Genomic DNA, 144,179 nt, shown 5'->3' with positions numbered 1-144,179 from the left:
ACTTGCTTGTATATTTAACTAACACATAAATTCTGATCATAAAAAGACAATAAAGAAAAAAGGATGTTAGTTAAAGAAGCAGAGTGAAAAGTACCTATAAAGAGTTTTTCCAATCCATACATCACTTTTCCATCGTATTGATCAGTGTAAAATCTTGTCTCCACACGACCCAAGTTTGCATACCAAGGCACGTCCAATGCATGAGCCAGCTGCCCAACATAGGGTGACACTATTCATCTTCTATATATATATATATATATAAAGGAAGAAAGTTATGCCCATAATAACACCTAGCAAAACTCGAGGCGAAATATAACTTAATTTATTAAAATGCCCTTACTTAGACGCCAAAACAAAGACTGCTTAAAACGACAAAAAGACAATCCTACCCTTTTTTGTCTTTCAAAAAAAAAAAGACCATGCTATTTGTATCTTTGGGCACCTAAAATATACATATAACAAGTGTCAAGAGTAATACGTGTAAGAATCAACTCATGCAATAAACCAAGTGTCATGACTCATGAGGAATACATGCAATAAGACAAGTGTAAAGAAGAATACATGCATCTAGCCAAGTGTTACATATGCAATAAACCAAGTGTCATGAATCATGATGAATACATGCAACAAGTCAAGTGTTAAGAGAAATACATGTAGCAAGTCAAATGTTACCCATGCAATAAACCAAGCGTCATGACTCATGAGGAATACATCCAACAAGCCAAGTGTCAAGAGAAATACATGCAGAAAGCCAAATGTTACCCATGTCATAAAACAAGTGTCATGACTCATGAGGAATACAGGCAACAAGTCAAGTCTCAAGAGGAATACATGCAACAAGTCAACTGTTATCCATGCAATAAACCAAGTGTCACGACTTATAAGGAATACATGGAACAAGCAAAGTGTGAAATTGAATACCTGCAGCAAGTCAAGTGTTACCCATATGATAAAACAAGTATTGTGACTCATGAGGAATACATGCAAAAAAGACAAGTGTCAAGAGGAATACAGGTAGCAAACCAAGTGTAGCGACCGAGGTTTTTAAAACATAATTTCTCTTGCTAAAATATTTTCCACGAAGGACTTAATTTGAAATTTCATAAAGGGTTTTGCTAGAAGATACCTTTTATGAAGGTGTCTTTTAGCAAGTTATTCTATGAGCATTTGTTTAAAGACACCAACTAATTTTTATGAAGGTGTCTTTTAGCTAGCAAATTTATAACTAAAAAGTGAAAATCACACCTTGAGGTGTGGGTTGCTAAAAGACACCTTCATGGATGGTTTCTAGCAAAACTCTTTCATAAAAGGTCTTGAAAAGTTAGAGAAACTTAAAATGATTTACATTCTACATCAAAATACTTAAAAATGAATGTAATGAAAGTTTTTACAAATATGAAAATTCAAATAAAATTGGAGATCCTAACTCTAGACACTTTGATCCAGCTTCGATTAACTTCAAATAGCTTATACCTGAAAAGGAAACAAGAGAGTGGGATGAGGCACTACAATCTCAGTGAGTTCCCGAATCGGGATAAAACATAGCATGCCACATAAGAATAAAAATGTTATTCAACTCTAAAAGATTATGTTCATAAGAACAAAATGCTTTAACAATAATATAATCTTCCCTTTCGTTTAACAAAAAACATTGTATACTAGCATTACTTGCCTTAATCGATATACTTTAATATAACTAGACTGTACTGAGCACAACTGCATCTAACCAATCACTCAGACGTGAGAAATCTTAAGTGAACGGTTCTTCCAATGTATTATGCTATAAACTAGCCTTTGTAAGTGGCACCCCACTTACCTACATACATTGGAACTTACACCTAAGGGTTCCCCTGTGTTTGGACGAAAGATCCTTATCTTGACTCTACCCACATAACTTGTATATAAACTTGGATACTTATATCGCAACTACTACTAATATAATACATTAGTCTACTTAGTTGTATATCAAACAACTAGTAAATACTACAAGTTTATTATCATACATTACATTTATACACAATGCAGGGCATTGTGTTCACTTACCTCATTTGAGATTCTCTTCTAGATTAAGTTTCATAATCGCAATCAACTTCTACACTAATCACAAGTTCTTATATAAATTTAGCAAATCCCTTGTATTCATAAAGTTCTACCAAACCAGTCCTAAAATTCAGTTTACAATAGTCAGAGCTCAACTTCGTCTATTTAATTAAAATATCAAAATACATTCGCATTAAGTAAACGAACCTTTCTTGGAAAACTTAGAATGCATAGATTATAAATATTACTTTATTTTTGGTGCTTAACAATCCAAATTTGTACAGTTTTATCAAAGAACATGCATAGGTACATAAACAGGGCATAAACGTTTACTCAACTTAAGATGAGGAAGCACGACGAGCAGACCTCTTACGATTTCGGTGTAGTGATGAGTCATTTATTGCTTATTTTTATATGCTTTTTAGTTTAGTTTTAATTAGATTTTATTTTATTTTATATTAGTATTATTTCCTTTTTAGGATAGTTTACTACAAATTGCATTTTATTTTATTTCAGGAATGAATATTGGATGGATTGAGTCTTGGAGCAAAAGAAAGGGACTTGGAGCTGATTGAATACGAAAATACGAAGATTCGAAGACAAAAATACGTCTCCCCCAAGTCAGAAGCTTGGCACGGCCCGTGCCATCATTAGCAAGGCCGTGCCACCCTCTAGAGTCGCTTTTGCTTAGATTTTAAGTCGAATGTATGCTATAAATAGAGTAGCCATCCATCACAAATATTCATCTTTTCTTGGAAATCAATAAGTGACAATTGCTTTTCTAATTAAAGTTCTTTTCTTTTCCTTTATTTTCTTGTCATTTACTTTTATGCTTTCTCTCTTCTTCCCCATGTCTACCGTGAACATGAGTGAGTAGACTTCTCCTTGTCTTGGGATTGTTGGATAAGTTTAAATGACATAATCCTAATCAAACCAAGCTCTAAGCCTTAATCTTATGTAACCCTAATTTCTTATCTAAATTCACCGCTTTAACATGGATCAACCATTATCAAACTGTGGAAACAAAAGTGGAGGGTTTGATAATTGTTTATCCATCATCTCAAATATCAATTCATAAAACGAAAGTGGAGCTTTGATATACGAACAAGTGAATTTAGACAAGGATTGCAAAGGCAGCGAAATAGTCTTTGCAATCTTTGAGACATATAGTTTCGATCTTCAAGGGAACTAATAATAATCAAGTCAGCGAAATAGGCTTGGTTGTTAGAGGAACCAAAATCTAATAGTAATCAAGTCAGCGAAATAGGCTTGGTTGCTAGAGGAACATAAGAGAAATTGTCTTGAGAAATTAGGTCTAACATAAAGTTATAAGCTTTTAGTTTGGTTTGTGAAGGACTTGTCATTTAGATGAACCAACGATCCCAAGGCTCCTTTTATTATTATTATCTTTCAAACGCTTGAAAACCCCAACTTACAATCCTTTTCTCCTCTAATCATTACCAAAGGTTAATTGAATTAAACTACTCCCTGTCGGAACGATACTCTTTTTATACTACTTTGGTAAGACCGTGCACTTGCGGTTTTATCTCATCATGTAGCGCTGATGATGAAGTTGGTGGGTGTTGATGAAGATCTGGTGATTGAGGAGACAAGGAAACAGTGGGGCAGTTTTATAGGTATTCTCTTTCTAGAGAGATTATATGAGGAACACTTTACTCGAAAAACTGAGTTAGAGGTTTCACCTTGGGAGGATGAGGAGAGAGATAATAAACAACAATGGTGTGTGAGGACTTTCTAGCTATTTCTGGTCGGTTGAACCATTCTCTTCGACAAGAGCAACAAGCACATTAACCCCATATGGATTGATACAATGCGAGATCTAACCATGATACATGACTGTTTATGGGGTGGGATAACACTGACTAATCTCTACAATTATCTGTCTGAGACAACAATCCTTGAGACGGGCACCCTCAACGGATACGTGTTACTAATCGAGGTAGTAATTTAATTTGTTCTATGTTTGTTGTATATCCTATTGTAATATGTTAATATACATATATTTTTTTCATTTTTAGACATGGCTTTGGAGAACTTTAGATTTTTATTTACATGGGACCCTAATCCACATTATGCTACAAACTTCCAATGTGATATGTGTTTTCTTCTTAAAAAGGGTAAAATTCACCGACCTACCACTCGAGGCATCAATGATCGTCTGGCGGTGGAGGATGTCATATTCATCCCTTACGGTGATCATCAGTTGGTGTTACCCTTTGCAGATATATTCTAGTACTCTAGATGGATTATGGATGGCAAAGGGAAGAAATACATACACCTGTTATATCGGGTGACGAGGTAGTACAGCTATGTCCAGGACATTCCCAGATATCTGTAATGTGTCTCCCCTTCGTTGATCATAAATATTGCATGCCTTTTAAGACTTCATGATTCACATCATACCACATTCCTAGTGCGGTATGTGGTAGTGGATTTGTGGCAGTATGTACTGGGGTACAAAATATGGTTCTATAGTGTGTCTCATCCGCATTTAATCCCACATTCGGAGTTTGTTTAGGTACCATGCAAGAGATCATCCTAGCATACTAGCTATCATACAAACCCTCTACAAAATGGCAGATGAGGGGTTGCGTGATGTTGACTTTGGGAAATATTTCTAAGATCTCTTGAGGAGGACGGAGGAGGATTAGATGTGTCGGGCCACCAAATATCAAATATCCTAAAGGAATATGCAGCTGATGAAGAGGAGGCTTTAGTTTTAGGTTTACTTATTTTTGGTATTTTGTTTGTTATAATCGAAATATTTTGGTTTTATTTACTTCTTTTATGACATTATCAAGATGATGAGACGCGGCTGGACCCCTACATGCCTGGGACCTAGGCCGTCAGACCTTCACCTATACCCAAGGTTGGGTCTGTCTATAATTTTATACATAGCTCATCTCATTATTTTGTTTTGTTTGTGTATTTAATGTATATATTTATACTTAGTCTTTTTTATTGAAAATAAATGAATAATTAATGAAGATTGATTCAGTTACTGAGTCGTTGGGTTGATATCCTTGAGTTAATTTTCTATTATTGATATGAGTGATTTGTAAGTACTTCTCTGTAAACGTTTTTGAGCTTTGAGGTCGACCCTGACCTTGGTAAACACATAATTCAATTCACCTTCTGTTTATAAAAAAAACAAAAAAAGGTTTAAGAATGTTTCATTTTTAGCGGGGCCCATAATATTTTTGTAGGGCGTGGGTGTATATAAGAAGGTTTCATTTTTAGCGGGTGTACATAGTAAAACGTATAGAAAAGGCCCATCAGTCCAATAGCCCTTCACCTTTTTTGTTGCAAAATAATTCAATAGGCTCCAAAAACACTAACGATCCTCAACTTTTTTTTTAGGAACTCTTTTCTCACCCCGCTCACTTCTCATACATCCTCCAAATTGACAATATTACAATGTTCGGATTTTATGAAGAAAAAAATATTTTTTTTTTTCAAAACTGTAACATAAATTATTAAAATGATATAAATGAAAGTGACTATTTAATAAGACAAAATACAAATTGTCAAGAATTGTTCGTAAAAAAAATAAATTTGTCAAGAATTGAAGACATTTTATTATTTGATCAAGAATTCATAATATAGTTACATTAACATAATGTTTATTACAACAAACTATTTGATCAAGAATTCATATTGATCGACTATTTTCTTATTGTTGTTGATATAACAACTACTTCTTTGAAAAATATATTTGAGGAATTAATGAATTTTAAAATGATTTTGCATCTCAAATGCTTTAAGAAATGCAATCTTATGACTTCCACCTAAAAGTGAATATTTTTTTTTTTTAAACAATTGTTGATTCTCAATGGTGGTCTATATATCCTAGTTTTATTAGGACTGATTTTTTTTAGAAACATTTGATATGTCTACGTATCGTTTTACTTAGGTTCGTTTTGTTTGGTTTGTCCCCTAATTTTTGTTTTGTTATTCTTTTTAGGCTAAATTACACCAAAGGTCCTTTAAGTTTGAGGTCTATAATAAATTGGTTATTTAAGTTATTTTGGTCACACCTAAGTCCTACACATAAGTCATTTATGTTTGTAAACGTTTTCAATTTAGTCTTTCTGCCAGATCATCGTTTTTGTAATGTTTGGTTAACAGGATGATTAAATTGAAAATGTTTACAAACTTTAAGAACTTATGTGGGACCAAAATAACTTAAAAGACCAATTTGTTACAAACCTCAAACTTAAAGAACTTATGTGTGACCCATAACTTAAAGGATCAATCTGTTACAAACTTCAAACTTTAAGAATTATGAATCTTTAAATTTTTCATCGCAACGGAGTTAAGTAGAGCAAGGGATCAACCTTGTTATAAAAGGTTTTTTCAATGTTTTCTCAAATATAACGAAACTTTGTGGTGACTCCATTATTTTCGATTGACCCTCAAATTGTCTCTGTGAGTTTGATGAGTCATTTATTACCTATTTCTAGATATTATTTAGTTTAGTTTTAATTAGATTTTAGTTTATTTTATATTAATATTATTTCCTTTTTAAGATAGTTTACTACAAATTGTATTTTATTATATTTCAGGAATAAATATTGGATGGATTGAGTCTTGGAGCAAAAGAAAGGGACTTGGAGCTGATTCGGTACGAAAATACAAAGATTGGAAGACAAAATATGTCTCCCCTAAAGTCAGAAGCTTGGCACAGCCCGTGCTAGCATTGGCACGACCGTGCCACCCTCCAGAGTGTCTTTTGCTGCTTTTGCTTAGATTTAAGCTACTCTATTTTTAGCCCGAATGTAATTGCTTAGATTTTAAGTCAAATGTATGTTATAAATAGAGTAGCCATCCATCACAAATATTCATCTTTTCTTGGAATTCAATATGTGACAATTGTCTTTCTAATAAAAGTTCATTTTCTTTCTTGTTAATTACTTTTATGCTTTCTCTCTTTTTCTCCTTGTCTACGATGAACATTAGTGAGTAGACTTCTCTTGTCTTGGGATTGTTAGATAAGTCTAAATGACATAATCCTAATCAAACCAAGCTCTTAAACCTTAATCTTATATAACCCTAATTTTTAATCTAAATTCACCGCTTTAACATGAATTAACCATTATCAAACTGTGGAAACGAAAGTGGAGGGTTTGATAATTGTTAATTCATCATCTCAATATCAATTCATAAAACGAAAGTGGAGTTTTGATATTCGAACAAGTGAATTTAGACAAAGATTGTAAAAGCAGCGAAATAGTCTTTACAATCTTTGAGACATATAGTTTCGAACTTCAAGGATTCTAAATTGTGATCAAGTCAGCGAAATAGGCTTGGTTGCAACTTAGGACCAAAATCTAAAAGTAGTCAAGTCAGCGAAATAGGCTTGGTTGCTAGAGGAACAAAAGAGAAACTGTCTTTAGAAGTTAGGTCTAACATAAGGTTATAAGTTTAATAGTTTGGTTAGTGAAGGACTTGTCAATTAGATGAACCAATAATCCCAAGGCTTTTATCTTTTCTTTTAAAATCCAACTTTTTATCTAAAACTCTTTCATCTAATCATTATTAAAAGTTACTTGAATTCATAACTCCCAGTCGGAACGATACTCTTATTTTACTACTTCGGTAAGACCGTGCACTTGCGGTTTTATCTCATCATGTGAGTTTAGCTCAGTTGGTAAAGACAATGTATAATATATGCAAGTTCTGTGATTCGAACCCCGCCGAACACAAAAAAAAAAAAAAAAAAAAAAACCCTCGAATTTTAAACCGTGGCTGTTAACAGTGATGTCTGACTAGGTGTTTCTCATTAGAGTTTAATTTTATCATTTTAATGAATATTCTTGGTGAGTTATGGAAAAACTAGCTTTTGTTTCTATTGCATATATTACCCTTTGTTTTCGTTTGAATGTAATTTAAGATTGCTCATGTATGAATGGACCAGTCCTTCTATATAGTAGGATTATAAGGTACTGAGCAATATTTATATTTGCAAGGTTTTTTTGTTTGTTTGTTTGTTTGTTTTGAAATGGGGGTAAAATATAATACAAACAAGGATGTACCTTGAATAATGTTCTTTTTTATTGGGACATTGGAAAATGTTTTGGAATCCTATCATGCAAGTTTTGAAAGGTTTCTTATGTTGGATAGAAGACTTTCTCTACTAGAAGTTTTTATTAGAAGTTAGAACCAACATTTTAGCGGTGATTTGAGAATCTTGGAGAAAGCATCTATGTGCTGATCTCATAAAAATAGTTTCTTTTCTTCTGTGGTAATGGAGCCATAAAGAAAAAGCTAAAAATGTCACATTAAGGTATTATTGGGTACTATTAATAGTATTTACATCCAACGTAACTCATCCACAACAAGGCTATGGTTGAAGAATTTCGATGAGCTATCATAATAGATTTGTTTTTGTTTTTATGTTGCTTTCCATTTTTCTTGTTTTAATTAATTATTACTAAGATTGTTTTGTTTGTGTTGTATTATTATTTTCATTGACTTTCACTATGTTTGTTTATGATTGGTGATATAAGCCAATTATAACGTCAAAGTGGTAAATATTTTTTCTTTGGTTTATCAACAATCATTAGGATATCTGTTGGTGGTTATTGGTTTGATGACAACACTTGAAAATTATTTTAATTGGTCTCAAACATTTGGTAGCTGTTCCATGGTTGGAAAAACATTATAGTTTGGAAAAGTATTTATTTCATTCCATTCTATTTAGCATATTTGTCATTTGGATGTTTTAGTTTGTTTGTAATTATTTGTCACTCAAACAAGCAGTGATGATTTCCTTTCAATTTTGTCCATGCCTCTTGAGTCACAAATATTTATTATGGATAAATGAAGTTGTTGTTATTTATATTTCCCCAAAAGCAAGGGTGCTTAATGATTTTGTATATTCCCTTTTGGCAAAATCTGGTACAACAATTATTTAGAAATGCAGGGTCTAATCGGATGTATATCTCCTTCAAGTGGAAAAATAGTGAAAGAGTAATGATAGATAGACAGACCACACCATGTGGTATACACCCCTTGTATCTCTACACACAAGTGACACATGCGGCGTGTTCTCCACACACTCTCAAGCTTTACCTCTCACTCTCTCTTCTTCCTAGTGCCACTGTCATATGCAGGTATATAAGGATGGTAAAAAAAAGGGGGGTCAATTTATAATTATAGAAGTTTTGGTGGTGAAGTATCTAACATAAGTTTCTTGTATTAAATATCAACATGAGATGATGTAAACCTCTAAACTAATATACAAGTTTTGATGGTAGAGTATGATAAGTCAATAATTAGTGTTTTTAAGAGTTTATTTTAGTTTATTTTATTTAGGTTTTATGTGTTTTTTACTTTCTAGAACTATTTTACTTCAATTGCTTGTTATTTAATTTCAGGAACAAATATGGTGAAATATTGAGTCTTGGAGCAAAAGAAGGGGTTTGGGAGCATGATTTAAGGATGAAAGGATCTAGAGCATGATTTGGAGCCGATTGGAGAAAAAAATATGAAAGATTCGGTGCAAAAATATCAGGCATGGCCGTGCCTCCAAATCATTCAAAGAAGGCCATTTTCCAGAGAGCTTGGCACAGCCCGTGCCTCCAGTGGCACGTCCGTGCGCGATACTCAGCTCCCCTTTTGCTACCAGGCTGGCACGGCCGTGCCTGTGGTGGCACGGTTGTGCCAAGGTTCCAGGCTGTTATTTTCACCTATAAGCCCATGGGTTTCCTTGTGGAACCTTCTAGTGATTGATTTCTTAGGGCTTAAGTCAGTTTTAGGCTATAAATAGAGCAGCCACCAGACATATCGAATCATCTCTATTATTTCTCTATGTCTTGTTATTTACTTTCATGTTCTTCTTCTTCTTGTGGAACATTCATGTTCTTATAGGACATGTGAGATTAGACAAGGTTTCCAAAACATGAGAATAGTCTAGGAAACCTTGAGATCTTAAAGTTTCGTTCTTAAAGGGTTTCAATAACAATCAACCATGAGAATAGGCGTGGTTGTTATTGAAATACATTCATTGAGATCGAAAGGAGATATGAAATGTAACGCCCTATTTCTATTAAAGCGATAAAACACGCGAATAATACAAATATTCAAAAAATAGACGCTACGTTTTCAACAAATATCAAACAACATGCATTTATAAAAATTCTCAACAGTCGCACCAGATATAAATCATATATCACCAATGTATACATGTCATAAGATCAACATACATCCATAAATAAAATCTCCAAAACCCGACAAATGAGTGAAATCTCCATAACATAAATAAATCCAGAATATCATAAGACTGACACCAAATCAGAGCCTAATCTAAGACTCTAACTGGTAAACAGAGGAAGCTCTCGCTATCCTCGAGCAACTCACCGAATAAGCAAAAACTACGTCTGCACTCCGCCTACCCATTCATACAAACAGGTAGGCGGTCAAAACTACTGGGGTAAGCTTCACATCAATCATAATCAACATAAACAGTTATGAAAAGGCAAGCATTTCGAATCAATTTCATTATGGATAACTCCACTTCAATTATGTGCATATACATTCATTCACATAGTCACAACATCCGACAAGTTATACCAATGCACAAATCCACAAAGTCACATTTACATTTATGACACGATTCACCAATCATTCAAATGCATGCAATGTTCTAGAATCTTCTTGATGCAAGCGGTACCGTCACCAACAACATCTAGACCGTCACCCATGATGCAACAAAAACATCAATGTAACATTTCACACCCGTCTTACATTACAACGAAGTAAAGGTTCAACACCCCTTTACAGCACATATGACTATGATGCATGGACATGCAAGCAAAGACTCGACAATGCAACATCACCTCATATATAATCAACAACAACAATGTAAGAGATCACCTCCAACTATATTGAACAACTTCAACAACAATTGCATTATTAAGTATTTATGTCCACACAATTGTCATCACCACATTACCATTATTATATGATCATTATCACAATTATCAATCAACATCATAACAATCCATACAAGTTCTCACAATTCAAGTAAAGGAGAAAATACGACAAATTATGATAAACATCATATTCAATACCTAGCAATCATTCACATATCTTCATATAATCATATCAAACTATCCACAAAAGATTTGCCAAGTATTTGGTCTTAAAGATTATTTTCGACAAAGTTCGTCTCACATTTTACAACTTTAAAAATAATTGAGACAAATGAACCAAAACCAAGTAAATAAACTCTAGGGCCTCGACTATGTATACACTAAGATCACATATGAGTGTAGTTGAATATACATGTGCGTTTCACCGGCCGACTACGACAAAATTATCAAAATCACAAAGTTATGAGAAGTTCGTATCCTTTCTTCCATATTGCAAAATCAATTCATTTTCAAAACAAAACCAAGTTAGAATCAACAAGACATAGGTTAAATACTCTTAAACCTCTTAATTAAACTCATAATACTTCTAGTTTTGAAGTTTAGAAACAAATCATAAGTTTTGGGTTGACTTAGAAATAGTTATGCACAATTTTCATAAAATTTCACCAAGACCTCCTTGGAGTGTTTTCATCATAACTCAAAATCTAAAAATCATTTTCAAGTCAAACCAAAGACACTGCAAAACTAACACAATTATCTAAAATTTCATGTTAATGCCAAAGGCAAATTCAAAACACAAATGTGTGAAAAAGACGCAAGAACGCAAAACAGGGGATGTTGTCACTGTCCAGCTCACCCGGCGAGCAAATCACTCGCCATGTGTACTCGACATGGCCACCAAATTACTCGCCATGGCAACCTATGACAGGTAGCTCTTGGGAAAAACCCATTTTTCACTCCAAAATCCCAATTTTGACTCCTTAATTCCCAAATTTGATCCCAAGGTTTGTCTAAACATTTCTAAACATGAAAAGACACTCAAATCCATATAAAACTTAAACCAAAACATCATTTCAACAAAAATCACCATTTGACCCATTTTTCATGAAAACCTTCAAGAACAACACAAATTCATAACAAGCTCAAATATTATGGTTACCCATGGCATCAATCAACAATAACAACATCTCATAACAGCAACAACAACAACCAATCATGAATTCATCAATAATTCATCAACAACAACATTATTTTTCATCAATTTTGAATGAAAACACAAAGTATACATATACACACATCTTGAGCATGTAATCTGCAAGGTTTTTTTGTTAGTTTGTTTTAAAATGGGGGTAAAATACAAATAAGGATATACCTTGAATAATGTTCTTTTTTATTGGGACATTAGAAAATATATTTTTTTCTAACAAGTGGAATTGAAATAATGTTGTTGGAAACCTATCATGCAAGTTTGGTAATTTCTTACGTTGGATAGAAGACTTCTCTATTAAAAGTTTTTATTAGAAGTAGTGATTTGAGAATCTTGGAGAAAGCATCTATGTGATGATCTCATAAAAATGATTTTTATTTTTTATTTTTTTATTTTTTTATTTTTTTTTATGAATTGGGGTAACTTATCCTATTTTTTTCATTTTTATTTTACAATCAATTATCGTTTTCATCTTTAAAACATTAAATTTATTTATCTCCTTCATTTAAGATGTGATTTACATCCCTTTCATTTCAAAATTGAATCGTATTTGACATGAAGGGTAAATTACCGCCAATACATGGAGGAAAAATGTAGACTCACATATGATTTTCTTTTACTATCAGTTATTCTTTTCATCTCAAAAACATCAAAGTTCTTCATCTCCTTTATTCAACATGTGATCTTCAGTTACTTCATTTTAAAATTGAATTTTATTTGTCATTAGGAGTAAATTATTCCTTCTTTCTTAAAAAAAAGAGTAAATTATCCCTTATTTATCAAAGGGTAACATAGGCTAAGGCTTCACCCAAAAAAAAAAAAAAAATCTTCTAAGGTAATGGAGCCATAGGGAAAAAGCTAAAAATGTCACATTAAGGTAGTTATTGAGTACTATTATTAGTATTTACATCTAACGTAACTCATCCACCACAAGGTTATGAATGAAGATTTTTGATGGGCTATCATAGTAGAATTGTTTTTGTTTTTATGTTGCTTTCGATTTTCCTTGTTTTAATTAATTATTACTAAGATTGTTTTGTTTGTGATGTATTATTATTTCCATTGACTTGCACCTTGCGTTTGTTTATGATTGATGATATAAACAAAATCGTTTATTTAGTAATAAAGTGAAAAGTAAAGTATTATATCTATAGGGATTGTCGTTTCGTCCAAACAATTCGTGTTATTTATTTTAAGTTGAGGATATAAAACAAAAGGGTTTTGGGTTAGAGATTGTAATTTTTATATGTTTGCAACAGACAAGTTATCTATTTGGTTGCAGAAAAGTAAGTAGCGAGTAGGACTATTTGAATCCCCCCCTATTTATTTTGTTGGATTTAAATAACAGTCATGTCACATTTAGTTATCTTAAGTAGACTATACAAGTGATGAGGCCGATGGGAAGTTCTAACCTGGTCGGTTGTCAAACTGCATCTGCTGATCGCACGATAATCCTTACGTGTGGGGTCTATACTATCTCGATTTATCTAGGTCTATCCCTCCGATGGCTAACTGCACCCGCTGATTGCACGATGAGCCTTACGTTTGGGGTCTTGCTAATTCAAAGGTAGCTGAAACATGAACTTAGATTGGTGTTCCTAGGTTGCCAAAGGAATTGAAGACCAATGTTCCCGAATGTCTTCCCATCTATGAATCTTAGGACACTCATAGCACACTCTCCTTCTCCCCTTGGTAGTTCTATTAACAGGAAGCCCTGTCAGCATCTACCTTACCAAGAGGTCGAGGCCAATGGTCTCACTAGGTTCACTCCCCTTGGTGCTTGTTTCCCTAATTAATAACTAGTTACATCATATGTTCAACATATTTTACTCAATATTAGTAATGTCACCTCCTAAGTACTTACTACTAGGGTCAACTCGCTTTCGGTATCTTTCATCTAGTTATTAAATACTTACTTCCTAGATAGGTAGATATAAATATCAAGATGTAAGCATCAATATTAGGCCTTGTTACAACCTAAGTACCTAATCTAGGGTTGCACTTCGCTAGAATAACTAATCATAATAAAACTTAATAGCAAATAGAAAATATACTAAAATAAACGACATTAAATTAAATAATTATCCAATAAAACAAATAGAGGTTCATCTTAAAAACCTAGCCTATAAATATCTAGTTACACATGATAACTAAGACAAAATACATAAAGATAAAAACATACCCTATAAAAGATAAGGGGAAGATAGAACTCTTCCTCAAGCTCCTAGAATCGCATTCCTCTTGGATTGCTCCAGTTCTGAACAACAAATTATGAATGAGGAAGGCGGTATATACAGGGAAAGTTTCCACCTGACTTAGGCTAAAAACATGGGCTTCTAGGGGTAAAAAAGTCACAAAAAGTGTATTTTTTTTTGCAAGCAACCAAGCGCTAGGCTTTAAGGCCATGCACTAGGCGCATGTGGCTGGCAACTCCAGGCGCCTAGCGCCTCCTAGGGTGCGCCTAGCGCTTTAGTGTAACAGCTTTGGGGCGCCTAGCGCCCCCCTCTGGTACACCTGGGCGCGTTAGTGCATTTTCTGTGCTGAAATGTCTGTTTTCTTTGCATGTTGAAGTGTTTTCTTCAATGTAAGATGTCTTGGAACTTGGGAACATAATTCATCCCTCTGTAAAGTCTTCTAAGACCTCTTGACCTTTCACTCTTCATCTTCCGAAGGACCACATAAATCTTCGGATGTCTTGCTTTGCCTGAGTTGCGTGATTTCTTCGTGAATTACATCACTAAAATTGCTATGTTTTGAGAAGTTAACTACCGTTGGAGGTATTCAGTATTTTCCATTTGATGTTAAAAAAGCAATTCACATTTTATTACAGGTTGGGCTTGACCCATTTGAAAAGAGTGAGTGTGTTAGATGCTTTTAGAGCATCTAACAATTGCTCACAGAGACCTAAAAACACCCTCATTAGTAGTTAATAATTTTTTTTTGACAAAACATATATATTTGAAAAGTATTGAATGGTAGTTAACCTCACAAGAGTTGCTCCTAATGAAGCATTGCAAAAAAAATTAGTGGATGAAACACTGCAGCAAATTGAAGCTATACAAATCTTAAAAAGAGTAGTTTGATTGACACTAATCATCTAAGGTCTAGCATCCAATACTCTATAAATCACAACCTGTATAATAAGAAAGTATCGTTTAAAGTTTGAACATGAATATACTCACATCGCATAAGAACCTAATAATTTTGAAAGGGTGGCGTCAAAAGTTGATTGCTGCATTCATTTAAAGGGTATCGTCTAAGGTTAAATGAAGCACATATTTGAAGCTTACATAATACAACAATCTAGAGCATAAACCGACAAATCAAACTGAATACTCAAATAATGGAAAATCTGGAGGGAAAACAACATGAGAAAAAGATGAGACATAGACGTAAGTCGTATGTAAAAGCAAATTAAGAAAAAGGAACATTATGAATACTCAACATATCGAATATGATTTAATATAAATTTGCAAGTATTGAGTGTTAGGATATCTAAAATCTTCATAGCCAAGGTTTTAGTAAAAACAAACACTTCTAAATTGGGAAAATACATAGATGATTTTGAGTTTTAATAACTTTGGTAACTTTAGTGTATTTAGTTGATAGATGAATGACTAAAATAAATTATTTTTAAGGAGAAAGAATCATTAGTTAGGAGATTGATAGAGGCAGAGTCATCAAATTGAAAGGTACTCAAATGAAACCCTCTATATTGATGGTTTTATAAGAATTTATGTGTTTGGTGAGTGACCCGAGGTGGACCAATATCGATGGTTGGAGTTGATGAAGCGTGATAGAGGGTGGTGGTTGAGCTGTTGGGCGCGAGTATTATACTTGGAAACACTTCAACATTCAAGTAAGTTAGTGAGTGAGAGATTTTATAGTATATGATGTACTTTCTCCTAGTGCAGAATAAGTGGGGTTTCAGTAAAATTAGGTGAATGCCTGTTGATGCTGTTGAGAGATTCTTGATATGATTCACAAATCAACGTCTAATGTTGATCACATGGTGATTGATTGTCGAAAGAGGGATGTTAGGGCATGTTGGCGGGATATGGACCAGGTTTAGGCTTAGTCGGGACGAGTGAGTGCGGAGGAAATAAACTAATGAAGAGTTGCATTAGTTTTTGGAGGACGAATGAGTACGAAGGAAATAAACTAATGAAGAATTGTGTTATTTCTTGAAAAATGTTAACTAATGTTCCTGAATCACTAGTTAAAGAAACAAAATATAGTAAAAATGTTTTAAAACTTGTGTAGATAAACTCTTAAATGCTTAAAATATGCTCTTTATTTATACATATTTCTCATCTGTTTTTTCAACTAGCGTCTCAAAAATATTAGTTAACATGACCCTTATTTTTTTTTAACCTAATGAAGCACTACAACAAATTAAAGTTTAAAAATCTTAAAAAGAGATGTTTGTTTGACACTAATCTTCTAAGGTCTTGCAACGAATAAAATTATAATCTAATGACTTTACTAATCACAACCAAAATAATAAGAAAGTATATCATTTAAAGTTTGAACATGAATGCTCACATCGCATAAGAACCTACTAGTAATTTTGATGAAAGAGTACAGTTAATAGTTGATTGACGGCAAGTGAAACATATATTTAAAGCTTAATTAATACAACAATCTTGAGCATTAACCGACATATCAGAATGGAAAACTCAAATAATTGAAGAATGTTGAGGCAAAACAATAGGAGAAGAGACTAAACATAGTCGAAAGACATATTTAGAAGCTAATTAAAATAAAGGAACATTATGGAAGTTTGACGATATAAATGAGAAGACAAGTGATCAAACTATTCCTTTAAACGAATTCCTTTTAGTTACATTAATTTGATGGAATATTTATGTTCAAGCAAAATAATAGTTGATTTCATTCGAGAATAAACTGATCCAAATGATTTGAACGTTGTGTGACAATTTTTTGAGCAATCAGAAATTTGTATAGAAAAGTAAGTATTGATACGAAACAGAGAGATAAAATAATAATATAATATGAGTTTGAGAGATAAAATTATCACAAAAATTACATAAAATGATTGTACATATATCATTTATTTTAAAGTATATGAAAAACCATATAGAGATGTGAGATTTGAAATTCTTCATTGACATTACAAATATACTTCCAATCAAATTATACATTGTTTTTTCAAGAAGTCAAACAATATATATTAAAAAATTATGAGAACCACTCAAGCATAAGATGTGCTTCATGTGGATTCAACGAAGTCACAAGTCACATGTCTATAAAGTTAAGGTGTACCTCAAGTTGACTCAATAAAATCACATCTCAAAGTAAGACTAAGTTGTTAGCCTTACTTTGACTCTAGTTTGTTTTCGGTTGACAACTTAAAATGTTTTTAAATAACACAATCTTTAAAATATTGTTATAAATATCTATATTATTAATCCATTTAGATTGGCTTATTGATGTTAGATTCTGACCTTGAAGTATGATTCTCTTGAGATTTCGATTATCTTTGATGTCAATTTCGATTAGTCTAATTTCTTAAAAAAAAAAAAAAATCTACATTGTTTATACCATTGTATACATAATGTAATTTCTTTACTACAGATAACTAAATCCTAGTCGAAAAGGTACTATCTCTCATGTTTAGTATTGGTGTATAAATGGTATTTTATGTTGCAATGAACAATCAAAAAAAGACAAGAATAAAAATATGAAAGAGGGAAAAGGACAGGAGTACCCTCAAGTAATGAGTTTGAGATGATGCCATGCATCCATTAGTGGGAATCTCAAGAGAAGTCATTTCTGTCTCTTTGCCTCTCCTTTGGCTTTTAAACACTAACTTGCTAGCTAACTTTCTCTCATCATCACTCAAAAACTAAACAATACTTACTTCCTTCTATCAACACACACACATCATGTCTACTCACTTCTCCACCCACTTCCACCTTCCCTCTTCCCCTTCTTCTAATAATTACCATTTCTCTTTTCCATCTAATTTCTCTTCCTCTTCTTCTCTCTTCCTTCAACTCTTCTCCAAATCCTCTCTAGGTAAGTCTAATATCTAATAATTCATTAAATTCTTGTGTGTGTATATATATATATATATATATATATGGTGGTGAATGTTATTCTTTGGTTCTTTTAATTACATACCATAAATAAATTTTCTCTATTGACTTTTAAGGGATTTGATCTTTTTCTTTTAATATTGCATGTTAGTTTATTTTATAGGGACATTATTCTCTAACCACAAAAAAAATTAACATTTAACCACAAATTAGTTATATGCTAACTAATTTTATTATAAACTAGAGCTAAAAGCCAATTGAGAACATCGTCATAAAATTATTATTTTTTGTTACTTAACTTCAACCTTACTTTATTTCCATCTCCTTGCATATTTATATATACATGGCTGTCTTTTGTTTATTCAAAAGTGAAAAATTAACCAACTTAATTATGAGCTTACCTTACTTAAGAACTTAATGACTTTGGCTCTATAACTTTCACCATATACTTATTTTTTTTACTTAAATTCATCCATACTTCATTTGCCACACCTTGCATGTGTATAATAAACATGTCTTCTTTTATTTTTGTGGAAGAGCAAAATAAACCAATTTTGGAACTTAACTTAGTTAGGAACTTTAGTGTTTTTGGTTCAAAAACTTTTAGCTTTCGAGATTTCACTATCACTAGCAGGCCATAGTTGTGATATGTGTACTTGTCTATTGTTTTTTACCTTAACACAAACTCAAAATGATATAAAAAGAAAAAAAAAATACTTCACTTCCAAAACCAACAAAATTAATGTTATTTTTTTAATATTTTTATATTATTATTATATATAGGTGCTGTGTCCTTAGTTGCTAAAGACAAACAAGAGAAAAGATGCAGAGCTATATCCAAATCAAGGACTCAAGGTATATTTAGTTGAGATTCTTAAAACATTAGTTTTTAATATTATTTAATTAAATATATTAATGTTTCTTTGTACTTTGCAGAATATCAAGATGTATTTCAAACTAATGTAGCAACTTTGAAGTTGAGTGAAATTAATGTAGAGGATGACATAGTCATTGATGATGAGAAGGAAAAGGAAGACCAAGATATTAATAGGGTACTTTTAGGATTAATAATTAATTTTGTCAAAAAAAATATTAATAATTAATATTTATTTAGTGTTTCTTTGTTTTATTTTTTTGACCAATTGAGTTTCTCTGTTTATGTTCTCTGTTTTGTGACTTTTTCAATTACACTTTCTAATGTTCTTTTCTTATGCTTTTTCATTTGGTTAAAAATGATTAATTAATATTTTTCTAATTTTGTTTTCTTATGCCTTTTAAATTGGTTACTACAATTAATTAATTAATATTAATTTTTTGATTAAATAAAAGGTTGGTTTAGTGAACAAAATCAAATCAATATTGAATTCAATGGAAGATGGAGAGATAACTATATCTGCTTATGATACTGCTTGGGTTGCTCTTGTTGAAGATGTTCATAATAGTGGTACTCCTCAATTTCCCTCAAGTCTAGAATGGATTTCTAAAAATCAACTTCAAGATGGTTCATGGGGTGATAGTCAATTGTTTTCTGCTCATGATCGAATCATTAACACATTGGCTTGTGTTATTGCTTTAAGATCGTGGAATATGCACCCCGAAAAGTGCGAGAAAGGTAATATATGTTAGTCGTGTTATCAAGATTTTAAATTATAGTCAACTTGCAGATATTTTTACCATAGAAAATTTTGGTCAAATGCGACTGAAATTGTCTCAATTGTAGTTGCATGCATGGACATAAATTTTTTTATGTTGCAGTTAAAATCGCAATGACGAAATGTTTTGAAAAATATGCTATATAATTAGATTTATTTGTTTAAAATTATGGTAATTTCATTTTGTTAATCAACTTTAATAATTAATGTTATATTTAGGTATGGCTTTTTTTAGAGAGAACCTTGGCAAGCTTGGAAATGAGAATGAAGAGCACATGCCAATAGGATTTGAAGTTGCTTTTCCTTCACTTCTCGATAGAGCTCGAAGATTGAACATTGATGTGCCAAATGATTCTCCAATATTGAAAAACATTTTTGCAAAGAGAGATGAAAAACTCAAAAGGTATCTTAGTTGTAGTCATAATTATGTTTGTGCAGCCCATATCTATTTTCATAATTGTTTTCAAAAGTAACCTTATCTTACGATCTTGGAAATCAAATTAAAGTATATTTATATTACAAAGTTGCTACTTCTTTTATTGGTTGAATCATATTTTTTATACTTCAAATTAATATATCACATTTTTCTTTTAGTTTCTAAAAAGTTTGATTTTAATCCTTGTATTTGGCCTCTTTTATATTTTATATTTTTTTAGTCCCTATAAAATATATTAAAGTTGAAATCAATATTTTTATAATATAAAAATTTATTTAAGAAAAAAATATAGAATATATACATTAGACAATGTTCTTTTTGGCATATAGTTTACGAGGAATGGTGGTTTCTTTTTGGGATATACTCTATCAGAAATGAAATATAAATAAAAGTGATAGTTAAACGGTCAATGTATGTGGTTAAAATATTAGTCTACATGCATGAACTTCTCATCTATCTTTTTTGTTTATATTTCATTTCAGAGTGAGTATGTGATTTTTTAAGTCTTGATGTTCTCTTATTCGGATATAATTAATTGATCAATTGTCACTTTTTTATCATCAAAATTACTTAGACTTATATATTTTGGATAATTTAATTCTTTATTGAAGTATTAATTTCGACCGTATTATATTTTAAAATTTAAAAAAAAATTATATTGTCATATCAATATCGTATCGATTTAAATCGTATCATGTATCTGAGCTTCATGACAATAACTGAAAAACAAAATAAAAAATACTCCATATTCGTGGGGACAAATCATTTTTACAAATTTTTTTAAGTTGTGCAATAATTAACATGTGTGTGTGTCATTATTGTGGAGTGTGGGCCTTGATTTGTGTTATGTTGGGATAGAATACCAAGAGAGATAATGCATAAAGTGCCTACAACTTTGCTCCATAGCTTGGAAGGGATGTTAGGCTTGGATTGGAAACAACTTCTAAAACTACAATCTCAAGATGGATCATTTTTATTTTCTCCATCTTCCACTGCCTTTGCACTAATGCAAACTAAAGATGAAAATTGCCTCAAATACTTGAATAATGCTGTCAACAAGTTCAATGGGGGAGGTAAAGTTCCACTACCTATTAGCCTAACTCATAGCTTTTTATTTCACCCTTCAAAGTGCATGCATTCCCTCCTTTTCTATTAGCTTCTTATTTTAACATCAATTTGTATGGTTAACAAAATTTAAATATGTGAATAATAATATTAATGAATAATTAATTAATATAATAAAATATTGCAACTAATTAATTATTTATTCCTTAAACATAATTAACTACGATCTTGAATGTTATTAATCGCAATTTTCAAATGTATATTTAAAACTAATTGTGGCTAATTGATATCATGTATATATTTGAATAGTTTTTTTTTTTTTTTTTGAAAGCGTATATATTGGAACACAATTTGGATGGTTATCCATTATATGTAAATTTCATCAACAATATTTTTTTTGAAGGAAAATTTGATCAACACTTAAAAATTATGATTAATAATAGACATTCAAAATCATGATTAATTATCTTCGTGTATGGGTGATGTGTTTTTTTCCCTTATTATATCTAGTAACTATCAACAAAATGTAATTAGCCACATATTTTAACTACCTTAACCATCTAAATAGTTGTCGAAATTTGTTGTCAAATTTTTGTATCAAAACATCAATTATTTTTTCTATATAGTACTCATATATAATATCTCTGATGATGTCATGCCTTGTGCAATAATATCTCTACTAATATTGCTCATGCATGATTTTTTTCCTTTCTTTCGAAAGATTCATGCATGATTGTTTATTTATGTCTATATATCAGTTCCAAATGTGTATCCGGTGGATTTGTTTGAACATATTTGGTTGGTTGATCGGCTCGAACGCCTTGGGATATCTCGTTATTTTCAACAAGAGATCAAAGAATGTATGAATTATGTTTCAAGGTAATTAGTTAATAATGACCCTCAAATTAATATTTTGCAATTATACCCTTTTGAACAAATTAATTGAATATGATGTATAATTGAAATTTCAGATATTGGACTGAAAAGGGCATTTGTTGGGCAAGAAATTCAAATGTTCAAGATATTGACGACACAGCAATGGCTTTCAGGTTACTAAGATTGCATGGCTACCAAGTTTCAGCTGGTGAGTATTTCCTAAGTTGAGCACATAATATAATATACTTTTGACCCAAATTTCGCAACTGTGTCGTTTTTGTCAAGTAGTATAGTGGCAAGTGGAGAATTTAGGGTTCAAACTACCTTTACATACTAATATTTAGGGTTGCTAATGAATTTTGATTTGATATTTTTTTATAGATGTGTTTAAGCACTTTGAGAGAAATGGTGAATTCTTCTGCTTTGCTGGTCAATGCACACAAGCTGTGACAGGAATGTATAATCTATATAGAGCTACTCAAGTACTATTTCCAGGAGAGAAAATTCTTGAAAATGCAAAGCATTTCTCTGCCAAGTTTTTGAAGGAAAAGAGAGAAGCAGATGAACTAATAGATAAATGGATCATAATGAAAAATTTGCCTGATGAGGTAAATATTTCATGTCACTATACAACATGAGAATAACATATCTTAATTGAAATTGTTAGGTTAAACTATAAAACGAGGAATGACCCTATGTAACCGTAGGTTATATATAGTTGGAGAATTTTTTTGTTTGAATATTTTTTTTAGATTTGTTAGGCATGGTTGAAGCTTGTTAAAGTTAGTTCCAAGTTGATTTGAATTACTTTAACAAATTCCAAATAAAATTAGGTTTTGCTAACAAATATTCTAAGAACAATGTTTAAGAAACCTACAAAAAGATACTTTGTCTTGAAAATACAAGTCAAATATTTGTAAAAATGATAACTGCACAATTTTCAATGTAAAAATTACTACTTTTAACTCATTAAACAATATTCTAAGAGAACATAAATCTAACAAATCTTTAATTATATTTATAGCATTATTTCTACAAATTGAGAGATTGATTTAAAAATGCAAACATGTGACCGAGAAGTCACAAGGCAACAAACATTGCCGTTGTCAGTACTAATTTGACATTCGAAATTTAAAATTTCAAGACTCTAAGTATTCAAATTTAGATACTAATTCAAAATATTATTTGATAGAATGTAACATATACAATAACCTAGGTTATTAATGAATGACACTTGTAGGAGAAAGATGATAATGCCATGCAAGTTATGGGACCATTTTAGGAGTTTACTTATGTTATAGGACCACTTTGAAGTACTATTTAGTTAGGTATACTAGGTGTTTGACATTGAAACCCAAGAATGCATGAAGTGGTACTAATGAATAGTGTGTTTCCCTATGTTGGGTAGGTGGCTTATGCATTGGACGTGCCTTGGTATGCAAACTTGGGTCGTGTAGAGACAAGATTTTACATTGATCAATATGGTGGTGAAAGTGATGTATGGATTGGAAAAACTCTTTATAGGTACTTTTCACTCTGCTTCTTTAACTAACATCCTTTTTTTTTTATTGTCTTTTTATGATCAAAACTTCTATGTTAGTTAAATATACAAACAAGAAAAAACCGATATAGAAAATATTCAGACAATATAGAAAATAATACAATATATAGCATTTAATCCACACATGCATGTACAGGATTATACGACTTGTCTGTTTATTATTCAACTTGACACATAGAAAAATTAAGTAGTGAAAAAAGAAATCTGAAATTTTAAAAATCAAAACTATATTTCTTGATTTAATAATTCAGTCTTATGCATCTTCTCATTTTTAGTGGTTGTTTTATGATTATTAATACATTCTTTTTTTTTAGCTAGTCGGAATTCGAGCTCTGGACCTTGCATATATTATGCATTATATACATTTTAAAGAAACTACGTCATTTTATTACTTTTGATAAAATTACTTTTTTTTATTCTATAATAAGATTTACTCTTTAAATTTTTTTTTTTGAGAGCTTTACTCTTTAATTTTTTTTTTTTTAAGATTTACTCTTTAAAATTTGAACGTGCACATATCTTACAATAATACTTTAAGAAATTCATGATGAATTAGTTTATTTAAAATGAGAATCTACATCTTATTAATTAAAAAAAAGAATTTTTTTTTTAAATAATGCTAGAAATATATATTCAAAGCCTTGGGGTTTTCTCTAACCTTGGTGAACTTCCGAAACCCAACTAATCTAAATTTTTTCTTATAAAAAACATGCACTTTTTTAACATATACTCTCTTTATCATTTCATAATTAAGTGTTACTGTTTCTTGAAAAAATTTCCTAAGTTGAACTATTTTTTTTCAAAGGATGGCGAATGTGAACAACAACAATTATCTCGAGCTTGCTAAATTAGACTACAACAATTGCCAAGCACAACATCTAAAAGAATGGAGCATGATCCAAAAGTAAGATTTAATCTTAAAATTTAGATCAAGTCTAACTCGATCATCGCTCTTCTTCTATCCCCCTCGAGCTAATACTCCTTGCTGCAATGATCACATTTATTAGGTGGTACTCAGAATGTAGATTGGGAGAGTTTGGATTGAGCAAAAGGGATCTTTTAATGTCCTATTTTTTAGCAGCAGCAAGCATATTTCAGCCTGAAAGGTCTCAAGAGAGACTTGCATGGGCCAAAACCACAGCATTGCTTCAGACATTTACTTCTTATATTAGGGATGAAGATTTGAAGAAAGACTTTGTTAACAAATACAATGACTACATCAACCGGCGAGACCATTCCATTGGCTGGTAAGTTAATTAACTTAAAGAACTTTGTTAATATATTAGTAGATAATTGTAAAATAATAAACCAATTTCTAATTTTATTTTATTTTTGTTGATAAAATGTTGGTGTTAATTAAGGGATAGTTTATTAGTAATAGAGATCGAACCCTAAATCTCATTCTAAATTACTAAGGCTCTATCTAAACTCTATAAGGAGAACAATGTGAGACCCAAACCCTAGTAATGTGCTCTAGTTCTTACTTTTTTTTTGAGTAATTTAATTAGTCCTTACTCTAAAGGAGTCAAAAACCCTAATGACCCGATTAGCACGTAGGTCTTTTTCTACTTGCTAAAAAAAGGTCAATTATATACTTTTAAGATAGTGCCAAATTGGCTTTCTATACTTTTAATGACACTTTTCTTTCTATAAATATTGAAGCATGTTAAATTAAGTGTCCTCAAAGATCAAGTTATAACATGCTTTTTATGTTACATAATAATGGTTCTTGGAAAATTATCATGGTGTACATTTAAAGTTTGTATATAACATGTCACTTTCAATTAGTAGCTATTGATGTGCAAATATTAATTGGCCAACCTTTAACCAAGGTTTTTGTCCATGGTGACTAGCACCTCTTTTTTGCTTTCTAATTCCCAATCATTTTGTAGACTAGGCACCAAATTGCCCTGTCCACCTAAAGTGGATATGAAATCTTGCTAACTTCTATTTTGGATAAAATTTAGTGCATCTATTCATTAAATGATGATTTAATTCATTTCTTTTACACTTTTAGTCAATCATAATCATTTGATCATTATGGATGTTTGATTTTCATTTCATCTAGCTTAAAAATAACACAAATGGTGATTTGTGATTAATTGATACTGCATCAAAATTATCATCATCATAATTAAATGGAAGTAAAATTAATTACTATGTACTCCCTCCGTCTCACAATAATTGTCTCTTTACAATTTTTTTTTTAAAATAATTGTTACTTTAGAATACTAATGCAACATATTTATTATGTTTTCCCATTAATATACCCTTATTTATTGAATTTCATCCAACTTAACTACTCCACTAACTACAATTAATAAAGGTGTTTTAGTAAATGATATTAATTTTACCATCAAAATCAACACAATCAATCATTTACTTAATAATCATGCACAAACCTTAAACAACTACTCCCTCTGTTCCTTTTTAATTGTCACTTTTAGATTTTTGACACAAACCAAGACAACAATTACATTTTACTACTTTTGATACAACAATTTATCTTTTTTCTATAATAACCTTCGTCATTTAATATATCTTTTCATATATTTCTCTCTCTGCAATAAATAACCAAGGGTAATAACGGCAAAACAACATTTAATGTTGTATTGAACTTTGAAAGTGACAGTTAATTAGAAACAAAAAAATTCTGTAAAAGTGACAATTAAAAAGGAACGGAGGGAGTATAATTTAGAGAGTTTAGACTAAAGAGAAATTTAATAGTGTCACATTTTTTTTAAATGAATAGTGTCATTTTTTGTGTGTGAATGATGCAGGAGGTTGAACAGGAACAAAACTGGACATGATCTTGCTGAGACACTTGTTGCAACCATAGATCAAATATCATGGGATATACTTGTCTCTTATGGTCATGAAATTGGATATGATATGCATCAATGTGTGAGTCTTCCAATCCTTAATCCTTTTGGTTAATATAAGAATTTGGATGATTTTTTTTGACAAAAAATAAATAAATTTTAGCACAATGTAACAAACATAAAACATTTCTTACAAACAAAATAAGACAAACACAAACATCATGTTAAAAACAATAAAACATTGAAATGACATTTTTTTTATAATCATGTCTATTATTGGTAGGAAATAAAACTTAAGCGACACTATTAATGAAGTGGGAGCTAGGCTATTGGATAATGGATATGATTAGATAGGATTTCACCTTAATAAGTACTCCTTCCGTTCCTAATATAGACCATATACATCATTAATTAATAAACCTAAAAAATCAAATTTACTTATAATTAAGAACGGAGAGAGTACTTAAAATAGTGTAACAAAATATGGTGCAAAGATCTTAATTAAAAATAAGTTTAAGTTATTGATAATATTTTTTTTATTGAAGTTTCAAGCATTAAAACTCATTTGTATTTCCTTTAATTAGAAAAAAAAAAACTCATTTGTAATTTTATTTACTTTTTCTCAAATGATTTTATCTTTAATGTTGTCCTACCAATTGGCCAACTGAAGAAGAAATTCATGGCTACATAAAATGGAGAATCAAACATAAGTATATTAACACAACCACCAAATAGAAGTATTGGTTCAAGCATCTTAAGCATTTTGACTTTTTCTTTCATGTAATTGTAGTGGAAAAAGTGGCTTTCAAGTTGGCAAAATGAAGGAGACAAATGTGAAGGAGAAGCTGAGCTTTTGGTACAAATAATAAACCTAAGTGCTGGGCATTTGATTTCTGAGGACCAAATATTCAATCCACAATACAAGCATCTTCTTCAACTCACTAACTCTATATGCCATAAGCTCCATTGCTATCAAAAGGACAAGGTTAGTGACAACACACAAAAACTTGTATGAATCAAATTCTCCATGATCATGAAATTTACTTGTCACCTACATGATTGAAATTGTCCATATCAATATCAATATCCATATATAAAAAATTCTATGAGCTAAAAGTCTATTGCTACATTGCTTTTTGACCATGATATTTACTTGTCATTACATGATTGAAATTCGAAATTTCAACATCAACCAATTGAAAAATTGAAATCTTGTCGATTAATCATGTGCCGCATTCTGTACAGTCTTCAATTTTAGCAAACCATGCTATTTATGGGATGAAATATAATATACTAAAATTTTGTCGATTAGTCTTGTGCCATATTATGTATAGTCTTCAACTATCGACAACCATGATATTATTCATAGACCCTTAAAAAAATATATATATATTCATAGAATGACTTATTATATAGTAAAATTTTGTCGTTTAATATTGTGCCGCATTATGTACAGTCTTCAAGTTTAGCAAACTATGGTATTTGTGGAATAAAACATACTATTTAAAGTAATGGTAAATCACTTATTGATTGGTTTAATCTACTTGATTTCATTCTTCATAAGCTTAACTCAATTGATATGATCAGGGCCGGCCCATAGCCCGTCGAGGCTGGGCGACGACACCGGGCCTCCAATTTTATGGGGCCTAAAATATTTTTTTTATATGTAAGACACGAAAATAATGATTATATATCTATTAAAAGCGAATTTATTCAATCTGTACAGCTTGCTTTAGTGGCGTGACCATTTTTTGTTGAGTGTGAGGTCGTGTTCAAGACCCACCAAAGTGTGATTTTTAATTTTTTTTTTTTAAATAACTTATTTATTTTTTTGGGCCCAGATTTTTTTTTTTTTTTGCATCCTTTATAAAATTAAAACCGGACCTATGAATTTGTTAAGACGGCCCTGGATATGATCAATGCATAATATATATGAATGAACCGGAGTTCAAAAATACAATGTTTTTATTACATTTTGTCTATAAAGTATAAGTGGAAAAATCTTAACATAGTAGCTTTAAGGAACAGCATTCAAATCCCCACTAAATTTTTTTAAAACTCATTAGTGATATTTTCGTCTCTGAGGTGTCGGTTCAATGCTAAACGTTTGACTTTGTATATTTAAGCGAAAAAATTCAAATCTTATACGAGACAGTTGTAACATGGTTGTTAGTGTCACCGTTACTAATAAAAAGTTATACTTCTCCAAAATGTTTTATTTAAAAATCTACTAATTAATTTCTTATTTGCATTTATTTTGAATAAAATTATCAGGAACTTAAGAGCAGCAGCAGTAATTTGCGGGAAAACACCATCACCCCAGAAGCAGAGTCAAAAATGCAAGAACTTGTAGAATTGGTGTTCCAACAATCTCCAAATGACATTGATTTCAATATCAAGAATACTTTTTTCACAGTTGCAAAGAGTTTTTACTATGCAGCTTTCTGTGATTCTAGAACCATCAACTTTCATATTGCCAAAGTTCTGTTTGATAAAGTTGTTTAATCAAATTTAATGCCTTGAATATGTATTATATTTCACCATTATTGTACATAATTACCCTTGATATGATGCTGCAAAAAAAAGAGGAAAATATCAATGGTTGTGATTCAATGTGTATATGTTAACATATGTCATTTTTCTAATAAATTTCACATGAACTTTACTAAGTGAGTGCTGAGTATTGCATTTTCTTAACTGCGGCGGAGTATTATTACTAGTACATGTTTTTTTTTTAAGAAGCTAAATTAACCCAACTAAATTGATATTGGAGAGAATCGAACCTGAGACCTCGAGATGGAGCACACTCCCAGATCCCAAGTCTATTACTAGTACATGTTGGATATTGGACTCCCTTCCTCCGCAAAGAAAAGCCTAAATATGTTAATTTGATATGTATCACTTATATAAGTGGAGAGAGATCGTAATAGGGTGAGAAGGAGTGTTTTTTTGGTAAGAGTAAACACCAAAGAGAGAAAAAAACAATGAAAGCAAATCTCGCTTTTCTCAAACTTGACTCACTAAAATATGATTACAAATTCGTTAACCATTGAATCGTGTGGATGTTTGCAGAGCAAGTTCGCAACAAAACAAGGTTTGAGTAGAGAGAAATCTGTTTGGTACCGAAGAAGTTGCTTTTGGTTATTGTTTTTCATCTTTCTTGTTCTTATTTGCAAGATTTATTGATTTGGATGGTTGTTGCACTATGCATCACATTGAGACTCTTATGTACCTTTATTTGGTTTTAGTGGAGCTATTTATTTGATCTCGACGACCCTTAGTTTTTATCATTATATTGATGGGTTTTCCACGTTAAAATGTTCGTGTTCTCTTTGTGCATTTTATTTGTGTTGTTGCTGCCATGTATTTGTTGTCGCTCCTTCTATATACTTGCAAGTTGGAGGAATTTTATTTTTGTTGAATATTGTGTTGTGTTTATGTGTTGATTCTCCCAATCAGGGTGGCATTAGAGCTCTTGGTTAAAGGGTTATTTTATTTGAAAGATGGAAGCAAGTACAAATATAAAGATGGTTTGTTTGAATGGTACTAATTACAATTTGTGGAAAGGTAAATGAAAGATTTCCTAATCGTAAAAAAATTGAATGGTACTCATCCCTATATCCAGTGTCTACTTTATCATTTTTATTCTTGATTTAAATCATAATCGGTTTTCAAAGAAGTATAGACTTATACGTTTGAAATCATAAAGTTGATGTATAATTGATAATAATTTTATGGGTTTCATAAAACTGTCCAAGCTCCAATTAAAGAGTTTAGGAACTAAATATATTGAACAAAACCTTAAAACATATACAAACAAATATGAGAAGAAAAATACACAAAATGAACCATGATTATAACATGATAATTATCTTATGTAGCTAATTCTAACACAATTTTTGTCAATGTGTGTCTTATCAATATCTTTTGGATAAACTTACGGGTATACTTTTTTATGACAGTATGTCATTGATGACAGATCATCTTGCGTTATTCTTAGCATGTTTTTCAGTCATTTTCATTAGGTTTCAGCAGTAAATGGGAGGAGTATTAGAAAGATTGCCTATGATTTTGGGACTTTTGTAATATTTTCTATATTTGAGTAGGCCAAATACCTCAATGGGTCCTTTAAGTTACGTTAGTTTCAGATAGGTCCTTTAAGTTTCTAAGGTTTCAGATAGGTCCTTTAAGTTTCGAGTTTGTTTCGGATAGGTCATTTCTGTCAACCTCCGTTAAGCGAAAGTTGTTTTGTCCGTTAAGTCAAAGTTGATATGTCCGTTAAGTGGGTGAGGTGGTTCTCTCTAACACTTGGCATCAATTTTTTCCCCAACCAGCAACTTTGGCTTAACGGACAGATCAACTTCGGCTTAACGGAGGTTGATAGAAATGACCTATCTGAAACAAACTCGAAACTTAAAGGACTTATCTGAAACCTTAGAAACTTAAAGGACCTATCCGAAACAAACTCGAAACTTAAAGGACCTATCTGAAACCTTAAAAACTTAAAGGATCTATCTGAAACAAACATGAAACTTAAAGGACCCGATGAGGTATTTGGCCATTTGAGTATGTAATTCTAGTTTTCCTGAAACATAGCAATATTAGGGGGTTTTTGAAGTAATTCACTAAGAAATCATGAAAATCGGCAAATAAAGAACATCTGATGATTTGTGAAGACCAAGAATGACGATTCAAGAGGCCCTATAAGACTTTACAGTGGGAGGAATTATGTTTCCAAGTTTCGAGGTAAATTAGTTGAAGACGAAGAACTAAAACGACGGAAAATCGGAGAAACTGGACCCAAGAAGAAGTGTCATGCGCCTAGTAAGATTAATTGAGCCCAATAGATAGTAAGTGAATTAATCCCAATATGATGAGTATATAAGGTTAGTGTTAGTCGTAACCCTAGTTATGAGATTCATTTGGTAAGTTCACTATAGAAAGAGGCAAAGTGTGAATAGAAAGAAAATTGAGAGAGAAGAAAGAAGAAAGAGACCCCAGAGGAGAAAGAGGTAGAACAAGCTTAAGATCAAGTAGAGGGGAAGATTTAGAGTTAGGAAGGCTTAAAGTTTGAAATCTAAGGTATGGGTGTGAGAATTACTTTTCATAGGATTGATTGAGGATATGAGTAGAAACTTGATGTTGTGTGTTGTTGTGTTTTTCATGAAATAATGATGAACCATGTTAATTTTCGTGCTCCATTGTTTAAGCTAATTTTGAATATGATAAAAATTGAGAAATGTTGTAGTTCTAAAATCAATGATTGATTATAAGGAATAAGTGCTTTTGAGATTTTAGCTTTATTTTGTGAAAATCATGATAATTCTCACCTCATTACTATTGCCAAAATAATTATCATTAAATAGATTCACCAAGTGTATAAGCTTCACCAAAAATAACAAACGTTATCATAAGCCAACAAGTATACAAGCACAATCAAGTAATGCATACAATTAACATTGTTCAAGTATTCACAAAAATCACCAAAAGTCACCAATGCACATATATACAAATTCACATAATCAAGTACGACTCAACTCATGAATAGATAAATGCATGCAATGTTTTAAACTCTTCTAGATGCATGTGGTACCATAGGATTCCGGAGATAATTTTACCGTTAATGAATCAACCAACATAATAAACACCCCACATTTATGTTTTGCAGATGCTATGTAATAAACACCCCGAATTTTACATACTTCAAATCACCTCATTATGACTATGAATGCATGGGCTTCAAGTAAGGACTCGACAATGCATAAATCACCTCATAGACGTTAACATAATAATCTCCACCAATTATGTCATTCACCAACAATTGAATTATCAAATACTTACATCCATACAATCAACAAGTCATCATTAATTCATCAATTTACAATCACCAAAAGAATCATCCTCAACATCATCATAATCAAACATCAAAACATCATCATATTTATCACCAACATCACCAAAAGAAACACCTTCACTTCATAATTCAACAAGATTCATCATTCAATTCATCAAATTAAAGTCACCAAAGAATAATAATCAACAACTATCACCTCAAGGTAAACAACATTTTTTAACAATCACATTTTACATAAAAGACGGACAACTAACCACATTATGCCATTTATCATTTCAAACACCCAATCATTATCAATTCTTTCACATTCAATCATACTAACATGAATTGAAAGTCTCCTACAAGTTATCCGGCCATAAAGCATTAATTTGACAAAGTTCGTGTAAGTTTATGAAAACTAGCATTTTCCGATTATTCCATCAAAATCAAAGTAAATGAGTTCAAACGCCTCAATCGAGTATATAACAATTCATATATGGATGCAGTAGCATATACATATATTTTTCATAGACCAATTCCGATCAATTCCAAAATTCAGCTAAGTTCGTCTCATTTTGTCATTTTCTATGTTTTTCAACAAAACAAGCCAAACAAGTTCAAACACCTCAACAAAGCATATACACTACTCACATATGATCCCAAAATTTCACAAAGTTCGTATCGCTTTGCCGTTTCTCAAAGAATTCAAGTTTTCAAATTAAAACCAAGTTAAAGTTCATGATTACCATCCAAAATATTTTTATAAATCGAGATTATAGTAAACAACCCTAACCATACCCTTTTCCTTTGAGAAAAACAAGTTTCAGAAAATCTCATGTTCTTGAATATTTTCAAAAAGTTTGATATGATTCCATAAAACCAAGTCCAATCCACTCATTTGATGTTTCCAAAGGTTTAGAAAGCTTTACTAAAATTGGATACATCAAAAGAATCAGTTTAGAACCACCCGGATTGACCCCAAGTGCCCGGAACAACCCAAAACTCCAAAATCATGAGTTGTTGTACTGAGCAACTCACCACAACAAGTGGTCACTCGCTACAGCGAATTCAGACAGTACAGGGGAACCCAATTTTTCTCGTTTAGCCATTTCGCGCGTAAAATTCAAACTGTTAATTCGTTTTCGATTCTGTTTTCGCCTACACGTTCCTTAAACTTAGCTCTATCACATTCTACAAAAAATTCATGTTTCTCCCATCCCAAAACAGCTTACTTCAGAATCACTTATAAGCACTTATTTTCCAAAATCACTTAAATTAACTTTGCATACAAAACCCAAGTTTCTTCCAAAAACATTTCACAACCAAAGCTTATAACTAAAAACAGAAGTTCAATCAACCTATCTCAACATAACAACACCAACAATTCACCTCAATTCATCAAGAATCACAATTCACCATTTATGACCATTTTTCTTCAAAACACATTAAAACAACAACAAATTAATCGCAACACATATTTAACAACACCCCAAGGCATGAATTATCATAAACAAGAGAAGATAACATCATTCAAAGCATCATTTTATAATTTCATCAACAATCAACAACAACAATTTCATTTTTATCAATTTAAGCAAAAATCCTCAAAACAACTTATCAACAACAACAACTATGAGTTTTAAGCACATAACACATCAATTTCATGAAGTTTATCATACATATAAAATCACATGAATTAAGAGCACGAAATTCATCATCAAAATTCACAAAAATCACAATTAACATAAAAGAACTTAAACCCATAATTGAAAATAAGAGATTATAGCTTAGTTATGAAAAATGAAAACATCCCCCTTATCTCCAGTCGTCAAGAATTCAAACCCTTGCTTCACTTTACCTCCTAACCTTAAATTCCAAGCTCTTTCTCTCTAGCTCCTCGTTTCTCCTCTTGATTCATTTTCTCTCTCTACCTCTCTCTCAAAATATTTGTGAATTGAGTGAAGGAATGTAATGACCTAATTTTCTCACAAGGGTTGTGTTTATATAGTCACCACATAATTGGGTCAGGTCTCTAATTGTTTTAACGGGCTCAATATTCTTAGCAACTAGTTCTCCAAAGTTACTACACACTTAAACTGTCAAAATAACGAATAATCACCGTCTCTAAATAATTACCCCATCTTACTAGTAACTTAGTAAAAATAATTATTCCCAATTAAAACACCAAAAATAGCCCTCTTAATGAAATGACCAATTTACCCTTTCTCACTAAATGATCAAAATACTTCGAGTCTAAAATGACTAAAATACCCTTCTTAAGCCAAAATCCACCAATCCCGAAGAAAATACACACAAAGATAAATGATCACATGCAACAACATATAAACACACATAATAAATATTTAAAATAATTCTAGCGAAAAACGGATTGTTACACAATGCACAACTTTGACGATTAATATATGAATTATCTATCATAAACATTTATATTTTATTTTATTTTAAAATATTAATTGAGACAAATCAAACAATATCGTATATATTAACATTGTATTTATATATATTAGTAAATAAAACATGGTCAAAGTATATTATATGAATAGTGGACATGATAAAACAACGACATGCATTTAAGAATGGAGGGAATATTAGTTTTCTTCTTAGCCAATTTTCATTTTTTTTTTATGAAAACTAATAACAAAAAATTCTTCCCCAATTTTCATATATTTATTTTATCTTTATAGAATACACCTTTTTCCATTTTTAATTTGATATTTGAATTGTTTGTTAATTGATAATTTATTTGTATTCCATTCAGAAATTCCTGATGGTTATTGGTTAAAAATTTCAGATACCTATCACTTTAAAATAATGATAAATTTTTATGGTAGTAAATTGTATAAGTATTTGACAATGTTTTTTAATGGATATTAGTGTAAAACTAATTTACATTATTCTAAAAAAAAACTGTTAGCAAGTATACACAACCAAAACAAGTAATGTAATAAAATCGTTCACACGATAATTGTCGATGTCACCTTCAATATTATTTAAAGAAATAAATCTAATTTTATTATATAAATATCCATACTTGGATTTCACATTAAAAGATTTTTTTTTTTTTATGATTTAACAAAACTTTGAAAATCATGTTTGAAATAGCATTAAGTTGCATTCGAGAAGGATAAACAGATTATTGAATTGTTGAAAAAGAAAACTAATACAATGAACAATGACCAAATGCTTACTTAGCAAAATCTGTTTTGCAATTAGAGGGAAAAAGCATACCCTTTCGATAGAGGGAAGAACTCCATCTTTAATGTTTACCTTTTCAGGCGTGTTTGTGACATATCAAATACGCCTAATGATTTAATTTAGAGTTTAGATTTTTGGTTTATAATTAGTATAAAAAGGACCCCCTTACCCCCCTAATTAGATTAACAATTTCAAAGTTAGAACAAATTACTTTTGATATTGTTTGGTTTTATGTTGTTGTGTGTGTTTCTGCGTTCAGGTATAATTTCAAAGCCTTGTCTTTTATTGTTTGATTGAACGTTTAATTGATGGGTTAGTTTAAGTGAATCAAGTTAGGTTTTTTTATTGTTCTTTATGTTTAAATTAAGTTTTTTTTTTCATCATTTTTTAGGGATGATTTTGTTGTTTGAAGTGATATTGTAACTCACATATGTTTTGAATTGTTGGATTACTTGGTAGCCAACATAGTTGGGATGTCAGTCATTCATAATGATGCATTAATACTTTAAATTTTTCTGGGAAAAAAGAATCACAGAGGGGTATGAATATATTTAAATATTTATTTAATTATTTATTTAAATTTGAGGAAAATATTGATACAATTTTTTTGGTTGAGATTGGGGAATGAGGCTTGCAAGACCTTGTTTGTTTTGAATCTTGATTAAGTCAAGTACTCCTTTCTTTAATAAAAAAGTTCTGATATTTTACACTGTTAACTTCCTTTACCACCATGAGTTGAGCTGCCTCCAATGAGAGCATGTACAGTTTCTCTAGTGTTGAGTAGGCATCATTATTTTTTGTTACTATTGTCAATTTAGCATAATTTCTTTATTGTGCTATTTTTTTGTTTTCAACCGATTTTAGTTTTGGTTTTATGCTTTTAATCTTTAGCTTTAACATTTAGTAAATATCAATTTGGTTTTTATGCCTAATCCTTTCATTGATGCCAAGTGGCGAACATGATGATGGATTTCTTGAGAATCCTAACTAGTTTTTTTGCAAAGGTTGCTACAGGTTATACCCATGTATGATCATGTTTATAAAACTTTTTCTGCACAATTTTTATGATCAAGTGAGAAATGGATTAAACTTTATCAGTTATAAGAAACTTTATGTAGGGATTATTTTGAAGGCTTTTAGGGGACCATAGGAAACGTTGTAGAAATATATATATATATATATATGTTTTGTAGGAAACTCGGTGCCATCAAAGGCCACTTCAATATACTTTATGATTATGAGTTTGCTTGGATTGTTTTATTTAGAACTCTAGAGCAAAAATTTCCATATTTGACATACAAGTAAATTTCTAGTACATTCAACATTATGATTCTTAAGCAACCTTCAAACTCTGCTTTAATGTTATATTCCATTATGTTATCTTTGTAGTGTTTGAATAATTTACCTTTGCATTTGTTGCAAATTGCTTGTTTTTTCCGTCAAGGGAATGTTCTTATTGACAAAATCATTATCTTTATTATTATATCAACGTTATATGGTCATTTCTACTATTTCAATATTCTTAAATGTTTTAAACATCCAGGGGCTACAAAATATTCTCGTTGATCAGGGTCTAGAGTTTTAGTTGACTGTTGCACCAAAGCTTTTATATTTGAGCGTGAGTATATATTTTGTCCTCTAGTGGATAAAAATGGAACAAAACCCCTCAAAGGCAATGGATGGAGTTGCACTAATCAAAAGCGCAAATGGGCTACCCAATGTGTTACACATCTGACCGGAGTTTCAGAACCAACAAGTGTGGTTTCTAAACAAATGAGGTTTCTTGGAGATGTACGCAAACCAGATGACTCTGATCCTGGTATTTCCAAGTCATTGGTCAATTATTATTTGAACTATGAGAAAAGTAGGATGCTCAAATATTTAATCTTCTACAATTGAACTATCCAGAGGATGTTGTTAACTTGGTTAAGAAAGATTTCAAAATTAAGAAGGCAGCTATAGAGGTAGAGTTAGATGGTCAAAAGGTTGTGCTAGATTTTTTGCATATGTATCATGTGCATCTAAAAACAGGTTTACAACAACCTATTGCCTAGATTGATGAGGAAAGGAACTACTTTTTCCCTAAAGATTTTGCTGGTTCTGCTGAAGAACCCAATAATATAAAGGAGCATGAGTGTGAAGAAAGTCTTGATGCAAAAGATCCACATGAGATAAAATTACATCTATCTATTGAAATAAATGGGGCAGATGAATCAAAGTTGGGAGAGTATAGTCGAGGTCTGATGCTATAACTAAGAATGTAAATGTTGATGCTCATGTTATGACTGACAAAATGGGAGGTGGAAATGTTGATATAGTGTTGGAACAAAATGTGTTTCACAATGAACCTTAATAAGTTTTGATGATAATAAGGTATTAAAAATTGTCAATTGGTTATTGCTAATAATTGTTCAAGTGTACAGGACCAAAGGCTACTCAAGTTATTTCAATAGGTCTTGGAAGAACAATGGAAAGAAAAAGAAATTCTAAGCATCTGAAGAAAACTGCGTCTGAAGCTAAAGTGCTTCTGAAGCTGAAGTGCATTTGAAGTGATGACGTCATCAGAAGCAGAAGGTAATCAGAAGCAAGGTTTTCATCAGAAGCGAAGTCATCACCAGAAGCTACATTTAATCCATATATTCAAACTAAAGATCCAAAGTAGTTGTTTCTCATTTCAATCTCATCTAAGAAGAACGAAGAATTGAAAGGAAGGTATCAACGGTCATTTGGACAGCGCTGAGCATTTGTCCTTCGTTAACAGAGTTGACAAAGTACAAGTGTACAACCACTACCTCCACTACTCTGTTTTGTCCACGCTACAAGACAAGACAACAGGTATGTCTGCAGAATTTGTGCCTTCAAAGTGGGAATGAATTTGAAGCTAATTCTTCAAAGGACTACACCCAAATCAGGCAAAGGATTACTGGTGAATGATCAAAGGATTTCAAACGACTCTTTAGACGTGCTAATTATCTCAACGTCTCTTTCACGCCTCTATATAAAGGAGTGAAGACTTGAAGATTGTAGAGAGACATACACAAGTTAAAAAGCGCCAAAACTCTGTCAATTTGATTCTACAAAGCACACTGAATTTCTGCACTGATTTGATACATCTTAGAAATTCAAAAGTCTAGAGTCTTAATTGTATTGTATTGTGAACACCACTGATTGTATATCAAGTGTTCAAGTCAAACTTAATTCATTGTATTTTTGTTTGATCAGAAGCCTCTTGCCTGCGTGCTTGAGCATTAGAAGACTCTTGCTTAGTGCTTGAGCATTGGAAGACTCTTGCGTGTGTGCTTGAGCATTTTTGAGAAGTCTCATACTTAGAGAGTATTGAGCATTTGTAATCTTTGTGATTATAGTGAAATCTCCTTGGAAGTGCAAGGGGGACTGGACTACTTCCGATTTGTGGAAGGAACCAGGATAACTGCTTGTGTCTTTGTCTTTCTTTTCTCTGCTCTGTTCTTTTCCGCTGCAATCTGATTCTGATCATTTCATCAGAAGCACTCACAAACTGCTTCTGAAGTTTTATCAGAAGAAGTAATTTTTTTTGAGAGAAAAAGAAAACACAATTCAACCCCCCCCCCCCCCCCCCCCCCCCTTCTTGTGTTTGGAAAATTGGATGTAGGTTCTGCACAACAGTTGTTTCTTACAAGAATGAATTCTTTGGGCATTAGCGAGTCTGATATAGTCGAGAGTTATCGCATCTCCAGAAGGTTAATGCAAATGTGACTGCAGTTGTTCCAAAAGCAAGCTGATATCACAAAAGGAGTTCGGGGGGACGCCAATGTTCGTTATGTGTGGCTTTCTTGTTCTAAAGAGGAATTGTCAACAATGGTGGAATATGGGCCTGGTCACTATGAACTATCTCCATCCAAATGCATATATGGCTTTGCCGTTCATCTTATAGCTGCTACCCACCCTAATGTCTGGTTAGTTATCATATGATCAATAATGAACTTCATATATTATTATTATTATTATTATTATTATTATTTCAAATGAGGAGGCGAATATCTTCCACTTTGAGTTAGCTATTGCCAACATGAAGTTGTAATATTGTTTCCTTTTAGGAGTTTTTTTTTTTTTTTTTTAATTTCATTTTATCATCTAATTTCCAGTTTCAATCTGGAAGTGTTTTGCATGTTTGCTACATAAACTTATGACAATTTATTTTGAAATGTTTGGTGATCATATGTACTCAAACTTGTTTATGAAATTTTTCGTACCCCATGATGAACCTAAAATCTGGTCTCTGACAAATTAGCAATATTAAAAAATTGAATTCCCAAAGTAGAAATAATCTAATACAAACATCAGACTTCATACAAAAAACAATACCTACGAGAATATCCAAATCCTCATACACAACAATTCCTACAAGGATTTCTAGATGCAAAAGTAACTAACAATTGTTTCTACATTAATATGTTATATCATATCTTTCTCAGTACATAAAATGGCTAGAGCATTCAATTTTTCTTGTGACATTGACAATCTCAAGTAGTTTTTTAACAATTTTAACTTCGAAAAAAAAAAATCTTTTTGCAGATACAGTAGTCACTGGCATAGTTAAGAGAATTCAAAAAACAATTGAAACATTTGAATAAAAATTTACGGTTTTGACAAACTCAAGAATTTAACATTGTCTATAGAAAAATAATAATATGAAAAATGCCTAGAAAAGGTGTCTAAAGTAATGTGATATTTTATTCTTTAATAGGCCCTTTTTTAAAATTAAAATGTTTCTGATTTTGGTATCAAGAATAATCCAATTTCTTGATCATCGATATCTAAAGGGGAGATGGAATGGTCATCAATATCTACATCAATATTTGACACATCAAGAACATTCCTTGAGCAAGCCAAAGGATTTACCGTATTCACTATCATACTCCAATTGTGATAAATTGAATAAATTTGACATAAATAGGAAATATATTGATGAGTTGCAATCCAAACAACAATATTGTTGGATTGGTTTGAGGAAGAGTGACAAATTTTGCATAAAAAAGAAAGAGTACAATAATACTGTGTTTTCTCCCTCAAAAAAAATAATAATAATGTGTTTTCAATTTAAATTTATTCGGTGAACAATCGATTATAGGCCTTTGATCAAATACAATGGATGGTCAAAATTTGATGGTGTCAATGGATATATATATATATATATGGGATAGGATCAAATGACACCATGGTGTCAAATTAAATTTGACACCAAATCATAACCATTAATTCAACTTTAATCCAACGTCTATCATCAATTCATTAAATGCTCACATGCTTGATTAAATGATCCAAATTTTAATTTTAGAAACAATTTTTCTTTCTTCTCTTGATTAATTATTTACCAAAAATTCTCTATGGTATTATTATGATTTCTTTACACTACTCCCCATCATCCTTGTTTTTTTTTTAGAAACCTTTTTTATTTTTATTTTTCTTAGATGAACCCAAAGAAATTGATTTATAAAGAGCACCACAGATAATTATTGAACGACTGCACCAAAAAATTAAAAAGAACATATGCTATTAAGCAAAAGCAAAACACAAATGCTAGAACACCCAATACAAAGATTAGTAAAAAATTGAATCTCCAAAAAAAAATTAGTAGTAGAAATCAAATGGCAATCATCTACCTATTGAAATTAATCAAATGGCAAAAAATATAATGAAAACGGTAAGTAATTAATCAAGAAAAGAAGGAATAAATTATTTCTAAAATTAAAATTTGGATTATTTGTTCAAGCATGTGAGCATTTAATGATTTGATGAGAGACGTCAGATTAAAGTGGATTAATGGTTAGGATTTGGTGTCAAATTTAATTTGACACCTTGGTGTCATTTGATCCTATCCCTATATATATATATATATATATATATATATATATATATATATATATATATATATATATATATAATACAACATGTTATTTAGTGTCTGTAAAAAATAACTAACTTATTGTCAAGAATAGGCATGGCAACGGGGCGAGGGAAAATTTCACCTTTCCCGTCCCGGTCGCCGAATCTTATATACTTATTTGTTACCTTACCTGATCCTCGATGAAAATGAAAAATTAAACCTCATCCCCGTCTTCAATAGGTTTAGGTATTCCCGCCCCATCCCCTCAACGCCACTATTTATAAATTATAAACAACTTGAATTCGGGCCTTCTTTTCACACTCTTACGCATATGAAAATAATGGACAAAATGGGATTTGGATTCAATTGTCAACTGCCCCATCTCCACAGTAAAATCATTTTTTTTAATAAAAAAATTAGTTTTTTCAACCCCTAACCCGAACCCGCTCCAAACCAAAAATTCTCCCCAAACCTGAACCTACTACCACAAGTTAATTTTCTTCATTTTTTTATTAATCTAATCCATTTGTGGCAGGAAAACACCCAACACCATTTGTATTTGTCAATTGCAAACCAGATAAATGTCCATAGTGATTATAAGTTAAAAAAATATCTCAAAAGTAGGGATGGTATTTAAAGACTTGCATGTTGTGTATCAATAATTTTCTATATTCTGGACAGATTCAAAGTGGATACCTATATCCCTGTTATCCGTCCGGTATTCGTAATAATTTTCTATATTATGGACGAGTTCGAAGTAGGTACATATATCACCGTTATCTGCCTTGTGTCCGTAGTTTGAAATCGGGAAAATTCAAACTCTACCAAAACGGGGAAAGTCCGTCAAATCGGGATGGATTTGAGCGGATATCCGCAAGTACGAGTTTTGTTTCATGCCTGTTCAAGAACTGGCATTAATGAACTAAGGAAATATCATGAACTACACCTTAATTACTAGAATAACAAAATTGGATAAAAATATATTGTCACAACTCACAGTATGTTTTAGCATACATTATAAAGTTAAAATCCTAATTTAATGAAATTTTTAATTAGTAGGTAACAAAGCCAATATTAGAAAGATCAAATGAATTCCACAGTGAGAGATCTCCATCAATATTGGATGATATAGAAGGAGAAGAAAAAACCATGCTAATTGATGTTTGTGAGTTTTTTGAAAGAGTTGATGTTTGTGAGTTGTCACCCTCTTCTTATCCGATGTTACCAAAACAAATTGAAATAATGACGGAAACTAGAGACGGAAAAAATAAAATTTAGCGTCAAGTTTGGTCTGGCGTCTCTAATGCTTGGCGATGGGATTAGAGGCTGATGTTGCATTTTCTTCGTCTCTAAATTTATGTCGCTATTTCAAGTTTTACAGGTTGTATGTATCATTCATCCTTCTTATAAGCATCCTTTTTTTTTTGCTACAAGCCATTTCGAGGTTGGTTAGTTCATTAGAAAACTCTCTTCCCATTTTGTTATCTGATTCAAGTTTCAACTTCAAGCACTCAGGTATTCCATTGAAAGCATAAAGAGAAGCTGAGAATTTCCTCTCATATTTCATTCTCTTCATAGCATTTCTTAGCATTGAAGACTCATCACTATCATCATTGATCTCTAACTCCACATGCTTCTCAATATCTTCATGATCAATATTAAAAGCAGAATAATAGTTCATTGCAGCATCATCAACATTGTCAAGGAATTGAAAATCTTGGTTGAAACTCAAACCAGTGTTTTCTTCAATGTCTTCCACTCTTTCATCACTTGATGTAGTTTCCTTTTCCTTGCAAATGAATTCATCTTTTTCAGTTAAACATGATTCAAAACTACTTGTAATGCAGTCAATTTGTGCACTACTGTTGTTACTAAATTCAATGCTGTTAATTGTGCAACAATCTTCTTCAGGACCATCAAAGAAATCTATAAATTGTTCATTTGTGAAATATGTTGATTCATTTCCATATACATTTCCTTGTTTTTTTTGTTGTTGGTTGATAAAAAGAGAGTTGGAAGAACAAGAAGGTGAAGAAATGGTTTTAAATTGAGGTCCGCAACTGAGAATGTGGCCGCAATATAAAGAATTTTGGGGTCTCTGTGGCATAGCAACCGCAATTTCGACCGCATCGGCCGTATTTTCCTGCACTTTACCGTAATATAAAGGTTTGCAACTCCAGTCGTAATATAAAGGATTTTGAGGTCTCTGCAGCATCACCACCGCAGTTTTGACCGTATCGGCCACATTTTCTTGCATTTTAGTGCAATATAATGGATTTTGAGGTCTCGGTAATGACATCGCAACGGCAATTTTGTCCGCATCAGCCTCATTTTCCTGTATTTTACCGCAGTTTAAAGGTTCGCAACTGCGACCACAACCGCAAGGATAATTCCTTTCTTTAAGTTTTTGAAAGAGGAGATTAGTGATCTTTGAAGAAAGAACATGATTTCTAGAGGAAGATTTAGAACAAGGTAAGAAATTTGTTCTAGTGTTGGAACCGCGAAGTATACATGCAGCTTCATCATAGGCTCTTGCAGCTTCTTCAGCTGTATCAAAAGTTCCTAACCAAACTCTTATCTTCTGAATGGTATCTTTTATCTCAGCTACCCATCTTCCTGATGGCCTTTGTCTCACACCAACAAATCTCTTTCTGCTTCTTTTTTCTAGTGAACTAGGTTCCTTCATTACCTCATTCCATTCCTTGATTGTCTCATAAGGATTAATGTCTTCAACCAGTGTTTCAGAAATCTTTCTCTTTCTTGTCATGATTTTCCTTCATAAGTAAACTGCTTTTTTGTTAAGGTTGTTTTAGTGTTTGTTTGAAGTATTGAAGCTTGGTTGGTGTAAATTTTATCTGTGGTTGTTTGGACTTTTATATGGAGGAGTAGTGACTAGTGACTAATGAATGAACCTTTGAAACATGTCTGGATTCATTTAATGTGACATTTCAGATTGAAGACGTGTCTGGGTGTCTCTGATTGGTGTCAGTGTTAGACACTCATACAATACCAACATGTGTGGCTACATTCAATGTTTTGAAAACCGAACAAGACGTCAAAGCAACAAAACCTATGGATCATGGTTCAACCGCCTTAAACCGCTTGAACCAAGACGTAGCCGCGATCAAACTGCCAAAATAACAGAGGTCAGTTCAAGGTTCAACCCGTCTTGCCCGGGTCAGTTTAATAAAACACTTCATTCAGTCACATTGATTTTCTTAAATTATTATCAATATCTAAGTATTAGTTCTGTGTTAAATAAATCATCAATTTGATCCCTAAACTATCACCTTGTCACCAATTTGGTCCTGAACTATAGAAATATACTAAGCAGTCCCTATACTATTATAATCCATAAATATAGTCAATGATATTTGAAGGACTAACTTGATGAATTAATATTAGTTTATGGACTATTGAGTATATTTCTATAACTCGGGGACCAAATTGGAGAGAAAATGATAGTTCAAGGACCAAATTGATGATTTATTCGTGTTTTGTCTATGACTATTTTAGAGCTTCATAGACATTTAAAGTTTGAATAGGTCACACACTCACTATGATTGGTTTCATTTATTTGTTTTTTTTTAATAAATTTATAATGTTCATTGTGAATTAACATTTGGCAGATTCATACGGGATTTGCAATTGGTGCAACTTTGTTGGAATTGGCAAATTATATTTATATATAATAGTGTAATTGATTAATTAAGCTTGAATTAGTCATTGCCACAACTTTTACTTTATGTGATAGATAATTAATATATACGATCTTATGGTTAATGTTATAATTTTCAGAATAATGATGGTTTCACACTAGAAATCTAAGAAGCAAACATAAAAATAATATGTACCCTGTAATATTGATGATTATTGTTTTTTTTTTGTCAAGTAGCATAGTGACTAGAGCTCTTGACACAATTTAATTGTGGAAAAGTAGAGTGTCTGGGGTTCGAACTCCAGCCCCTGTATATAACATATAATATCCCTATCAACTGAGCTATGCTCACCGAGATTATTGATGGTTATTGTTAACTTTATTAAAGCCGGTCTATAAACAATGTTCTCTTCTATATATCATCTTCTAAACTCACATTTTTACACCTTCCCAAGAAGGAAAAAAAGAGAGGGACAAAAATGTAAATTATTAAGAAGCAAAACAAAGGTAAACTCCTTTGCTTACTTTATTGGGTTAATAGTGTTTTTCACCCTGTAATATATGTCATTTTTTGTTTTCGCCTCTATAAATTTTTCGGTTTGATTTGCACCCTTGTAAATTATTATTTTTTTTCCGAAAAACACCCTTAGTAGGTCATTCAAAAACCAAAATTTCTTGAAAAAAATTCTGAAAATGGCCTATTAGAGGTGTTTTTCAGAAATATTTTTTTTACGAGGGTGCAAATCAAACCGAAAATTTTATAGGAGCGAAAATCGAAAATGACATATATTACACAGATGAAAAGCACTGTTAACCCTACTTTATTCATAAAAGTTTCTACAAGATGAATTGTATGAATACAAATTATTTAGAAAACAAATTTGGTCAGGTCACACAGTTTTCAATTTCAACAGACCGATTTCAAATTAAGGTTGAGATTGTTTGAAGTTAATTTTATTATGTAATAATCCGATTTGTTATACCTGAGATTAACGGTCGAGATCAATTACTACGTGTAAATGCCTGCTGGAATTGTCTCATGCAAGTGTGTAAAGAATCCAGTTGTAGAAGTCTCTTTCAAGAAAACGAGGTTGATCCAATGTCACTCTCTCTTAATTAAATTAAATCTTAAATAAGTGTCATTTTGCTCTTGTCGTATTTGGCAAATCTCAGGACATACGATTAATCCAATGCCCCACCATAATGTTCATGTCCTGCCACAACATTGCTTAATAGAATAGATATAAAACTTTTCAAATGTTTTTGATTGATCAATAATTATGTTATTATTATCATTTGATGTTGTTAGAGCATAAAGATAGTGATGTTTTGTGGACCAATTTAAGAATCCGTTTCCTCTTGTCAATCAAATAATGCAAATGGTTACAATGTAGGTTTTGTCTAATGTACACAAACACAGGTAAGTGTCTTTTCCATCATTGGATAAACAAAAGCACATTATATTTCATTTAATTTGATGAAGGGATTTATTGATCCAATAATATAAACTATTTTATGTATGATGCAAAATTTGTTTCATTTCTTTTATTTATGCAAAGAGACTTACTCCCTCCGTCCTAATTTATAAGCAAAAAACACTAATTCATACTTATTAAGAAAACTAACACTTAGTGATTTGAGGTATAATTTTTTGTGTTCTCTTTGAAATAAGTTTCATGGAAAGATGTAAAAATAATTCTCATTGGTTAAAAATTATGGAGAAAATAAAAAGGAAAACAAATTGAATGCAACTTGCATTTAATTTTACATTGGAAAAGATGATTTGTTTGAAAATACATAATAATAGCATAAAAGTTAGTCTTTTTTGCTTATATTTTGAGACAAGGAAAATGAAATTTTTTTGCTTATATTTTAGAACGGAGGGAGTATCTCACTTGCGTCATAGAATTGATCTATTAAATACATACACCAAGTACTAGGCATGGCACCAAAAATCATACATGCGGGTACCCGCCCGAACCAAACCTAATTTGTCGGTTTTCCCCGCTTTGACTTGGTTTGGGTATGGGTTTAGGTTTTCCCCGATTTCAAAATATGGGTATGGGACGGATAACGGGGATATAGGTACCCACACCGAACCTATACCCAAACCCGTCCCAAACATAGAAAATCAATTTATTACCCCTACTATATAAATAGAAACCCAAATCCTAAATCCTTTCACTCGCGTAGTCAGAGTCTTGGTCTTTTAGATGACACTCACTTATTATAGTTCTCTCTTTTTTCCTTCCATATGTCACACTCTCCGCCTCTCTCCATCACCATATCAATTGATCACCATCATCTCTTTGCTGGATAATGTATTACAACATTACGCTCGGGGCTGACAAATGCTTCTATTTTTATTTAAGAAAAGTTATCCGATTCGGGGATGGGGATGAGGCGGGGATACCCAAACCCGTCGGAGATGGGGATGAGAATCGATTTCTTATCCCCGCTGAATATGGGTAGAATAACAGGTAAGTACATGAGAGTTGGGTATGGGAACGGGGAAGGTAAAACCCATCCCATCCCGCCCCATTACCATCCCTATCAAGCACAAACAGGCCTTCAGTAGCAACCTGTGCGTAATTCGGAAAATGTAAAAATTTACTCCATTCATTCTTTTTTTTATTTGTGGATCTAAGAATACAATTTTTTTTGTTTACCACAGTCGCAAGTAAAACGAATCGAAGTGAGTTATATATTGGGAATTTGGCTCCTCTAAAGTATGTAGTTAATAAAGTGAGAAAATCAAGAGTTTGTATTGCAACCACAATGATTTATTTTGCATGTGCATAAATATCATCCATTGATTTGTTGATCAATTATTGACATTACTCCCTTTACTCTCTGAAGTGAATTGCTCACTTTGGATAATACCTACGTGCTAGAAATGCTAGTTGTGACACTTCTAGTAACAATTTGCTTTAGATAATCCTTGAGATTTTTGTTGGGATGACACTCTTGTCTTCCAATGTGATTATTTATGCTTCTTCCATAAACTCTACTAAAAAATAAACCATGAACAAACAAGGCCTTGCAAAATCATAAACTCTAATTTCTAGCAACATGCGAGGAAATAACATAATGCGGCTCGAGGAACGAATCAGGAAATCACAATTAACAGGGACAAGATCATCTATTATATATACTTACAGAAAAACTGAAAGGAAGATACAAAATAAGGTAAATTTCCTTATACAAGCATGTCGCCTAATGCACTTACAAGAACATTAGTGTTTGATTCTGAGCTACCAAGTAGGGGAGATCTGTGACTACTAAACCGTCCGGGATACTTGATTGGCATTAGAGCTGGATCATTGTATGCATTGGTTAACTTATCATAAAACTCGGACATGTTCGGATCATTTTGATCTGCTCTATCTTTCTTGATCAAACACTGCAGGAGACATAATTTCATGAGAATGCTAAATGAGAAAACTCAAAATTGTAAAAACAAAAATCGGCTATATATGCGACTTCGAAGCAGAAGAAATCTTAAGATGTTATCATCATTTGTTTTATCATTATACTGCAACGGTTACGCATAAATTGTCAAAACTAATTAGTGGAAGGCTTAAATTATCAAATCATGCCATTCGATAGGATGAACACATACTTCGGCATAATCAGCATGTAACTAAGGAGAGGTCGAAAAACTAAAATGCAGATGAACATAAGGGGAGATGAAAAACAATCAAGAATCATTATCAAGAAAATAATTTTCGACCAACGTACTTCGGCAGGATAAGCGTTGAATATAGGAATGAACCGCTTCTGGCAGTATTCATTGAAAAGAAGTGTGACAATAGGAAGAGGAAGAGTGAATCCGGATGCTATTGGAAGCTCCTTCAACCCAAATATCCCAATTACTATGATGTGCATTAGCACCATTGAAAAAATTGTGCAGTTGTGTACTATAGGCCAAAATTCTCCTCCAGTCTCGAATTTTTGCACATAAACATATAATAGCTGTCAATAAAAGAAATTTAGGTATCGTTAGACTTTTAGTATGAACTGACCATATTTTGCCTCTAGAATCATATAAAAAAAGTGTGAAACCTGGTTGCGGTAAATGATGTATCCCAAACAAAAGTAGACCAAGATAAATGGCAGTATGAGAGGAGCAAGGATAAAGTATGTAACACCAAGAAGACCAAAGAAAAGAATCCTGGGAATTTCGCTGTAGTAAGGAATTGATGGTGCTTCAAAATCATCACTAAAGTTTCCACCAAAATATCTATTTACATAATTGTAAGAAAGTGGAATCAATTGAAAAAGTTCTGATGCTATATTAGTCCATCCGAATGCCACAATATACGCCATGAAGAATGATGCCTGCACCAAATATGTATAAAACTATGAATTGTGTATGCCACAATCAATATACACTGAGAGGACAGAATAAATTGTGTATTGCCACAAAACCAAACAAAAAGTCTCCTTAGTCTTACCAAAACATTCACAAATCACATAAAAATTAAATGCTCCATACCGAAACGACATTCTGAATTAAAATATTTTCCTAGCGTGCGTGAAAATCCTCTCCCATGCATCTCTTTATTAAGAAATAATAGTTATCCTGCCTGTTTCCAGCTTTCAGCCGGTTATTTTTTATGTAGCGACTTCAAAAGAAAAAAAATTATGAAGCGAGATAGGGGAGCTCCTTCAATCTGATATATTCTCGTTTTGTTATCATTTTTCTTCTGGCTTGTCTTACACTCTCCTATTGAATTCATTTCATTATGAAATGTCAAGGATAAATTTCATTAAAACGAGACTTTTCAAAGCATATGGATAATATATTTTGCTTGCAAGTCAAAACGTAAGTATATGAATGACTAAGTTCATTAAAAAATAACTGATAATCCGTGAAAAGATCACAGCATGGAACATTTTCCTCATAACATCAATAAATTAGGCATACATTATCATTTAGCAGAACTAGTCATTATTCTCACCTGAGCTGGTACAGCTTCAGCTAGTACTCTAGGAAACTCTTTGGGCTCAAGAAAGTAGTTCAATCGGTAGAGAGCCGACCCTGATAATACGTTTGCAAAGAAAATGTTCCAGATGGTAAACCATAATACTTTAGTGCATGCACTTTTTTGTATCTGACTCCATGAAATATATCCTTGCAAGGATGAAAGAAAAATCATAATAGCTGGCACAAAAGACAGAAACAACTGTAGAATCTGAATGGGAAGGTATCCTGTTATAACTTGACTCACAAGTGTCCTGCAAATAAATATTGGAAAGCTTTACTTCATTTGCAATTCCGTGGGAAGTTAGGCAGAAAATTCTAATATTAGGCTTAAATATCGACTCAAAAATAATTCTCATCTCGTATGTAATGCCAATGCATGTCGGTTGTTTCTGTATTAGAGTTTAATATTTATACTCTATCAGTGTAGATAAATTTTACATAACCGTGGTTTGAAAAAGTAACATTATGTATGACTATGAAAAGCATGTTTACAGATTCAGTGTATAATTACTAAAATCTACATATTAATCGGACTATTTTGCAAAAGCTAAGTATAGGAACTAGGAAGTCAAAATTTAACATTAATATTTCCAACTTACAGTCTCAGTATGCTTCTCAGAGGTGGGAACATGGTTTCTAATTGATCGAGATGGGTAAGGCCTTGAACTACTGCAACTGGGATTAAAAATAGAATTGTAAGAGCAATGCAAGCAACAAAAACTGCCAGCCTGCTGATCCATCTTCGAATGAATGTGACAGAAAAGAAAGGCCAATAAACATCATGAGGCTCTGGCGCTGGTTCGGTGATCCAGTGTGTGGGATTGACACCTGGTTGCGAGTTCAAAGCTATTGCAGCACCGAATCGTGACTTAAATGAGACAAATGCTGCTGGAACTTCCTTTTAAAATTAAAGACGTTATTAAACTCAACCATACAAAATTATATCTTATGTAAGAAACAATATCTAGACACCAAATCCAAACCTAGTAGGCAACAGATAACTTGATGGATAAGAGGACGGTAATTAAAACAGCCTGATTACACTTATACCGACTAATTTTTCCGTATCGGTTTAAATTTTGATTTCTAACAAAATAGAGAACTTTTGAGCTCAGCAGATGATTAACAGTTTTCCAGTATTATCTATCTATTTAAAGAAAAGTCTTCCACTCATGATACGTGGAAGAAATTGACACAGTTGTTTTTTGCCATTTTTATCCCAGATTCGTGCGTTACAGGAAACACAATTAATTGTCACTCAAGTCTTGAAGGTTACCTTTCCTGCCAATGCAGACTGTTCTATTCTCACATTATCTGCAATGTCTCCCAATTTCTTTTCGTAATGATCTAACAGATCAACTTTTTGCCCAAAAAGTCCTAAAAATCCATCACGCCTATGCCTTTGAGGAGAGTTTTCTTTATCTTTCAATTGGGTAAGCCTTTTGTACAGTCTATCTGTATCAGTCTACAAGTAATAATTTTTTTTTGTCAAAAGTACAACGTAGGAGATATTGAACGGAAGAATTTATGGCTCAACTTTATATTTCTAAAACGCTCAAAGCTTCAATGGGAAAAAGATTGAATCACTTAGGAGTAAAACTCAAGAAAAACGCTTACAACTAGAATTTGAAGTTTGCTGCTTCGACGAACAACTGAATGTGAATGATAAGCAGAAGGGTGATACTCCATAAAGAATTGTTCGACAGCTTCACTACATGTACATCCAGGAGGAACCGGAATACCTCGTACTAATATACTAAACTGACGAGGCTCCGGCTTCGAGGAATAGAAGCAAGCAATTCTTTTTGATGCAATGTACTCATACTCCTGCATTGCATATGACATCAACATAAACCATGAAAATCATACACTAGCATACAGATTCAGAGACCAGAAAATTTTAAAGCATGTACTAGGAAAATTTGAACAAAAATAACTTACATAATATAGAAGAATGCAAACAACCCCAGTGAAAATATAAACGGCGCTGAAATGAATCCATAACCTTGATAAAGGCCAAATCTAGCGATCAGAGGTCCCATGTTATAACTTAGATAAAAATTAACTAAAACAATTGAAATTTTGTAATGTGTTGGGATGAACTTGCATAGTTTCGGAAACAAATTAAGGAGTAAAAAACCAGTATTTCACCATACAAATGCATGACAATGGTAAATAATTCTTGATAACCATGTCAGAACTTCATGTTCCATTCAAGTGGGACTCACCTGTGCGAACCATTGTTAACGTTTGAAATACTAAAGGAATCCAATGACGTTTTCTGAGACTCGGAATCATCACAAATCTGAGTCCCCATGTAATTAACTGGAAGAAGAAAGATTGTCCCAACAATTCCAGCAAAGGCAAATACTTTTAAACTGCACAATACCATAATAGAAAGGAAAGTATCAGATATACACACACACAAACACGTGTGCGCGCACACACACAGACACACAAAAACATATATAGATGGTTGATACATGCAACGCAGGAATATCTATCAACACGAGGATATGTTTAGTACAATGTTGTCAATTGTAAAACGCAGGAAATAGTGGTTTCTTCAAATTCCGCTACACAATAGTGTTAGCGCCACTATTTGACAACATTTTGTACTATATAGAGTATTGTTGAACAATAGAAATTTGTTCAAATCCCATTATACTATAGCGCAGCTATAGCCGCTGTTTAACAATGACTTAGTAAGAAATGACATGATAGTTGTTTAAGCCCACAATCAAATGAATAATTGAAATCACCTAAAGACAAATATACGGATGAAGACGAAAGCATCTAAGCCTGCAGTTGATATAAATTCATCATCAGAAGGCTCCCATGCTCTTCTCACCCAACCAGAAGTAGGTAACAAATGTTCCAAGTTATCTTGATTGCCCTCTTGGAGTTTTCCTTCGGAAACTAAGCGTGGTGCATAGACAAGAATATTACCAGGTTGCTTCCTCAATATAGAGTACAGGGTGAAAAATAGAGAACAAAAGCCAAAATTAATTGCAATTGAAGTTAGAAGAGCAGAAAAAATCATTGTATAAATCTGATACAAAACCAGCAAAACAACTTGGTATGCCTGATAATACAACTATAGTCCTGAAATCAAATAAAACATAACTATCAGTAGTTGAATATGAAGAATCAATATACCAATAATACATTACCAGTGGTTGAATTGATATAAAGGTTTTTGTAATAATTAACTTATATGATATAAGAACTAATACTGATTCATATTCAATTTTAGAAGTAATTGTGGCAAAGATAATGACTATAGAGGTTGGCTTCTATATTGAGAGGTTGAGTAGCATTATGCTGCCTAACATAATTTCAAGAGTCATTAGTTCATGAGGTATCAGTTTAGTGATAAGAGCTTGACTTTGTAATTTCATTTGACAGAGTTCAAATCCCCTCGGAGATAATTGTAAAAATAGGCATTAGTTTCTCTTTGAATAATGATAAATTCTCTTTTCGCCAATTTTTTAAAAAACAAATGAGTCGTTTCGCTTTAAAGGAGGGACATGTTTATCAGAAAATTGCTTCTTCTCTCATAAATTTACCAAAATAATTTTGTGGATTTCTGATAAATTGTTCATGTAACTTGCTATTATGCACTCAAACAGACAAGGACACCTTACGCAACACTGACACGTTGACACCGATAATAATTTAAAAAATTGGTATAACTAAATGTAACCGCGTGTGTCGGTGTCCAACACTAAACATGCCTTCAATCTGAAATGTCGGTCAGTGATATATCTTGGCAAGAAAATTTGAACACTTGGGCAAAGAATCATTTACAATTTTACATGTAACAAGGAACCACTCTGAACCCTATAGCACAACAAGGCTTACAAGCAATACAAAAATGTAGTATCAATTGATAGGTAAAATTATTTTTAATAGGAACCACAACCCTTCGATTCTGGAGTTGAAAAATCTCAAATCAAAAAAGCTTAGGCAAATAAAAAATCATTGTAACTCATTCAACATTATTATTTATTTATTTATTGGTACAATTCAGAATTATACGTGTTTTCATATCCATTAATTGACGTGGCATGCAGTGTAAAATAATTGTATAGTATACTCATTAAATTCTTCTTCTTATTGTTGTTATTATTATTACCAAAAAAGCTTAGGCAATTCTTATTATTATAATTCAGCATTATTATTATTATCCAGAAATAACAACAATTTTGTTGTAACAAGATTGCAGTTTCAGATTTCAATTTCTTTGATCAAATACAGTGATAGATCATACAACGTATCCACGTACATTCAAAAACCAAATCACTTAAAAAATGAGATGAAGTTTTAAATTTTGCATGCAAGACTACATTGTTTCACAACAAATTTATGTTAGCATGATTGGATTGGATTGGTAGATTAAATTAATTCATTAATAGTTAAAATTAAAATAAGGAGAAAAAACGATAGAGATTGAATAGTTTTGAACCTGGTAATGAAGAAGGAATTAGCATGATTGAATATTGTTGAATGGAAAAATTGAATGATACAACAAATAGAATGAAGGAGGAGTTTTTTTTTTTTAAGGAGGATGACGGATGGATGAAGAAGTCAGTTCGTTAATTCATGTTATCTTTCTCTCAAAAAAAAAAAAAAAAAAAACTCATGTTAGTATTTATTTATTTTTAAAGTAACTTAGTGAATAAGAAGTGTTTGGATTTTGGAATTTAACCCCTAAATAGCAAGATTGAATATTGTCAAACTTTTAAACTTCATCCCTCCATTTTTTTTTTTTTCATAGATAACTTATACGAAAAGACAATTAATTTATTCATTTGTTTTGGGCTCCTGAATGACCCCACTAAAAGAAGTTTATCATTTTTTCAATCCCATCGCATAAAGTCATTGGAAGAGTAAACAAACTCATAAAATAAGTTGGTATTGATTGAAGAACCGACTTGATTAATACTTTTGGCCTGACCTTTGAGAGACTTTCACTACTCCATGAGTTAATTTTCTTCCGGATTCTACCCTTGATAAAATTAAAGGTCGCCTTCTTACTCCTGCCTATCATAAATGGTAATCCTATATACTTGTCGGTACTCAAGACAAATACTCCATCTGTTACTAATTATAAACAAAATTGATTTTTTAGATTCATTCAATATCATATACATCATCAATTGAATGAACTTAAAAAGTCAAATTTTCTTATAATTAGTAACGAAGAGAGTAATTCAGTGTTTGAATAATTCGATGGTGATTTTTTATGTTGAATAAATATAAAAAAAAAGTATTTAGAAAACAACCGCGAAAGCTAGCACAATAAATATTGGAGAACAACCTTTTTATGTGACAACTTGTTGAACAACCACATTATATAAATAAATTTAGATAGTGACACAAATATCAAAGTAATAGAGAGAGAAAGTAGAACAGAAATGTATGTATAAGAGAGAAAATTGTCATAAAAGTTGTCAAAAAAGTGATTCTTCAAATATCATTTCTCATAAATAAAACCAAGGACCAAGGTAGCAACGTTTGAGTTTTCGAAAACAAAATATTACACTTTGTATCCTACAGTATTTATGCTCCTATGTACTATGAAATGGTTTTTATTGTTTGAGAACAAAAACCTGAACGTTTTGTTTCTTCTTAATATTGAAAGGTCATGGCAAAAAAGTACGAAGGATGTGCAGTGGGAATCGACCTTGGAACAACGTATTCGTGCGTTGCTGTTTGGCTCGATGAGCACAACAGAGTTGAGATTATTCACAATGACCAAGGCAACAAAACCACACCTTCTTTTGTTGCTTTCACTGATGATCAAAGGTTGGTTGGTGATGCTGCTAAGAATCAAGCTCCCACAAACCCTGAAAACACTGTTTTTGGTAAATATCTTTTCTATAATCTTTAATTTCTGTATTGTTGGTTTTTGAAATGCATGTATTTACTGTTGTTATTGCATTGATATGATGCGTTGATGCTGTTGGTTTTTTAAAAGGCTTAAAGACACTTTTGACACCTTAACTTTCAAAAAGTTGCGATTTTGGTCCCTAACAACAACAAAAAAAAACAATTTTGGCCTCTTTTGCTCCAAAATTGTTGAGAAGACGCCTCGTGTCCCAAAAAAGGGCTATAATTGCAATTTTTTGTAAAGTTAAAGGGTCAAAGGAGCATATTTCCATTATTTTAGGGGATCAAAAGAGCATATATCCCTAAACATGGGGATAATTTTTGCCATTTTTTTTAATATGGGACCAAAATCGCTACTTTTGCAGACTTAGGAGTTGGATAGTGCGTTTAAGCCTTTCTTAAATACATGTGACCCAGATCAGAATTTAATTTACTATTAATTTTATTTTGTTAGATGCAAAGAGGTTAATTGGTAGGAAGTTTGGTGATTCTGTTGTTCAAAATGATATGATGTTGTGGCCATTCAAGGTCATTTGCGGAGTGAATGACAAACCCATGATTTCGGTTAAGTGCAAGGGACAGGAGAAGCACCTATGTGCTGAAGAAATCTCATCTATGGTTCTAACAAAGATGCGCAAGACTGCAGAGGAGTTTTTAGAATTGCCTGTCAAGAATGCAGTTGTTACCGTACCTGCTTATTTCAATGATGCTCAGCGGAAAGCGACAATAGATGCTGGTGTTATTGCTGGCCTTAATATTATGCGGATAATCAATGAACCTACTGCTGCAGCTATTGCGTATGGACTGGACAAGAGAACTAATTGTGTAATTGTGTAGAGGAGCGTAATATTTTTATCTTTGACTTGGGTGGTGGGACTTTTGATGTGTCTCTTCTTACAATTAAGGATAAGGTCTTTCAAGTTAAGGCCATCGCAGGAAACACCCACCTTGGGGGAGAGGACTTTGATAATAGGATGGTGAACTACTTTGCACGGGAGTTTAAGAAGAAGAACAAGGTAGACATTAGTGAGAACTCAAGAGCCTTAAGGAGGTTGAAAACGGCGTGTGAAAGAGCAAAACGAATACTATCTTTTGCTGTCATCACCACCATTGAGATAGATTCTTTATTTCAGGGATTTGACTTATTTTCATCAATCACTCGTGCCAAGTTTGAGGAAATCAATATGGATCTTTTCACTGAGTGTTTGGAAACTGTTAAGAGTTGTTTCGCTGATGTCGAAATGGACAAAAGTGCTATACATGATGTCGTCCTTGTCGGTGGCTCGTCTAGAATTCCAAAAGTGCAACAACTATTGCAGGAATTTTTTGCAGGGAAGCATCTGTGTAACAGCATCAACCCTGATGAGGCCGTTGCTTATGGTGCAGCTGTGCAAGCTGCTTTGTTGAGTGAAGACTTTAAAAATGTTCCAAACTTGGTGGTGCAAGATGTTGCTCCTTTGTCTCTTGGTATCGAAGTTATAGGTGATATCATGGGTGTCGTAATTGCTAGAAACACTAGCATTCCTATCAAGAAAACAAAAGGTTATTCAACGGCTAGTGATAACCTAACTTCAGTCCTCATCAAAGTTTATGAGGGTGAGAGAGCAAGAGCTAGTGACAACAATCTGCTTGGTTCTTTTTGTCTTTCTGTCCCAAGTGCTCCTCGCGGTCACCCTTTTGAGGTATGCTTTACTATCAATGAAAATGGCATCTTAATTGTTTCTGCTAATGAAAAATCCACTGGTAGTACGAATGAGATTACAGTAACTAATGACAAAGAAAGATTGTCATCCCAAGAAATTATAAAAATGATCAAAGAAGCTGAAAATTACCGTGTTGAGGATGAAAAATTTCTAAGGAAGGCCAATGTAATGAATGCATTAGATTATTGTGTTTACAAGATGAAAAATGCTTTAAAGAAGAAGGATGTGAATATAAATCTCTCCTCTCAAGAAAATGACAAGATCAATTCTGCAATCACAAAGGCCACAAGTTTACTTGATAGTACCCAGCAGAGTGAAATAGATGTTCTTGAAAATCACCTGAAGGAGCTTGAGAGTCTGCTCAAACTCATTATAGGCAAATCTGTCTAGTTTTTTGTTGTCAATTGATATTTTAAGTGTTGTCTTGGGGAAGTTTTTTTGGGATATGTTATTTAAATCGTTATTGTCGTTGGAACTATGACTTAAGTACTTCTTTTTCATTTTATGTTTTATAGTTATTTTATTTTGCTTGTTACAAAACCAAGTCATTTAATGTTGGAGTATTACACTTGATTGTTGATTGATACTGTTAAGTGCAGAGAAGTAGAAATTGTAGTAAGTATTGATGCTTGGATATGAGCATTTGATTTCAGTTTTTCTTCAACGATCTCAAAGAATGAAAACAAAACTGTCTTGTTTTCTAGTTATTGCAACATCCTTGAAACCTTGTTTCCAGATCACTCTAAGGCTCTTGTTCTCTAGTTAATCTTTGTGCTTCAAGTTGATATGTGGTATATACTTGAAACTGTAGTTGAGTAAGACATTTTTGAGAATCGACTCGCTTCATCATGTGTATATGCTTAATAAGAAAAAAAATGGCATTAATTTGGTCTGTTTATCAAGTTTTAACTACTTGACAGTGTGAGTATAAAGGGTATGACAGATTAGTTTCTCAACTAATGTGTGGGAAAATGTACCATAAGAAATAGAAATGTTAAATTATGAAAAATAACATGACATTATTCTTTTCTTTTTTTAATAGAGGTAAAAGTCAAAGGGAAAGAAAAGTAACTACGGAAGCGGACATTCTTAAACATGTAAGTCATCCAAGAGTTTTTGAAACTCGATTAGAAAGGCATGTAAGTCCTAATCTAAAAGAGTGTTTGAAGCTCAATTAGAAGTCTCCAACATAAGAGAATCTATATGATCCATACAAATGCTAAAGTTTACAAGTCAATCAACACTTTATTTCCCTCGCGTCAAGTATTGGTTGATCTGCACCTGCCATATCAAACTAAACAATTTTTTAATTTTGTGAACCAAAGTCGGAATATGTCCATTGAACTTTAAATTATTAGTGATCATGTCTATTGTCTATTAATTAGGATCTTTGAGTTGCTCTCCACAATTATATGAAACTAGACTAAGACTCGCACATTGTGTGGCTCTGAATTATGCTTGAGATATACTACGATATTTTATGAAAGGAGACAATAATCATCAAAACTAAAATTATACTATGAACAATTTTACCGTAATCACAAACGTAAAGGACATATTTTTGCAATTTTGGAGGCACTATCATACACTCAACGTGGTAAGTTTATAAAAATCATGTGGAGCATGTGACAGCAAAGGAACAACAAGGTCTAGCGAAACGGGATTGATATTGCTCATTCATTTGTGATCGCGCTAGGAAATTATTGCATGTTGGTGATCTGCTCAACATAATAGAGGACAATCAGAGTAGCAAGGAGATGTGAGGAATTTTTGCGTTGGATGAAACCTCCTTTTGGGTAAGTATAGGTGCAATGTTGATGTTTCCTTCTTTACAAATCAAAATAGAGTGAGGAAGGAATTTGTATTAGGGACAATCAAGGTAGATTTGTACTTGCTAAGACGAAATGGATCTCGCCTTGCATTGATGTGGACAAATGTGATACTACATGGCTTCTTCTCACCATCCAATGGTTCAAGAGCTAGGTTTGAGTAATGTGGATTTTGAGCATGACACTCAAATTGTGGTGTCCATATTTAAAAGTAAAGAGGAAGACATATCAAAGTTGGGCGCTATTATCCAAGATTACAAAGCACATGCACATCTCTTGTTTTTTTGTTAAGTTTTACTATGAGACAAGTCGATGAGGTTGCTCATGTGTTAACATCGACACCCACATCTTTAACTAGTTTTCGTGATTTCGCTGATGTATTCGTACTATTATTATTAATGAAATGAACTAAGCTATTTTCAGTTAAAAAAAATACTTTTTTTATTCTAATTTATTTCAGCATAGAATCTTTACCAGGTAAATCCCCATCACATTTTTTAATTGAATAACTAATTTAAGTAACATTTTACAAGAGTTTGTGTTAATATTCATATTCTCAAAGACAACTTTGAGACAACCTCACGAGCCGATTGTTTACTCGATATTTTTTTAATAAATCATCAAATCAAACAAACTTCATACTATTTAGAGAGCATATTTTTTTTTTTTTCTTCTATATAAACAATTGGGTCAATTGAACATAATTTTGACTTCATATAACAACATGGTACGTCATTTAGTGTGGATAATAATATGAAAAAGTGAAATAATATTTGTACAATCATTTTATAATAATTTTTTGACAATTTTTCTTTAATACTCACATTATGTTTCTCTCTTCCTTTTTCTTTCTATTGCTTTTGACTAATGAAAAGAGAAAAAAAGAAAGTCTCACAAAAATCATCTCAAATAACCGTTTAAATATCGTTATTCCGTTAAAGATATGGATCCTCTCTTCTTAACTCTTGTCTTTTTTCATCTCTTAACTTTCTATTTATCTACAACTAATTATCTCATTTTATTAAAAAAAAAAAAAATTACCATAAAGATATACATTTAAGGTGTATTTGGACGGAGGATTTAAGAAGGAAAGAAAGAGAAGAGTTTACTTCTTTTTTAAATTAATGACATTATAAAATAATTTTTAAAAAATTGAATTAATTAACAAAATGATAAATGATCATATAATACTTCAAAAAAACTTAATTTATTTTATAAAAATATTTTACATTGTTTATAATTTAAAAAAAAAAATTGAGATCTCCCCACATATCTCCTCTCAAACCCTTAACCCAAAAAAACTCTTTTATATTAAGGGTTAAATATGTTTTTGATCCCTATAAATATGTCAACTTTTCGTTTTAGTCCCTCTAAAAAAATTCTTTGACTTTTAGTCCCTCAAAATATTTCTATCTTCACTTTTGGTCCCTCTTTTAAAGTAAACTAATATGTAGAATTCATATTTTTGAGTAAAATTTTGCAGAAAAATTCATAATAACATAAAAATCTCTTCCCAAATAAAATAGATTTTTTTTAACAAAACATAAATTTAATATAAATTTTTATATTTTTTATGGTTAAAAATTCATATTTAATTTGTGCTTCGTTAAAAAATTATATTTTTTTAATATTTTTTTTACAATATTCTACACATTTCTGCACAATTTTATTAAAAATACAAAAATTAGCTTAAAAATAGAGATCAAAAGTAGTAATTGAAAGTTTACAAAGACTAAAAGTTAAAGAAATTTTTTAGATGAACTAGAACGAAAAATTTGTATATTTATGAGAACTAAAAACATAATTAACCCTTATATTAAGATAAAAATAGAGAGTTAGAGTGGAAAAAAGAACAAAAAATAGTTACAAAACATTTTACAAATATATTCTTGGTTTTCTTGAGGAACGAACTAAACAAGTGGCATCTACGTGCGCATTGACGGAAGTAAAAACGTGTTAACTACCAGAATATTCTTCAACGAAACAAAGACTATAATGCCGTTATAATCAATCAATATCATCATCTATATCCACAACGCCGTCGTTTCGATCCCTTTCAAGTTTCAATCAAATCACCGTTCCTTCGCCATTCTCCGCTTAAACTCTCCGTCGATCTCAACAACCTCCGACCTCATCTCCGATCCTCCAACCACAATTCCTCATCGTCTCAACGATTTAGGTCTGATTTCGTTGCTGATTTTCGATCATAAGGTTTTTTATTCTGTTTCTATTTTCTGAATTTTTTGAATTTTCGATGTATTTTTTTATGATTTTGAATGTTATTGAATTTTGTTGTTGATTGTGAATTGAACAGAGAAATTAGCGATTTTATTTTTGTGGAGACGATGAGTACCGTGTTTGAAGGATATGAACGTCAATACTGTGAGCTTTCTTCTAAACTATCCAAACTTTGTACTGCAGCTGCTGCTCTTAATGGAGGTAATTGAATTATTCTTAATCTCGCTCTTTTCACGCATGTTTGGTATCACTGTGGATTTGCCAGAATCATGGTGCGGTATTTTGAAATAAAAATTAGTCTAGTCCATAAATCATATCACTTACTAGAAGTTAGTTCCTAAATTATATCACTTAATTTCAAACTAGTCCTTACGCACAACACCAGACCCAACACGGATACCGACACACCAGCACTGCTAATAAATTGAGTAAATCATATAATTCAATGTAATCATATGTGTCGGTGTTGTGTCGGTGCCGGACACGCCAGGACATGCCTAATCTGAGTAGTGTTTGTGCTTCATACTCCTTACAAGTTAACACAAATTAGTTCCTGAATTATATCGCTTACTAGCAAATTAGTTCCTAAATTACATCACTTAATATCAAACTAGTCCTTATAAACATAATTTAAAATCGGGGTCTTTTTTCCTATTCATAAATTTCTGGAATGAAAAAGTCTGACCCGTATAATTTTAGGGGCGAATTGGTGATTTACTGTATTTTAGTGGTTACTTGGTGTTTCTTGGTTGAGTAATTTTTGTTGTTTAGTTTTACTGTCTGCTTCTTATTTTGCTAAATTAGGTTGCATTGCATGTTTGTTTTGGATATAGGTTATTTTTGTATTTAAAATATGATAATTTGTTTATGAGTTTAATTTTGATTGGTGGTTTTGTAAGTATAAAAATTAAGTTTATGTTTGGTTTCAATTTAGGAGGAGGCAAAGTTGATTCCAAAGTTGTAGAATTTATTTTGCCTCAGAATTTATTATGTGTATGTTTGGTTTTGCATTAAAACCACTTAGCGTCCAAATTATATTGTCTCAATGCGCTTTTTCCGTGGAATTTGGGAAGCTACAGTTTGGTGCTTCAACCATAACGTGGTTTTAATAGTACTCTTGAGACCAGTTTTGATGTAGTCCTTTTAATTTATATATATTTCTTGGGTTCATTTGAGCTTTCGAGCTGAACCAATCGAGCCGAATCGAGCGGTTCATGAACTTAAAACGAGTGGAGTTCGAGCTGGAAAAAAAGTTTGTGGCGAACTCGAGTTAAGTTTCGAGCTCGATAATTTTTTATTGAGTCGAGCCCAGCTGAATAAAGTTTAACTTAGCTCGACTCATTTCTAGGCTCCAACCCTAACCATACCGTTTTGCTGCAATTCCACAATCCATTTGAAGCTAAAATTTGGAGCTTTTACCTGTATAATTGATTTTTATTTTTAGCCTTAAGTTTAGTGTTTAATTCACTTTTACAGGGATACATCTAGACCTAAATCACTTTACATTCAACTCACTTGTAGAAAGAATCAATTGCTGTTATCATCCAATCATGTTTTGCTGCTACATTCTTTAGTTGTTTTGATTGTTGTCAAACTCGTTAACATTATGTCTAGACATGGGTGGAAATGGAAAATAGTTTAAAACATTTTGAAATAGTTCAGAAGTAAATCATGTGTTTATTTTCTATATAAGATTCACAATTGTTTCTGTTCACAAGAATTCAGTTAATGTTAACGTGTAAAACCATTAATGAGTATTCCCTTGATTACGTTCCTCAAATTTGGTAATGCTTTTATGTATACCATCATGTGAACTTTCCCTTTCATATATTGGTGCACTGCTCCTTTCTTTGGAAATTGTGTTGATGTATAGCGCCTATTATGAAATTTCCATCCGAAAATCTCTATGACAATACTTTCTGCGTGCCTCCTACAGTTCTACTAGTTTTCTGTGGTTGTGAAGACATGAGTGTCTCTTTCTTCTTTTCATATACAGAAATTTTTTTTTTTTTATATATATATTTTTTCAAATGATTATTATCTTTTTGAATGGAAAATCTTAGTAATTAGTTGTTAGATTAATATTTTTCAAATGAATTAAGTTTGTGTTTAATGCTTCTAAGCAAAAAAGTATTAAATTGACATGAGAGGCAATGTCTTACTCTTGAAACCTCTAATGTTTCCCTTAATAGTTATTGAGTTGCTCTGAATTGAAGCAAAAACTGAACTCTGTGGAATTTGATATTTCTGATCTAGTAGGGTTAGGTACATTTCCTGCTTTTTCAAATGCATACCTCTTTATCTTTATGTTTGATGCCCCCCCCCCCCCCCTTTTTGGATTAACTCCTCCAAAGTGAATAATTCGCTTTAGAGGGTAGAGTAAATATGTCCACTGTTGACAAGTGATGAGTTATTCATCAATGGTTTATATTACTTACTTTCCCCTCTAAAGCTGAATTGTTCACCTTTCTAAACTGAATTGCAGACTTTAAAGTAGTTAAATCCCCTTATTTATGTGCCCTTAGTTTGTTAAAAAAAAAGAAAAAGAAATTTATATGCCGTTCATTAGTTAATTAAGTGCTGGGTGAGGCAGCATTCTGATCAAGTCATAATATAGTAATGTAAATTCCGATACTCATTTTATGAAAATAGGGTATATTGTCCTATTGGCTTGCCTGAGTATTTGATGGATCTTAAAATATTCTTCATAGAATGCTAAACCCTAAAACTAAATATAATTTCAAAATGACAAACACAAACCGTTAAGATATTTATCAAGAAGAGAGGAACCATTGAAGCTTATCATTTCATGTTGGAGCTATGAACACTCAAACATGTTGTTTTATGATTTGTTTCATTTTTGTTCAATCTGCAGAGCAAAAGAAGCAAAATATTTCAGATATAAAGGCTGGAATCGATGAGGCAGAAGCTTTGGTACCCTCTTCGTCTTTTTAATTTTGTTTGAAAGCTTCCTTCTTTCTTCTGCATTATCGGATTCTGATATATGTGCTTATCGATTTGTAGATTCGGAAAATGGATCTGGAGGCAAGAAGTTTGCAGCCAAACATTAAGGGTGTACTTCTTGCTAAGCTGCGGGAATACAAATCAGATCTGAACAATAATAAAAGCGAACTTAAGAAACTTGTATCCGGTAACATGAACCCTTCTGCCCGGGATATGTTGTTGGAATCAGGCATGGCTGATGCTATGACGGTATGATTGATTTTTAATTGATTTTTCATTGTTATGCGAAACCATGATGGCTACGTACTTGAATTCCAATCTCTAAAGTTTGAAGTTAACAGAAAAGATCATATATATATAATGTCTGGAAGACAAATAGAGGCAGTCAATAGCTATATAATTTGTAAAGATTTGGTTGAATTTTTACTATGGATACCTTCCAGTGAAGCAAACACCAAAAAAATATGAACTTTTTGTACATAACGAATAGAAGATTAATTGTTTAGAAAAGTGTAACGTTGGATTTTCAATACTAATTTTTCTAATTATTGTTGACATTATAAATAAAGAATAAAATTATGGATACATATTATATTTTTTATTTAAACTAGATTAGATTAATATAATTTTTAAAATTAATCTCTTCAGACACTTCACGTTGGTGGTGCACAAAATGGTGATATCTTGAGCCCTAATGTTGCAAATGGCATTTCAACCATTTGATTCCTGATGTTTTAAATTGATTGAGTAGCTTCTATCTACATTTCTGAATATTAATTTTTCTTGGGTATTCCCACCAAATTTGATGCCTATTGCTTATTGCTAATATGATAAAAACAGGTATCAGCTGATCAAAGAGACAGATTAATGTTTTCAACTGAGAGGTTGAACAAATCTAGTGACAGAATTAAGGACAGTAGGAGAACAATGTTGGAAACGGAAGAGCTTGGGGTTTCAATCCTTCAAGATTTGCATTCTCAGCGACAATCTCTACTGCATGCACATGACACGGTAATGTTTTTATCTTCTTCCTTTCACTTATGATTTGCTCGTGTTTCTATTAGTAAGTACTAAGTAATAACAAGATGCTTTTAGAAATTCTAATTTCTAATAATGGAAGCTGCATTATGCAGCATTTCTTGGACTTATATTATAGGACTTTGAGTGAAATGCTAGAAATTGATTAAGTTTTATCTTCGGACATGTAGCAATTAGCATATACACATTGCTTTTCTTTACGGTAGATTTTCTGCATATTGGTTCATAAATATTAATCATTTTGTTCTTGAGAAAATGATAATATACATGAAAGTATAACTCTGTAATGGTAGTGGTGAAAGACAAATCACACACTGTTCGATCTTCTGATGGATTGTATTCCCTTTTGCAGCTTCATGGAGTGGATGATAACGTAAGCAAGAGCAAGAAAATTTTGTCTAACATGTCTAAAAGGATGAACAGGAACAAGTGTATTATTAGCACCATCGTTGCGGTCCTGGTTCTTGTTATCATGTTGACTCTCTACTTCAAACTTTCAAAATAGACAATACCAGACACCTCTTAAATCGCCAAGATGCAAGGCTTTATAAGAATCTCTCTTTTTTTATTTTCTGGTCCTTATTATTCAGAAAAAGATGATATGTTTATATTGTGCAGTGCCGGAAGCAAATTTGAAAATGTTTGCTTCTTTAAATATGTGTCTCGTGCTGGCTTTGTCATGTAAGTATTTCATTTATTTTATGTAACGATCATGAAGTTGATATGATACTAAAATGTAATGTCGTTATGTTGTAAATTTAGTCTAATCCATTGGATTAAAATGTTGTTCATGATATGATGCGTGTAAATCATCTGCCGACAATATGTCTATAGTAACTTAACCTATCCTTTGGGAATATTGTAATTGGAAAACACCGCTCGAGTTTTGGTAGTTGACGCATTCAAAAGACGCTGGTGTCGTGCCTTTGTAACTTCCTTAGGCTCCGTGTAGGGTGCTTTTCTGTTTTGAAATTTCCAAAAAACAGAACTAGTTTTAGTTGAATTTCAACTTTTATTTTAGAGTTAAGTCACTTCCGTTTATAATGATCATGCAAATTAACATTCTTTATCAACACAATATCAAATCCAAACCCAATTATTGATTACAACCATAATACCATTTATCATAAAGATTAAATCGGTTGTTTTGAGTCATGCACTATTTACAGACTACAAATAATCTTCCCCTACTTTATTAGTGTTCAATTAGTTATAAATATCATCATATGAGAAAGATGACTCTAATGTCTTTTGATTCAGTGAAAAATAATAAGATAAAACAAGCAAGCATTACAGACTAGGAAACTAATAACAACGCAGAAGGAAATTGTACAGGGGAAACCGGTAGACAAACTTTGGCGACGAATTTGGGTGTCGGGGAATCAAAATTGGGGTTTTTTGGATGAAAAATGGTGTAAAACCGGTAGGAACAGGGGGAAACTCGCTTGAAGCTCGCTTATAGCGAGTTCTGTCTGGAAGGAACTCGCTTATAGCTAAAAACTCGCTTAAAGCGAGTTACTCAGTGACAGTTTTCCTTGTTTCGTGTTCTTGCGTCTTTTTCACACATTTTTCTTTTGAATTGACCTTTGGTGTAAACATGAAAGTTTTAGATAAATGATTTAGCTTTCCAATGGCTTTGCTTTGACCAAAATGAGTTTTATATTTTGAGTTAGGTGAAAATACTCCAAGTAGGTCTTGGTAAAATTTTAAGAAAATTAAGCATAACTGTTTCCAAGTCAACCCAAAACTTATGGTTTGTTTCCAAACATCAAAACTTGAGTACTAAGAGTTTAATTAGGATGTTTAAGAGTGTTTAACCTATGATATGATGGATTCTAACTTTGTTTTGTTTTGAAAATGAATTGGTCTTGCAAAATGATGAAAATGAGACGAACTTGACGTAATTTTGTGATTTTTTGGAATTGGCCTAGGATACCTAAGCTACTATGGACATATGTGCGTAGTGCATATGCTTTGTTGAGGCAATTGAACATGTTTGTTTAGTCTTTGTTGAATTTCTAGAATTGTTAGATGTCGTGATGTGGCTAAATGTCCGTTGTTATGCGAAATGTACATGTGGAACCTTAGTGTTTTCCTTAAGGTGAATATTGTTGATGATGATTTTAGTGTTGGTGATTTGAATTCATATGCAATTTTGATGATGATAATTGTGGTGCTTGCATGTATGAAAGGTGTCGGTGTTTATGTCGATGAATATGTGAAGATGTTTGTTTTTGGTGATGACTATTTGATGAATGATTGGTGATAAACATGTTTATGTTTTGACGTTTGTTGTGTTAAATTTATGCATGCAAAATGTTGAAGTTGAATGTGGTGATTGCATGTATAATATTGAAGACGACTATTGACGACGATTTGTGTCAACATATGCATTGTTGTTGAGTCATATGTTCATACAATCATGACTGATGGTGACAAATTTTATATCCAAAATGAAGACGATTATGATGTTTTTGTTGCATCATGAGGTGACGATTATGGTACCACAAGCATGTAGAAGTCGTGTCTAGGCGCATAGCATAATTGACATGAGTCTTAATTGCTTATGTGTTTAGTGGATGTCGTGAATGGTGAATTATGTGATTTAGTTGAATATGTACATAAATTTTTATTTGCATTGGTGAATTTGGTGAATTGTGTACTTCATTATGTTTGTTATACTTGTTCACTTGGTGATTTTAAATGATGATGTTTATTTTGGTGAAATGATGAAGTGTGAATTATATGTATGTGATTGGGTGATCTTTTTGGTGACGATAATTTTCTTGTTTGTAACTTTGAAATGTTGAATTGTATTTGTTGAGTTAATTATGCTAAATGAGGAATAAGGTGAGTAATTTTTATATTGATTGATGTTGTTAAGTCATGAATCTTGATGATGAATTAAGGTATGAATATGCTTGATGTGTTATGATAGAAGTATGATAACATGATTAATGTTGAACTGGGGTGATATATGTGTGATGTTAGTATTCTAGGAGGGATGTGTATGTATATGTGTTATGCATGAAATCCTTAAATGCTTATGCTTGTCTATGCTTAATTATGAAGTTGTGAAGCTAACTCCCAGTGGTCGTTTGGTTGACCGCCTACCTATTTGTATGAATGGACGGCGTGCATGAATAGTTTTTTGCTTGCTTGGTGAGTGCTTGCGGATAGCGGGAGCTACCTCCGTTATCTGTTTTTGGAGTTTTAGTATAGGGCTCTGACTTAGGATGTTGGTCTTTTATTGTATTGACTATGTTGTTGAGATTTTACTCATGTGTTGAGAATGGAAATTTATTGGGTGATGTATTTATGATGTATATGACATGGTTATTTGGAGATGTATGCTATGTATTGGCTGCGACTTTTTTGAGAAATTTTTAGTATGCATGTTTTGAGGATTATTAAAGACGTGATGTCTATTTCTTGAATAATTGTATTATTCGCGTGTTTTATCGCTTTAATAAAAGTAGGGCGTTACACATGGATTACTAAATTCATGCCCTAGACGCATAACATCTGTTTCCTGGGCCCAATCTCCGATTTTCCGTCTTTTTTAGGTCTTCGTCTTCAAATAAATTGCCTCGGAACTTTGGGAACAAAATTCCTCCCATTATTAAGTCTTATGAGGCCTCCTGAATCTTCATTCTTGTTTCTTGAATCTTCACAATTCTTCAGATGTTCTTGATTTGCCGATTTGCATGATTTCTACATTTGGGAACAGAATTCCTCCCATTTGTAAGTCTTCTTTGGTTGGTGCCTTCACATGTTGGACTCCTAACTTCTTGTTCTTATCTTATGACTCATTCTTCACCTCCAGTTGACACCTTATCATGCCTACCTTGATTTCTTCCCCTTGCAACTAAAAATCTCTGATTGGCTTGTGCTTTTTCATTCTTATCTAGTTTGAAAAACCAAAAGTGATTATCCTTCTATGTGATGACAATGTAATCCTTACTTCTACAACATTGATTTTTTCTTTCGATGTCGCCACGAAAGGTCTTCCCAAGATAACCAGACATTATTCATTCTCTACCTTACTCATAACCTCAAAGTCGACAAGAAAACACAATTTTTCCATACGAACAAGGACATTTTATTTTTTCCCACAAACTTGATTGCATGATTCATCTGCTAAAGTAACTTAAGTAGATGACTTCTCAATCTCGAACCTTCTGGTTTTCTAGCCAAATATAGTGGTATTAGTTTGATTCTAGATCCATGGTTACATAAAATTTCCTTGACTTGAATGTTGCCAATAATACATTGTAATACGAAACTTCATGGGTCAGATTGATTTCTTGGTACTTCGTCCTCTCTCTTACTTGCATCTTCATCCATCGTTTCATGTAAAACTTCTTTCTGGTCTCCAGGTCTTCCCAAGAAACATTTGATAAATTGAACCAAGTCGGTTAGCATTTTTAACAAATCGGCAAATTTGAAATTTTTATCGTTGAAAATAAATTTTATCTCATGTTGTTAAACATGATGAGCTCCTCATCACCGTTTTCAATTTCCTCCATAACATCAAAATCATTGCCTTCGATCTTAATCATGCTTCATTTTTAATTCTTGGGATTATCATATCTGTTTCCCAAGAAACCTTCTTTTGGATTTGAAGCCACTTAGTGAGATAATTTTCCTATCTAAGATTCAAGATGATTGATTGATTGATGATTCATTGTTCTTTTGATTCGTTTGGTGGCTGACCTTCAACTCTTAAAAATTGTTCTTAGTTACCATCATAAACCAACCTAGTTTTTCCACAAATGGAGAAGGCTTCCTTTGCTGGACATTTGGAGCATTTAGGGGCACTCATTGGGTCTTATTTAAAGCAAAGTTGTTGCTCTACTTGATGTTTGGGTGATTCCTCGAATTATTTTTATAGGTGCTAGAGAAGGGTTACCTCTCTATAGCTGACCATAAAGTTGGAATTTTCTTCTAAATCATGAGCTAATCCTTCTCCTTGTTCAACGGGCTCAATTCCTGCTTTAAATATCGCTACCTATGCTGGTGGTGGTTTTGACTGGGCCGCCATCAACTTCTTACTCATTGCTTCAAATTGGTTAACTGTAAGATTATGACTTGCCATCAAAGCACGGTAATCGGATGTAACATTTCGTTGATAACGATCATGTGTACAATTACCATCTTGATCTTATGTCTATATTGAACACAAGATATTTTCGTTGTTATATAGTTTGATATTACATACCTTGATACATGAGTTCAATTAGTAAAAACAAACAAGATCAACATCTCATATAAACTTATTTCAGCATAACCATGCATTTCTACCATAACCATTGTATTAAGGGGCCAATAAAAATTACTTCTATTGCCTAGGAGGTGAAAACTTTATCTTGGTCACTCATTTCCTTCTTACTGGCTCATGGAGTTCTCATCAATTAAAATTATGATAATCATATTACAAACAATGTTTGAATGACAACATAGCATCTAACTTCACATTTAGGGAACATGATGGTTTCATAACGAAGGGCAGCACACACTATCACTATGATAATAACTTATGAAACTTAGATACCACACTATGTAGTATTCTTATGACAGGTCAATCCAATATAAATATTAACATAATAATTATACATATGTGAAGACTTGATATCTCATATTCATTTATCTATGAGATGTGATCATCAGTCTAATCACATTGTAGTCTCTATGCATTACTATTTTTCCAATTCCAAGTAAAACTAGATTACAAATACTTTCATAATAATGACCTTATGTTTAATGGGGTCTCACAATTAAGTTACACTTAATGTTTTATTAACTAGGTTAGCTAACTGCTATAGATAATTTATTGATCTGAAACAAACATAATAAAGAAATATCTTACATTATTAACTAAATCATGATGCGATATCTAATTATGATAAATAAAAAAAGTACTGGGCTATGTTCAATCCCCACAAACAATCTTATTTTTCATTATGATACATAAAATTTATAATGTTGGATAAGGTATTAATTATCAATTTGGGAGGCAAATAAAAAAATCTGATAGTGATGAAAAATGTAACATTTTTATCTAAAAAATACTAAACTATTTTATAATATTGTTACTCACTTGATAATTGTCACTTGAAAAAATATAATGTAATATGTCTTTTGCCTTCCTATTTTTCTCCCTTTTTTATGATTAAATATTTTCATGAATAAAATAAACTTGCAGGATTAATAAATTATAGTAATAAAATATTAAGTTATCGAGAAAATGAATAATCTCTTTTCTATATCAATAATTTATTCATTCATAATCGATGAGACGACAATCTGTATTTAAGAATGGAGAGAGTATTAGTTTTCTTCTTCCCCTATCTTCATATTTCTTTTATCTTTGTAGAATATAATTTTTTCTATTTTTAATTTCATATTTGAACCGTTTGTTAATTCATAAATTATTTTGTTTCATTAAAAAATTCATCTATGGTTATTTGTTAAAATTTTCAGATTAATGTTACTTTAAAATAATGATAAATTTTTATGGAAGTAAATTTTAAAAGGATTTGAAAATAGATTTTAATGGATCATAGTGTAAAAGTAATTTACACCGTTCTAAAAAAAATGTAGGAAAGTATACACAGTTAAAACAAGTAGTATAATAAAATCGTTAACACGATAATTGTCGATGTTACCTTCAATGTTATCAAAAAATCTACTAATATAACATTAATATTATTATAAAGAAATAAATCTGAATTTTTAAGAAATATCCATACTAGAATTTCACATTAAAAGAATTTTTTTATGATTTAACAAACCTATGAAAATCAAATTAAAAATACAAATATTCGCTTTCTAGAAAGATCAATCAGATTTGTGAATTGTTGAAAAATATAACTAATACAATGAACAATGATTAGATGCTTACTCAGCGAAAACTGTTTTCCAGTTAGAAGTGACTATGATACAAAAAAAATCAGAGCATTTCAATAGAGGAAAAACTCCATCTTTAATGTTTACCTTTTCGGCGTGTTTGAGACATATCAAATTCGCCTAATGGATTAATCTCGAGTTTATCTTTTTGGGTTAGAATCAGTATAAAAAGGACCCCTTACTCCCATAATTAGATGCACAATTTAAAAATTAGAACCAATTACTTTTGAATTTATTTGGTTTTGCTATTCTGTGTGTTTCTGCATTCAGGTATAATTTCAAAGCTTGGTCTATTTTATTTAATTTTTTTATTTATTATTTATATCAGTTTATTTTTAATTTTGAGTTTGAACCATTGTAATTTACTTTGTTTTTATTTTTTTTATTGAGCGTGTAATGGATAGGTTGGTTTAAGGATATCAAGTTAAGTTTTTTTTTTTTTATTCTTTATGTTTGAATTGTGATTTTATTTTCAATAATTTTTTCAGGGATGATTTTACTGTTTGAAGCGATATTAAAACTCACAGATGGTTTTGAATGATTTTTTTTCGGGGTGTCGTAGATGATTGTTGGATTACTTGGGTGCCAACATAGTTGATATGTCAATAATTCTTAATGATGCATTTAAACTTTAAATTTTTACTTAAAAAAATTCACAAAGGGGTGTGGTTTTGTATAATTATTTATTTAAATTTGAGAAAAATATTGATACAATTTCTTTAGCTTCAATATTTAGTAAATATCAGCTTTGTTGGTATGTCTAATCCTTTCGTGGATGCTAGATGGTGAAAATGATGATGGATTTCTTGAGAACCCATACTAGTTTTTCTTAAGAAACTTTTTCTACACAACTTTTTTTATGAGTGAGTGGGAAATGCATTAAGATTTATCAATTTTAAGAAAACCATATCAGTTATTAAGTGTTTATTTTGAAGGTTTTTCGGGGACCATAGACATACTTGTAGAAATAGATATGTTTTGTTTGAAACTAGGTGCCAACAAAGGCCACTTCAATATGCTTTACGAGTATGATTTTACTTGGATTGTCTTATGTAGAACTGTAGAGCATGAATGTCCACATTTGGTATTCTAGTAAATTTGTAGTACATGCAACAATATGATGTTGAGGCAACCTTTAAATTCTGCTTTATATTATATTCCATTATGATATGTTTGTATTGTTGGAATAATACATTTACAATTGTTAAAATTTATTTGTTTTGCCCAAAATGGAATGCTCTTATTGACTAACAATTTATCTTTTTTATTCTATGAACATTATATTATTATGGTGAGCATATGATGATTTCTACTAATTCAATATTCTTAAATATTTTAAACATCCAAGAATCGTCAAATATTCTCGTTGCTCAAGCTCTAGTAGTAAAAATGGAAGAGAACCCCTCAAAGGCATTGGATGGAGTTTCACTAAATAAAAAGCGAAAGAGGGATTCCCAAGGTGTTTCACGTCGGACTGGAGTTTTGGCACCAACAAGTGTGGTTGTTAAACAAATGACATTGGCTAGAGATATATGCAAACCAGATGACTCTTGTCCTGATATTTCCAAGTCATTGGTTAGTTATTATTTGAACTATAAGAAAAGTGGCATACCAAAACGTTTGATGTTCTATAAGAATGGTAAATGGGTTGATTATCCAGAGGATGTTGTTGATTTGGTTAAGAAAGATTTCAAAATTAAGAAGGCAATTGTAGAGGTAGAGTTAAATGGCCAAGAGGTTGTACTGGATTTTTTGCATATGAATCATGTGGATATGAAAACATGTTTGCAACAACCCATTGGTTGGATTGATGAGGAAGGGAACTATTTTTTCCCTAAAGTCTTTGTTGGTTCTACGGAAGAACCCAATAATATAAGGGAGAGGGAGGGTGAAGAAAGACTTAATAAGAAAGAACCACATGAGATAAAACTACATATATCCAATGAAATAAATGGGGCAGATGAATCCAAGTTGAGAAAGTATAGTCGAGAGTCTGATAATGCAACTAAGAATGTAAAAGCCGAAGGCCATGCTATGACTACTAAAATAGGGATTCAAAATGTTGCTATAGATATTAACCAAGAGCCAGACATAGATTTAAATGATTATTCTGAATCTTTATACGGAAAATTGGATGTGAATTCTACACAAAAGATGTTTCTTAAAGGAATGAGTTCTTTGGGAATTAGCGAGTCTGATATAGTTGGGATTTATCGCAGCTCAGGAAGGTCAATGCAAATGCGACTGCAGTTGTTCGAGAAGCAAGCTGATATCATAAAAGGAATTCGAGGGGTTGCTAATATTCGTTATGCATGGCTTGCTTGTTCCAAAGAGGAAATATCAACAATGATGGAATATGAACTTAGTCACTATGAATTATCTCCATCCAAATGCATATATGGCCCTGGTGTTCATCTTGCAGCTATTACCCACCCTTTCGTCTGGTTAGTTATCATATGATCTACGTTGAACTTCATACATTATCATTACTATTATTATTATTATTATTATTATTATTATTATTATTATTATTATTTATCATAGATAATTTTGTTCGATTTCTCTGAGGATTTTGTTTTTCCATGTTCACAGTTCACTTTCTTGTGATGAAGACGGAAATGGAATTAAGCATATGTTCCTATGTCGTGTCATAATGGGGAACATGGAGCTTCTTCGTCCTAGCAGTAAACAACTTCGTCCAAGTGATTGCGAATATGATAATGGGGTGGATGACATTCAATGCCCAAAGTGCTATGTGGTGTGGAATATGAATATGAACACACACATCTATCCGGAATTCGTTGTTAGCTTCAAGTCCCCTTTAGGTTTTGAAGGTAACGTTCCTTTAGAAAAAAAATTATGTCGTGTGTCAGTGCTAGATATATACTTTTGTATAAAAACATTCTTTACATTTTGTTATTACATAATTATCACTGATGCGTGAAGGAGTTAATCATTGACAAACCAATTAATATGTAACACTTTTCAACTTATTAAGTGCTTTGCTATAATTTGGCAAAACAATCATTTGTATATGTTGCTAAGTTGTATGATTGATATTTCTTTCAACATCGGAAAAGTCTTCTTGATCACGACACATGATGTTTTTTATTTTTTGACAGAAAATATTTGTTCAAATGAGAGTAAGAAACAAGGCTATCGGCATTCTATATTGGACACTGTAAGCTTTTCCATGAGTTTTGCCTCTTATGTTTTCTTAGTTTACTATTTAAAAGGCAATGTTATCACCAAAAAATTTAGCTGTTTATAAAATCTAACAATGATCTCTTTAGTGTACCACTTCCATTCTAATTTTGATTTGTGGGATGACTCAGGTAAAAGCTACCGGTGTTCCTGCTAACATCAGAAGAACTCCAGGTTCCGCATCGGTGCCTTTTTCCGTGCTTTTATCTTCCTTGAGAAACATGGTTCCTTCCAATATTATGTTTCTTCTCGACGCCCAATATGCGTTATTGATGGTATGAAAATGTTGTCTAATTTATGCATATGTCTTAAATAGTAAAATATCATTAATGTATCATGTCGTGCTTGTGCAGTCAAATAAGATTTCACGTGGTGATTGCGTGTTGAAGTTGAGGTTAATTGTTGCAAACAATGTACTGAAATCTGCCGTATATAATGTTCAATCCAAGGTACTAAATTTTTTTCTTTTCAAAAGTTTATTTGGTTTGAAGTAATATATGTTTTGATCTTGTCTCGTCTCTATACCTCCCATTAAAATCACTTTAAGTAGTAGTTGCATATGTTATGCTTAACTTTTTCATTATGTAATCATATCTCTAGCAATTTGATTAAGCCTCATAATATTTAGTTGGCTTCTTGCAGAGACCACCGATTTATGGATCAAATGGCTCAAACGTTAATCAAGAGTGAGGCTTTAAAATGAGGATGTGGAGATCTTTCACTTGGAGTTAACTATTGTCAAGATGAAGTTCTGATATTGTTTTCTTCTAGGATAATTTTTTTTTAATTTCATTTTATCATCTAATTTTCAGTTTCAATATGGAATTGAAGCACTTGTTTGATTCTAGAACTTATAGCGATTTATTTTGAAATGTTTGACGATGATATGTACTTAAACATGTTTTTGAGATTTTGGTGCCATAAGACAAACCTAAAATTGGGGCCCTAAATAATAAGCAATTTAAAAAAAATAATTCCCAAAATGTTAAAGTCATTTAGTTGCAGATAATACTTTTTACTACGTTAAGTAATCTAATAAAAACATCAGACCTCATACAAAAAACAATACCTATGAGAATATCCAACTCCCCATACAAAGTTTCCCAAATTATTTCTACATCAATATGTTCTATCATATCTTTCTCAATACATAAAATGGCTAGAGCATTTAACATTTCTTGTGACATTGACGATCTAAAGTAGTTTTTGAATTTTTTTTACTTCGACATAAATTCTTTTTGCAGATGTAGCAGTCACTGATATAGTTATGAGATTTCAATAAGCAATTGAAACATTTGAATAAAATTTGCGACTTTGACAAACTCAAGAGTTTAACATTGTCTGTAGAAAAATAAGAATATGAAAAATGCAGGAAATGTGATATTCAATTCCTCAATAGGCCCTTTTTTAATTAACATGTGTCTCCTTTTAGCATCAAGAATATCCCAATTTCTAGGATCATATAAATCTAAAGGAGAGATGAAGTGGTCATCGATGCCTACATCAATATTTGAAACATCAAAAACATTATCATGGTCATTTCCCGAATCGTCATCAATCAAATTTTTATTAAATTGTTTAAGATTAACTTCTTCTAAGGAATATCCATCACTCTTTGAAGGCTATTATGCTCCTTTACAATAAAAATAAATAATCAATTGCACCCGATTCTATTAATTCTGACACTTGTTTTATTTATTTTCCTTCTTTTTTTCACTACCAATTGCATGTTTGTAAATATGTCATTAGTCCTTGCACTTTGATCATGTTTTGACATTAGTCTATGCATTTTTTATATTTTTTTTGCATTGGTCGTTGTACTAACAGTCAAGTTTATGTTGAAAAAAAAGGCAAAACTAACAGTGCACCACGTGGACCAATTATTAGATGCCACGTGGCAGACTAAAAGACAAAATTTCGAGAATTAAAGTATTCCAAGTATTATATTCATTATTAGTCCCACCACTTTCAACACTTTATGTTATTGGTCCTGCACTTTGGCATTTGTCCCTGAACCTTTTCTTCTTATTATTTTTTAAATCTTCCAATAATATAATTATGTTTTATATTATGTTCATTATTTTTATCTAGAATAATTCTAAAAAAATAAAATAAAAAATCTTTTTTAAAGAAGGATTAAGTTTTAATTGTATTGCATCATCTTCTTTCTCTAACTGCGATGACCCTATTCACTGAGCTATGTTCAGGGGACTATTGAATATTTGATAATAACTCAAAATTACAACAAGACTATCATTCTAAATTTATGTTTAACGGCTAACCACTCTCACGACATATTTTTTTATTTTTGTTTCCCTTTTCATACTGTTGTGTATGTCTACTTGTCATATGACTGACCACTATCATATTGCGCAAATAATTGTGATTTATACTTTAATGGTGATTCACCGTTATTGAAGAATCCATATTGTTGAATGTTAGAGAAAGATGTGATACATTAAAACTAAATGCGAAAATAAAAATAATGTCAAAATATGGTCAAAATGCATGGATCATTGGCATATATTTAAGATAAAATTATACAACAATATAATAAAACTAAACAAATAAAATAATAACTCCTGAATTGTGCTCTTCGACGAAGCTCGGTCAATCAACCTCAAATTATTCGATCATAATAAATTGTTCCTGCAACATGTCTAAAAAATATTATAAAATAAATTAATTACGAATCTTCAAATAAAAACTCAATTAAGAATAAAATAAGTACTAAAAACAAAGAGGCATAGGGTATTTTGCCATTGGCTTACTTGAATATTTGATGTATCTTAAAATATTCTTCATAGAATGCTAACCCTAAAACTAAATATAATTTCAAAATGACAAACACAAACCATTAAAGCAAAATATAATCTCTTCAGACACTTCACGTTGAAACTATTTTGCTTTATTACTTAATTTTTAAAATTTAAGCATAATAAAGCAAAATAATTTTTAAAATTAATCTCTTCAGACACTTCACGTTGAAACTATTTTGCTTTATTACTTATACTATTTTGCTTTATTATGCTTAACTTTTACATTGTGTAATCATATGATCTATCTCTTGCAATTTGATTATGCCTCCTAATATTTAGTTGGCTTCTTGCTGAGACCACCAGATGGTGGATCAAATGGCTCAAACGTTAAGAAATAGCGAGGCTTTAAATTGAGAAGGTAGAGATCTTTCACTTGGAGTTATCTATTGTCAACATAAAGTTGTGATATTGTTTTATTCTAGGAGATTTTTTTTTATTTTCATTTTATCATCCAATTTCCAGTTTTGAACTGGAATTGTAGCACATGTTTGATTTTGGAATTTGTAGTGATTTATTTTGAAATGTCTGCTGATCATATGTACTCAAACCTGTTTATGAGATTTTGGTGTCGTAAGACAAAACTAAAATTTGGGCCCTAATTAATAAGCAATTTAAAAAAATTGAATTCCCAAAGTGTGTAAAAGTCATTTACTTGTAGATAATACATTTTAAGCTTAAATGCACTTTTGATCCCCTAACTTTGTCATAGTTGCGATTTTGATCCCTATTAAAAAACCACTTTCCAGCCCCTAAGTTTTCCCAGCTTGGAATATTCAAGCCCTCCTTTTTTTAGTGGGTCAACGCCCACGTACCTCCTCACTTAAATGAGTTGGATGTCACGTGTGTAATTTTATAATTAAAATAAAAATAAAAAAACACATGTGTATTTCTTTAATTAAAAAAATAAAATGGAGAACGAATGAACACGTGACTCTTCAAGTTTACCCTAATCTTATTCCTAGCTTCATCATCACCAACTCTCTCTCTCTCCACCCTTTCTTCAATTTTTCGTCACTCCATCCACCTTCTCTCTCTTCCACCCACCCTTTCTTCAAACTGTGTTGTTTCTCTCTCGTTCTACATCAACAACGATCATAACACAATTCTCCCTTTTCTCATTATTTTTCTATTTATTTCAGAACGGAAAGATCCATAACCAATCATTTCTTTGGTGTTGGATCTGTAATAATAATATTAATCTTCCAATGGCATTTTTTTTTATCTAAATCATCATAGAAGGATCTAAAAGAAAAAGGATATTAAAAATATCGATGATATTTATTATCCAGGAAATTGAGATATTTTTCATAACAAAACAAATTTTATTTTATTATTGGAAAATGAGCATACTAGATAAATTAATATTAATCTTGTTTTTCAAAGATTCCAAAAAAATAAATTACTCTCTCCGTCCTGCAATAGATGACTCATTTGAAAATGTGTAATTTTGATCTAATTGACTTTGACTGTATTTTTCTACTAATATACAAAAATAAATAATATCATATAAAATGTCGTTAGATTCGTCTCGATGAGTATTTTCAAATTACCAATTTATCATAATTTTTTCTAATATATTATTCAAGATATTTAAGCTCAAAGATATGCATTGACATGCGTAATAAGGTCAACTGTGTCAAGTATTATGGGATTGAGGTAGTATATCAATATAGTAATGTCAACTTTCTTGAGTTGATGGAAAGGATTGCATAATTGAATTTGATAATGCAAGATCTTGTGAAACGTATTCATCATTATGAAACCAATAGCATCAGGTTTTTTGTTTTATTGTTCTTTTTATCAATAGCTGCATTTGACATTCGATATTTTGGGATGCTAAAATATAAGTCTAATTTGCATGTGCTATTGTTATCTATTTCTACGGTATTTTATTTTGTTTTGGTGTCTATAGAGTATTTGAATTATTGTTAGATATTGCCTAAAGAAACATTTATGTGGCAGTTAAAAACGAAATAAAATAATGAAATTAAGAGCTAATAAAAAGATAACAATAAGCTAAAACAAATTATGATGTATTATGTAAGGAGCCCTTTTCTCATATTATGCTTTAAAGCCCGTAAAACTCTAGGAACGACCCTGTCACTACACACAATATTGCAGGGTATTTTAAGCAGATATATTTTTATCCATGTATGCAATTTAATTTTAACAAAATAGTCATACTACATGTAATTGATACACATTGCACAATTATCAAATTACTTTCACGTGTCATCTATTTTCCTTCTCTGTAATGACTCTAAACATTATTCTCCAGTGAATCATGATTCATCCATTCTCGTGTAAGAGCATTTCTACGCAGAATATGGAATCCTCAAGCCCATTCTTTGAGCAAGCCAAGATCTATCTGGTTCTGGATCGATGAAAGGATGCATGATGAACTGTTCTGCTTCTTCATCCACCAATTCTCTGCACCAATTTGCTCGATTTGACGGACAGCAACCAGGTCCAAAACACCTGTATGTAGTTACAACAAAATTACTTCAAACTTCTTCAACTCACGAGATAAATTTTTATCACGAGATAAATTCATAAATGTTTTAATGGTGTGAATCATAAAACCTCCATTCATAATGGTGTGAATCATTAAACATTACAAAATGGAATTTGACATGAATGAAATACCTGTATTCATAAAAACAAGCACTCCTCTCATTCTCTACTTTCCCCCAGTTATCCCAGCCAACTTGTCTTACACACGGATCCATGAAAGTGTATGCAAAGACAACCCTTCCAAAAGGTCCCCACGGTCGTCCAAGATATGCATATGAATGTCCTCCATTACCTGTTATAACACATCTGCAATGGCACCGGAAACCACTCAGTCGTAAAATACTTTAATGAACCAAAAGGTAGATAACATAAGGAAAGAATCCATGAACAAGTGCTGTTGTAACTCAGAAAAGAACAAATCAAATGCTAAATTTACTCCTACCTCTAATCCTAAATATAAGCCTTGTTTCAAAGTACTGGATCCACTTATTACTTTTTCCAAATATACCCCTTGTTAATATTACTGATTTGTCTTGACAGAAGAAAAGTCAAAGTTGGACTCATCTATACACAAAAGGGTATTCATACATAAAATGAACAAACTAAAAACACTACATAATATAAGTGAAAATGACAAAAGCAGCTTATAAAAAAGGAACAGGAAGAGAGTCATCTACCACCCATAACATCATAATACTAGTTTAGGTCTTCTTTCTTCTCTCTTTTTCATCATGTTTTACTAACGCCAACACAATCCTAAAATCTGAACCGTTCTTCTACCACAAACATTGAGGGAAGAACGTTGCCTTGGTATAACAATGTGGCAATTGCTATATGTTCTCCATCATATATGTAGAATTTATAATTCAATTCACTGTGTTGAATTGAAAATATCTGGTATATGGGAACTAACTCTTTCCGTATCAGAGACAGCTTAAGAACTTCTAAATCTAACAACTAAAACACGGTAGTAGATGATATTGTTAACAATGGACAGTGGTAATTTACACACCTCAAGAATACATAACCAGTTGCTTCCTGTGATGATTTTCTACTCTGTGCGGTTATGAACCCTGCAGACTTGCAGTGGATATGACAGTTCTCCAAAAGAGCAGTGCTATTGCCAAAGATGAAATCCACGCTTCCTTCAACATAGCAATCTTTCAAATAGTGTTTACCGTAGTGTAAATACAACGTGTCCTGGATCATAATCATGAGAAAAATAATTATCTGGTTGGTTATTCCATAGAATTTAAACAGAATCTAGGGACTGAACATAACCGTATATCAGACACAACAACAACACTGATAAATAGACACCGCTAATAATTTGAAATATGGAAGTGGTTGAATGTAACCACATGTGTCGGTACCGGACAAGCCTTGAGACCCAGTCTGAAGTGTCAGTGCTTCATGGAACATAAGACCAACTAGTCTTCGGATCACAACTCAAAGTTAATTTACAATATTATTATTCTTGAGACAACAGGCTAAAAAGGTGACAATAATAACTTACACAAAAAGCTCATCCAATGCTTTTTTTATTATATTCATAAGGAAAACTTAATTCTATGAAGGTTTTAAAAATAAAATTTAGACATTCACGACGTATATATAACCAATATAAAAAAACATCATAAACACATCAAACCTACATAAACAAATACAATCAATAGAGGGAAAATGGAGTACTGGATTTACCTGCCATCCAAGGAACCTACAATTGTAGAAGGCACATCGATCTGCAGTTACTCTAATTGCCACTGCCTGTCCTGAACCCTGCCGGAAAGAGAAGGAAAAACAAGTGTTATCTAAGGTATTTCACTGTCTGTGGCCTGACAACAAAAACAATGTAATAAATTTAGACACAGATCTCTCTGGCTGACAACAGAATTAATGTCAATGGACCTATATCTTAAGCAATCGGCAGTTCCAAATCCCTATTTATGGAAAAGTTCCAAATTTACCATTATGTGCACAAATGTCTGGTCATGCGTCCCAAACCATTTCCACCGCAATTTTATTGAAGCTTCAAAACTAGCTTTTCAAGTCAACGTGGTTTTTCACCATGATTTTGGTAAACGTGCCGCAGAACCAAACATACGCTACATTTGTAAGTAAGTCAACAACAGCCCAACTATCACCATGTCAACAACTACTGACTGTTAACTTGTCAAAAAAAAAACTACTGACTGTTAAAAGTAAGAATATTTAGATATTCCTTTAATTGTACAACTTCCTAGATTGATTGTCATTACTCTTAAGAGTGTTCAACTTCCTAATCTAGTGCTTACTAAATAAGCATTCAATGTATTTATTGTAAAGCATTATAAATACAAGGTGTGTGATATCATATCATTCTAGACACACAAGTTACACTAAATTCACAGAGTTTACATATTTTTACACTGACAATGGGAAGGGAACTCTGCAAATTGCATATGTATTTATGAACACATAATCTTACAACTAATCAATTCTATGAGATTTAAAGGTTATGAACTTAGTTTAATGTCGTAATTTAGAGGTAATATTCTTCATCTACGATAATTTTTATGCATATGTGTAAATATGAGTGTACATTTACCCAATTGGTAGGAGCTTATATTCGTGCAACGATACTCGAGTTATGAAAGAAGCCCTTCCCGATCTTAGGTACAGTCTCATTTTTTACAACATCAATCCCTCTACCAACACACACTTATGCACGTTTATCAAACCAATACCATTCAGCAAAGTAAACAAGTGATGGTAAAGGAACCAGCAGGAGCAAATACATTGAATTTTGGAAACATTAAAATTGCACGTGCATTACCTCAGGTGCAGAGTTCTCAAAAGTTATATTCTCAGCAATAAAGTCCTCCCCTTCCACAATGGTGCTTCCACAACCAAACGTCCCAGTTCCAATCACCCTAGCAGGCTGCAACAAAAATCCACGACAACCCCAAAAAAAATTAAGGCATGAACAATTTTGACACATACCAACTAAACCATATAGCTGCAACATTAAAAACAAAATGAACATTTTTTACACATACCCATTACCCCAAATGAAAAAACATCGAGTAAATAAATACCCAAATTGGTCTTCAAATTGTAGGACTGCACAAACCTAGTCCACATATTATCAATATTCCAAAAGATCTATGGAATTGCAAAATGTTAATAAATGTGTCCCTCATTCTGAATATGTAATCAAATACATCTCTTAACATAATTCGCTTAGTTTCAAATCCATCGTTAATATTACATCTCTAACCATTTTGTCTATGGGTTGATCCCTGACCAATGCGTATGGAAAAACATTTGTTGAAAGAGGTCAACCCCTTAAATGGATCTTAGTTACCTTGAGGGGATTAGTCAGTGCAGTTATGCGCGGAGAATATCTTTGGTTTACCAAAAAACATTATAAACTTAATGTCATTCTAGTCCCTACAAACAGAGCGATGAATTTGGTTTCAATTTTGCAACTTCGTGGATTATTTTGGAGGATCGATAATGTAAATAACTAGAGTGATGCTGTCCTATACAATTTCAATTACCAATGTGGACATTTACTCAGAAAACATTGGATACAAAATGAACAATTTTGTCACATATCCAGTACCCCAAACCAAGAAAACATTAGATAGAAAACTCTTTAGCACCGACGCATCGGATTACATTCAATTATGTCATTTTCTCAAATTAACAATTTTTCAACATACCCATTACCCAAAATGAACAAAACACAAAGAAAACGAGCACATACTTGATGATGATCAATCTTAGCAGAGGTGTTATTCCAAGTAAGCACAGTCTCCTCACGACACAACCCAGCAAGAGTGATGAAATTCTTCGTTTTAGGAACATACACCGGCTGCTTATAGATTCCAGGAGACACCCGGATGACAGTCCGGCGAGAGTTGCCGAGGGGTACGGCGTCAATTGCTTCTTGCACCGTTTGAAAATCGCCGGTTCCGTTCTGTGAAACGGTGTATACACAAGCTGCCATTTTTGGAGAAGAAAGATTTATGGGTTTGGTGTTAGAAATAGTAAGATGGAAAATGGAAGAAAGAGAAAAACATTCAATTCACGTTACGAATCTTTTGTTGTTTGTATGTTTTGTTTGAGATTTATTGTCTGAGACAAATGGTTTTGTCGAGTCTTTGTGATGTTCAAGTATGATCACCGCTTTCTATTTTTAATCCAACTCTTCTATTCCCTTCGGGTTTTTTTTTTTTTTTTTTTTTTTTTGTGTTAATGGCGGGGTTTAAACTCTGGATCTTGTATATTGCATATTTTATCATTGTTAATCAACTGAGTTAAGCTCACGAACACTCCTTTCAGTTTTATATACAAGAGAAAGTTAACTCAACAAATGTTTATGTATTTGGTCAGAATTTTGATCCACATCAGGGGCGGATTCACCACCCAACTAGCCTGGGCATGCGCTCTGGCTCAACTGATACTCATGGCAGATCTCTTTGGGGACCTATGAGAGTCATACCATCCGCCACGGTTGCTATATATATATATATATATATATATATATATATATATATATATATATATATATATATATATATCATATTAGGCATAAATAATAAAGAAGTTTCCCTCAATTGCACTGGAATGGCGAGCGTGCTTTCAGTGTGATGTCTCTGGTTCGAGTCCTATAAGTGTCCCTGTAGGGACTTGAACCGGCTCCCTCACACTAAAATCAAAAGAAACAGACCACTTTATCTACTTACCACTTCTTATTGCATATTGAAAAGGGAAACGGTTCTATATATGTTACATATAATTTTGGCACCCCAACAAATTTAATCAAGATCCGCCACTACCCATACTTTCTTTGTATCACTACAACAAATTTTAATTTTTGTGACGGCTAAAATCTGTAAATATAGAAAAAATTTATGTAGATAAATCCGTCTGTCAGTGTCAAATGGTTGTCACGACATGTTTTCCACCTTTACCTACGATTTTTTCCGTAGGTAAAACTTATTATTATTTTATTTTGCCTAAGCTCTATAAATTTCTTGGCTCCGTCACTGATTTACATACATCATTTTTAGTTGATTAAATACGATTGAAAGAAGTATTTTACACTTATTCAACACTTTGGTTCTATTTGAGACCAAATAGCGAATTGTTAGTTTAAAATCAATAAATTTATGATGGATATTAGATAAACTAATTTATAGTTGATAACAGATAAACTAATTTATGATGGATATCTAATAAACTAATTCGTAGTATTGGAGGTTGAACTAACTCATAAATATGAAATCACATAAAAATAATATAATTTATTAGTAATATTTAATTTTTTTCAACTAAGATTACAAGGTAAAATTGAAATAAAATAATTATAAGTTATAATGTTTAAACTATAAGCTACTTTTGTAAACAAAAAAAACTATAAGCTACTTCGATTGACATATCAAAAACCGGTGTAAGTTAGTAAAAATAAATTATAAACTTGTGAGAAAGTGATTGTTATCAATCAATTTTTTCTAATCATTGTTTTGCGATGGGGCAAGATATAAAAAAAAAAAAAAAAAACATTTTAAGTGTTATCATGAAGAATGCTAAAAAAAAAAAAAAAAGTGTTATCATGAAGATTTCTAATGTTAACAAAATTTTGTTTGTAGTTGGTTAAGTGATCAAAAGTGTTAAAATAAAACGAAATATATCTTTTAATAAGGTTGTGTTTGGTAACAAAAATAAGTTAGCTTATAGTTTATTATATTAGCTTATAAGCTTGTTTTGATAGGATGAGACGTGTTTGATAAAAAGTTTTTTACATTAGTTTATAGCGTTTTTTGAGAAACTATTTTAAATAGCTTTTGAGCTCCTAACTTTTAACTTTTCATTTTTTTTCTTCCAATTTTAATAGAATTAGTTTAATTTTATATTTTTTTTAATAAAAAATAAAAAAGTAACAATCACTTTGGTCCCTGAATTTTTAATGATTAGTCTTAATAGTCCCTCGATGTATTAAAATTTTAAAATAGTCCCTAATTGTTCACTTTGCTAGTCAAAATAGTCTCTGACGCTAAATAATCTTTCAATACTCACAATAACTCTTTACATATAGGGACTTAAATGATAATAAACAAGTACTTATAAAGACTGATATAATAATAAGTAAGTATATTGAAAGACTAATATGACAATATTAATGAAATATTTGAACATCAGGACATTTTGACTAACAAAATGCACATTTAAAAACTATTTTAAAATTTTGATATATTGAGGAACTATTACAACTATTCATTACACATTCTAAGACCATAGCAACTGTTACCTCTAAAAAAAACTACCGACATTCATGAGTAATTGCCCATGTATATTTTATATCAGTTACAATTCGGATGTTATCTTGCGGTAATGCTTTTCATATTTTCTTGTTAACTTTTCTTTTTGGACCTTGCTCTTGGTTCATGTAATATATATTTTTAAATAAAATTTGCAATAGATAGCGAAGCAAGTATAATTAAATAAAATCAACAAAAAAAATGTTACATAAAAAAATGTCAATTTAATTCATAAAGCGTATTTGTTATTTTGAAGATGAAAATAATTTGGAATAAATTTAAATATTAAAAAATAAATATATTAACTAAAAAATTATATATTGATTTATATCAAAAATTAACAAACATGTTCTTTTATGTCATTCTATATTTTTTAGCCACTTCAACAACTAATTTTACCAAACATTTTAATAAGTTAGTTTTTCTTCTATAAGTTATGAGTCGTCATCAGCTATAAGTTAACTTTTCACCTATCAGTTATCATAAATCTTTTTTTTTTAGGGAAAGTTATCATCTATCTTATAGTTTATTTTTACCAACCAGACCTTAAGTAGATATCTTTTGATTTTCTTATTGCTACTAGTGTTAAAATTATTTAAATTATTTTTTTTGTAGTCAAAGCTACCTAGTTATTACACATGGTTTCATTCCTATTAGAGAGATGTTGTGGTGAAGAAAATTAAAACTAACTCTATATTTATACTAATTCTACTTGTTTTTTCTTAACATTACTCGATATGGGACTTGGATGAATACCTCAATTTTACACAACATATCACCCCTTTCTTTAAAGTCTCACATGTCTTCACTTTGTTATCAACTTTATCTTCAAAAAGAGCATTATCATTACTAAACCATATATGTCAAATAAGTACTTTTCAACTTTTTTAGCTTCTCTTTTAGACATCACAAATTCTCCAAGATTTTTGAACTTGTGAATTCCCATAAGTAGAAGTTCATCCTCCCATCATACATAGGACCATCCAACTTCAAAATAGTCATAACACAATCAAAGAGAAAACACAAATAAGATGATAATTAGTCTATCTTAAAATAAATGGCATAGCGCAACTTCTATTCCTCCCTTGATCGGAACCCTTGCTATGTTGTCGGTTGTTGGAAAACAGAAATAAGATGATGATTAACCTCTCTTGAAATAAATGCAGCTGCATAGCTTTTATTCCTCTCTTGAAATAAATGGGTTAAACTAAGTGTTCCATTTTGTCTTTCCAGTAATAGTAGTCTACTCCCTCAAAGAGAGGTGGTCTGGTTGCAGATCCTCCTTCGGACATGAACTTGACTTTAGACATTTTTGTTTTTCCTGGATTTTTCCTCGTACACTGTTATAAGTGCTTGAATCTTTTAGAGGCAGTGCTCTGATGCCAATTGAAGTAAAATAATATCACAAGAAAGGGAGGTTTGAATTATGATCTAATAAAAATTACCAAATAAAAATTCTCAAGTAAATACTTGGATTTGGTTAGTGCGTTAGATAATAAAAATTTAAAGTTCTCTTAGTGGAGAAAAATGTAATTTACTATGAAAATAATTTCACGACATATTTTCCTTTTCCCTTTTGGTACTATTGTGTTTGCCTACTTTCCATACGACTGCCACTATCATATTGCATAAATATTTAAACTTTAATGGTGATTCATCAATATTGAAGAATTCATATTGGTAAATGCTAGAGAAGGATGTGATACAAAACAATAATAACAATAATAATTTCTTTAAAGAAATAATAAACATAATAATGTCATTGGAATATATTAAAAAAATAAAGGGTTCATGGACCAATATCAAAGTGCATGGACCAATATAAAAAAGTGTTGAAGTGCAGGAACTAATACCAAAACTTTGGAATATTTTAACTCTAAAAATTTTGTCTTTTAGTGTGCCACGGAGTGTGTAATAATTGGTCCATGTAGCACACTGTTAGTTTTTTTTTAACATGAATTTAACAAAAGGACCAATTGCAATTTATTTACAAAGTGTTGGGATCAATGACAAACAAAAAAGTGTTCAAAGCCATCATGGCAAGGTGTTTAGGCAGCATGTTATGTTGTTAAGCGGAAATAACTGTACAAGTAAGTGTGTGAAGAGAAAAAAAAAAAAAAAAAACTTTCACTTGAGGAGTGGGCATGATGAATTGATGGACTCGCATTGAGGTAGAGATTGTTGTATAGCAAATTTGAGTTGAAAGTCCCACATTATTTCAAAAAATGAAGGTTGAACAATTTATAAGTAAGGAAACCCATGAACTAAATGCTTTAATATTTTGGATTAAAGTGTGGTGTCCAACTCACTTGTATGGTTGCTTTTAGAGCAATGTATGGATGATCTCCAAGACTCTCCCGTTGTGATCCAACAAAAAAACATATAGAGAGCTTAAAAATGAAATTTTGAATATTAATACTGCAACTTATTTAACATTTTTATTCTGATACTCATCCATACAAGATTTCAAACCGAATTTTGAAAGGTTAAGATGCAAGCATCCATGGGCGGTTCTACCGTATGGTGACCCCGGACGGTCGCCCGGGCTCGATCGATAATTTTTGCACATTAGACTCAACCCAAAAGCCCATTAACACATTTACAAAAAGAAAAATTTGGGCAATCTGAAAATTGTCACACACAAATAGGTCTTGGAATTTTATTTAGCACACTATTGACGGGTTCATGTCTCTTATTTTAACGGGTTAATTGTTCAAATTGACCCTGTAATATACTTTATGTTTGAAAATAACCTAATAAAATACAAAACATATATTCTAGCATTGTAACTTGAATTTCTTCTTATTTAATTTTGACCACCCTATAATATACGTGTAGTCTAAAAATGTGACTTACAGGTTGAATTTTTTCACGTTAAAATATAGCTTTACACAATATTAAATTTCTTCGACCAGAGATAAATTAATTATGAATTTTTATTCCCTCATAATTATGAATTTCTTAAACAATTTATAATTAATTTGTATCTCGTTTAAAAATTACAAAATTTCATTGTGAAGGTTCTTGTCATGTTCTAGTCATGCCTACAAAATTAGGGAACTAAATTTGACTTGTGAGTATACGCTTACGCGGAACAAAATTTCAATTTTGCACGTTTCAGTTGAAAAATCAAAATAAATTTAAACGACTTCGATATGCTATGAAACTTTACAGATCCTTTTTATGCATTTTTATAGATGTCTCTGCAAATAATGAACTCAAAATTCGATTTATAGATCGAGATTTCCATTGTTTTGTTTTTTGAGCTTTTGACACTTTAAAAATTCATAATTAATTCGTCGTTTGTCGAAAATTTATAATTTTTTTGTTCAAGCCATATTTTAACGTTCTTAACTCGCCTCTAGGAAATCATAAAAAAATTCAATCTCTCGGTTGCTTTTTTGGACTTCGCGTATATTACAAGTTATAAATAATAAAAATCTTGAATTACATGGTCAAAATACATGTTATTTGATTACAGGGTCAATTTTCAGACTTCACGTATATTACGTTGTCAATTTCAATTAATAACCCTATTTTAAATTGTACTTTTGTTGACAAAATGATAAACCTCTTTTATTTCGATTTTTTTTAGGAAAAAAAAAATTCGATTTATGATTGTTTATATATTATATCACATGTGAATTTACGATTAATTTTTCGCCCGAACTCCATAAATTTTCTGGCTCCGCCACTGCAAGCATCAAACCAATAAACCACACGAGAAGCTGCCATAAAGAAAGTTAGACACTACTAGTACAAACAAAATAAAATTAGTCTAATTCAAAGAGTTTGATCCAGTTGTTAAAAGATCGACCTTAGACTCAGATGTTCCGAGTTAGAAATGTGACATTGCTATATTGAGTGGAATTAGTGTAAATCAATTTGGAAGTTCATTGGGTTAGAATATTTACACCACCTTGAATTGAACATTTCCAAAATATTTTATGTAACAACTTTTGTGTGGAATCGAACTCGAATTCTCTTAAATAATTTATCTTTGATAAAATTTATTAACCACTTGAGTTTGAATTGGTTGGTTACTTTAGATTTATATTTTTAAGTCAATGTTATACTTTACATTTTTTAATGGATTTTTATACAACTTTTGGTCCTTATTATTTTAGTCCATTCATGTGTATACTTTATATTTTTTACTGGATATTTATAAATATGTTTTGAATATTACAATAATCTCTCAAAAAAAATTATATTTCTTTTAACAAAATATGAAATAAATGCGAATTTTTACGCGCTAAAACTTAAAAATTATATTTAATTCATCCATTGTTTTTAAAATGTTTAAACTTGTTCCAGCTAAGATTTCTATGTATCGAATTTTGAAATGATAAAGACGAGTTTATTTAAAATACGAAGACCGAATGTCGCCATAGAAAATGATGAAATTTTTTAGAATGACTAAAAATGAAATTTAAATATTTATAGGGAACAAAAAAAAAATTAACCCTAAAAAACAATATTAGTTCAATAAAACTTTAATTAATTTAAATTTTCTGTTTGAGTGGAATAGAAGGAAAGAAAAAAATAAGACTCTTGTTAGTCTCATCCCATATAATTCTAGTTACACCCAAATTTATTTAAAATTTTACAATAATACCAAAATTACCATCTTCATGTAAATTACTAAAAACCTATCTTTTATGATCATTATGAACCTTCACCCCCTTTCATCCACAAATTACCATAGATGTGCAACCAAGATCTGAATCAACATCTTTGTCATTGATCTGTACTATATTCATAGTGAATTTTATGAATTTCATTTTCGATGAGTTTCTATTTGTTTATTGTTTCTTTTGGTATGAGATATGCGTTTGTTAACCGTAATTTCATTTTACATAGTGAGAGGTTAGTGTAAATTCAGTTTACTTATGTACATGAAAGTATGTATATGAGAGGTTAGTGTAAATTAAGTTTACGTATGTATATGAGAGATAAGTGTAGGTTAATGTAATTTCAGTTTACGTATGTTCAATTTAGGTTAATGTAAATTCAGTTTACTTATGTATATGGTGTAGGTTAATGTAAATTCAGTTTACGTATATTCAATTTAGTTTAATGTAAATTCAATTTACGTATGTTAAATTTAGGTTAACGTAAATTAAGTTTACGTATGTTTATAAGAGGTTAGTATGAATTTAGTTTAGTTATGTTTAATCTAGGTTAATGTAAATTCAGTTTATTTATGTTCAATTTAAGTTAATGTAAATTAATTTTACGTATGTATATAAGAGATTAGTGTGAATTCAGTTTACGTACGTTCAATTTATGTTAATGTAAATTAAGCCTACCTAGGTTCAATTTAGGTTAGTGTAAATTAAGATTTCGAATTTACAACTTATTTGATTTCAGAGAGACTCCGTGCAGGCAAGTTTGAGAAAGAACTATGCGTCAATTAGGTTTGGAAATTTCAAAAACACGGTGTGAGTGTTTGCAAGGAGGAATACGTGAATTAGGTTTACGTTTCCAAGTTTCAGTGATTAAGCAATGGATGAAAGAATTTTAGATTAATTTAAAATTTTTATTTTTATTAAAAAATATATTAGTCATTCTGGGTGTAACTTGTGTTTTTTTTGAAGTGTGGGTAGTATATGTCAAAAAATAAAGGAGACGACAACAGCCACGTCCACCACCGGAACATCAACTCACCCGCCGTCAGCCACCGCAACGCCGTCAGCAACCGCAACAACACCACCGGTATGTTGTGTCGTCTCTTGAAATTCCCTTCACTCATTCTTCTTCCTCTTCCTCTTTCCAAAACCAAAACCATTCACTTCAACAGATTCAGGTTTTCGTCTTCCACTACACTTGCACTCTGTTCCTCAGAAACCCTATATAAAAAACCCTTAAAAATCTCATCTTTTAACCCTAACACCTTCAAAATCCTCAAAAAACTCTACCTTCACCGAACAACCCTTCACTTGCATTCTCTTACTTCACTCAACTCAAAAACCAACATGGTTTTTCACACAATATTCAAACCTATGCTTCCATCATTAGAATACTATGTTACTATAATTTAGATAGAAAGTTGGATTCTCTTTTCCGTGATATAATGATTTTTCATTCTAAACAAAACCCATCATTTGAAATACATGACTTGTTTGAGAAGCTATTAGAGGGTGTTGATGTTGTTGAGAATAAAAAACATTACTTGGCTATACTCAGAGCATTTGATGTGTTTGCTAAAGCTTGTGTTGGTCTTAACATGTTTGATGGAGCATTTGATTTCTTGTTTCATTTTCAAGTTACTAGGTTTGAGATTCTTCCTAGTATTGTTGCTTGTAACTTTCTTATTAACCGTTTAATTCAACATGATAAAGTGAAAATGGCTTTGGAGGTTTATAAAGAAATCAAGAGGGTTGGTTTGTGTCCTAATCATCACACTTATGCTATTGTTATCAAGGGCTTGTGTAAGAATAGTGATGATTTGAAACACGTGGAATATGTATTTGATGAAATGGAGGAAGCTGGTGTGACTCCGAATTCGTATTGTTACGCTGCTTATATTGAGGGGTTGTGTAAAAATAACATGTCTGATGTGGGATATAAGCTGCTCGAACGATGTAGAGCGAGTAATGCACCTATAGAGGTTTATGCCTATGCTGCGGCTATTCGTGGGTTTTGTAATGAAATGAAATTAGATAAAGCTGAGGATGTATTTTACGACATGAAATCGTGGGGACTTGTTCCTGATTTTCATGTTTATTCTCCGTTGACCCGTGGATATTGTAAGATCAATGATGGGCTTAGAGCGAGATCATTACACGATGACATGATTTCGAAGGGTATAGAGAAATTGTGTGATTGTTAGCTATATCCTTCATTGCTTAGGTGAGACGGGTAAGGATTCGGAAGTTGTAGATCTATTTAAAGAAATAAAGCAATCATGTCTGTTTCTCGATGGGGTAGCTTACAATATTGTACTTGATTCTTTGTGTAAATTGGGTAAGGTGGATGATGCGGTAAGTACGTTGGAAGAGTTGACATCTATGAATATCGATTTAGATATCAAACATTACACAACCCTTATCAATGGATATTGTCTTCAGGGTAAAACCGTTGAAGCCCAATGTTTGTTTAAAGAAATGGAGGAAAAAGGATTTAAACCTGATGTTGTTGCGTATAATGTACTAGCCGCCGGTTTATTTAGAAAAGATCTTGATAGCGAGGTCATTGACCTTTTGATTTATATGGACAGTCAAGGTGTGAAGCCGAACTCTACTACACATAAGATTATCATTGAAGGTTATTGTTCAGTAGGCAAGGTTGGAGAAGCTGAGGCATATTTTAACCGTATGAAAAATGAAAGTGTCGAACTCTATACTGCCATGGTTAATGGCTATTGTGAAGCTAACCTTATTGAAAAATCATATGATCTTTTTTTAAGCTGTCAAACCAAGGATATATTTCAACAGAAAGTTCTGGTTTTGAGAAACTTAGCAAAGTAATGTGTTCTAAAGTATTAGTTGCATTGTGCCAGGCATGGAATATGGAACGTGCTCGCTCTTTGTTTGATTTTTTCATCGGGAGAGGATTTACGCTCGGCGTTGTAACTTATACAGTTATGATAAAAGGTTATTGTAGAATGAATTGCTTGCAAGAGGCTTATGACCTCTTCCAAGATATGAAGAGGAGAGGGATCCAACCTAATGTAGTTACCTACACAGTTCTACTCCCATGGGAAATTAAAACAAGCATATTTGAAAATGCGTTCCTCTTCTGAAGACATAAAAGGAAGTGATGCAACATACAATGGTTCAACTATAGAGAGATGGAGGAAATGAAAGTTAGTCCAAATGTTGTTACTTACACTGTTTTGATTGATGGACACATAAAGATCTATAACTTTGAAAAGGCAATGAGATTCTTTAATGAAACTATTGACCAAGGACTAAAGCCGGATAGAGTAACATACACTGCTCTAATTTGGGGGTTGTTAAACGGAAGGCAAAAGGAGTTAGCGATTATATATTATTATGAAATGTCAACCAAGGGAATGGCAAAACCTTGCATATTCCAAGTGGTGACAGAAACAAGCTTGTAAAGTTAAACCGTCGAATTCTACAAGTTATAAAGGTGCACTTTCGCCCTTCAGAAAAAAACAGAAAAAAAGAAAAAGAAAGGCGCGATTTCAAAAGTAGTAAGTCAGTTTTGACCGTTAGTGCCTCGAGTTATCCCAAGTCAGTTTTGACTGTTGGTGTTAGGAGTTGCCCTAACAAGTTTGAAATTCTATCAGTTTGATACCTAGAGGTATAGTATAATCAACGTGCTTTGGATTATTTTTCTAAGACTTCATACATAAACATTTTTTTTGGATTATTTCACGAAAGACTGTGTTTGTTTCTTGTAGCGTATGTAGGTGTGCATCTTCTTTATATAACATGAGTATTGTATTTGAACTTGAGAAATTTATGGTTTTTGCAATCTAATATCGGACGCCTTTTTTTTCTTATTCCTTTTGGGTTATCTGTAAACAAAACTAGTATATATGATATACAAATAAAGTAGCAGTGCTGGGATCCGATCGATTGTTTGAAGAGGTGGGGAGGTCCACCTGTTTTGGCGGGGGGTAGCTGTTGGTTTTTGCAGTGCTGCTGATCAGACTCGACTGTTCTGTTTGTTTGGGTTTTTAGTGGCTGGTTTTCTGTTGCGGCTTTTGCTGTGCTGCTGCCTGGCAATTTGAGCATTTGCTGCTGCAGTGCTGAGCTGTTGCGGCCAGGCAGCTTTTCTGTAGTGCACGTCTGTTGTTACAGCACTGTGTGTGTTCTTGCAGCGTGTTTTAGTGTTTTTGGGGTTCCTCCAAGTTTTTGCTCCCAACATTATCATCGAAATTATCATTAGTTTTCTTGCATTTACTAGGTGCTTCCGTCTTTAAATACAATGTTTATGTTATTCTGATGGCAGCATCATTGCAGATATTAATGGCACAAGAAGCTTGAAAGCTTGTAGTGCAAGTAACAAATCTTTGGCTTGTCCAAATTCCTCCCGTATTTACAATGGAAATGATTTTGATGGGCGCTAATGTAACTTTATCTTGCTTTCTCTCCCCTTTTATTCCCATTAATATAAATATTTTACTTTACGATAGTGTCAGTGTATGAAAACCGTGTGTCCAAAACATGCTTACAGTTTAAGCTGCAGAAGCGAAAACCAACATGCTGCTATGCAAGCAACTCTATATAAGACTATAACGATATGATTCGCCTATCACAACATTGTAAACGTCATTGATTAGTTTTGTTAAGATTTATTTTTGCAAAGCTAATTGTTGCCTATTTGTCTATGATTTTGGTGATGTAAACGGATTTCTAAATGCACGATATGAACTGTTTATGCCTCGATCATTGCAAGAATGCAGATTTTATTCTGTGAAAAAAAAAAAAAGAGCAACAGTCCATAAATCTAACCAAGTAAGTGTTTTTTTGCAGGTATATTTTGTTTTCCACAACAAATTAGTTATGAGTTGTCTATAAATTATTTAATATGAAATTCTTTTGCAGATTTATTTATCAATAAAGTGTGAGGACTATAGTTTGCAAAGGAAGAGCATTAAAGTGTTCTGGGAGGTGAGGAGAGGTAGATATACTATACCGTTTCACAAACCACTGATAAATTCAGGTTCACTAAAAAAATACACTATTTTAATGGTATGACGTGGAAAAGTAATTGATTCATATCGGATGTATGTGTAAAATTAATTTACACAGACATAGCATATCCGTTAAACTCATAAATATATTATAGAAAGAAAAACGATTTTGACAAAATCTATAATGTACATGTTGTACTTGAACTCGATTTGCCTAAACATACTTGAATTAAATTTGTGTAAGCATACTTGAATTGAGTTTGTGTAATGTACTTATAGGAACTGAGTAAGATCTCAAAACTCATAATGCACATGTTGTACTTGAATTGAACTGAGTTGTGTAAAGTTTGTGTAGGTGTACTTGAATCCAGTTTACGTGTAATGTACTTATTTGATCTAGATTTGAGTAAGATATAGAAACATGTAATGTACATGTTGTACTTTTTCTTTTTGAATAAATGTACATGTTGTACTTGAACTCATATTGTGTAAACGTACTTAACTAAGTTTATGTAAATGTACTTAAACCAAGGTTGTGTGAACATACATGAAACGAGTTTGTGTAAGATCTAGGAAATAAGAATCTGCTTATTTGTATTGAAAGAAAGGGGAAAAATGACCTAATACTGGACCGTGATTGACTGCAATCGGCATTTTACCACATTCACGCAGTCATGCATTCTCGAGGTCGTCTGATCATGATCAGATGACCCTGATTTGAGAACAGAATTATAAATAAAATTTAAATACTTTTTTATGAGCTGTTTGATCAAGATCAGATAGTTATTAATGTAATAAATGTGCGACTGTGTGAAAATTCTGACTATAGTAAATCATAATTAACCTAATACCACCCCTTCTCGATAAATGAAGGAGAAAGAAAACTTAAGAGTTTATTTTAAAAAAAGTCACGATTTAAACTTCTCATTATTGTGATTATTATTTTCACTTCAATACAATCACACAACCTTAAACCGTTTGAGTTAAAAAGAAAAAGTTTATTTTAATTTTTTCAAAACTAAAATTATCGACTTTGAACTTTAAATTATATGATCTCAATCAGACAATCAATAATCATTAATTATTCCCTCCGATCACTATTATAAACAAAAAACAACTTTTAGGTTCATTCAATAAATGATGTATGTGGTCTATATTAATGGTCATATACAACACTCATTCAATAAACCTAAAAAATAATTTTTTGCTTATAATAGTGATCAGAGGAAAAACGTAATAAAGCGCAAACCCAAAATGAGTGAGAGACAAGAGAAATAGATTAAAGTAATCAATGTGGATGACCCACAAGTTTACAACAATGATCCAATGGTTGTAACAAAAAAACAACGATCCAATGGTTTAAAGTAAAATTTAACTTCTTTTACACTCAAAAGTCAAAATTCAAACTAAAACAAAAGAAAAAAATTTAGGTGTCAAAAATGAAACAAATTTTGTTTTCATAATGAAAAATGATATTTAAACAATTATATTATGACAACTTTCTCTCATACTCACTTTGTTTTTACTTTCTCTCTATTCTTTTTGTTTGTGTCAATACTTCGACTATTTACAACAAAACACTTCATTTTGGGTATTTAAGTGGGTTATGCACGCACTCATCACCTATTTTATAATTTTCAATGATATTACTTAATAAACATCCAATCTCTTCAACCCAACACATCACAAAAAAATTATTAAATATGCCTTATTAATAACTCAATGTCATTGTATTTCAAAGAAAGTTTACCGATTTGTGTATAATTTATTACATATGGCTCAAGGAAATTAAATAGAGCGGGTGCTTACATAGTCACTCTTCTCAATAAACACCAAACATTTTCTCCACAATGAGGGGGTGTATCTAGTGCTAAATATGTGAAGCACTTACCATTAAGGATGCTTTTGCCTTTTTTTTTTTTATATATATATATTTTGGTTGTTCGGTAAGTTGTCCAAAATAATAGTTGTTCAAATAACTCCCTCTAGCCCATAATAACTAAACATTTTGTTCAGTTCTCATATATTAAAAGAAAATGTATAAGTGAAAAAAAGAGAAAAATGATTTTAAAAGCCTTTTCAAGTGTTGACGCATTCCTCATTATCATAAATGCAATATATGATTTGTTAACCTCTCACGAACCTCATGGAGAGGATGATGCTTTGGATTTGGTGTGGCACAATCAGGTTTCCTTGAAGGTTTCAGTTTTTGTGTGGATGCTCATCCGTGATCGTTTACCAACAAAGACAAATTTGATAGCTAGACGGGTGCTGGCGGCTGACATGTCCTTGTGTGTTGTTGGCTGCGGACATCCTGAAACGGGACAACACCTCTTTTTATTGTGTAATACTTTTGGTTCCCTTTGGCATATGTTCGCGATTGGATTGGCTGCTATGGGGTGGACACTGGTAATATTTCCGACCATTTTTTTTACAGTTTATTCATTTGACAAGTGGTGCTAATGCTAGACGTTCTTTTATGCAACTATTATGTCTTATGTGTGCCTGTGTTGTTTGGAATGAACGAAACAATCGCCTATTTAATGATGTTATAACTCCCATTCCATGTTTGCTAGACAAGGTTAAGATGTTGTCTTTAGGTTGGCTGAAAGCTAAAAAAGCTACCTTTGTTCATGGTACACAACAATGGTGGTCTAACCCTCTTGTTTGTTTGGATATAGGCTACTGTTTTTCTGTTGTGCTCTGTTTGCAATCGTTGTAACTCTTGGTTTCTGCAATAGTCTCTAAGGCACACTTTGTGCTTTCGGGATCATTCTCTTTTAGTTATATAATTCCATTTTGATTTGTTAAAAAAAAATAAAAATTTAATTAAAGTTATAATTAAAAAATATTAATTAATATTGCTTTAAAAAGTGAAATTAGTGACAATTTTTTTTTTTAAACGAGGGAGTAACACATTACTCTAAATTTTGTGTTTGAAACACAAACAATAGCATAAATCGAAAATGTTTGGCACCTTCTAACCTCGCCGTCATACTCCGCTGCCACCTCACATCCGCCGTCATACTCCTCCGCCACTTCACTTCTGCCGCAACTCTGCCGCACGCATTCATCACAGCACCACCGGCATGGTATGTTGTTTCGTCTTTTCAATTTCCCTTCTCTCATTCTTCTTCCTCTCTTCAAAAACTCATTCTCCAAATCCAAAACCATTCACAAAACCCTCAGATTTTCATCATCCACAGCACTTGCACTCTCTTCCTCAGAAACCCATTTCACAAAACCCTCAAAAATCTCATCTTTTGAACCTAACACCTTCAAAATCCTCCAAAAACTTTATCTTTATCAAAACAACCCTTCACTTGCTTACTCTTACTTTACTCAACTCAAAAACCAACATGGGTTTTCTCACAATATTCAAACCTATACTTCCATCATTAGAATACTATGTTACTATAATTTAGATAGAAAGTTGGATTCTTTGTTTCTTGATATCATTGATCATTCTAAGCAAGACCCATGTTTTGAAATCAATGTTTTGTTTGATTCATTGTTTGAAGGTGTTAATGATGTGAATGAAGATCATTACTTGTTTAATGCTTTTAATGGGTTTGTTAAAGCGTGTGTTAGTCAAAATATGTTTGTTGAAGCTATTGATTTCTTGTTACAAACTAGGAAGAATGTTGTGATTTTGCCAAATATATTATCTTTTAACTTTCTTATCAACCGGTTGGTTAAACATGATGAAGTCGATATGGCATTGTGTTTATTCGTGCGATTTAAGAGTTTCGGTTTGATCTTCAACGAGTACACATATACCATTGTCATTAAGGCGCTATGTAAGAAGGGTGATTGGGAAAATGTGGTTCGTGTGTTTGATGAAATGAAGGAAGCAGGGGTGGATGATGATTCTTATTGCTATGCAACTTTTATTGAGGGGCTGTGCAAAAATAACCGATCGGATTTGGGATATGCGGTGCTCCAAGATTACAGAACGAGGAATGCCCATGTACATAAATATGCCTACACCGCGGTTATTCGTGGGTTTTGTAATGAAACGAAATTAGATGAAGCTGAGAGTGTGTTTTTAGAGATGGAAAAGCAAGGACTTGTTCCTGATGTGTATGTTTATTGTGCATTGGTCCATGGTTATTGTAACAGCCGTAATTTTGATAAAGCTTTAGCCGTATATAAGAGCATGATTTCTCGGGGTATAAAGACAAATTGTGTGATTTTTAGTTGCATCCTCCATTGCTTGGATGAGATGGGAAGGGCTTTGGAAGTGGTAGATATGTTTGAAGAATTCAAGGAATCGGGCTTGTTTATTGACAGAAAAGCTTACAATATTTTATTTGATGCTTTGTGTAAATTGGGTAAGGTGGATGATGCAGTAGGTATGCTGGATGAGTTGAAATCTATGCAACTCGATGTAGATATGAAACACTACACAACCCTTATCAATGGATACTTTCTTCAGGGTAAACCCATCGAAGCCCAGAGTTTATTTAAAGAAATGGAGGAAAGAGGATTTAAACCTGATGTTGTTGCTTATAATGTACTAGCCGCCGGTTTTTTTAGAAATCGTACTGACTTTGAGGCAATGGACCTTTTAAATTATATGGAGAGTCAAGGTGTTGAGCCGAACTCTACTACACATAAGATTATCATTGAAGGTTTGTGTTCAGCAGGCAAGGTTGAAGAAGCCGAGGAATTTTTTAATTGGCTGAAAGGTGAAAGTGTTGAAATAAGTGTTGAAATCTATACTGCCTTGGTGAACGGTTATTGTGAAGCTGCCCTTATTGAAAAATCCCATGAACTTAAGGAAGCTTTTATATTGCTACGCACTATGTTGGAGATGAATATGAAACCGAGCAAAGTAATGTATTCAAAAATATTTACTGCATTGTGCTGTAATGGGAATATGGAAGGTGCTCACACTTTGTTTAATTTGTTCATCCATACAGGATTTACACCTGATGCTGTAACTTACACAATTATGATTAATGGTTATTGTAAGACGAATTGCTTGCCAGAGGCCCATGAGCTCTTTAAGGATATGAAGGAAAGAGGGATCACACCTGATGCTGTAACTTATACAATTATGATTAATGGTTATTGTAAGATGAATTGCTTGCGAGAGGCTCATGAACTCTTTAAGGATATGAAGGAAAGAGGGATCAAACCTGATGTCATTGCATACACAGTTATAATTAAGGGCTTGTTGAACAGCGGGCACACGGAGATAGCCTTCCAGTTGTATAATGAAATGATTGATATGGGAATGACACCAGGCGCAACTTTAAAACGTTGTATTCAAAAAGCTAATAAGAGGCAATTTCATCGGAGCTAGTCAGTTTTATTGCTACTGCTTGGATTTGTCCCATTTATAAAAGTCTATATCGTTGATACCCAAAGGTGAAGCATAATCACATCATGTTGAGTATTTTTCTTTGACTTGAACTGAATCTTGTTTAATCTTTTCATGCAGATTGGAAAGAGAAGAGAGACACAAACTGATTACGACGACGTCATTGCACATAGGTATGTATCTTCTTTACACTGAATTATTAGTAAAATGATATACAAATATGATTGTATAAAGAACGGAAGTGATAGGAATTTGAGTATTATGGCTGCTTAAGTTCAGCACCAAGTAGCATAGGATGTCTGGGGGCGTATTTAAGTGGCTTGGTTCTTTCTCTTTGATAGCTAGCTTTTATGGGAGGGTTTTCATGCTTGGATAGTCATCACTTCATCATTTGGTATCAAAGCTGGTTGTTGGTGGCTCGAAAAGGGCTACCTACAGAGGGTCTGACTGGAAAGGCAGAGTAAAGCATTGTAGTGTGCAACTTCTGGGACGTCAGCTCTCTAGAGCAAAGCTGTGGTTGGGACTTGGGTAATATAGGGTTCTTCCCCCTTGTTAGCTAGCTTTTAACTGAGAGTTCTGCGAGTGCTTGGATACTTATTAATAAGTGAGACAAATTCAAAAAGTTTTTCATGCTGCTAAATGTTTGTTTTTATTTTCATGAATTCTTGTTTGAACTTGAAAAGTTTATGTTTATCGCGATATAAATTTGGATGCCTTTCTTTGCTTCTTTGGATTACCTGGCAACAAACAACTTATTCTCTTGCATCTTCCATTTTCACCTTACTTGTTTCTGTGTTTTTTACTTGCCATGGCCTAATGTTTTAGTTATTTAGAAGAGGAGTATATAATAAATCCATTTCCTCTCGCCTGGTTTGGTACATTTTTCAGTGTTGCACTTCTTTTGGATAATTTAATAGTTGGTTTTGAAAATGGACGTGGTGACGCATTGTATATATGAACAACATTATTGGACCATCAACTTCATAATAAATCACTTTGCCTTGTCCCAAGACTCGTGCTTGTGGAGCTGTGGACCATCAATGTGTAATTAAGGGCACAACGCCCTCCAGAAGGGCCAGAACAGCCCTAGGCGCGTCCTTCTTAGGGCGCCACCTCAGAAGGCTTCTAGAAACACCTAGAACGCTCTGAACGTGACTTAGGGCCCAAGTTACTTGGGGCCTAAGTCATGGAAAACCAAGCCCAAAAAAGGCTATAAAGAGCCCCCTTGAGAGCATTTTCAAGGCAGGACCTAAACAGTTGTACACCCTAGTTTTAGATATTGTACTCACTGCAAATACAATTATGAACTTGATGGTGGTATTAAATCATGTGCCAACTGCTCTTCCAATTTCCGCTGATAACATCATAATGGTATCTATATCCTTTGGCCCTCTTGCATATTAATGTGACCCTATAATGCTCATTCAAGAATCACATTGTAGGGTGCTTTCATTTTCTCTCCTAACAAGCTAAGCTGTGTCTGCTTTCTTTAGGTTTATCCTACATCAATGGCAATGCTGCTGATATACTGTTGATATTTATATTAAACGTCAAATCAATTGCAGGTAAATTTCCTGCATCTGCATTTCCTCTTTTGCTTCCAATTTTTCCTCTCTCTGTCTCCCTCCGTGGATAGCTTTTAGGTCAAATCAAATCAGTGTCGGGAAAAATACTTTGCTGTTCCTCTAGTTAAGAATCTGGTGTTTTGTTAACTTTTTTGTTATAAAGTTATTATTCTGATTTTAAGTGATTTCCAAATGCCTTTTTAACTGGATATATTCTTTGATTTGATTCCATCTTGTATTACTACGATAGTGATGAATGAAATAATATAAGTTATTTTTGGTCAAAAAAACTTGAATTCAGTTTCCCTTCCTTTTCCTACACGCATCAAAACAAGATGATGTCATATCATTTAATCATATGTCTGACACTTTTAGCTTCGCATATGCGACTTTTAATAAGTTCTTATTTGATAATTTTGATGAGATAAGTAGTCATATGTAGCTAACTGCCTGAACATGATCATGTATCCTTTGCTTGAATTTGTTTCTAATTAATTGGTCTTTCTACATTGCAGGTCTATATGAAAATTGTTTCATGCTGCTAATTCCAGTTCCTTGAGCCATATTTAAGGATTTCAGTTGTAAAGCAGGGCTCAATGAATGAACATCTTATATTGCTAATACGGCATAGTCTCATCCAATACCCAACACACTCACCTTTACGCATTTATGGTAAATTACCTAGAGTCTGCACATGTTTCATTTTTTTTCTTTCTAAAATCTTATATTTAGGGTACTCGCAGTTTATTGAAAGTATGTGTGATTTAAGTGATAAATGCATCAAGAGAGGAATGCTAATAGTTTATAAAATAAGGTCTGCAGATGATACAGAAATGACTAGTACGCAAGGGTCTGTATATTGGTCATTAAGGCTTTCCACATGTTCAATAATTAAAATATTCCATTCACTCACTACAGGAATTTCTGCTAGCATCAATGTGAAACGAGACAAAAAGCAATGCACACATCTATCAGCAATATTATCAAAATCTGGGATTTTACGATCCTACTCCCCTGGAACGGCCAGATCACATGCATAATCGTTTTCTGATAAGATCACAAGTGAAATCGCGAAGTTAATCGTGGAATCGTCCGATTTTACGATCTTTGGAGAATTTACTTAAAAAGATAAAAAGAAGCTTTGGCCGCAACAATTATAATACTTAGACAGCAGTATTGGCGAGTAGCTTCATGATACCAGTATAACTTTTATATCTACGGCAGTATCAGCCCGAGGTAAGTAAATTGCTCTGTTCATTTTTCCATGTTTTTATATTTTTTCAGTTACTACAAGTTCTCCACTTTTCCTCCCCTCATACAATATATAATTTTAATGACATTCATAATGGAGAGTATCATCACCACGAATAAAGTCTTTGGTAATGTGACAGTGGAAATAAATCTTAAATAATTCATTATCTCAGAGTCACATGATGGAAAAAAAATCTTTGAAGGGGTAATGGTAGAAAAATATTATTGCTGTGATATACTCCATCTGTGTTATTATAAGTGTCTTATTTGAGTTGTGCATAGTTCTTAAGAAAATGATAAGTTTTGTTGATTTCAATGATAAAACGAGTTAGTGGAGTAGTTAGGTTGATTACGATACAATAAATAAGAGTGTATTTCGAGTTAGTGGAGTAGTTAGGTGGATTGGTTTGGTTAACTTAATGAGCTGCAATTGTGCGAAGGAAGCTCATAACATTTATCTGAAAGTATTTTTTTGATAGGAAAATGTTAGTTGCCAGTGTATTATGCAACACATGCTGTCATGGTTCAAGGCACAAATACAACAAACTTGAGGTACCAAAAAATTGTTTTACCTTAATAGTGACGATGTTTATACATATGATATTTAATGTTTATTGCTTAATATTTTTGTTGCAGTGTCAATGTTGAAAAAATGATGACGTTCCGAACAAATCATATCATTCAAGATGACTCGTAACGATTTCAATTGACAGTGTGCTTGTGTCAGAGTAGAAGAACCGTTTTTTCTGCAGTGAATGCGATTTTCTTCAAAGCCAAGACTACGAAATGAAGGAGAAAATGGTAGTTTTAGAAAGAAATACAAGAAACATCTGACTTCACTTGAGTGGCAAAGAATACAAAATTGATAAAGAGTAGTATTCTACTTTGCATGAGACATAAGGAACCTTGTATTCTTTATGTAAAAAAAAAAGAAAAAGGAACGCTGTATTCTTGACATGTAAAATATCTGTAAAGAAGATCCATCGATGATTGTTCATCACTGAATAATTATAATGATCACAATTTACGAAAGAAAAATACTTGTGATTACAACAACAACATATTATAGATATTTTTGTCTAAACTAAATTTTGTTTTATTTATTTCATGTGACATGTACGACTTCTACAAATTTCAAAGATACACGCAAAAATCAAAAGACACCACGATATTTAACATCAAAACTTTCATACCCAAAAATAATTCCCCATTTCTAATCAACAATATACATCATAAAAGAGAAATATAATCTCAATAATTTGGATACATTAGGAACAATCTGTCATCAAAAGTTCTTATCCAAGCTAACCAAGTGGATACAATTTGTGTGAAGGATCTTAGAGGAGCTTCTTCCTCTCAAAGAATATTTTCAAATGCCACAGTTGCATACCAGCAACAGACAAGCAAATGATGATTGAACAGAAAATGAAGGTAAACATCCTTCTATCAGTTTCTCTGTTAAGATCTTGCATCTCTTCCTCCCTGTATCAAGGAAATAAAAGACAACAAAAATTCTCATTAGAATGAGTCAGAAAATTCTCTCTAGTGGGTGCATAGTGTAAGGTCAAACCTTGAGGAAAAATAGTACACATGTAGGTAAAAGTCATTCATAAAGGTTGAGTACAATATAGAAGAAATTTTGAATGACACAGTAAACATTGCTGCCAGAAGATCAAATGATATCATAACATTTCTACCTTCCCCGAAGATAAAACATCTCGTCGTGGATGAATAGGACAGTGTCATACAACCTCTGTAATTCAGATTCCATTACCTAAGATGGAAACAAAAAACCATCACGTTAGGAAACACACATGATCGGATAATTACATTTGTAAATCAGGAAATTCCTATAACAAATGTGAAAAAAAGTTCGTTTAAACTATAGAATCAGTTTACTCGTTCCTATTTATCAACTTCATTCACCAAGAAACTTTCAAGCAATGTTAAAATAACAATGACAGACGGAAATGACAGTAGTGTTACATGCATTATCACGCATTCAGTTTAGAAAATGCAAAATGTAAATCACTTTTAGGTAAATCACGCATTCACGATAAACTATCATATTATGTCTTAGTTCATGTTTGATATGCCAGCAGAATAAGATAAGTTAATCATGTGATCTTATCCTATCAGTCACGATATCACAGATGAAACTGTGGTGAATTCTTAAGATACTAAAATCCTCTGCTAGTGATACCAATCATGCACATCTCGATGCTATGTCAACAAACATTACACTACTATTCTACTAAGACTTACGTCAATCTGATCTTTTTTTGCAATCTTATACCAGTCCTTGGCAGCCACCCCAGTTCTCCACTCAAAATCAATGGTCACAGTTATTGTGGGTTTCTGATCCGGCACGGAAAAACAAGCTGTGTAGTCACCAGCTTCAGCTGTAGTAAATGCGAAATTACCAGAAGCCACACGATCACCAAAGTGGTGTTTGTTCCCATAAGGTGAACGAAGCTGATAACCAGACATATTATACAAAACCAATATAAAATATGAGTAACTTGATGACAAATTCGACAGTGGATCACTGCGGACAAGTACTTGAAAACTGTCTGAAACTCCAAAGATGACTGACTCCAATCTTTGGAAGTAGAAGTTTATTGTCCTCCTTATTGCAACGCCTGAGAAAGTGCTATGATTGATGTCAATTTGGAAACAACAATAGAAAATAAATTTGCGTGCCTCAAAACTCAGCTCATATTTGTTTTCGTTTGTTTTTGTCAAACCGGCAATGATCAAGTCACCTTCTTAGTCACGAGGACGAAGAGGACAGTAAAATGCTACTTCTGGAAGGTGGCACCTCTGTCGTCATCAGTGTTTTTGAACAATTTTCAAGCAACGGTCCACAGAAGAAATTGTCCCATTTGATATTCAGAAAATTGAAAAGTACAAATTCAAATAAACACAAATTAACATAAACCTTATAACAAGAAGAGAATAGCTAATCCATTGGAATTTTGAATTGTTCTTGATCTCATACATTTTCTACCTTAAGACTTCCATAAAAGGGCACATTTTTTGGAGTTAATTCATAATATAATAACATTGATTAATAAAAATGACACATAATCATTTTGGTCCTGAATGTGTGAGAGGTTATCACTATTGTTCCTAAACGTATTAAAATTGCAAACACATCCCTGATACCTCTTTCTTAAAAAAAAAAACATCCCTGATACCTCTTTTATTAGTAATTTTATGGACTTAACTTATCAACGAAAAAACATTCGAGAACTAAAATGACTATCTAAAACATATTTGAAGACCAAAATGACTAATATATAAGACACTTGTAAATGAGTTTGCAGTTTCAATACATTCAAGAACCAACGTGACAGCAGGTTACACTTTCAGAATCAAAATGGTGGAATTAAAATTTCCAAATTTGAAATTAAAATGCATCAAATACAAAACTAAAGTTGTCTGATTGAAATCATCATTTATCATTGACACTTCTTATTGAAGGCATGTCCAGTGTCCAACACGTGTCAATATTTAAGACGTGTTCCACACGACACCGACATATATGATTATATTCAAATATGCCATTTTTTTAAATTACTATCCGTGTCTGTGTGTCGTGTCCGGTGTCTGTATGTGTCGGTGCTTCATAGATCATCATGATTTATAAGCATACCCTGACAGTTAGCTTGTGAGAATCAGGAATCGGATAACCTTCATTCGGATTAACGACGGAGTAATTACCAACGGTCATTGCATTGCTCATGATTTCCTCAACGATGCATTTAGGATTACCAGATTTAAGATCAAACCGCATTGAATTCACAACGTTACACATCAATGCAGGGACAATAGCAATGAGAAGAAGAATTGAATTCAACATTGCGATGATGAAATGTTCTCAATTTGGAAGGGTTGATTTTAGGGTTTTCTTGGGAACGAAGAAAGGAAGAAGATAGAGAATCAAATAATAGAATTTTTTAAGGAAGAAACATTTTGGTCCCTTATCATTCATTATCTCATAGCTCAATTTGTTACAAAATAATATGTTTAGGAATTTAATCAATTTCATTTGATATTAACTAAGCAAATGGACGTCCTCGTGACCTTAACTCGATTGATATGAATAATGTATGATATTGTGCAAGGTTTGGGGTTCAAACTTTGGACACACAAGAAAAACTAAACAAATGGAATTTACTCGGGAAAAAAAACCTAGGCAATTGGATTTAAGTGGTGGATTAATTCCATCAAAAGATAAATTATTCAAAATAACTTGAGTTTGAAAACAATTTTACTTACATCAAAATTAACACAAAAAATAATAGTTGAAAGAAATGTGCATTCATATTTTTCATTAAATATACTTATAAATATCGCAATTTACAAAAAACAAGAGTTGTGATCAAAATAGAAATGTATAATTATCATATAAATTGTATTCAATTTCCATTCTTATGTTATGATACCAACAAATACATCATTAAAAAAACTCATATTTTTTTTGTCTAATATTGACTTAATGAGTCCCATCTCTCTCATTACCTTCATCCACAAAAAATATACTCCCTCCGATCACATTTATAAGTAAAAAATAACTTTTAAGGTTCATTGAATAACTAATGTACCTGGTCTATATATATAAGTCAGATACATATTAGTTATTCAGTGAACCTAAAAAGTTGTTTTTTTGCTTATAAATATGATCTGTGCGAATAACTTCTAAGTATGGTTAAAGAGACAATTAAACTAATTCATATCTTAAATTGAATCATATACATCTCCACTACATTCTTATAACATTGTAATGGAGGAAATTGACAAGAGCACCAAATCGTAACAAGTAATAAAGTAGGAAGCTTAATTGATAAGCTTAAGAAGTAGCATCAAATCGTTTTCCACAGGAATTGTCGTTCAACTTAGTAATTAGCACCAAATCATAATTGCATGAAAACTTTATTAATTGAATCCAACACATAAGAAGGGATTCAACTTAGAACTCTAATCAAATTGTGTTATATGCTTTAATATTCATTTTCACCTTTGCTATAAGTTTATTACTCACTTTGACTGAAAGTCGCTGAATTACCAATACTGCAAACACAAGCCTGCAACGATTTTGCCATAGCTATTTTTGGTTTCTTTATAAAATTAAAAAGAAACAGAGTAGTGTATAAAAGTTATGTTTGAGACAGAGGTTATGGTTCTAGAGAAACCAAAAATATTATGCGAAAATAAAACAATCTCGTCTGTGCGACGAGTCTTATTATAGTTTCATTTTATTACCAATATCTTAGAATACAAATACATAATTGTAAGGTCTTAGAATGTAAAAAATAAAATAAATAAAAAATACAATTATTTGGTGCCAACACAATAATTAAATGAAATCTATGGAATGTTCTAGCAAAAGGTATATTACATATATTTTTTGGTAGTGCAAGAGCTTATTCTTCTTTACACGACCCAAGTGTACTCTCTTGGGTTTAGAACTCATTCTATCATTGAGATATTTTAAAAAAGCCACATTTACCATTTTTTTTCTTAACAAGGACCTACTTTTCCACTCTTGTGAAGTAGGACCTACATTTTTTATTAATGCACCTATAGGTCCGTTTCGAAGTACTTTTTGGGCAATCATCATCATATTCACAATCATGTAGAGCTGCATGAAGAAAAAAACAAGATAAAATAATGTTATTAAAATGAGATAAAGGATTCCAAACTACAAATAAATAATACAATTTGAAAAGGATGAAAAATAATATATCACCATCAACATTCTTTGTTATAAGAAATAGGAAAATAAATAAAATCATAGTATACACAAACTTAAGAGATTTAGGCATCTCTCTCTCTACATGCAATGTAACAAATAGATTATGGTTTGATCACTTTATAGTGCATAAAACATATGATGTGCTAAAAACAGTTAAATGTTTTTAGCTCTTGAGGAGTTTTATATATATATATAAAAAAAACCTGCCTAAGTTTAGAAGTATTATTAAGTGTCTTTTAAGTAGATCAATATGTTATGTTTGTCTCTTGGCATATTTTAAGGGTGTAAAGTAAACATATTCCTAATCACTAGAATTAATTAAATTTACAATTTTGATGTTCAAAAAGGTAAATTTATAATAATAATAATAATAATAATAATAATAATAATAATAATAATAATAATAATAATAATAATAAACAATCGGGAAGACACCATAGAAAATTTAAATACAATTTTGTACTTTAATTGATTTTATCAACATTTGCATTCACCAAAGATTATATGTTTGACACAAAATATATATTGTACGTTGAGCTAAAATGACTTTACTCTTAATTTATTCCATTTATTAAGATTATCATGACCTAAATCACGTTTTGGGTTAAGATAAAGAATCAAGTGATACCAGAATTCCTTAAAAAAAAACTGTTACTAGAATTAAAAAAAAAGGATTAATATATGTTTACCCCTTGTAAAATTAGCGATTTTCAGTTTACCCCCTGTAAAAAGAATTGTTTAGATTCCAACCCTGTAATTTGAAGATTTTTGTATTTGGACCTTCATTAATTTTGACTGTACAAAATCGACGATATGACATGGGGTAAATCGAAATATCAATGATATGGAAGGGGGTAAACCGTAATTCTCTCAAATTATAGGGGGTGAAAGTACCTTAAATTTTATAATTTGATGTAATGAAGGTTTAAAATCAAAAAATCTTTAAATTACAAGGTTGAAATCTAAACAAATTTTTTTACAAGGAGGTAAACCAGAAATCACTAATAAATATTACAGAAGTAAACATATATTAACCCTAAAAAAATATCAAATCACAACGAGGAAACCTGTGTCGGACATGTTCTAAGCAATGACATACATCACTGTCCTTTTTGTACGTTTTCCACCTAACACTCTTCATTTATTACAATCATACCAGTCATGACATCAGTCTCACAACCATCCAAAACCTTTTTTTTTAACAAATCAAAATAGGATATATTGCTCAAAAGCAAAGTGATTCACCCTGCATAAGGTGTACTAAAGTGATGAATCACCTAATATCTGTTACAACACCACAACACCTAATAAAGATATACAAAAAAGTGGATGTCTCCACCATCCAAAATCTTTATTCTTCCATTACCAAAAATTCCCTAGTAAAATTTTGTATTCCTTAGTAAATTTTTCAATTTCCTTCCGATGGCGGAGGCATATAAAAAAGTTTAGGGTGATCGCCATAAAAATAAATTGTTCATTTCGTCTGATAACATTTATCGTTTTTTAAGAATAATTTTGTTTCACTTTACTTGTCATTTTTAAGTTTCAATGCAACATTAAATATTGGTTTGTCAATAATACCCTTACATATTTATTGTAGAGAGAAATATAGAATGAAATAATAAATGGTTAAGGGTATTATAGAAAAAACACAAAGAATTTCATCAAAAATAACAAAATTTATTTGATTTTTTGGTATGTGTGATTTACTCAAAAGCGACAAGTATCGTGAAAAACGGATGGAGTAAAATATATAAATGATATTGAATACATCATTTAAGTTGTAATAAACAAAAATTCGATCATTCAAAATTTAAACTACATATAATACATAAAGTCGATCATTAAATACTTTTTTTTGAGAGAAAAGTCGATCATTAAATACTTAAAGTGACATTTTACGCTCATTAAAGTCAATCATTAACTTTTTTATTGCAAAGAAATAAATTGATCAAATTCAACTGGTTCAATTTCAATTTAACGATTTGTAAACAAGAATGGTTGAAATTGGCAAAGGAAGCAAAATTAAGTAATAACGGGACAAGAAAAGTGGACTTATTAAAGTATCAATTATGTACCATATATATATATATTTTATTGTTTATTTCTCTAGATTATTATTTATTAAGTTAATATCAATTCCTTTAACCAAATAAATGATATGTAAAGAGAACATGTAAAATTAAGAATTCTGTCATCTATGACCAAAAAAAAAAAATTATGTCATCAAAACGTAATATACATGTAGAAAATTAAGTGATTTTGCTCATATAAAAAAAATCCATACTATAAATTATTATTGTTATTTTTTTAAAATGGGGGGTTCCATGGCTCCCCCGCACACCCAGCTTCTGCCACTGTTTCCTTCAAAGATCACATTTTCATTCCACCATCATCTTCACCAATCCATCAAAATAATTTTCCACTCACATGTCAAAACCTTTAGCTCAAATTTGTAAGCATGCAAAAATGGTGAACAGAAGTAGTGTACTAAATATGTTGAGGAAAATTACAAAAGTCTTCTTGTTTCTTTGAAGAAGTCAATTGAGTCTATCGAAATTGACACTGGAAGAATCAAAACTAAAACTTTAAGAAGGGCATATTTCAATGTCCCAAACTAACACCACCAGATCAACCCATGTGAGTTCACAAAATTCTTTTTATGTTTTAATGATAACAAACTTCATTAAATTAAAGATATCAGGGTGAATTTGATATGTGTTGCTTTCTAACATGCTTTCTTCAAGTGTTATGTAGAACATGATATTACAGATGCACAAATATTCAAAGAAACATGAATCTTAACAACACCAACACCAAGTGTGACACCCTAAATTCCAAAAATTATTATTATTATTATTATTATTATTATTATTATTATTCATTTGAAAAAAGAGTTTGATTCGTAGCGGAAAATGTCAAATAAATTTTTTCTATTAATATATGAATTCTTCCACAAGATTTAGGATATACCATATTGACTCATAATGTCATAATTCACATTTTACTTCTTTGAAAATTGTAATACTATTAACATCAAATCTTTTGCTTTTGAAAATACTTTCTTTTACATCATAGATAATGGTTATCTTGTACAAAACTAAATAAGTAAGCAAATCCCTTTTCCTATGTCACTATCAGAGCGGTACTTTTTCCCAAAATAACAGACGGCACCAGACAAATCTTCATCGAGGGCATGTACTTGACTCCATGACTCATAACCTATAGAATTATGATTTCGCAACCGTAGAGCCAAGCCAGCAAACACAAACAACGAAGAGTAAGTTTCGAGAACATGTAATAGTATAAAATAAATGAGAAGAACACGTAAGCAATTAAGTCAATGTTGTATCACATACCAAACATAATATTTAGAACCTTGAAGAATAAACTATATCAACTCAATCCACATTAGTAAAAAAATATCATTACAACATAGGAACCAAAATCTTCACAAACACAATGTCACAATTCGATTCCAAAATAGTCAAAACACATATTGTGACCAACAACTACATAAGAACATTAATAGATAATCACCTTCATCATTCTTTCAAAAAAAAAAGATAATCACCTTCATCGTCTCACACAATTACACTTATTCACCAAATACAAATCATCATCAATTTTTATGCATATGGACTCAGACCTAAGACCTATATGAATGTGGTACCAGACCTACTCATCGTTTTGCGAGGGTGGTAGTGAGCGGTGGTGAAGTATAGTTGAATAAATTAAATTTTAATTTAATTTAAAAAAACTATTTTTATTAAAATTTTATAAATACCTTAATTCCTCATGCTTGACACATACATCATTATTCTAGTTGTAGTAGAATATGAGACATTTTTATCAAGTAAATTATTATCAATAGTAGAATATGGATCTTTTTATCAAGTGATTGTTAGATATTTTTTTGTCAGAAAAAAAAATGTAATATTTTGTGAGGCCTAATACGATTGACTTGAGTAGTCTTGTCCTTGGGCCGACTCTAGTGACGACAAGCAAGATCCTTTAAATTGAAGGTCTTGGTAAATGTATTTTTATAAATAAAAAAACACTATTCATTTTCTTTTTTTAAAGACTATGCCTAATGCTAGCTAACAAATTTACAACAAATGCATATATACCCATGTGGATCTCCTCTGTAGAGTGAACGTGCACCATGTTGGGGATGGTGTTGTTAGATACATTAAAACTTATTTCTTTGTTTTTTTGTCTTGTCACCACTAGTAGCATGCCATTTTTTTTAGGAAACTAGTAGCATGACATATTTATATAGATTAACACAATAAAATATATTACACAAAGAGAAATGTAATTTAAAAAAAAAAAACAAGAAGAAATGAATGACAGATCATAGCTACTTTGAGAGATTAACCAATTCTCAATTACCTTTTACCTTTTATAGCTATAGATTAACCATTTGGAGGACTCTTCACATAGTATGTTTTCCATGTACTGGTTTTGGGGTTTGTCTCAGTATTTTTTTTAATAATATTTACTTGGTTTGAAGAATCTCCTTTCAAATGAGTTCAACCAATTAATTAATCATCTTTTAACATTTGAAGTTAAAGCCACAACCTTGTTTTTGTGATCACCACTGGCATAGCATATTTTATATTGATTTCCGTACAATAATTTTTTTTGTGAACACTTTGCATTTAAAGATGCAATCAAATATTTATTAAAGTGTGCTAAACGAGTTTGAGAGAGAGGAATATTATAAGGTTGAGCTTTTTTAATAAACAGAAAAAGTCATTCAAAGCCAGCTTTAATTTTAATATTATTTCAGCATGTTCTTCGTTTCTTTGGATTTTTATTTTTATTTTTATTTTTTTACCTTAACTATTTTAAAATTGTATTTTTTCTATAAAAGCAAAGGCTTTGATCCCTTGTTTTTCAAGCAAATATATAGCAACTTAAGTTTCATCAAAGATGAGTTACTTTGTTGATAAAAAGCCACATGCTGTGTTGATTCCATATCCACTTCAAGGTCATATAAATCCATTGTTAAAACTAGCAAAACTTCTTCACCTTAAAGGCTTTCACATAACCTTTGTCAATACCGAATACAATCACAACCGTTTGCTTAAATCAAGAGGTTCTAATTCTCTTGATGGTTTCACTGATTTTGTCTTTGAGACTATCCAAGATGGTCTAACTCCAATGGAAGGTAATGGTGATGTTAGTCAAGACTTGGCATCTCTTTGTCAATCAGTTGGAAAGAACTTCATTCAACCCTTTGGTGAACTTCTTCGTCGAATTCATGACTCTGCCGATGCTGGTCTTATTCCACCAGTTACTTGCTTAGTAGCTGATTTTTACATGCCATTTACCATACAAGTTGCTGAAGAGAATGCACTCCCAATCCTTCTCTTTTCACCAGCCAGTGCATGTAACTTCTTAACTACTTTCCACTTTCGTACAATATTTGACAAAGGTCTAATACCGCTCAAAGGTAATAATTTGCGATCTCTCTCTCTTTCTCTCATAAATATAACATTCGTGGCTATGTAATATGAGAGTATGTTCGTTTGAATTTGTTTCATAAAGTATAATTTAGTTTGAAGACCTTATAGCAATTTGTCGAGTTGATATACTTAATGAGAACTTTTAATTCGACGGTTGGATTGATAAAATTTAATATCGAAATGAGTCATTTATAAGCGGCGACTCTATGCACTCAATATTAATTTTGAGTTAACTTGATCTCTTGCCTCTTTCTCTTTTTGTCTGTGTATATGAATAATATTAGTAACAAACTCTTTGTCAAACACTTTTCAACGCACTCTTTCTGATTAACATTCATGAGTCCCACATAATTTAACGAAACTCATAAATGTAAACCAGTGAAAAAAGTGTGTTAGAAAGCGTTGAGAGTGTATTCCTAGCAAGCTATTGACTTCTTCTATAATTATGACAAGCATATGAGAGTTTCTGACGCCAGAGTAGACTGTATTCCAGGATTGCAGAACTTTCGACTGAAGGATCTGCCTGACATAATAAGGGTTGAAGATCGAAAAGATCCCATTTTAGAATTTGTCATTGAAGTGGGGGATAGCTTACACAAAGCCTCTGCTATTATCTTTAACACTTATGATGAACTTGAGAGTGATGTAATGAATGCGCTATATTCTGTGTTCCCTTCATTATATACCATTGGACCATTACCTTCACTACTAAATCAAACTTCACATAATCACTTGGCATCTTTAGGTTCCAATCTTTGGAAAGAAGATACCAAGTGTCTTGAATGGCTTGAATCAAAGGGACTTGAGTCTGTTGTTTATGTGAGTTTTGGCAGCATTACAGTTATGACTCAAGAGCAACTATTAGAGTTTGCTTGGGGTTTGGCCAATAGCAAGAAACCATTTTTGTGGATCATTAGGCCTGATCTTGTCATTGGCGGCTCCTTTATTATGTCATCTGAGTTTGAGAAAGAAATTTCAGATAGAGGTCTAATCGCAAGCTGGTGTCCGCAAGAGCAAGTATTGAATCACCCTTCAATTGGTGGATTCTTGACTCATTGTGGATGGAACTCAACGGTTGAAAGCGTACTTGCTGGAGTGCCAATGTTGTGTTGGCCATTTTATGGAGATCAACCAATAAACTGTAGATATATCTGCAATATATGGGAGATTGGAATTGAAATCGATACTAATGTGAAGAGAGAGGAGGTCGAGAAGCTGATCAATGAATTGATGGTGGGAGATAAAGGAAAGAAGATGAGGCAAAATGTCGCAGAGTTAAAGAAGAAAGCAGAAGAGAACACCAGTATCGGTGGTTGTTCATACATGAACTTGGACAAAGTTATTAAGGAGGTCTTGCTTAAAAAATATTAAAGTGTGGTTGTGAATTCATTGATCTTCTATTGAATTTGTTTCATTGTCAAGCAAAAATGATGCAATTAATGTGGTGCTAGTTATATTTAATATGTAAACCATATAGTTCATTGTACTTTAAACTATGTAATTGTTCCCAAAGTGATAAAATGATTTGATGAATGTGAAAGTGTCATACAGCCTCTGTAACTCAGATTCCATTACCTAAGATGGAAAGAAAATATCACTTTAGAAAACACATATGATCAAATAATTACATTTGTAATCAGACTTTTTACAATCAAGTCAAAAGGAGGCGAAGGTGGGAGAGCTTTGGGACAAATAATTACATTTGTAATCAGACTTTTTACAATCAAGTCAAAAGGAGGCGAAGGTGGGAGAGCTTTGGGACAATGGAGATGAAGGAGGTACTTAGAGGCTTTTTGGAGGAGAACACCTTTAGTGTGGCGGTTGGAGCAAATTGATAATCTTTTGGCAATTATTGGAGTCTTAAGTGAGGTTGAAATGGAGGATTCGTGGAATTGGAGATCAGGGAAAATGGCGTTTTGTCTATTAGATCCGCTTATACGGTGGTTGAAAAGTTGTTGGTTTTAGAGGGTAATTTAAATAGTTTGGAGAAAAAGGTGTTTGGTCTCATTTGGAGGAGTCCGGTTTCCTAAAAAGTGGTAGCTTTCTCATGAACTCTCCTTTTGGACCGTATTCCAACGCGTTCGAACCTTGTAATTCGTAATGTGTTGGACCGGAACTCTAACCTTAATTGTGTTTTGTGCGATTTGGATGAAGAAACATCTAACGATATCTTTCTTCATTGTAATGTGGTTGACAAGGTGTGGCAAAAGGTATTGAGATAGTTGGAGTTCCACCGAATTTATTTTATGCACTTGGTGTGATGGTCGGATGATGCAAAGCAAAGGAAAATCTGTAAAGGTGTGTGGCTAATTTGGCATGCCGCGCTTTGCGTGATTTGGAGGGAAAGAAACAAAAGAATTCATCACAATAGGGTGCGAACGATTGATGAAATAGTGGAAGAGATAAAAGTTCGATAATGGCATATTGGAGTTAAAGTAGATTGAAAATAGATCCCTGTCTCTTTTTATGAGTAGACTTGGAACCCAAAAGATTGTTTAAGGAGATGAAAAGGGGTGGTTTTTGTCCATTCTTTCCCGTGGGGTTAGTGCTGGGCTGAGACATCAAGTGTACACTCTTGCGTGGTAGTTTTTGGTGTAGGGCTGCCTATGGCTATTCTTATGTTTGATCTCCCTCCATTGCTGTTCGGCTGATTTTTTTTCCTGTTGTTATGTTGTTGACAGCTGCAGTTCGGCTGCTATGAGTATTGTATCAGACGTTTTTTATTCGGCATTTTTTGGGGGATGTGTTCTGTTCGTGTGGTGCCGCTTATATAAGGCACCATTGTGTTTTTGATGTTGTTTTCCTTGTCCGTCTTGTGCAAGGTACCCGTATAATATATATGCCGTTTAAAATAATAAATTGTAAATCAGAAATTCCTATAACAAAGGAACTTTCAGGCAACATTTTTTTGGGTTACACTTTCAGGTAACATTTAGAAAATGCAAAATAGAAATCACCTTTAAAATACGAATTATACACATATAGATGCTGAAAATTATAAGTAACTTGATTGAACAAGTAAAGTAAGATTAAGCTGATGGTCGATTTTTAAAGAAGCAAAGAAAAATCATTGCTCAAAGAAAAGAAACTGATTTGAGGATAGTGTTTGTGTGTCCAATGTTCCAGATTTAAATAAGATGTATTAATATTTGAAAATGTTTGGTGGCTTGAAATGAAGGAAATAACAGAGTTTGTGTACTCTTTTTTGACCTGCAAGAAATCAAATATCGAGCGTCAGAAAACACCGAGAATGTCACAACAGTTAAATATACCTTTTAGATCTGGTTCAATACTTCTACGAATTTCATGTCAGGTTCACCATGAAGTCCTTCATACGTGTTACGATATAATGTGATTCTCTCATTATTGTATTTTATATTGTAATTATGTTAGGATTAAGTGGTCCATATGTGTAGTTAATTTCTTTATTTCTTTGTCTTAAGAAACTAGGTTAGGACTTCTTCGTCCCCAAGATAATTATGCCTTTGCAGTTACATATAAAACCCAAGTTCAGCAGTCTTTACCTTAAGCCTGAACATTCTTTCTCTGATTGTCCCACTATAAATTGTCATAACTGCATGAGAAAGGGTCATATTGCTTCAAACTGTTGTTGATGCTGCAAGTCACCCAAACACTTAATTCAGAATTGTCCTACTCGTCCTCCGCAATCTCTGTGTCCCAGCTCTTCAAAGCCTGTATTTGCTATCATTGATCTTGAGTCTCTCCTTGAACAACTTCTTCCTTCTAGAAACTATAATACTTTTGCCACTCTTTTCACCACATTAGGTAATTCTAAATGGTATTCCATGTCTAAAAATGACATTACTAATCGAAATTCGCTATTAGCGAAATATTTCGCTAATAGCAAAATTCCCCAGGATGCATTTCCCCAATAGCGAAATGTCTCTGCCATAACCAACTTTTCACTTGCTTGTTGGCCCATTATGGGACCTGTAGCGCAGTCCAAGGATTTTTTTGCGATGATTTACAATTATATAACCCCTAAACAACATCTAAGCAATGCACATAACATCAAACGATTCTTGAAATGAAAATCATGGCCAAGGTTAACATATGCATCAAGAAGGCACAAGAGAGTTTAACATGTTTGTTCGGGTAGCGATAAACTAAGAATGGGGAAAGTATAGAGCCTCGACATAGATCGTCGAGAACTAGAAAGTTAGCAAGAAACCCAAGTAAGATAAGATATCATATATGGTAAAGACCATAAAGTAAGATGTAGATGTCGTGTCTTTCTGTTATCCACACCAAGGGGGATACGAGAGGTTCTCCAAGGGGAACGGGATATGCTCCAAAAGGTAGGCCCGCACGTCACTGAGGGAGTCCAGTGTACCTTAGCTAGGTTTTCATCGGTCAATTAAGGGAATGTACTCGGGGTTACTCCACCTGATACACTCCGTAAAATGAACCAAGATAATGTTGTTGTTACACGCTAACTTCTAACATAAGAATGAATATGTATATGTTTATGATACGTTACGAGACAAGAATAAGTTTCTGCAATAGGACAAGTAAAGATGATACACTGTCGACGATCTTAGTTGTCGCATCATTTTTTGGAGATCAAGACTATTTGATTAGCTTTTGCCTAAATTCTTTATTTCACGACTGAACATTTATTTTTTAAGAAAAAGGGGAAAAAAGTTCAAACTACCCCTATTTAAAAAGATTTAGGGTTCGGGGGTTAGTTACATAAAGGGTAGATATTAGCACCCTTTATGTCCGTAGTACTCTACGGGAACCTCTTGGTTTAATTTACTTTGTGCTATAAACTTGCTTGCTTTTGAAAAAGAAGTTAATGTGATGATTAAAAGAAAAAAGAAAGTGAGACCTAATTTATCTACATTTTTATGATTTGAAAGGACATGGTCCTTTGCCTACGTACCCGTAAGGGATCAAAACCTCGTAGTTCCAGATAGAAATTCCGTTTGATTTGTTTTTGTGTTTTTTTATTAGTTTTGAAAAAAAAAGTTTTAAAATAAAAAGTCAAGTGGCAAATGAGAATTGATTTGTATTTTTTATATTTAAAGAAAATGGACTAATGATAAAATTAAGTTGATGGAAATTTGATTAAGGAAATTAAATAAAAAGACGATCACTTGATTTAGGATCAAAGTTTGTTTATGAATATTTTTTTTTTGTTATTTGCATGTTTTTGTTGTTTTTGAATATAATTAAACCAAAATTAAAACTAAGGCATACATAGACACACACACACGCTCACATGCATGATTTGCATTAAGACCACTTTGTGGTGACGATGGATCACCATAAAGACCTTTAACGTAAACTATAGAGCATAAAAATAAGGCATACATAGACACACACACACGCTCACATGCATGATTTGCATTAAGCTTATTATAAATTCTAAAGTGTGCGGGAAAATAAATGACAAGAAAAAATAAATTATTTACATCAACTCTAGTTTACATTCTAATATCGTTGTTGTAACATAAATGACATAAATAAATATATGAACGAAATAATAAACCTAATCCTAAAATATGTTATGAGGAAAAATGCAATGTTAAAAGAATAGAATAAAATGCATGCGTCTTGAAAGAATTAAAATTGGGTTCAATCACAAGGTGGGGGGTGCAGCAGTATTCAAGGCTGTGCAGAATAGTAAAAAAGTATTGAACTTCTGTGAAACAGATGGGGTGTTGGGCTTGAACTGGTTTGATTCAAGCCTGGGTCGGTTCCAGGAAAATCGAACCGATCCAAGGGGAGGTATATATGGGGGGTAAGGCCGGTTCTTCTTCATTTTCACATTTCATTTCTCTTTCATGTATTATCTTGTGATGACCAGCTTAGTAGAGATATGTTGAATTGGTATATGAGTAATGGAAAAATGATAAGTTGTTCTAGTAATGACTAAATTGTAATTAAGCTGTTTTAGAAGTGCTTAAATGGCCAAACAATGAACTTTTGGTACAGGGACTGAAATTTGAATTTTCATATATGCTGGTTCATTAAGTAAGAGTATGTCACAAGTGGGTTGAGTTGTTTCAAAAAGGGAAAGACCTATAAGCTATTTTGGAAAAGTGATTATGGAGTTTTAGAGATAGAAGAAGCTGCAAATTGTGGATAAGCTGTTTTCAATCTCCAGGAATGATTCACGGTGAGTTCCTTTAGTTAGTTAACTATCCATTTGAGTAGTTTGAATCATGTCATTCATATTGTGTTATTTACTTTTACTCAATACAAGAGATTTTAATGGTTATGCAAAGTCATGATAATGTGAATGAAATCTTATATGATATCAATGTTATGCAAAATCATATGAATTGATTCTAACAATAAAATGCTAAAACTTCATTTGCTGCAACGGAGAGATAATGTAGCCAATGAGGTACGACTCATAGTAACAAATGCAAAAACTCCGTTTGCTACAACGAAAGATAATGTAGCCTATGAGGTACGACTCATAGTAACAAATCGAGAAAAACTCTGTTTGCTACAATGATGAGATAATGCAGCCTATGGGGTACGACTCATAGTAACAAATCGAGAAAAACTTTGTTTGCTACAACGATGAGATAATGCAGCCTATGAGGTACGACTCATAGTAACAAATCGAGAAAAACTCTATTTGCTACAACGAAGAGATAACGTAGCCTATGAGGTACGACTCATAGTATCAAAATAAAATAGTTACTATTCGCCATAACGAGAAGATATTGTGGTATATATGCACACATTGAAATGTAAAAAATAAATAAATGACATGAACTTCAAGTCAAGAGTTATGAGCATGTGTAAAAATAAGAATATGACAGTATTAGGTAGCGATCCTAGTTAACCCCGATCGCTCATTTATGTATGATAAAGACTGTATAAACCCGAAATGGGTTAAGTTTAGAAGAGATGGCGATCCTAGATTCCCTGCGATTGCCTACAACTCACTAAGACAGGATGTCACCCTTATTCATTTCAGATATTCAGGTTGCTAAATGAAAGAATGGTTCGTGGTGAAGAGGCATAAGTTGTTGGATCATAGGAAGTTCACGTCAGTGGTATAAGACGAGCATTTCCATATTTTAGAGGAAATTTTTATTATTGAAATTTTAATGTATCCAATGCCAAGTTTCACACACATGCTAGATATCATAGGTAATGTCTAGTAGGGGTGTTTCAAAACCAAGTACTGGAATCTTGAGTTCCACATTCAAGATATTCAGAAACACCTCCTGGTGGTCACATCAGGGTACCCCTTTGCCGTAACGAGTATACATGGAATGCGATCAAAAAAATGTAGCTTGCTTTTCAATAACCAGAATAAATTTAGCTTCACTCTGAAAACCTTCCAACTGAGTATCATTTTGAAAGAGGAATCACCTGAGATCTCTTGAAGCATTCAATCCTATCCCCTTCCATAGTATAGCACAAATTTCCGATCACCTCCCCTTTGTCGGCTCCAACAATGTTTAGATTTTCACGACGGCACGATAGAAAGCACGCAATATCATCGAGTGTGGAACAGATTGGCAGCCTTATAATATACGGCCCGCAAGGTGGAGCGCACGCCGGATTGCAGCAACTTTTGGATGATCATCATCACATATAAAGTGTTTGTAGCTCTGCGAGAATTGACATTTGAGGAGAGACTCGTCGCCATGTTCTTTTTGAGAATCGTACACCTGGTGCTTTTTGGCACGGGAAGGAATTGAAAATTCGAATGGCTGGTCATCTTCAACTCTTTTCGATATAGGATTTAAGAACTCCTCAAGTTTGTTCAACAGATATACAGAAGAACGATCCTGCACCTAAAGAACGATCGCAGACATTCTCCAGGTACAAGATCGTTCTTCTGTATATGTGCTGAACAAGTTTGAGGAGTTCCTAAATCCTATATCGAAAAGAGTTGAAGATGACCAGCCATTTGCATTTTCAATTCCTTCTCGCGCCAAAAAGTACCAAGTGTACGATTCTAAAAAAGAACATGGCGACGAGTCTCTCCTCAAATGTCGATTCTCGCAAAGCTACAAACACTTTATATGTGATGATGATCATCCAACAGTTCCTGCAATCCAGCGTGCGCACCACCTTGCGGGCCGTATATTATAAGGTTGCAAATCTGTTCCACACTCGATGACATTGCGTGCTTTCTATCTGCCGTCGTGAAAAGCTAAACATTGTTGGCGCCGACAAAGGGAAGGTGATCGGAAATTTGTGCTATACTATGGAAGGGGATAGGATTGAATGCTTCAAGAGATCTCAGGTGATTCCTCATTCAAAATGATACTCAGTTGGAAGGTTTTCAAAGTGAGGCTAAATTTTTTCTGGTTATTGAAAAGCAAGCTACATTTTTTCGATCGCATTCCATGTATACTCGTTACGGCAAAGGGGTAACCCGATGTGACCACCAGGAGGTGTTCCTGAATATCTTGAATGTGGAACTCAAGATTCCAGTACTTGGTTTTGAAACACCCCTACTAGACATTACCTATGATATCTAGCATGTGTGTTAAACTTGACATTGGATACATTAAAATTTCAATAATAAAATTTTTTCTGAATGAAATATGGAAATGCTCATTTTATACCTTTGAAATAATACCACTGTCGTGAACTTCCTATGATCCGACAACTTCTGCCTCTTCACCACGAACCATTCTGTCATTTAGCAACCTGAATATCTGAAATGAATAAAAGGGATTGGGCTGAGACAGGATGTCTCAATGAGTTCCACCTATCCTAGGTAGTAGGAAATCGCAGGGAACCTAGGATCGCCATCTGTTCTAAACATAACCCATTTCTGGTTTATATAGTCTTTATCATACATAACTGAGCGATCGGGGATAACTAGGATCGCTACCTAATACTATCATGATTCTATCATAATGTCATATTCTTATTTTTACACATGCTCATAATCATAACTCTTGAATTAAAGTTCATGTCTTTATTTTTTTTTACATTTCAATGTGTGCATATATACCACATTATCTTTTCGTTATGGCGAATAGTAACTATTTTGTTTTGATACTATGAGCCGTACCTCATAAGCTACGTTATCTCTTCGTTGTAGCAAACAAAGTTTTTCTTGATTTGTTACTGTAAGTCGTACCTCATAGGCTACATTATCTCATCGTTGTAGCAAACAGAGTTTTTCTCGATTTGTTACTATGAGCTTACTATGAGCCGTACCTCATAGGCTACATTATCTATTCGTTGTAGCAAACGGAGTTTTTGCATTCGTTACTATGAGTCGTACCTCATAGACTACATTATCTCTTCGTTGTAACAAACAAAGTTTTTGCATTTTATTGTTAGAACCAATTCATATGATTTTGCATAACATTGATATCATATAAGATTTCATTCACATTATCATGATTTTGCATAACCATTAAAATCTCTTTTGTATTGAGTAAAAGTAAATAACACAATTTGAATGACATGATTCAAACTACTCAAAGGGACAGTTAACTAACTAAAGGAACTCACCGTGAATCATTCCTGGAGATTGAAAGCAGCTTATCCACAATTTGCAGCTTCTTCTATCTCTAAAACTCCATAATCACTTTTCCAAAATAGCTTATGCCCTAGCTTATAAGTCTTTCCCTTTTTGAAACAACTCAACCCACTTGTGACATACTTTTACTTAATGAACCAACATATACGAAAATTCAAATTTTAGTCCCTATACCAGAAGTTCATTGTTTGGCCATTTAAGCACTTCTAAAACAGCTTAATTACAATTTAAGCACTTCTGTCATTACTAGAACAGCTTATCATTTTTCCATTACTCATATACCAATTCAACATATCTCTCCTAAGCTGGTCATCACAAGATAATACATGAAACAACTTAAATTCCAACTTAAGCTATTCTTCAACAGCTTAACTACCAACTTATGATTTTTACCATATCAAATTCAATTCAAAATTCCACACAATATTCCAACATGAATGATCAGCCCTATGAATCAATTATACCGCAGTTTGAATCCACAACTTAATCATTTAAGGCATTTTTCTAAAAACAGCTTAACTAACAGCTTATACCCTCTAAACCATTCAATTTCTGTTCAAATTTTCCAGAAGCAAACCAAACATGTTTACACAAATCCTAATCACTTATACCGAAATTCTTACTTGTTTCACCCATTAATCACTTATGATAGCTTTTTGGGACAACTTATGGCTTTTAACTTCTAGCTTCTCATTCCAAACAGCAACAACAGCAAAAAATGATGCTACTACCAGCCCAACATATAAAGTCATCACAGAAATCAAAGGCAATAACAACTTATGCTTCTAATCATTCAACATAACTTAAACTATATCTCAAAATAATCATTTTTACCTCACTTTTAGCTTGATTTTGCAAGAACCCAAATCTGAAATATTTTTTTGAAGAAGAGACACAACCAGGGCAAGGTAGGAGAATGATTGAGCTTGCTAAATAAGCTAGAGGCTTCAAGAATCAATATTGTGTGATTGTTTTGTTGAATTTTTGGAAGAAAATGAAGAAGAGAGAACTTGAGAGTGAGAGGGAGAAAGAGGTCGGTTGTGAGGGTGAGGGAAAAGGAAAAAAAAAAAAAAAAAAAACTAGATATTTTGGGAGAAAGAAGGATGTAGAAAATGTGGAAAATTCTAATGGTTTTGTCTTATATACTCATTTTAATGAAAATGACCATTTTGTCCTTTTTACACTTCTTCGAAACAAAGCATCCGATAAAATTGCCATGAAAGTTTTATGCTGAACAAAAGTACATTTTTCGTAGTCCATTGAAATAATGTGATTTGATCTTGAAAAGTCTTATGCACAATTACCATTTTGCCCTTCTCTTGAAAATTTTAAAGATAGAATAACTGATATTGAATTTTTACATATGGGGAATTACAAGAGGAGTGAAAACTAGCTGATTACTTCAAGTTCTAGATATACAACCTTAATGTTGGATTATGTGGCTCTCATTCAATTACTTCATCTATACGCTATTTGTAGTCAAGTCCTTAATTGTGAAGTTTCCTTTTGTGTCTTTACGGCTCCATATCCCTTAGTGGTTAAGGTTTGTCACCAAGCTTTACATGTCACATATGTTGCATGCTTCACACCTCATACTTGCTTGCATATGCTACTTGCTTGTCATGTGCTACTTTGCTTCACCATTAAGAATTGTGGAATGGAGGCTATATATACAGCAATCACATGTCGTGAATGGACATCACAAAACCAATTACAAACACACTTTGTAACATACACTTGAGTGTATTTTTAGTAAGAATTCTTGTTCCATTTTAGAGAGTATTTTAGGAGATATTGAGAGAAAATTTTGTCATTTGTCCTCATCACTATAAGAAGACTTGTTGTACTCTTTTCTTTTATATAGTGGAACTTTGCTCTCAATCGCCCGTGGTTTTTTACTTCTCATATTTAGGAGTTTTCCATGTAAATCTTGTGTGTTATTTCTCTTGTTATTTTACTTACTTCTCTTTAATTCTCAATTTCATTGATCCTGTGCTTCCGCATTGCGCTGATACCTTAACACTTAATGTGAAATTAAAAAAAATAAAATTAATGGTGGATATGGCTAACCTTATTAGACACAATGGTGATTGACCTGAGTGCTTTTTTTACTAGAACTTTATGAGTTGTTATTGGTATTTTTGTTGATATGCTTTAAATTTAAGAGTAATAATTTTATGGTGAAAGGTGTTACAAAATATTCCTTCTATTTCTAAACTTTTCATATTATTTTATGCCATTATAATAACAATATCACAACAGTACCAAACTGAAGACAGAATACCAAACAAATGGATTCACATAACACTGACCACATTTATTTTAACAAATCTTCCTCTTGATAATCTATAAGACAATCTATAAGACAAATCTTTTCAGGTTAGTTTCTCTACTGCAACTCACCGTACCAAAGGTATTCTTGATTATATTTATTCTGACCTATGGTGGCCTTCAAAAGTTACTTCCTATGGAGGACGCCGCTATATGATGACTATTATTGATGATTTTTCTCGTAAGGTTTGGGTTTATTTTTTGCAGCATAAAAATGAGACTTTTCCACATTCAAGAAGTGGAAAATTCTTGTTGAAACTCAGACAGGGAAAAATGTGAAGAAGCTCAGAACATATAATGGATTAGAGTTCTGCAGTGGTGACTTTAACGAGTTCTGCTGAAATCATGGTATTGCTAGACACAAAACCATCCCGAGGAATCCCCAGCAAAACGGTGTTGCAAAACGAATGAACAGAACTCTACTTGAGAGAACTCGGTGTATGCTCTCAAATGCTGGGTTATGGCATCGACGTGATCTTTGGGCCGAGGCAGCATCTACTGCATGTTACTTGGTCAACCGTTCTCCACATTCGGCACTTGACTTCAAAGTTCCAGAAGAGATTTGGTCAGGTAATCCACATTCGGCACATGTCAATGATGGAAAATTAGCTCCACGAGCCGTTGAGTGCATATTTCTTGATTATGCATCTGAGTCTAAGGGGTATCGTTTGTGGTGCTCTGATCCAAAATCACAAAAATTAATTCTTAGTAGAGATGTGACTTTTAATGAGGATGCATTATTATCTTCTAGAAAACAGTCTTTTGTGTCTTCTTCTACTAGTACAGGTAATCTGCAGAGTACTAGCGAGAAGGTGGAGTTTGTATTAAAACCTGCAGCTCCTTACGTTGATGTCCCATCTTCCTCTACAAATGAATTTAACATTGATAACCATCCTGATGATGATGATCGTGATGATAGTACCACTCCTCCTATTCAGCAACAAGGAGATTATTACTCTATTGCCCGAGACAGAGTTAGAAGACAAATCAGAAAGCTAGTCAGATACACTGATAATGACAATTTAGTTGCTTATGCACTGTCTATTGCACAAGAAATTGAGAGTCTTCATAAAAATGGTACTTAGGCTTTGACAGAGCTTCCTAAAGGCAAACGACCATTAAGGTGTAAATGGATCTATAAGAAGAAAGAAGGCATTCCCGGGGTTGAAAATCCAAGATGCAAAGCACGACTAGTCGTTAAAGGCTTTAATCAAAAGGAAGGTATTGACTTTAATGAGATATTCTCACCTGTTGTTCGTCATACTTCCATTCGTGTTTTACTTGCATTTGTTGCTTTGTTTGATTTGGAGTTGGAGCAACTTGATGTTAAGACAGCTTTCCTACATGGAGAGCTGGAAGAAGAAATTTACATGGAACAATCTGATGGATTTATTGCTCCTGGAAAGGAGCATCTTGTCTGTCGTTTGAAGAAATCTTTATATGGTCTTAAGCAAGCTCCGAGGCAGTGGTACAAAAGGTTTCACTCTTTCATGATTGGGCAAAATTATTGCAAAAGTCAATATGATGATTGCATTTATTTTCAAAATTTTCAAAATGGATCTTTCATATACTTGTTACTTTATGTTGATGATATGTTAATTGCATCACGTGACAAGTCTTTAATCAAGAAATTGAAAACTGAACTCAGTAATGAGTTTGATATGAAAGAATTAGGTGCAGCAAAGAAAATTCTTGGTATGGAGATTCGCAGAGACCGTCAAGCTGGTAAACTATTTTTATCTCAACAAAAGTATATTAAAAGAGTGCTTGATAGGTTTAATATGAATAATTGTAAACCTGTTTCTACTCCACTTGCTGCGCATTTCAAGTTATCTTCAGAATTTTGCCCAAATACAAAGGAAGAGATGGAGCATATGTCATATGTTTCCTTATGCATGTCATATATGCACTAGACCAGATCTAGCATATGTTGTTAGCATAGTAAGCCGGTATATGCATAATCCTGGCAAAAGTCACTGGAGTGCTGTAAAATGGATTTTTCGGTATCTAAAAGGTACTTCCGGTATTGGCTTGGTATTTGACAGAAAAATGGCTACAACCAATGATGTTGCAGGTTATGTTGACTCGGATTATGGTGGTGATCTTGATCGAAGAAGATCTCTTTCTGGTTACATCTTTACTCTCTGTAATAGTGCTATCAGCTGGAAAGCTACACTTCAATCTATTACTGCATTGTCTACAATTGAAGCAGAATATATTTCAGCAACAGAGGGTGTTAAAGAAGCTATTTGGCTTTGAGGTTTGGTCAATGAACTTGGTCTTACACAGGGTGTTCTTACTGTGTTTTGTGACAGCCAAAGTGCTATTCATTTGACCAAGAATAATCCTTATCACGACAAGACCAAACATATTGATGTAAGGCGTCACTTTATCCGAGATATTGTTGTTGCTGGTGAAATTGCAGTTGAAAAGATTCACACTTCTAAGAATCCAGCAGATATGCTTTACCAAGCCACTTCCAAATACCAAGTTTCAGCATTGTCTGGACTTGGTTGGTCTCTACAACACTTAAGTGCCCTTCGGGGCTTTATTTGGCGATGAGCACTTGATGAATTCGAAACAAGGTGGAGATTGTTGGATTATGTGGCTCTCATTCAATTACTTCATCTATAAGCTACTTGTAGTCAAGTCCTTAATTGTGAAGTTTCCTTTTGTGTCTTTACGGCTCCTTATCCCTTAGTGGTTAAGGTTTGTCTCCAAGCTTTACATGTCATATATGTTGCATGCTTCACACCTCATAGTTGCTTGCATATGCTTTACACCTCCTACTTGCTTGCATATGCTACTTGCTTGTCATGTGCTACTTTGCTTCACCATTAAGAATTGTGGAATGGAGGCTATATATACAGCAGTCACATGTCGTGAATGGACATTACAAAACCAATTACAAACACACTTTGTAACATACACTTGAGTGTATTTTTAGTGAGAATTCTTGTTCCATTTTCGAGAGTATTTTAGGAGATATTGAGAGAAAATTTTGTCCTTTGTCCTCATCACTATAAGAGGACTTGTTGTACTCTTTTCTTTTACATAGTGGAACTTTGCTCTCGATCGCCCGTGGTTTTTTACTTCTCATATTGAGGAGTTTTCCACGTAAATCTTGTGTGTTATTTTACTTACTTCTCTTTAATTCTCAATTTCATAGATCCTGTGCTTCCGCATTGTGCTGATACCTTAACACTTAATGTGAAATTAAAAAAAAAAAAAATTAATGGTGGATATGGCTAACCTTATTAGACACAATGGTGATTGACCTGAGTGCTTTTTTTACTAGAACTTTATGAGTTGTTATTGGTATTTTTGTTGATATGCTTTAAATTTTAAGAGTAATAATTTTATGGTGAAAGGTGTTACAAAATATTCCTTCTATTTCTAAACTTTTCAGATTATTTTATGCCATTATAATAACAATATCACAACAGTACCAAACTGAAGACAGAATACCAAACAAATGGATTCACATAACACCGACCACATTTATTTTAACAAATCTTCCTCTTGATAATCTATAAGACAATCTATATACACTTACTTTGCAAAGTGTTTCTTCAAGTGCGCTGATCGCATTTTTCCCATGACCAAGAAAGAACATTGTCCCAATCAAGCTCATTAACCTCAACCTGCCGATTGTATCTCTGCCTGTCAATGCTATAAACATTAACACAGTAACACAAATGGAATAGCAAATTAGTCACTACATTCAAGTAGAAAGAATGAAAAGCTACCACTTCGACGAAACCTTATCCTTTACATTGAGTCGGATAGCTCCATATGCAAACATATGAGAAGACGTTAGTCACTACATTCAAGTTTGAGCATATTTCCAACATAATTGCCTTCAAGTGCAGGGAAAGTGTGGCACCACCGAACAAAATCAGCCTCGCACCAATGTACACAGGCCTCTCCGACTGCAACCACTGGTGCCTTGGACCAATGTACATACTACAATACAATGGACCTGAAAGTATACTAACACACCTGAATATGGATGACATTGTTAATAATTGGTTGGTTAAATCAATTAATTGACACTATAATAAAGCAGAACCAATCAAAATCAATAAAGTACTCTGCAGAATGGAAAAAGGCGCTGAAAATTATTAATGGAATGCATTAAATTTTTTTTTTTTTATTGATTCAATATGAACAAAAAACAGAAATGGACCTTTTATAATAGTGCCCTTGTTACAAAACATAAGCCTAAAGCTTAACTGATATACTAACTATGACTAAAATAGAAACTGATGTCGTGAAGGTGGAATGCGATATTCTTGATGTTGCCTTCTCTATGAATTAGTCACGACATCACATTGTGTATATCATCGTTAAGATTGGGGAATAAATCGGTCAAGTAAAAATAAAAATGTCGGATTCGCCAATTTCTGTCCAATGTTGTTCTGCAGGACTTTTATCGTGACATTGATCTTGTGCCGTCATTGAGTATTGTGTTTCATTGTTCTTCTGACCTTGAAAATCAAAATCAATTTCTGTCCAATGTTGTTCTGCAAGACTTTTATCATGACATTGATCCTGTGCTGTCATTGAGTATTGCGTTTCATAGTTCTTGTGACCTTGAAATTCAAATTCATTCAACTTTGACTTTTTTATCCCACATTTTAAATACTTTCTATATTTCTGCAAAAGAACATAACAGATACAGCAGTGTTAATTATAACACCCCATATTGATTTATCTAGAATATCAACAGGAGCATACATAAATGAATCGGAATACATAGGAATAAAACTGATCTTACACATAAGTAGTCTAAAGGAAATACCAAATATACATGATTTACTAAACTGAATTGAATTGTCATAATGTAACTGTTAACAGCTTTACATTAGAGCCATGCTAACTTCTAAATACATGTACATGTAGCATAATCCTATACAAGTGTTTATTCAGTTTGAAACAGGTGATCAACGAACAGACTTCAATAACCTCGCTATTCCGTCCAATCCTCAGCTTCTTGAACGAACAACCTATCACCTATAATCAATAATTGTGGGGTGAGACTACTAAGCCTCAGTGGATTTCTTACTACCCACTACTTGGTGTACTAACACCGTACTCTGAAAATATCTGATCACTGATAAACTCATATTCATTAAAGAACGACATAACATAAATAAGGTGTATCACACAGTATTAGTCTTATTCATTTTATAGGAAGCTTCCGAGGTGAGTATGACCTATGTAATTAGTCCATTATGTTTGCCTATATATATATATATAATATATATATGTTTGAGTGTAAATCTTAATTCTAGTGGTGAATAGCATAAACTCTATTCCTTCTCTTTCTCTCTTCATCTCTACTCTTGTTTCCATTAGTTTCGTAACAATGTTCTCTTTTTATTTTTTTAGTCCAAAGCTCCCTCTCCATAACTACCAATTTTTGTTTAGGTAATATGCCATGCTCTGTAACCCTTTGGGATAAGACTTGATTGTTGTTGTAATCGAACGTCACATAAGCACAAGGAAACGGCGATATCTAAAATAATCACGTAAATGAAACATAACAAAAGGCTATCGAAGAAGTTTATCTGCATAAATAATAATTAACACCTCCAATCTTATCGGTTGATGGAGCTCATTTACAGTCTACTTTTTGTTTGAGATCGGCAAGTCCAGTTTAAGCAACTTGGTGAACTGCAAAACAAGTATACATACATTCAGTATCATTCAATTGCATATCACACAAAATAGTAGTTTGTTCAAATTTCGCTACGCTGCAGTGCTATAGCACCACAAAAGCGACTGACAAGATTTTGTACTAGATAGCATCCAGGAATAATAGCGATTTGTTCAAAGTCTGCTATGCTACAGCCACTATTTGGCAACACTGTCGGAAATAAAGTAGAATAACAAACTTGCTAGCAATCGTTTGCGGTGAATGTATGCATTGACAGACAAACACTCCTTAGATGTCTTGAGTTCTAGCTCATCCCACTCCAAGTATGGATTGCTTCCTTCATCTATTCCTGTCCCTGCATATATCAAAGCACCTAGTTCCTATATTAAAAAACTTACCAATGTTATGATTTATTATGCAGTGTTGTCAGCTATAGCGCTATAATGTAGCGGAATTTGAGTAAATAAATATTTTTCCACGATACACCATTTGTGACATTAAAGATATTACATATCTAACCTGTTCCACCAATGCTGATCTGATGCCAACGGCAAAGTCACTCTCTCCTCCTCCAAACCAACCAACAGGTCCAGCATACATTCCTCGATCAAACACTTCTGAACACCATGTTTCAAAGTAAGAACATTTTACCAAGTTAAACCACATTTTACATTTCTAAAAGAAAAACATAAATGCTTAGGTCTAAAGTCATTTGAAGAACATCTTATAAAAAATGAATGCACCTGTTTCTGCAATTAAAAGTTGTGCCTCTTCTGTTGGAAATCCACAAACTGCGGGACTTGGGTGAAGTGATGACAAAATTTCAAACTAAAAAAAGAGACAAAATTTGACACCTTAGTTATATGGTGTGAAAATTTAATAAAGGTGCTTTCATAGTTTCATTGTAAAGATTGAAAACTTTGCTCTTTCCAACTTAAATTGTATCATGGTTACCTCATCCTCTTCACTTCTTAACCTGCCAGTTAGTTGAGCAAATAAATGTTGGATCCTCAGTAGTTTTCTGACCATTTTCGTTGAATCGATTGTAACTTTTTCACAGACTGCCTGCCAAAACACTTCCAAGGTTGATTTTTTTTTTTGAAATTTGGAGGACCAAAATCATGGATTTATAAATGTATTGGGAAGTGTATATACTTTAATAAAGCAATTCATGCTAACAATCGTAAAACTTGCCTCTAATTTTCTTCTTATGGTCTCTCTTACTATAGTAAACTCGATGTCGTCCTTCAGACTGTATGACCAAAACAGTGTTTAAATCAAAGCCTTAAGCAACAAGGTAAACCTGGTAAGCAGGTAAAGTTCAATTTGATGGTCTAGTTCTAGTGACACTCCTCTAGCACGGGTTGCGGCCAAAGCATCACTAGTGATATGTAGGCCTTTTCTGTGAAATAGTTGCTCTGGCTATTCATCAAGTACATAAAAATTAAAATGGAAACATAGCAGTAAAATGTATCATTGCTGCTGATTCAATTCATGGATATATTTTGTCGAAATTTTAGCATATCTTGAAATAGTAACTTACTGTGTTTCCACTAAATGCTGGTGCATTAGGCGGCTGAAGGAAATACTGGTAAGCATTGTCACCTTTGATGACATCTCGACATTACGTAATTTTATATGTTTGCGATTCAAAGGAAAACGTGTCACGATTTACTTAAAACGTGACACGATTTTAAGCGAATTTCTGTGCCTATTTAAGCTGAAGTCTATTCCAAAGACAAGGGTTACGACTTGGAGAGAACAAAGTGCGATTTTGAGACTACAAGACGGCTAGAAGGGCGATTTCTTCACTCTTTTACCAGTTCATGTATGTATTGATTCCTCTAATGATTATGTTATTTGTAAACACCATTATGAGTAGCTAAATCCATTAGAGGTTTGGTCTGAGATGATTCTTTGTAACCCTAATTGAAACATGTTGCTGTGAAACTCTATTTATTGTGAATAACAATCTAGTTTTTATTCAATTCAATTGTTCTTAATGCTTTTTATATCCTGATCAAATATAATCATGATTTAGTGAGAACGAATGACTACTGACCATAGCTTTCGACTTAGACCTAATTGAATTGTTCTAATATACATGGTTAGTCTAGGAATGGATAATCTTTTATTAGTGATATTAGGTTAATGTGCTTAAACCTTCAACGATTATTAGACCACCTAAGGAATTAGGGGTTGTAACCCTAGAAGAGGGTCCTAACTCAAGGGATTGATTAGGACTATTTTGTTAACTATCATAGAACTAGTGAGTCATTCACAAGAATAGGTGCAGTATAACAATTAGGGGAACATAGATGATTCGAAAGACCTAAACTCATGTCTCTCTTATTCTTAAAACCAATCTTTAAATTTTGTCATTACTTTTATGCAAACAAACCAATCAAATGCCTAGTGGCAAATCAAAAGAACTTTTATACATCCTAACTTACAACGTAATTGAATTATTGAGATTAAAACAAATCCTTGTGGGAACGATATTTTTACTACTTCGATAGTATTTGGTATACTTGTCAAATTTCTATCAAGTTTTTGGCGCTGCTGCCGGGGACTGTTGATTTATTTCAACAAAGCAATTGCGTTTTAATTTAGGATTTCTACAATTTATTTCTGTTTAAAAAAATAAATTTTCGTTGTTTCAGTATTCATTAACCAAGTTATGTTTTGAGAACATTCAAACATGGATGTTGAGATATTTGATTGCATCATGCCAACATATTATATAAATAAGTTCTCCCCTAATTTATTTGAATTTTGGTTTAGAAATATAATTTTCAATATAAACATTTTTGGATGTGTTGTATACGTCTCAATTGCTTCAATATAATGCATTTAAATTGGTAGTAAAATAATATTGGGAAAATAATTTTGATATGAATCTCCGTCTATTATAAATTGCCATGAGCCAATAATTGGATTTTTTTTTTACAGTCCAGTAGGCTGATTATCAATTGGTGAATTAGTTTTCCCAATATTAGAGGGAGATAATAAGCAGCTGAAAATATGAACTAAAAATTCAAATGAAATCTTTAAAATAAATTATTGTTATTATTATATCATCTTGATCCTCTTAGAAATCAGTATGAACCAAAAGTTCAAAAGATAACTCATTTGCAAAGATTATGAAATCAACAGCTGCTAATGCTCCAATAAAATGAATGTCCCTTTTGGACATCTAATATTGCAAATGAGTCTTAACCATGCTTCGAAGCATGATAGGCAAATCGGTTCCAAGGACAAAAATCCTCAAATATGAAAAGGAGTTAAAAAGAAAGATGACCCAAGTGAGGATATGAAAATTTTGAAAAGAATATTTGACATAATTAATTTTTCAGTTTTAGAAGAACTTATCAGATACCTGAAATTTATGAAAATATTGAGATCTCAACAAGTTATATCATGAATAAAATACGATGGAACCAAGATGAAGTCAACGTTGACAATGTTTTTGTACATAATAAAGCGCTCTATGTGATAGATGACAATGAGATCATGAATCAAAGTCTATTAAGGATTATAGACAATGAAATGATTGACTAAATAAACAAAGGTTTGCAAAAATATTTACATAACTAGTATTATTTACAATAATATCTAAAAGTTCAATCTAAACAATGTTAATAGACATTTCTAATTATCCCACGTTTGTAGTACGAGTTACGGAATCGGTCTTATTTGGTCTTGGTGACTTTTACCGAATCGGTCTTGGTGTTGGATTACCTTGATTTTTGTGGGTGACAGACAGTTTGATATACCGTTGACTGATAGGTTTCACAAGAGTATCCCCTACCCGGTTTTTGATCCTCCTATGCATTTCCTTCTTGACAAGATGAGTTTGCAAGCAACTTTCGATGACTATCTCCCCCCAATAACATTTCTTCTCACTTATCGTCACAATATCAGTGACATGGTTCTTGATTTCGAAAATAAATTAACTGAGTATGATGTTACTAAAGGTTGCATCGTATGATACACTTTTCGTGTCCACCTTAACTTTTTTTGTTCCTTTTCCGTTTAGTTGATATAAGTTACATGAATTTCTAATTTTGCCGATTCTACTTTACACCGGCAATGTTCCGCAGATGCTTGATACACTCTTAACAACTGTGAATATTATCGACGATTGCGATAACATATGGGTGTGTGAGCTAACTTTTGCAACTATTCCTTATGAACACTTCAAGATAGGAGGGCGTTGGAAAAGGTTTGTGGAAGCTCGCAGGCTCCGTGAAGGTGTGAAGATCAGAGGGGGTGCTCCGATGGTTGGGTCACATGATACCATTTACCTTGATGTTATTTACAATTATTCCATGTTCAGATAAATTGTGCAAGACTTTTCCAGCTTGAATTTTAAGTTTTAGTTTCTTAGAGTTTTGGAAGCATCTAATTTTTTTGTCTTTGAATTTAGCAAATGTCCCTTGAATTTCATAAATAATTTAGCCTTGCTTGCTTTGCTTTTTGATTTATATATTTGTGTTTGTGATGCTCAAACAATTTAGTAACGTGAATTTTGCTAACAAGGGAAACTTACATGTATGTGTATGTTTTTGTGTTGCTGAATCAATTTAATAGCATGGCTGTGTTACTGAAGTATTTTAGTAACATGGCTTTTAGTAACATTATTAGTAACAATTACTACCTTTTGGTGGCACTTTTAGTAACATTATTACTAACAATTACTACCTTTTAGTGACAATTATTTCCTTTTTGTAACATTCCTGAAAGAGCATATTTTCAAATAATTAATTGTCTTATTTGGAATATGTTAAACTTAAAATGGGAATTTTTCGTCAACATTAGAATCGTATAAAAATGTATTGCAAACCTTTTCCACCAATGGCAGATTTTTTTTTCTTGCTTTAAGGGGTATGCGCCATTCCTTTATTTTTTTATAGCAATAATAAACTGAAGCCTAATTTCTCTCATTCAAATAGTTATGAGATTACATCCACATCTCTAAAATATCTTTTGGGTGGAAATAAACTAAAATCCTAATTTCTGTCATTCAAATAAGTAAGAGATTTCATCCACATCTCTAAAATATATTTTGGGTGGAAACAAACTAAAATCCTAATCCTAATTTCTCTCATTCAAGTAACTAAGAGATTTCTTCCACATCTCTAAAGTATCTTTTTGGGTGGAAACAAACTAAAATCCTTATTTCTCTCATTCAAATAAGTAAGAGATTTCATCCACATCTCTAAAATATGTTTTGGGTGGAAACACTAAAATCTTAATTCCTCTCATTCAAGTAACTACTACATTTCACCCGAGTCAACTATGATAATAATTTGTTCTGCGCCCCTAAATCCTATTTACAAGCCAATTCTTAAGTCAAACACACTGCCCATCAAGAATATTAATTTCATATTATTTGTATTAATCTTTATCCTAAAATGTTGGGCATTTCCTAAATTTATTTCATTTCAAGTGCATCTATTTGTTGTGCGCCCCCTCCCTATTTACATGTCAATTCTTAAGTAAAAAAAAAAATATCAAAATATTAATTTCATTTTATTCATATTAATCTTTAATCTAAAATGTTGGGCATAATTTTATTCCACTTCAACTGTATCTTTGTTACGCGCCCCATCCCCATTTACATGCCGCCAATTCTTAAGTCAAACAAAGTGCCCCATCAACAATATTAATTTCATTTGATTCATATTAATCTTTATCCTATGTCGACCATTTCTTAAAATTAATAAATTAATATAGATAATATAGATAAGCCTTTTTCATGTTTTCAATTCAACAACTCAGAAAAGAAAACCTGGGGTTCCGCCGAATCGAAGGAATTTCAGAAGAGAAGAGAAGAGAAGAAAAGAGGGGATTTTAGGGTGAAATTTCCATTCCCGTTCGTTCCCATGGGTGGAGGCAGCAAAAGCCGAACAAAAAAGAAATCCAAGTCTAAGAAGAAACTGAGTCTGTTCCTGTCTCTACCTATCAGAAGTTATCTTTTCCAATTTTCATAACATTTTGTATTTCCATTTTTTATTTTTATTTTGTAGCATCTTCTGAACGTCAATCTATTTATGATCAGATTTATCGTCAGGTGTGTTTAATTTTAACTAACTTGTTATGTTGGTTCATGTTCTATTCTGTACTGATATAAAATGATACTACTACTCTGGATGAATAAAACTCACATATGATATGATATAAATTGTTAATTTGGTTATGGATAAAACTCACATATTTGTATTTGTAGGTACTATCTGATATACAAGCCAAAAAAGTAGCAGAAGAAGAGGAAGCCCGTCGATTAGCAGAAGAGGCTCTTGCTAAAAAAAAAGCAGAAGAAGAGGAAGCCCGTCGATTAGCAGAAGAGGCTTTTGCTAAAAAGAAAGCAGAAGAAGAGGAAGCCCGTCGATTAGCAAAAGAAGCTCTTGCTCAAAAAAAACTGCAGGCCCGCAAAGCAAAAGAGGCAGCAGAAAAGACTCTTACTCTAAATTCACTCTGGGCATTGGCTGATGCATTTCAGCGTCGTTCCTTCCCAGACATGACTAGAGAAACACTTTTTCGAAAACTTGTTAAACTTAACCCAGCCGTAGGTTTTCTTAAAATTTGCTCTAGGATTGTCTTGTCCTTTCCTTACTAAGAAACAACGTGCTTGAATTTTGAATTTATTCATGAAATTTTGTAATCTGTATGCAGCTGGACCATGAAGATGATACAGCTTCACCAATTCAACCTGTGCACATGCCAACACAATATGGTAAGGAGGTGAGCCTTCTACAAGACTTATAAGAAATTAAGCAAATGGGACGTGCTTCAATTTTTAATTATGCATTTGCAGGTAAACTATGAAAATGATATGAAGCCCTTGGATGCCAGCAGCAGCCAGCCGTTGGATGAGCTCAACAAGTCAACACAAAACGTTAGCCTTGAGGATAAAGCTGCTGTTCAGGAGGGGGGTATTGGTAGCGCCCAACTACTCTAGATATTGGACCTAGTTTTATTATTTTGTGTCGCATAGCCTAGTTGTTGCAAGTGTACTATGAAATGGCTTTTGGAGTAAGCGAGCAACCAGAGAAACAATATTTATAACTAATAGTGTGGCTTTGTAATATGTTCTGAATCCTTCTACTTCCTATGCATACTTGGAGAAGTTGTGTCAAGCTATTTATTCAACTGCATAACTGCCGTAATCTTTTACTGACCTTAGTTAGGTGACATTGGTCATGAGCATTGCCAGATTACCATTTAATGTTATTCACGTTTCCAATTTTGCCTCTTGCAAAAAACTTTGGTTCGCAAAAACCAATTTTATCTATCTATTTTTTTGATTGTGACTGCACAGAATTAACACATCTTAATCGTTCGATCTATATATTGAACAGTCCAAATTATATTCGAACTTTTTTTTTTTTGGTCAAGTAGCCTAGTGGCTAGAGCTCACACAATTTAATTGTGGAGAAGTGGAGTGTCCGGGGTTCGAACCCCGGCTCCTTCAATAATATACAATATTCCTACCATCTGGACTAAACTTACGGGGATAATTTTATTCAAACTTTACCATTATAGTACGTTTGAATTCGAGTTCCTTGATTTAAAAAAAGCATTTTCTATTTATGCAGTAACGGGTCTTTGAAATTTTTATTGGTTGGCTGAACTGTTTTGTCTTAAGAATTAAAATTTTCTGGTTTGGTTCGTGAAAACCGAACCTGTATGGAAGGGCATTTTTGTCACGTTGGGGGCCTTAGAGTAACATAGGGGGGTCTCAAGAGCAAAATTCACAGAATTTTCATATATATATATAAGTGTTATTTGAACAACCATTTGGTTGACAACTTACATGACAACCATAATTTACAAAGAAAAAATAGGTATTTGCACAAAAACCAAAACAATAGAGAGATAAAGTAAAAAGTAATGTGAGTATAAGAGAGAAAGTTGTCACAAAATGGATGTTCAAATATCATTTCTTATATATATATATATATATATATATATATATATATATATAGGGAACTTCTATGGTACACTCACAATTTTGAGTGTACCGGTACTCTTGTTTCACAAAATATAGAAATTAAAGATCACTTTAATGAAATAAAAAGATATTTGTCAATATTTATATCATAGAAAACATCGTTTCATAAGAAAAACCATCATTTCATTGTTTATAAGAATCATATTACAAAATTTATATTTTGTCATAAAAAATAATCAATATTCATTGTTATGAGTAATAAAAATTAAATTTTATTTCGTCGAAGCTTTTGGTATATAAAAATTTAATTATCTTAGTTGTCAATGATAGAAAATAATTATTTTTTTTCAAAAAAATAACTCATTTATTATTAATTTTACGACTTGGTGTACCGATACACCCAAATTTATTGGGTGTACCATATAATTTGCCATATATATATATATATATAGAGAGAGAGAGAGAGAGAGAGAGAGAGAGAGAGAGAGAGAGATGTAACTTGGGCTTTGGCCCACAACATTAGAAAAAAAAACAGAAAAAAAGGGATATAACCCATCATCGCATAGCTGCAGATCGTAGCCGTCCAAATACGCTCATCTGGCGATTAAATCTCTTATTCTTAAACAAAGCACTGTCGCCCTAATTATACCTAATATTTGTAGCCACTTTTTCCTCCTTCAAAACCTAACCATATTTCCTAATTCCCCTCCTCCAAACCCTAACCATGATCTCCTAATTTCCCTCCTCCTAAAACCTATCTAATTGATTTCCATATTTTCTGTTGCCATATTTTTTTTCTCACTTCCTCAACTGATTTACCCTAATATATTATTCTCATTAATCTCATAATATTTCATTGTCAATTTGAAATTTCGTTTGTCACAGTGAAGATTATACTATATAAAAAAACCATAACATTGTACTAATAAAATGTTATAGTAAAGCGATTCGAGACTTTTAAGGAATCGGTTTTGGTGCCTGGATTACCTTGGATTTTGTGGGTGACGAACAGTTTGATATACCGTTGATTGATAGGTTTCACAAGAGTATCCCCTACCTGGTTTTTTATCCCCCTAGGCATTTCCTTCTTGACAAGATGAATTTGCAAGCAACTTTCGATGACTATCTCCCCCCAATAACATCTCTTCTCACTTATCGTCACAATATCAGTGACATGGTTCTTGATTTCGAATAAAAATTAACTGAGTATGATGTTACTAAAGGTTGCAAGGTATGATACTTTTTTCGTGTCCACCTTAACTTTTTTTGTTCCTTTTCCGTTTAGTTGATATAAGTTACATGGATTTCTAATTTTGCAGATTCAACTTTACACCGGCAATGTTCCGCAGATGCTTGATACACTCTTAACAATTGTGAATATTATCGACGATTGCGGTAACATATGGGTGTGTGAGCTAACTTTTGCAACTATTCCTTATGAACACTTCAAGATAGGAGGGCGTTGGAAAAGGTTTGTGGAAGCTCGCAGTTAACAGCCCAATTTTTAGCTAGATTTATTTTAATTACTTTATTATATGTTTATATGTGATTAATCATCATTGGGTGCATTTTCATGAGTTTCCGTGTTAGAAGGGTATTTTAGTCATTTTGGACTTAGGGGTATTTTGGTCATTTTGTGAGAACGGGTAAAATTACATTTTTGGTGGGAATTACTTTTAGTGATTAGTGAGAATAATTATTTCATAAGTTACTAGAGTAAATTGAGTTTTTACCATTTAGTGACCGTTAGTAGTTAAATGTCGTTTGGAGTGTAGAAATATTTTTGGTTTGAATAGAAATGGGTTAAGCCCACTAGAAACTAGGTTAGGCCCATTAAGGGTTATACCTAATGAGTGTCTTAGGAAAATATCATTTCGTTCATTTTCATAAGATATTTTCTAGAGGGAGGTAGAGAGAGAAAGTGGGAGAAGAGAAGAACAAGGGTTAGAGAGAAGAGGAACTTGAAGAATTCAAGGGTTTGAAGAATCGTAGGAGCAAAAGTGAAGCTAGAGCTAATAGTTGGAGATAATGAAGGTAAGGGGGTAAGTCTTTATCATAATCATCATCATTTTGTAAATTTTCAAATGTTATATGAATTTTGCTTATGGATAATTGTTGCTAAATTCGTGCTC

At 32.4% G+C, this 144,179-nt stretch overlaps 12 protein-coding genes, 3 long non-coding RNA genes and 1 pseudogene across 20 annotated transcripts; 8 read left to right on the top strand and 8 right to left on the bottom strand.

Annotated features, from left to right (window-relative positions):
- Positions 1-17,981: 17,981 nt before the first annotated feature.
- LOC25497503 (ent-copalyl diphosphate synthase, chloroplastic) lies at positions 17,982-29,195 on the top strand. Its single transcript, XM_013592097.3, has 15 exons — positions 17,982-18,186; positions 18,990-19,061; positions 19,143-19,258; positions 19,536-19,818; positions 20,078-20,261; positions 21,153-21,367; positions 22,118-22,238; positions 22,331-22,443; positions 22,617-22,843; positions 23,644-23,759; positions 24,602-24,700; positions 24,804-25,043; positions 26,577-26,700; positions 27,409-27,603; positions 28,893-29,195. Exons 1-15 carry the CDS (start codon positions 18,054-18,056, stop codon positions 29,121-29,123), a joined length of 2,469 nt encoding a protein of 822 aa, XP_013447551.1. The 5' UTR covers positions 17,982-18,053; the 3' UTR covers positions 29,124-29,195.
- Positions 29,196-42,602: 13,407 nt separating this feature from the next.
- On the bottom strand, positions 42,603-44,361 carry LOC11417839 (uncharacterized). The gene has a single exon (XM_003621255.3). It carries the CDS (start codon positions 44,298-44,300, stop codon positions 42,909-42,911), a length of 1,392 nt encoding a protein of 463 aa, XP_003621303.1. The 5' UTR covers positions 44,301-44,361; the 3' UTR covers positions 42,603-42,908.
- Positions 44,362-48,295: 3,934 nt separating this feature from the next.
- Positions 48,296-53,224, bottom strand: LOC11417838 (CSC1-like protein HYP1). Its single transcript, XM_039827580.1, has 10 exons — positions 52,944-53,224; positions 52,410-52,559; positions 52,123-52,168; positions 51,799-52,008; positions 51,458-51,646; positions 50,781-51,079; positions 50,156-50,432; positions 49,257-49,532; positions 48,933-49,166; positions 48,296-48,594 (listed from the first exon to the last, which is right to left on the bottom strand). The coding sequence occupies exons 1-10, from the start codon at positions 53,222-53,224 to the stop codon at positions 48,391-48,393; spliced, it is 2,166 nt and encodes a 721-aa protein (XP_039683514.1). The 3' UTR covers positions 48,296-48,390.
- Positions 53,225-55,831: 2,607 nt separating this feature from the next.
- Positions 55,832-58,201, top strand: LOC11419445 (heat shock cognate 70 kDa protein-like; annotated as a pseudogene).
- A 3,371-nt stretch (positions 58,202-61,572) lies between these two features.
- LOC11416325 (vesicle transport v-SNARE 13) lies at positions 61,573-66,668 on the top strand. Of its 2 annotated transcripts, none has more exons than XM_024771386.2 (6): positions 61,573-61,787; positions 61,923-62,047; positions 64,722-64,780; positions 64,871-65,059; positions 65,651-65,821; positions 66,201-66,668. In XM_024771386.2, exons 2-6 carry the CDS (start codon positions 61,954-61,956, stop codon positions 66,351-66,353), a joined length of 666 nt encoding a protein of 221 aa, XP_024627154.1. In that variant the 5' UTR covers positions 61,573-61,787; positions 61,923-61,953; the 3' UTR covers positions 66,354-66,668. The 2 variants fall into 2 exon arrangements, with proteins under 2 accessions (XP_024627154.1, XP_013447550.1); XM_013592096.3 differs by having other exon boundaries at positions 61,573-61,819.
- Positions 66,669-74,146: 7,478 nt separating this feature from the next.
- Positions 74,147-76,651, top strand: LOC11416324 (inactive poly [ADP-ribose] polymerase RCD1). Its single transcript, XM_003621248.1, has 6 exons — positions 74,147-75,201; positions 75,350-75,591; positions 75,880-75,938; positions 76,093-76,236; positions 76,315-76,410; positions 76,604-76,651. Exons 1-6 carry the CDS (start codon positions 74,147-74,149, stop codon positions 76,649-76,651), a joined length of 1,644 nt encoding a protein of 547 aa, XP_003621296.1.
- Positions 76,652-80,797: 4,146 nt separating this feature from the next.
- Positions 80,798-85,461, bottom strand: LOC11421011 (pectinesterase 31). Its single transcript, XM_003621246.3, has 6 exons — positions 85,046-85,461; positions 84,110-84,214; positions 82,996-83,073; positions 82,307-82,494; positions 81,427-81,600; positions 80,798-81,258 (listed from the first exon to the last, which is right to left on the bottom strand). Exons 1-6 carry the CDS (start codon positions 85,286-85,288, stop codon positions 81,096-81,098), a joined length of 951 nt encoding a protein of 316 aa, XP_003621294.1. The 5' UTR covers positions 85,289-85,461; the 3' UTR covers positions 80,798-81,095.
- Positions 85,462-93,678: 8,217 nt separating this feature from the next.
- On the top strand, positions 93,679-96,648 carry LOC11420329 (pentatricopeptide repeat-containing protein At2g26790, mitochondrial). Its single transcript, XM_039827578.1, has 4 exons — positions 93,679-94,411; positions 94,458-94,588; positions 94,676-95,070; positions 96,531-96,648. Exons 1-4 carry the CDS (start codon positions 93,679-93,681, stop codon positions 96,646-96,648), a joined length of 1,377 nt encoding a protein of 458 aa, XP_039683512.1.
- A 3,489-nt stretch (positions 96,649-100,137) lies between these two features.
- On the top strand, positions 100,138-106,416 carry LOC11420328 (pentatricopeptide repeat-containing protein At2g26790, mitochondrial). Of its 4 annotated transcripts, XM_039827795.1 has the most exons (8): positions 100,138-102,591; positions 102,665-102,717; positions 102,886-103,072; positions 104,038-104,109; positions 104,625-104,781; positions 105,028-105,345; positions 105,840-105,912; positions 105,997-106,416. In XM_039827795.1, the coding sequence occupies exon 1, from the start codon at positions 100,310-100,312 to the stop codon at positions 102,524-102,526; it is 2,217 nt and encodes a 738-aa protein (XP_039683729.1). In that variant the 5' UTR covers positions 100,138-100,309; the 3' UTR covers positions 102,527-102,591; positions 102,665-102,717; positions 102,886-103,072; positions 104,038-104,109; positions 104,625-104,781; positions 105,028-105,345; positions 105,840-105,912; positions 105,997-106,416. The 4 variants fall into 4 exon arrangements, with proteins under 4 accessions (XP_039683729.1, XP_003621292.1, XP_039683730.1 ...); XM_003621244.4 differs by lacking the exon at positions 102,886-103,072; XM_039827796.1 differs by lacking the exons at positions 102,886-103,072; positions 104,038-104,109.
- Positions 106,417-106,697: 281 nt separating this feature from the next.
- Positions 106,698-109,225, bottom strand: LOC11416317 (transmembrane emp24 domain-containing protein p24delta9). Its single transcript, XM_003621243.3, has 4 exons — positions 109,019-109,225; positions 107,626-107,835; positions 107,058-107,134; positions 106,698-106,842 (listed from the first exon to the last, which is right to left on the bottom strand). The coding sequence occupies exons 1-4, from the start codon at positions 109,223-109,225 to the stop codon at positions 106,698-106,700; spliced, it is 639 nt and encodes a 212-aa protein (XP_003621291.1).
- A 1,352-nt stretch (positions 109,226-110,577) lies between these two features.
- LOC11423000 (uncharacterized) lies at positions 110,578-111,270 on the bottom strand. The gene is made up of 2 exons (XR_003007305.2): positions 111,116-111,270; positions 110,578-111,007 (listed from the first exon to the last, which is right to left on the bottom strand). It is a non-coding gene; the product is annotated as an uncharacterized lncRNA (long non-coding RNA).
- Positions 111,271-116,012: 4,742 nt separating this feature from the next.
- Positions 116,013-118,231, top strand: LOC11415246 (7-deoxyloganetin glucosyltransferase). 2 transcript variants are annotated; one of them, XM_013592094.3, is made up of 2 exons: positions 116,013-116,582; positions 117,077-118,231. In XM_013592094.3, the coding sequence occupies exons 1-2, from the start codon at positions 116,060-116,062 to the stop codon at positions 117,964-117,966; spliced, it is 1,413 nt and encodes a 470-aa protein (XP_013447548.1). In that variant the 5' UTR covers positions 116,013-116,059; the 3' UTR covers positions 117,967-118,231. The 2 variants fall into 2 exon arrangements, with proteins under 2 accessions (XP_013447548.1, XP_003621289.2); XM_003621241.4 differs by having other exon boundaries at positions 116,014-116,582; positions 117,089-118,128.
- A 1,388-nt stretch (positions 118,232-119,619) lies between these two features.
- Positions 119,620-121,264, bottom strand: LOC120576932 (uncharacterized). The gene is made up of 2 exons (XR_005643053.1): positions 120,120-121,264; positions 119,620-119,805 (listed from the first exon to the last, which is right to left on the bottom strand). It is a non-coding gene; the product is annotated as an uncharacterized lncRNA (long non-coding RNA).
- A 4,555-nt stretch (positions 121,265-125,819) lies between these two features.
- On the bottom strand, positions 125,820-127,202 carry LOC120576931 (uncharacterized). The gene is made up of 2 exons (XR_005643052.1): positions 126,932-127,202; positions 125,820-126,186 (listed from the first exon to the last, which is right to left on the bottom strand). It is a non-coding gene; the product is annotated as an uncharacterized lncRNA (long non-coding RNA).
- Positions 127,203-133,795: 6,593 nt separating this feature from the next.
- Positions 133,796-135,179, bottom strand: LOC11432395 (isochorismate synthase, chloroplastic). Its single transcript, XM_039828233.1, has 5 exons — positions 135,045-135,179; positions 134,834-134,918; positions 134,610-134,707; positions 134,329-134,470; positions 133,796-134,107 (listed from the first exon to the last, which is right to left on the bottom strand). The coding sequence occupies exons 1-5, from the start codon at positions 135,117-135,119 to the stop codon at positions 134,091-134,093; spliced, it is 417 nt and encodes a 138-aa protein (XP_039684167.1). The 5' UTR covers positions 135,120-135,179; the 3' UTR covers positions 133,796-134,090.
- Positions 135,180-139,860: 4,681 nt separating this feature from the next.
- Positions 139,861-141,235, top strand: LOC11415245 (translation initiation factor IF-2). Its single transcript, XM_003621234.4, has 5 exons — positions 139,861-140,036; positions 140,123-140,166; positions 140,323-140,661; positions 140,769-140,837; positions 140,911-141,235. Exons 1-5 carry the CDS (start codon positions 139,979-139,981, stop codon positions 141,052-141,054), a joined length of 654 nt encoding a protein of 217 aa, XP_003621282.2. The 5' UTR covers positions 139,861-139,978; the 3' UTR covers positions 141,055-141,235.
- Positions 141,236-144,179: the final 2,944 nt, after the last annotated feature.

The sequence above is a fragment of the Medicago truncatula genome, chromosome 7 (assembly GCF_003473485.1).
Source record: "Medicago truncatula cultivar Jemalong A17 chromosome 7, MtrunA17r5.0-ANR, whole genome shotgun sequence".
NCBI classification, from domain to species: Eukaryota; Viridiplantae; Streptophyta; class Magnoliopsida; order Fabales; family Fabaceae; genus Medicago; species Medicago truncatula.
The sequence above is the reverse complement of the archived record's forward strand: the minus strand, read 5'-3'. Positions and strand labels throughout refer to the sequence as shown.

What these genes read in the sequence shown, in the direction of transcription:
- LOC25497503 (XM_013592097.3), top strand. Translation starts at nt 18,054, where the DNA reads ATGTCTACTCACTTCTCCACCCACTTCCACCTTCCCTCTTCCCCTTCT. An exon ending in CTTCTCCAAATCCTCTCTAG is followed by an intron (nt 18,187 to 18,989) that starts GTAAGTCTAATA and finishes TATTATATATAG; the next exon opens with GTGCTGTGTCCTTAGTTGCT. An exon ending in TGGCTACCAAGTTTCAGCTG is followed by an intron (nt 22,444 to 22,616) that starts GTGAGTATTTCC and finishes ATTTTTTTATAG; the next exon opens with ATGTGTTTAAGCACTTTGAG.
- LOC11417839 (XM_003621255.3), bottom strand. Translation starts at nt 44,300, where the DNA reads ATGACAAGAAAGAGAAAGATTTCTGAAACACTGGTTGAAGACATTAAT.
- LOC11417838 (XM_039827580.1), bottom strand. Translation starts at nt 53,224, where the DNA reads ATGATTTTTTCTGCTCTTCTAACTTCAATTGCAATTAATTTTGGCTTT. An exon ending in GTTAACAATGGTTCGCACAG is followed by an intron (nt 52,169 to 52,409) that starts GTGAGTCCCACT and finishes GATTCATTTCAG; the next exon opens with CGCCGTTTATATTTTCACTG. An exon ending in CTGAAGCTGTACCAGCTCAG is followed by an intron (nt 49,533 to 50,155) that starts GTGAGAATAATG and finishes TATTTGGTGCAG; the next exon opens with GCATCATTCTTCATGGCGTA.
- LOC11416325 (XM_024771386.2), top strand. Translation starts at nt 61,954, where the DNA reads ATGAGTACCGTGTTTGAAGGATATGAACGTCAATACTGTGAGCTTTCT. An exon ending in AGCTGCTGCTCTTAATGGAG is followed by an intron (nt 62,048 to 64,721) that starts GTAATTGAATTA and finishes TTCAATCTGCAG; the next exon opens with AGCAAAAGAAGCAAAATATT. An exon ending in TCGATGAGGCAGAAGCTTTG is followed by an intron (nt 64,781 to 64,870) that starts GTACCCTCTTCG and finishes ATCGATTTGTAG; the next exon opens with ATTCGGAAAATGGATCTGGA.
- LOC11416324 (XM_003621248.1), top strand. Translation starts at nt 74,147, where the DNA reads ATGGAAGAGAACCCCTCAAAGGCATTGGATGGAGTTTCACTAAATAAA. An exon ending in ATTACCCACCCTTTCGTCTG is followed by an intron (nt 75,202 to 75,349) that starts GTTAGTTATCAT and finishes CCATGTTCACAG; the next exon opens with TTCACTTTCTTGTGATGAAG. An exon ending in TATATAATGTTCAATCCAAG is followed by an intron (nt 76,411 to 76,603) that starts GTACTAAATTTT and finishes GGCTTCTTGCAG; the next exon opens with AGACCACCGATTTATGGATC.
- LOC11421011 (XM_003621246.3), bottom strand. Translation starts at nt 85,288, where the DNA reads ATGGCAGCTTGTGTATACACCGTTTCACAGAACGGAACCGGCGATTTT. An exon ending in TTGAGAACTCTGCACCTGAG is followed by an intron (nt 83,074 to 84,109) that starts GTAATGCACGTG and finishes TCTTTCCGGCAG; the next exon opens with GGTTCAGGACAGGCAGTGGC. An exon ending in ACTGGTTATGTATTCTTGAG is followed by an intron (nt 81,601 to 82,306) that starts GTGTGTAAATTA and finishes GTGCCATTGCAG; the next exon opens with ATGTGTTATAACAGGTAATG.
- LOC11420329 (XM_039827578.1), top strand. Translation starts at nt 93,679, where the DNA reads ATGATTTTTCATTCTAAACAAAACCCATCATTTGAAATACATGACTTG. An exon ending in TGGGTAAGGTGGATGATGCG is followed by an intron (nt 94,589 to 94,675) that starts GTAAGTACGTTG and finishes TATTGTCTTCAG; the next exon opens with GGTAAAACCGTTGAAGCCCA. An exon ending in GTTTTGAGAAACTTAGCAAA is followed by an intron (nt 95,071 to 96,530) that starts GTAATGTGTTCT and finishes TTCTGATGGCAG; the next exon opens with CATCATTGCAGATATTAATG.
- LOC11420328 (XM_039827796.1), top strand. Translation starts at nt 100,310, where the DNA reads ATGTTGTTTCGTCTTTTCAATTTCCCTTCTCTCATTCTTCTTCCTCTC.
- LOC11416317 (XM_003621243.3), bottom strand. Translation starts at nt 109,225, where the DNA reads ATGTTGAATTCAATTCTTCTTCTCATTGCTATTGTCCCTGCATTGATG. An exon ending in CTCACAAGCTAACTGTCAGG is followed by an intron (nt 107,836 to 109,018) that starts GTATGCTTATAA and finishes TCTGGTTATCAG; the next exon opens with CTTCGTTCACCTTATGGGAA. An exon ending in CAAAAAAAGATCAGATTGAC is followed by an intron (nt 107,135 to 107,625) that starts GTAAGTCTTAGT and finishes TTTCCATCTTAG; the next exon opens with GTAATGGAATCTGAATTACA.
- LOC11415246 (XM_013592094.3), top strand. Translation starts at nt 116,060, where the DNA reads ATGAGTTACTTTGTTGATAAAAAGCCACATGCTGTGTTGATTCCATAT. An exon ending in AGGTCTAATACCGCTCAAAG is followed by an intron (nt 116,583 to 117,076) that starts GTAATAATTTGC and finishes ACGCCAGAGTAG; the next exon opens with ACTGTATTCCAGGATTGCAG.
- LOC11432395 (XM_039828233.1), bottom strand. Translation starts at nt 135,119, where the DNA reads ATGGTCAGAAAACTACTGAGGATCCAACATTTATTTGCTCAACTAACT. An exon ending in TAAGAAGTGAAGAGGATGAG is followed by an intron (nt 134,919 to 135,044) that starts GTAACCATGATA and finishes CTCTTTTTTTAG; the next exon opens with TTTGAAATTTTGTCATCACT. An exon ending in ACTTTTAATTGCAGAAACAG is followed by an intron (nt 134,708 to 134,833) that starts GTGCATTCATTT and finishes CATGGTGTTCAG; the next exon opens with AAGTGTTTGATCGAGGAATG.
- LOC11415245 (XM_003621234.4), top strand. Translation starts at nt 139,979, where the DNA reads ATGGGTGGAGGCAGCAAAAGCCGAACAAAAAAGAAATCCAAGTCTAAG. An exon ending in TTGTTAAACTTAACCCAGCC is followed by an intron (nt 140,662 to 140,768) that starts GTAGGTTTTCTT and finishes ATCTGTATGCAG; the next exon opens with CTGGACCATGAAGATGATAC. An exon ending in CAACACAATATGGTAAGGAG is followed by an intron (nt 140,838 to 140,910) that starts GTGAGCCTTCTA and finishes ATGCATTTGCAG; the next exon opens with GTAAACTATGAAAATGATAT.